Source organism: Callithrix jacchus, chromosome 9, assembly GCF_049354715.1.
Source record: "Callithrix jacchus isolate 240 chromosome 9, calJac240_pri, whole genome shotgun sequence".
NCBI lineage: Eukaryota > Metazoa > Chordata > Mammalia > Primates > Cebidae > Callithrix > Callithrix jacchus.
In genome coordinates, this window is record NC_133510.1 from 114497238 (window position 1) to 114619133 (window position 121896).

At 44.6% G+C, this 121896-nt stretch overlaps 3 protein-coding genes, 1 long non-coding RNA gene and 1 pseudogene across 24 annotated transcripts; 1 reads left to right on the forward strand and 4 right to left on the reverse strand.

The window, feature by feature from the left end:
• Nucleotides 1-765: 765 nt before the first annotated feature.
• BRAP (BRCA1 associated protein) lies at nt 766-51618 on the reverse strand. Of its 7 annotated transcripts, none has more exons than XM_009004656.5 (12): nt 51392-51618; nt 48825-48983; nt 47679-47877; nt 46132-46321; nt 36540-36653; nt 31115-31263; nt 25462-25537; nt 24110-24248; nt 23630-23739; nt 19518-19607; nt 13196-13299; nt 766-4001 (listed from the first exon to the last, which is right to left on the reverse strand). In XM_009004656.5, the coding sequence occupies exons 1-12, from the start codon at nt 51471-51473 to the stop codon at nt 3638-3640; spliced, it is 1776 nt and encodes a 591-aa protein (XP_009002904.1). In that variant the 5' UTR covers nt 51474-51618; the 3' UTR covers nt 766-3637. The 7 variants fall into 7 exon arrangements, with proteins under 7 accessions (XP_009002904.1, XP_009002903.1, XP_078193458.1 ...); XM_009004655.5 differs by having other exon boundaries at nt 48825-48986; XM_078337332.1 differs by having other exon boundaries at nt 48825-48986; nt 51120-51618.
• LOC100411672 (ubiquitin-ribosomal protein eS31 fusion protein) lies at nt 17714-18216 on the reverse strand. The gene has a single exon (XM_002753019.7). The coding sequence runs from the start codon at nt 18196-18198 to the stop codon at nt 17728-17730; it is 471 nt and encodes a 156-aa protein (XP_002753065.1). The 5' UTR covers nt 18199-18216; the 3' UTR covers nt 17714-17727.
• LOC144577676 (PEST proteolytic signal-containing nuclear protein pseudogene) lies at nt 33217-34034 on the reverse strand (annotated as a pseudogene).
• Nucleotides 51619-51715: 97 nt separating the features above from the next.
• On the forward strand, nt 51716-121635 carry ACAD10 (acyl-CoA dehydrogenase family member 10). 15 transcript variants are annotated; one of them, XM_002753033.6, is made up of 21 exons: nt 51716-51977; nt 58755-58954; nt 69171-69319; nt 75415-75606; nt 79009-79167; nt 81032-81191; nt 84149-84290; nt 87730-87798; nt 90686-90867; nt 92516-92666; nt 96830-96975; nt 99851-100024; nt 109229-109629; nt 110481-110621; nt 111607-111744; nt 111854-111944; nt 113173-113331; nt 114018-114190; nt 118051-118194; nt 120213-120290; nt 120877-121635. In XM_002753033.6, exons 2-21 carry the CDS (start codon nt 58768-58770, stop codon nt 121015-121017), a joined length of 3177 nt encoding a protein of 1058 aa, XP_002753079.1. In that variant the 5' UTR covers nt 51716-51977; nt 58755-58767; the 3' UTR covers nt 121018-121635. The 15 variants fall into 15 exon arrangements, 13 of the variants coding, with proteins under 13 accessions (XP_002753079.1, XP_009002909.1, XP_009002910.1 ...); XM_009004661.5 differs by having other exon boundaries at nt 51716-51900; XR_013522112.1 differs by lacking the exon at nt 114018-114190.
• Nucleotides 80057-83769, reverse strand: LOC118144339 (uncharacterized). The gene is made up of 3 exons (XR_004729080.3): nt 83600-83769; nt 80616-80696; nt 80057-80191 (listed from the first exon to the last, which is right to left on the reverse strand). It is a non-coding gene; the product is annotated as an uncharacterized LOC118144339 (long non-coding RNA).
• Nucleotides 121636-121896: the final 261 nt, after the last annotated feature.

The following is a 121896-nucleotide window of genomic DNA, read 5'->3' on the forward strand; positions in this document are numbered from 1 at the left end:
GGGAACCTGAAAGAAGGGAGCAGAAAGATGAATAATCCAGATGTTCACTATATTGTTAAGGTTTTAAGAGACAGGATCTCACAGGCGCCCAGGCTGAAGTGAAGTGATACAATCACAGCTCACTGCAGTCTCGAACTCCTGGCTCAAGCAATCCTCCCACCTCAGCCTCCCAAGTAGCTGGGACTGCAGGTGTGCACCACCACACCCGGCAAAATAAATTTTTTTTTGGTAGAGATTTGGTCTTGCCATGTTGCCCAGGCTGGTCTTGAACTCCTGGCCTCAAGTGTTCCTCTCACCTCAGCCTCCCAAAGTGCTGGAATTACAGATGTGAGCCACCGTACCCAACCAAGGGGTTGATTTTTATGTTGCTTTCTAAATCAAGGCCATTGACACTTATTTTTTCTTTTTTGAGATGGAGGCTTGCTCTGTCACCCAGGCTGGAAGGCAATGGCATAATCTCAGCTCACTGCAACCTCCACCTCCTGGGTTCAAGTGATTCTCTAGTCTCAGCCTCCCCAGTAGCTGGGATTATAGGCATCCACCATCATGCCTGGCTAATTTTTGTATTTTTGTAGAGACAGGGTTTCACCATGTTGGCCAGGCTGGTCGTGAACCCCTGACCTCAAGTCATCCGCCCACCATGACCTCCCAAAGTGCTGGGATTATGGGTGTGAGCTACTGTGCCTGGCTGACACTTTCTTAGATTAGATACATGCTCCCAAGCAAATGTCAATCAGAGACACAAATTTCACACAGGGCAGAATAATTTCAAAGTCTGGCTATTTTAATTCAATTTCATTGTTCAAGGTAGTATGGGTATATTAAGTGGTTCATTGCCATCCTGAAGAAAACACAGCTTCTGTCTGATGTGATTTTGTCAAATTCAAACATGACTCTGACTTAAAAAAAAAAACAAAAAACTAGGCCGGGCGCAGTGGCTCAAGCCTGTAATCCCAGCACTTTGGGAGGCCGAGGTGGGTGGATCACGAGGTCAAGAGATCGAGACCATCCTGGTCAACATGGTGAAACCCCGTCTCTACTAAAAATACAAAAAATTAGCTGGGCATGGTGGTGCGTGCCTGTAATCCCAGCTACTAAGGAGGGCGAGGCCGGAGAATTGCCTGAACCCAGGAGGCAGGGGTTGTGGTGAGCCGAGATCGCGCCATTGCTTTCCAGCCTGGGTAACAAGAGTAAAACTCCGTCTCAAAAAAAAAAAAAAAACAAAAAAAACCCCTCACATTTTCTTTACATATCTTGGTAAGATTTTTTTTTTCCTGGAAAGCGCACACACACACACACACACACACACACACACACACACATATATGTATGTTTTTTTTTTTTCCAGTGTCCACCTGCAAAGGAACATTTTTTTTTTTTCAAATCTTCAAGCAGTTTGGAAACATTTGCCTATTTGCCCATTCCTCTGGGCACAGCCTTTCAGAGCATTTATCCCACCTATGCTGAAAAATCTGTTTTCCCAGGTGGTGGTGGGGCCACTGGATAAAGGGAATCACAGAGAAATGAGGAGTGAGCGAGCTTTGTAAACCACTTCTAATTCTCTTCATTAGTATGCTGTGATCCACCCCAGCTTCTACAAGGTCAGACATGCAAGACAAGTACTTGGCCAAAACAGCAGGATTCTAACTAGTGTAAAAATAGATTTTAAATAAAATAGAATCTCTATAGGAAAGAGAATTAGGTTATGCTTTACATTCCCACTCTAGCTTTAAGGTATCGGTACATATAAGTCCAAGAGAGACTCAAAGAGTTGGTCTGCCTTAAGTAAAAATTAAGAATGTCAGCCGGGTGTGGTGTCTCACGCCTATAATCCAAGCACTTTGGAGGCCAAGGCAGGCAGATCACCTGAGGTCGGGAGTTCAAGACCAGCCTGACCAACATGGTGAAACCCGGTTTAAAAAAAAAAGTCTGAGTACATTCATTTTGCAACATTACAGGAAAAGTTTTTTGGGAAATGCTGCAGCACATCCCACAAACATAGATGGTGATTATTGATACAGTTGATGTGCTAACAAGTAACATGTGAGACATTTAGGGGCTGGGAGCAGTGGCTCATGCCTGTAATCCCAGCACTCTGGGAGCCCAAGGTGGGTGGATCACCTGAGGTCCGGAGTTTGAGACCAGCCTGGCCAACATGGTGAAACCCTATCTCTACTAAAAATATAAAAAAATAGCCAGAAATGGTGGTGCATGCCTGTAATCCCAGCTACTCGGGAGGCTGAGGCAGGAGAATCGCTTGAACCTGGGAGGCAGAGGTTGCAGTGAGCTGATATCATGCCACTGCACTCCAGCCTACAGCATGGGCAACAAGAGCAAAACTCTACCTCAAAAAAAGAAAAGAAAAAAAGATTTACGTCAGAGGGGATGAGGGTTAAAACCTATTCTGAAATGTGATCATTTGAAAACCTTTGGCTAATTACAAAGCAAAAACCAAATCCCATCATTTAACAATACATCTTACTAATTATCCTTCTACCTCTTCAAGAAACTAAATTCCAACACAGGTCTCATTTTAAGTTTGCTCAGTTACTACAGGTTATGAATTATTTGACATTTATGGTTCCAGAGAGAGTACAAAGCCCCTCTGTTGGCCCACACAAGCGTTACATGACTCTTTAAAGGGGGCTCTGTTGAAATTCTAATTTTGGGATTTAGAAACAGCCTTTGGTTATATCTTGAAAGTGTAATTGAAAATGTGCCCAAACTCCCTCTAGCTGCAACCTGAACATGCAGCCCAATCTTTTGTAAACATTTAGAAAATACTGCACCCAGCAAAATACACAATTAGCTAGTCAGAGGCCTCACTCTACATTTTCACACAGATGAGAAATCTCCCCCACTTATTCTTGCTAGATGCTAGGATATCCACTTTGAGATTTGAGTTTGGGAACAGCCATTAAGCCTCCTCTTTAATTGAGGTTGATAATGACGTATGAAGTCACCAAAAATAAACAGTGGAGCTGCCACCATTTTTCCTACACTTAGTCTACCCAATGTGCCCCAGGCTGTTTGTTTTTCCTGGCTAGCCCCAGAGCAAGAAGAGATGACTGCTGGTAAAGAGCCAGGGCCTGGTTTACTACCAGGCCTCTTTTCAGATAACATTCAAGCAATTCTTCCACTCCCCAGAGGAAGGGAGAGATGATAATGATATGACACTATTGCTAGGGAATTTTCATAACTTCTCAGCAGCCAATGGAAACCTCTCTTTAAAGCAGCTGCTATGACCTCAGAGAGGTCTGGTGCTTTAGTGCTAGATAACCTTACCTTTGAGGTTATAAGAAATAACAACTTAAACCTACCCCAGAACTGAATGTCAAATGCACCAACTCCATAAATACAATGGAAAAATGCACAACAGAGCTGGGGCTTCTACCAAGCAAGAAGGCAAAATGGTCATTAGAATGTCTGAGGTTAATGAACTCTTAAGACCTTTTCAAACACAGCCTCTTTCCATCAGCTCTCCCGGTCAGTATCCTCTACATTCACTACATCACACACTAGCAAATCAAAGAGCCAAACAAGCCTGTGGCTTGATCCTCATTTGTACTTATTAGAGCCCAGCACGCCCTCATGGTGCCAGGGAGAACAGTCTCGGGGATGTTTGTTGCTTTGAAGGTCACTTGCCCCTCTTGCTGCGGCCCTTCCTGGAGGGCAATTTCCCACTGCCCCCAGAAGAGGCGGGACTTGAGGCTGAGGCCATGGGGATGTTGATCTGTCCCTCCTGGATTTCCTGCCGGGCCTCAGCAGGCAGATGGTTGATCTTCTGCTGTGTCTCCAGGTAGAACATGACATCACGAAGCTGCTCCTGGATCTCGGTGATCTGCAGATCTTTTTGGTCGCAGGTCTCCTTCAACAACTTCTCCTCCTCCTTTAGCTTGTTCTGCAGGAGGACTTGGTTGGCTCGCAAACACTTGTTCATTTCCTGCTCCTCTCTGAGCTCACTGGTGAGTTTGGCCACTTTCGTGTTTAGCTGAGTGCACCTTTTGAAAAACAAAGGAAGACAAAAGCACATTTTTCATTTGCTGACACAGTCCCCTTTCTGATCTGGGGTTGACCAGAGAAACCACGACCTCAGAATGCCTTTAGGACAGGCCCCTTTCTCCCATAGTGAGGAAGACTAGTTTGCTGCCATTGCAATCAGCTATGCAAAGCAAGAATTTTGCTCTACTTAACACAAGTGTATTTTATGCTTTTTCTTTTTTTTTTCCTTTTTGTGGAGAATGGGGTCTCGCTATATTGCCCCGGGAGGTCTCGAACTCCTGGGCTCAACCTATCCTCCCGCCTCTGCCTCCCTAAGAGCTGGGATTACAGGCATGAGCCACAGCACCTGGCAACAGAAGTGTATTTTTTTTTTTGAGATGGAGTTTCGATCTTGTTGCCCAGGTGGGAGTACACGATCTCCGCTCACTGCAACCTCTGCTTCTGGTTCAAGTGATTCTTCTGCCTCAGCCTCCCAAGTAGCTGGGATTACAGGCACCCACCACCATGCCTGGCTAATTTTTGCATTTTTAGTAGACACCAGGTTTCTACATGTTGGCCAGGCTGGTCTCGAATTCCTGATATCAGGTGATCAGTCTGCCTCAGTCTCCCAAAGTGCTGGGATTACAGTCATGAGGCAGTGTGCCAGCCCACAAGGGTACTTTTTTTTTTTTTTTTTTAGACAGAGTCTCACTCTGTTGCCAGGCTGGAGTGCAGTGATCTCGGCTCACTGCAACCTCTGCGGCCTGAGTTCAAGTGATTCTCCTGCCTCATCCTCCCGAGTACCTGGGATTATAGGCACCCGCCACCACACCTGGCTAATTTTTGTATTTTTAGTAGAGATGGGGTTTCACCATCTTGGCTAGGCTGATCTTGAACTCCTGACTTCATGATCCACCCACCTTGGCCTCCCAAAGTGCTGGGATTATAGGTGTGAGCCACCGCACCCGGCCCATAAGTGTACTTTTAAGACTTTTTTTTTTTTTTTTTTTAAGGATCAGAAATTTTTCAGTAGCAGAAACTATTCTGTGACTGATGTAAAAATTCTACTTCTTTGTTTTGCAGTCAGTGATTACATAGGTGCCTACGAGATGATAGCTGTGATGATGATAGCTGTGATAATGATGTTATGAGGAAAAATGACATTCTTGGAGAGTCAAGTGCTCTGACTTCATTGCATTTGCTGGAGGGAAAAAAAAGGGCACTTATTCTAACCAAAGGGTTTTAGACTTGCGAGTGCCCTATTCTTGATGTCCAGTCTTACTCATAAGAATTGCAAATGAAACTACCATTTGAGGCTGGGTGCATTGGCTCATGCTTGGAATCCCAATGCTCTGAGAGGCTGAGGCCAGAGGATCACTTCAGCAAATGAAAGAGGAAATCAGTTTGAGTCCAGTCTGGGCAACAAAGTAAGACCCTGTCTCTATAAAGAATCAAAAAAAAAAAATTAGCCAGGCGAGGTGGCGTGCACCTGTCGTCCCAGATACAAAGGAGGCTGAAGTGGGAGAATTGCTTGATCCCAGCAGGTCAAGGCTGCAGTGCGCTGTGTTCATGCCATTGCACTCCAGCCTGGGTGACAGAGCGAGACCTTGTCTCAATCAAACAACCAAACAACCCACACCATTAGAAACCTAGTAGAGTGGCTCTGCCTGTAATCCCAGCACTCTGGGAGGTCAAAGTGGGAGGGTCACTTGAGGCCAGGAGTACGAAACCAGCCTGGTCAACATAGTGAGACACCATCTCTACAAAAAAAAATTTTTTTTTAACTAGCTGGGTGTGGTGGTGTGCACTTCTTGTAGCCCCAGCTACTTGGAAGGCTGAGGCAGAGGATTGCTTCAGCCAAGGAATTTGAGACTGCAGTGGGCTGTGAATCCATCCCTGCACTCTAGCCTGGGTGACAGAGTAAGACTCTGTCTAAAACAAAAACAAAAACAAAACAAAAAAAACCAATCCACATTTGCAATATTTTTATGTATTAGAACACCCAAGAGCTGAGACATGAGAAAAGAGGCACTCTTACACACTGGTACTGGAGCATAAACTGGTATAAACTCTTTTGAAAACAACTTGGCAATATCTAAAAAAATTAAAAATTTGCCTGTAATCCCAGCACTCTGGAAGGCCGAGGGCAGATCACAAGGTCAAGAGTTCAAGACCAGCCTGGTCAACATGGTGAAACACTGTCTGGTTGTGGTGGCATGGGCCTGTAATCCCAGTTACTCTGGAGGCTGAGGCAGAAGAACTGCTTGAACCCAGGAGGCAGAGGTTGCAGTGAGCTGAGACTGCACCACTGCACTCCAGCCTGTGTGACAGAGCAAGATTCTGCCTCAAAATAAATGAATAAATAAAAATTTGCATTCCCTTTGACACAGCTGTTTTACTTCTAGGAATTTATCCCATAGAATAGATACACTCAGGATTGGGCAAAAAGAAACGTGGAGAAAGATGCTCATTACAGTTTTGCTTATAGTAGTGTGAAATTTGACACAATCAATAGGGACCTGGTCAAAATTATTATGGAAGGCCAGGTGCAGTGGCTCATGCCTATAATCCCAGCATTTTCAGAGGCCAAGACAAGAGGATCACCTGAGGCTCAGAATTCAAGACCAGTCTGAGCAATATGGCAAAATCCTGTCTCTACAAAAAAATTTAAAATTGGGCAGGCATGGTGGTGCACACCTGTAGTCATAGCTACTCAAGAAGCTCAGACTAGGAGGAACACTTGAGCCCAGGAGCTGGAGGCTGCAGTGAGCTATGATCACACCACTGTACTTGGGCCTAGGCAACATAGCAAGACCTTATCTCAACAGTGACAAAAAAAAAATCATTATGGTACATCCATACAGTGAAATAGCATGCAGCTATTACAAAGATCAGGATAGATCTAGATGTGCCAGTATACAAAAAAATCTCCAAAAACATATTTTATCAAAGAGAATACCTACTATTCCATTTTTGTAGAGAAAAGATTATGCATGTGCGATATTTACGTGGGCCAAGCTAAACATCTAGAAGAATAAATATTCACCAGTACTGGTTAATAATGTATACCGGTCAGGCGTGGTGGCTTACGCCTGTAATCCCAGCACTTTGGGAGACCGAGGCGGGCAGATGACAAGGTCAGGAGTTTGAGACCAGCCTCGTCAACATGGCAAAATCCCATCTCTACTAAAAATATAAAAATTAGGCCGGGCATGGTGGCTCACACCTATAATCCCAGCACTTTGGGAGGCTGAGGCGGGTGGATCACGAGGTCAAGAGATCGAGACCATCCTGGTCAACGAGGTGAAACCCCGTCTCTACTAAAAATACAAAAATTAGCTGGGCATGGTGGTGCATGCCTGTAGTCCCAGCTACTCGGGAGGCTGAGGCAGGAGAATTGCTTGAACCCAGAAGGCGGAGGTTGCGGTGAGCTGAGATTGTGCCATTGCACTCCAGTCTGGGTAGCAACAGCAAAACTCCGTCTCAAAAAAGAAAAAAAATTAGCCAGGTGTAGTGGAGGGTGCTTATAATCCCAGCTACTTGGGAGGGTAAGGCAGGAGAATGCTTGAACCTGGGAGGTGGAGGTGAGATTGCCTCCAGCCTGGTTGACAGGGCAAGACTCCATCTCAGAAACAAAAATAATAATAATGGTTACCACTAGATAGCAGGATCTAGGAGGTGAAGAAGAACTTCCAGTTTTACAGGGTGGAGTGGCCCACATCTATAATGGTAAAACAGTCTCTACAAAATGTTAGCCAGAGGCTGGACGTGGTGGCTCACGCCTGTAATCCCAACACTTTGGGGGCTTGAGGCAGGAGGTCAAGAGATCAAGACCATCCTGGTCAACAAGGTAAAACTCCATCTCCAGCTAAAAATACAAAAATTAGCTGGGCGTGGTGGTGCATGCTTGTAGTCCCAGCTCTTCAGGAGGCTGAGGCAGGAGAATTACTTGAACCCTTGAAGCAGAGGCTGCAGTGAGCCAAGATCACACCACTGCATTCTAGCCTGGCAACAGAGTAAGACTCTGTCTCAAAAAAGAAAAAAAAGAAAGAAAAAAGATGTAGTGAGCCAAGATTGCGCCACTGTACTCCAGCCTGGGTGACAGGGAAAGACCCTGTCTCAAAAAAAAACCTTCCAGTTTTAACTTTGTATTCTTTAGCAGTTGTTCAATTTGTTAGGGTGCTAAAAGCATAGGATAATTTTTAATTTTTACTTCTATTAATTTTGTAGTGTTGATTTTACAATAGCTTTAAAAAAATTATTTATTTTTGTTGAGACAGGGTCTTGCTGTTGCCAAGGCTGGAGTGCAGTGGTGTGATGTTGACTCACTGCAGCCTTTGGCTCCCAAGCTCATGTCCTCCTACCTCAGCCTTCTAGGTAGATGGCAATACAGGTGTGCACCACCATGCCCAGCTAATTTTTGTATTTTTAGTGGAGATGGGGTTTTACCATGAGGCTGGTCTTGAATTCCTGGGCTCAAGCAATCTGTCTGCCTCAGGCTCCCAAAAGTGTTGGGATTACAGGCGTGAGCCACTACATTTGGCTAGTAATTTCAATCAGTAGCAACTATCTTCCCAAATAACAGTAAATAAAGAATGTTCTTGCCATGCTGTCCATCAGTTTTTTGCTCCATATTCAACATCTTTTGCCTTTAATTCCTGCCCAAGGCCAGAGCATAGAACATTTCCAGCTTAGATACAGTTTCCTTCCTAACTGCCAGCTCTCAGCCACAATGGTTCAAAAAGAAGCTGAAGGCTTTGGATGGTAGAAAATTGCTTTAAACAGGCAAAAATGGAAGATATCTGCACATACTGCAAGTCCACAGACATCAGAAGAGAGCACTGCATTCCACATGGCATCCATCTGGTATGAAACCCCACACATGTATTTATTTTTTTGAAAGAAAGGAAGAAAAAGAGAAAGAGGGAGAGAGAACAGGAGTCTTGCTCTATTGCCCAGGCTGGAATGCAATCTAAAAATCGGTATTAAAAACCTCTTTTATGCTGATAATTGTGCTTAGCAGTGGAGACAGGAAGGAATAAAGGAAGAAAATAACAAACAGCCAACCAATATTTCATTTAAGTCTGTGAAATGCTATGCAAATGCTGATGAGTGATTTATTTCCAATTATGTGGTCACTTTCAAAATAGGTGTAATGTGATACTGAGAAAAATGTATGTTCTGTGGACCTGGAGTGAAGAATTCTATAAATATTCACTGAGTTTACTTGTTCCAGGTCTGAGTTCAAATCATAGATGTCCCTGTTAATTTTCTATCTCGTTGATCCATCGAATATTAACAATGTGGTGTCAAAGTCTCCCACTATTATTGTGCGGGAGTCCAAGCCTCTTTACAAGTCATTAAGAACTTGTCTTATGTATCTGGGTGCTCCTATATGGGGTGCATATATATTTATGATCATTGACTCCTGTTGTTGCATTGCTCCTTTTACCATTATGTAATGTCCTACTTTGTTTCTTTTAGTCTTTGTTACTATTAAAGTCTATTTTGTCAGAGACGAAAGTTACAACTCCTGTTTTTTTTTTTTTTTTGCTCTCCATTTGATTGGCAAGTCTTCCACCAACCCTTTGTTTAGAGTCTTTGTCCTTACTTATGAGATGGATCTGGATACAGTGTACCGATGGGTTTTGACTTTTTATTCAATTTGCCTGTCTGTGTCTTTGATGGGGACATTTAATCCATTTAAATTTAGGATTAATATTGATATTTGTGAGTTTAATATTGTCATTTAATGCTAGCTGGCTATTTTGCCCATTAGTAGATATAGATTCTTCATTATGGAGATACTCTTTAACTTTTGTTAAGTTTTTGGGATGACTGATACTGGTTGTTCCTTTCTGCGTATAGTGTTTCTTTCAGAAGCTCTTGTAAAACAGGCCTGGTGGTGATGAAATCTCTGAGTGCTTGTTTGTTCGCAAAAAGTTTTATTTTTCCTTCATTATGAAGCTTGGCTGGATATGAGATTCTGGGTTGAAAATTCTTTTCTTTGAGAATATTGAATATTGACCCCCCACTCTCTTCTAGTTTGTAGGGTTTCTGCTGAGAGATCCGCTGTGAGTCTGATAGGCTTCCCCTTGTGGGTGATCTAACCTTTCTCTCTAGCTGCCCTTAGAACTTTCTCCTTTATTTCAACCCTGGTGAATCTAACGATTATGTGTCTTGGGGTTGCTCTACTTGAGGAGTATCTTTGTGGTGTTCTCTGTATTACCTGGGGTTGAGTATTGTCCTGCCTTACTAGGTTAGGAAAGTTTTCCTGAATAATATCCTGAAGAATATTTTCCAACTTGGATTCATTCTCTTCATGGCATTCAGGTACACCTATCAAATGTAGATTAGGTCTTTTCACATAGTCCCATATTTCTTGGAGACTTTGCTCATTCCTTTTTACTCTTTATTCTCTGGTCTTGTCTTCTCGTCTCATTTCATTAAGTTGGTTTTTGACCTCTGATATCCTTTCTGCTTGATCCATTCAACTGTTAAAACCTGTGCATACTTCACGGAGTTCTTGTATGCTTCAGTTCAATTAAATCACTTATATTCCTCTCTAAATTGTCTATTCTCGTTAGGATTTCCTCAAACATTTTTTCAAAGTTCTTAGTTTCTTTACATTAGGCTAGAACATGTTCTTTTAACTCACAGAAGTTTCTTATTATCCACATTCTGAAGCCTAATTCTGTTAATGGAACACACTTGTTCTCCATCAGGCCTTGTTCCCTTGTTGATGAGGAACTGTGATCCCCTGTAGAGGGAGAGGCATTCTGATTTTGGGTATTCTCAGCCTTTCACGCTGGTTTCTTCCCAGCATTGTAAATTTATACACCTGTCATCTTTGTAATTACCGACTTTCAAATTAAGTCTCTGAGTGGACGTCCAACTTGTTAATTCCCCGCACCCAAATCTGAGCAACCCACCGTGCCGGCAAAAACAGCGGCATTAAGATTCATGGTACTTTTCTGCCCAGGAATCTCTGGTCTGGCTTCCTTCTTGAGTCCCTTTTTCAATCAGCTGAATAGGTGACTCTGCCTTCCGGAGCTCCAAACGTCAACCAAAAGGGGACCCAGTCCCGTTTACTCTGCACCAAGAACTGCCGTGCCGAGGCACCGGCAAAACCGCTGTGCTGGCCACAAGAGTCGTGCTGGCGACCCTCAGGGTTCCTTCCGCTGGGAATCTTCTGGTCTGTGAGCAACAAAAATTCGTCTGAAAGTGTCTTCTCGTTCTCTGCACTTTCACCGGGAACTACAATCCTGAGCTGCTAGATACCGGCCATCTTGGATCTCTCTCCGAAACCCCGCATTTTTTAATAAATGAGAAGCTGGTCCGGCTCTGTGGCTCATGCTTGTAATCCCAGCACTCTGGGAGGCCAAGGTGGGTAGATCAGGAGGTTAAGTGATCAAGACCATCTTTGGCCAACATGGTGAAACCCCGTCTCTACTAAAAATATAAAAAATTAGCCAGGTGTGGTGGCATGTGCCTGTAATCCCAGCTACTCGGGAGGCTGAGGTAGGAGATTCTCTTGAACCCAGGATGCAGAGGTTGCAGAAAGCCATCGTGCTATTGCACTCCAGCCTGGGCAATAGAGCAAGACTCTATCTCAAGAACAAAAAACAGGAGTTGCAATTCTCATCTCTGATAAAATAGATTTTAAAGCAACAAAGATCGAAAGAGACAAAGAAGGACATTACATAATGGTAAAAGGATCGATGCAACAAGAAGAGCTAATGATCCTAAATATATACACACCTAATACAGGAGGACCCGGATACATAAGGCAAGTTCTTAATGACTTACAAAGAGACTTAGACTCCCACACGATAACAGTGGGAGACTTTAACACCCCATTGTCAATATTAGACAGATCAACCAGACAGAAAATTAACAAAGATATCCAGGACTTGAACTCAGACCTGGAACAAGCAAACTATACATTCTTCTCAGCACCACATCACACCTACTCTAAAATTGACCACATAATTGGAAGTAAATCACTCCTCAGCAAATGACCATCTCACACCAGTTAGAATGGCGATCATGAAAAAATCTGGAGTCAACAGATGCTGGAGGGAATGTGGAGAAATAGGAACACTTTTACACTGCTGGTGGGAGTGTAAATACGTTCAACCATTGTGGAAGACAGTGTGGCGATTCCTCAAGGACCTAGAAATAGAAATTCCATTAGACCCAGCAATCCCGTTACTGGGTATATATATATCCAGAGGATTATAAATCATTATAAGGACACATGCACACAAATGTTCATTGCAGCAGTTTACAATAGCAAAGACCTGGAACCAACCCAAATGCCCATCGATGATAGACTGGACAGGGAAAATGTAGCACATACACACCATGGAATATTATGCAGCCATCAAAAACGATGAGTTCATGTCCTTTGTAGGGACATGGATGAACCTGGAGACCATCATTCTCAGCAAACTGACACAAAAACAGAAAACGAAATACCACATGTTCTCATTCATAGGTGGGTGTTGAACAATAAGAACACATGGACACAGGGAGGGGAGCACTACACACTGGGGTCTGTTGGAGGGAATAGGGGAGGGACAGCGGGGGGTGGGGAGCTGGGGAGAGATAGCATGGGGAGAAATGATAGATATAGGTGAAGGGGAGGAAGGCAGCAAATCACACTGCCACGTGTGTACCTATGCAACTATCTTGCATATTCTTCACATGTACCCCAAAACCTAAAATGCAGTTTAAAAAAAAAAAACAAAAAAACAGAAAGCCAAAAAATACGTGGGCACGGTGGCTCATAACTGTAATCCCAGCACTTTGGGAGGCCAAGGCTGGTGGATTACCTGAGGTTGAGAGTTTGAGATCAGCGATCAACATGGAGAAACCCCATCTCTACTAAAAATACAAAATTAGCTGGGTATGGTGGTATATGCCTGTAATCCCAGCTACTCAGGAGGCTGAGGCAGGAGAATCGCTTGAACACAGGAGGCAGAGGTTGCAGAGAGCTGAGATTTGTGCCATTGCACTCCAGCCTGGGCAACAAGAGCAAAACTCTGTCTCCTAAATAAATAAAATAATAAACGAATGAGAAGCTTGTTCCATACACAGGGAGACTCCTGAAAACTGGTGATATATAGATTTGAAAATGAGGGTGTTTCCATAGGAATGAAAGAAACTGTTTATAGAGCCAGTTACAACAGAATAGACCGATTATACTTACTTTCTTTCCACAGACTGCTTTTCTTTTAAGAGATCATTTAGTTTATGCTCCAGATTATCACATTTCTCAATTGTTTCTTTAAACTTGGTCTTCATGTTGTTAATCTGAAAGAGCAAACAGAAATCAGACTCATTTCACAAAGGCAATGTAGTGTGTGGTCTTTGGGGCTAACATCATACTTTCCTAACTTTGACAAACCAAAAATTAGAAAAGGTGAGATATGGCACTTTCTAGGCAGGGAAAAAAATAAAAGAAAGAAAAAGGTGAGATAATCATTTGAAAGAATTTCTGTAATAGGAATAAAAATGCCAGGAAATCTTTTTTTCTTTTTTTGAGATGGAGTCTTGCCTGTTGCCCAGGCTGGAGTTCAGTGGCATGATCTTGGCTCGCTGCAACCTCCCGGGTTCAAGCAATTCTCCTGCCTCGGCCTCCCGAGTAGCTGGGATTACAGGCATGCGCCACCATGCCTAGCTAATTTTTGTATTTTTAGTAGAGATGGGGTTTCACCATGTTGACCAGGCTGGCCTCAAACTCCTGACCTCAGGTGATCCACTTGCCTTGGCCTCCCAAAGTGCTGGGATTACAGGCATGAGCCACTGGCCCAACCAGGAAATCCTTTTTTTCCTTACTATTTCTCTGTATCAGGATGAGTAAGGGATCAGGAACCTCTGAATGTCCAGTGAAACCACTGGAAGGTAAAGAGTGAGCATCAGGTACTACATCAGGGGCTTCCCATTATTATTATTTTTTTAAGAAATGATGAGGTCTTGTCATGCTGCCCAAGCTAGAGTGCAGTAGCTTATTCACAGATGCAGTCACAGCTCACTACAGCCTGAACTCCTGGGCTCAAGTGATCCTCCTGCCTCAGCCTCCAGAATAGACTACTGCAGGCATGTGCTACCTACCACACCCAGCAGAGCTTAGTCACCACTGTGTTTCTTATATTTATTTATAGACAGGGTCTTGCTCTGTCCACCCAGGCTGCAGTACAGTGGCATGATCTCAGCTCACTGCAACCTATGCCTCCTAGGCTCAAGTGATCTTTCCACCTCAGCTTCCCTAGTAGCTGGGACTACAGGTGCAAGCCACCACATCTGGCTTATTTATTTTTTTTAGACATTGTCTTGTTCTGTCATCCAGGCACCTGCAGCAGCACGATCTTGGCTCACTGCAACCTCTGCCTCTCAGGTTCAAGTGATTCTCCTGCCTCAGCCTCCCAAGCAGCTGGGATTACAGGCATGCACCTCCACATGTGGCTGATTTTTGTATTTTTGTTTTTTTGTTTTTTTTTTTGAGCCAAAGCCTCACTCTGTCATCCAGGCTGGAGTACAGTCGTGTGATCTCAGCTCACTGCAACCTCTGCCTCCCAAGTTCAAGCGATTCTCTTGCCTCAGCCTCCTGGGTAGCTGAGATTACAGGCACCTGCCACCACGCCTGGCTAATTTTTGTATTTTTTAGTACAGATGGGGTTTTGCCATGTTGGCCAGGCTGGTCTTGAACTCCTGACCTCAAGTGATCCGTCCTTAGCCTCCCAAAGTGCTGGGATTCAGGCATGAATCACCACGCCTGACCTAAGTTTTATATTTTTTGTAGAGACAAAGATTGGTAATCTACAAAACTTGTGACAGTTGACTCCAGTCATTTGTTTTTTCAAATTCACAATTTTTTCATGTATCATGAAGCCAAATGGAACATAAGCAGTCCATTTTTTTTGTCTATTTATCAAAACAATATCCATAGACTAATTCAAATTACACAGCCTTAAAAACAAGAGAATTTAAAAATTCTGATATATAACATGTCAGATGGCAGCAATTCTAGCCCAGAGTATGTTGGAATCTGGCTAGGTAGATACTGGATCCACTCCTGTGCCAAGATCTGCAAACTTGGGAATTTCCTCAACTCCTCTGGTCTAGGACACTGGCAAAAGATAGTTGGGAAGGCAAAGTGGGGAGGCTGGGTGGACCACAAGGCAGTAATAACAGGAACTGAAAGTGGCTGAGAATTTAAATCCTATGGCCCAGGCATCAGCTGGGTGTTTCACAGGCAGTATCTCGTTTATTCCTTATAGCAAGCATATGCCTTGTAAGTCAACTTCTGATAGAAACTGAGGCTTGAGAAAGGTGAGGCATTATGCCCAAGGTCACCCCACTGGCGTGTGGCAGATACAGAACTATATCTCAGGTTTGGGTCCAAAGCCAAGTTCTAAACATCTGTCTGTATTACAAAGAAGGCCAAAACTCTATAGTGAAGAAAAAGTGACTTCTGGACTAGATCTGAACTTAGCAGAGGTCCTTGTCAGGCAGATGGAGGGTCACTTCTAACCTTTCTTTTTAATCATTTTCCATACAGCCTGTCTAGCAAGTCTCTAATAGCACTAGCTTTAATAATAATAATAACTAGCAAGTCTCTAACAGCACTAACTTTAGTAATAATTATAAATGTTTTATACAAATTCACTTTACAGCCAACCTCCATTGGAAGAACATGGAAGAGAGATTCCTAAACGTTTTTCTATGTCATAAAAATCAAAACGGCTTTAAAATTGCTCGAATTTTAATTTGGTATTATCTTCAATATTTTAAAATAACAGAGCACTAGATCTTTTGATATTTTCTTCTAAACTGACTCCTGTCAGTTCAAGGAAGTTGAAAAGGACAAAAGTTACTATCATAAGGAACCAAACTGTACATGTCTTAATAAAGATACTTAAGCCAAATACATTTATATCAACATGAAAATATAAAGGTTCAATCAAGACAGTTGCAGGAAAAAAAGAAGAAAATATAAAGGTAACCCTAAAAAGGTTTTTAATATTGCTACAGACAAATGTTAACAACTATCTAAATTAGTGCTTTTTAAAACATTTCTGGGCCAGTGCCATGGCTCATGCCTGTAATCCCAACACTTTCAGAGGGCCGTGGCAGAAGGTTTGTTTAAGCTCAGAAATTGGAGATCAGCCTAGGCAACATAAGACAACTCCCATCTCAACAAAAATTTTAAAAAATCAGCCAGGCACGGTGGCACCCTCCTGTGGTCCCAGCTACTAGGGAGACTGGGGTGGGAGGATCACTTGAGCCTCAGAGGCTGATCCTGAAGCTGCAGTGAGCTGTGACGGTGCCAATGCATTCCAGCCTGGGCAACAGAGTGAGATCTTATTTCAAAAAACAAACAAAAATTTCTGACCATTAGCCCATAGTAAGAAACACCCATGACACAAACAAAAGTGAAACAAGTTTCACAAAACAATATTAATTGTGATACACCCTAATATTTACATCTATCCTATCTATGTAATAAAAATACTAGTTGTGGACCACCAAACTCATTTTACAATCCACAGCTGGAAAAATACTGGTTGAAATGGAGCTAGATATCCACAAGGAAAGATGTATTTTTAGGGGAGTTCACCTTACGACTGCCTCTGCCTACCATGTGTTCATCACACATGATCCCATGAAAACTAAGAACCTTCAAGTGTCTGTGAGCTTCACTGTCTAGAATAGGCTCTGCTCACATGCTATAGTAACAGCACTACCTAAGGCACTGGGGGAAAGAAGCAGTGTTTATAACTGAAGCCCACAGTGAATTTCAACCTTGATCCTCCTCCACATCCACAGGAGGCCCAAGAACAAAAATCTCTGTCAGTGAGACTCAGGGTCCGGGTTACTGTTTCTCCCTGAACATGTTCTACTGCTGGGGGTGCTAACAGACAAGGAACTACCCAAAAGGAGGACGGTGGCAGGACAAACGGCTTGCATCATCCATTAACTTATGGATAAGTGACATTTGTTACCAGAAAACAAAAGCATCCTTTCAAGCACCCCCAAGCTTTTTATTTAGAGCTGCTCTGGCTTCCATTTTATCCTGACCCAAAAGCAAACATAAGTTTTAGTGTTTCGCTTCCCTGCCCTTTGACTTGCTTTTCATTGGCATATTTTAGGGAATGCAGTTAATCCTAAAGAATCTGAAAGGGCAGACAGAATCCAAAGCTTAGCTCTCAAGGGTCTGCATGAAGCACTTGAGATAGTCATGCTGGTATATCCCAAGGAAAAACCCATTAGTGCAGCTGCAGCAGAGTTGTCAATGCACTTTTCTGTGAGCCATGACTTTACGCCATGAGGCAGTGACCTGTGCTCTGCCTCCAAGAGCATTGGGTGGTGGTCCTCCCCGCACATACTCTAATCAAGCCCTATTCAAGAACTAGTAGTCAAGTGACCTCGAGTGCCTCTGGAAGGGCACTTGCATTGATTAGAAGGCTCTTCTAAGAATTTCATCAATAACTTTTAACTGAAGATCATTTTAAAGCTGATTTTTTTTTTTTTTTTTTTGAGATGGAGTCTTTATCTGTTGCCTAGGCTGGAGTGCAGTGGTGTAATCTCGGCTCACTGCAACCTCTGTCTTCTGGGTTCAAGCAACTCTCCTCCTCAGTCTCCTGAGTAGCTGGGATTACAGGTGACTGCCACCACACACGATCAATTTTTTTTTTTTTTTTTTTTTTTTTTTTTAGTTCATGTCTTTTATTAACTCGGTTATTTGTCTTCTGGTTTGTTAAAGCAGTAAGTCAGACAACATTTGCCACAATAATGTCTGTCAAAGTGGCTTGCCATAAACACTCCAGCACCACATTCATCAGAAGGGCATTCTCGACGAAGGCGACTAATTTTGCCATTCTCATCCACCTTGTAATATTTCAGGACAGCCAGCTTAACCTTCTTTCTCTTGTGCTTATTCTTCTTGGGAGTGGTGTAAGACTTCTTCTTCCTTTTCTTAGCACCACCACGAAGTCTCAACACAAGATGAAGAGTAGACTCCTTCTGAATGTTGTAGTCAGACAAAGTACGTCCATCTTCCAGTTGCTTGCCAGCAAAGATCAGTCTTTGCTGATCAGGAGGAATTCCTTCCTTATCCTGGATCTTGGCCTTTACATTTTCTATCGTATCAGAGGGTTCAACCTCGAGGGTGATGGTTTTTCCCGTAAGGGTTTTCACGAAAATCTGCATTTTGGTGGCGGCCCCACGTGAGGCACAGATGGCGGATCGAAAAGCACAATCAATTTTTTTATTTTTATTAGAGACTGGGTTTCGCCATGTTGACCAGGCTGGTCTCAAACTCCTGACCTCAAGTGATCTACCTGCCTCAGCCTACCAAAGTGCTAGGATTATAGGCATGAGCCACTATGTCTGGCCTAAAGCTGATGTTAAGCATTAATTTTAAGAAACCTTGATTTCGCCCATTTGTGGCATACCCAGAAACTTGGGCCCTTGGTTCTGCCTGCTAAGCTCCAGGATAATCCTATCCAGCTCAGAGGTGGGCTCTGTACTGCTTATCTGAAGGCCCAAGGATAGGTGGGGGACTCACAAAGCTACTAAAGCAATCGTTGAAAACTTTTTTTCTTTTTTGATTTTTTTTTTTAGAGACGGGGTTTCACCATGTTGGTCAGGCTGGTCTTGAACTCCTGACCTCAGGTGATCTACCCGTTTTGGCCTCTCAAAAGTGCTGGGAGTACAGGTATGAGCCACCACGCCCAGCCATTGTTGAGAAATTTTACAAGATTTTATTTCATACTAAGGGAATCATTGAATCACAGATACTGTCCCTAAGTCCAGAGAAAGGTTCCTAGAGCCCTAATTATACACAGGTGCTTACTAGTTTTCAGACTACCTTCTTTAGAACACTCAGGGTTCCTTGCGCATAGTGGAGACAAGGGGAAAGCCAAGCAGGCAGACCTCTGGGCCTTCCATCTGAGTTTCCACCAAAATCAAACCACTTTTTAATTTTGCTAAAATAGTGAATGGCATCCTTTTTAAAGGACTATTTTGTTAGAATTTGAAAACTGCTGCCCTAGTCCTTCAGGGTGAATAATGAAGCGCCAATATCTCTGCCCAATTTTATTTCCTTCCATTTAGAAGGGCTCTGTACCATTTCATTGCCTTAGAAGTCCATTTTCAGCTCCCAAAGGCAGCTGTTCCCAAGTTGACAAACCAACTGCCTGAGTCAAATAACAAACCGTCATGTACATATTTGTACTTTTTTATAATATATACTTGTATTTTTTAATGGAACTGTACAAGGCACTAGAAAACCAGATTGAGGTTAAAAAAAAAAGCAAACAAAGTCCCCTAAGACCCCAAAATATCAAAACAGTCAAGCCTTTAAATCCAAAGTTTCTTTTTAGTGGCAAAACAATTCCAACTGTTATCCAACCGAGAAGGGAAGATGTTAAGATTCCTTTTTCCTGTACTCTGCCTTCCACAATCCCCATCAGAGTACCCTGCCATGTGGCATTTCAGTAGTCGCCAAACCAAACAGACTTACTTACTTCCTCTGCTGTGTCCTTCTCTATCCGAACTATCTTGTTTTCCCAGTAGATTCGCTGAGATTCCAGCTGGCTTGTTAGTAAATATGAATACTAAAAGCATAGAAAATAAACACCAAAATGTAAGTCACTACTGTCAGTCTCCGAAATCCAGTTTAAAAATCTGCTCTTTAATGATCCACAAAAAACTAAAACTAACCAACAGAATGTATATTTACACCCTGGTTCCACTGTACTCAATATATCCTGGCTCAGGGGACAGAAATTACAATTACGCTTCTGTCCTCCTGGGGCTTACAATCTAGTCAGAATAAATGTACTTATTAAAAAATTTACTCTGGCCCTATCTTTATTTCCTTCACAACTGGCTGTCATTCCAGGAGCTGAGGAAGCCTAGAGCTCTCAGGAGCAGTCTTTTGAGCTGGTATATGGGCACTCAAAATGGCCCAGCATTTGGCATACGAACATAAGCTTTCCTATAATACAGCCTCTAACAAAACTAGGCTATCCTGAACCCCTCATAATAAATTGTTTACCTTTATACCAAGAACGTTGGGAAAGCACCAAAATCTGCATGTTGCATGCGCCCAGGCAGACTTAGAGGAGTCTGTGCTGTAAGGCCTAAAGTTCTTATGAGTTTGTCCAAAACAATGAAACATGTCAGTAGGGCCTATGGTAGTTCCACGTGTGCTAAATGTGTTCATGACTCGATCAAGTGTGCTTTCCTTATTGAGCAGAAAATCATTGTGATTGTTGAAGGCGCAAGCACAGAGTCAGAAAGCTAAATAAAACATGAAACTTTTTTGAGTAATAAAAATGAATAGACTTGCTGTAAAAAAAAAAAAACTTATTCTGGTCAAGCTGACTTTAAGAAGAACCACAGTGGTTTTCAATTTATGTATAACTCAAACCAACTTATCTGTCTCCCTGCCCCCAGGAAGCAATCCTGTCCCATCCCGTCCCACCCAGCACTTGGGTCAGGTACCCACTCTCAGCTCCCTTAGCACTGTGCCTATCAGTAACAGCACTCAGGACAGCTTCATCACCAGTTTACCTGCCTGTCTCCCTGACTGGACTGTGAACTCTATGAAAGTAAGGATAATATCTCTACTTTGGTATCTCTAGTGCTGGCACATGGTGGATGTCAAGAAATGTTTGCTGCATGACTGCATGAATGAACAGTCCTGTGTAACCACATGGAAGGGACAGATGGCGTCTGACAGTAAGATCTGAGAGAAGGCAAGATTTGAGAGGGCGCTGACAGACAGGAGGAGAACAGATAAAGATAGAGATCCGGCTGGGTGCAATGGCTCATGCCTGAAATTCTAGTACTTTGGGAGGCTGAGGCAGGCGGACTGCCTCAGCTCAGAAGTTTGACACCAGCCTGGGCAACATGGTGAAACTCCGTCTCTATTAAAAATAAGAAAATTAGCCGGGCATGGTTGCATGCACCTGTAGTCCCAGCTACTCAGGAGGCTGAGGCAGGAGAATTGCTAGAACCTGGGAGGTGGAAGTTGCAGTGAACCAAGATCATGCCACTGCACTCCAGCCTGGGTGGCAGAGCAAGATTCCCTCTCCAAAAAAAAAAAAAAAACCCCAGAAATCCAAGTCTAGAATCCAATTCTAGAATGTCTTCAGAAATGAACGAGTAACACTAATGAGGCTGGCATGTCGGGTTAGGAGAGATGGGACCAGCGGAAGGCTTTGGGGTATTATATTGACAAATATGGGCAACAGAGAACCCAAGGCCAAGGAGTGGCAAGGATGCAGCTCCATTTTGGAAGAAACATTCTAGAAGACTAGAAGGGATCTAAACATGTCTGTAGGTTACAAGAGAGGGCAAGGAGAAGAATGTCTATGCTACTGAACCATAAGTTCCATGAGAGCAGGGAGTTTAATGCTGCATTTGCAGCACTAGCACAGAACCAGTGGCTGACAGTAGCCTTCAGCAAATATTTCTCTGTTCTGTTATTATTATTTTTGAACTGAGTCTCACTCTGTTGCCCAGGTTGGAATGCAGTGGTGCAATCATGGCTCACTGCAGCCTCAACCTCTTAGGCTCAGATCCTTCTGCCTCAGCTTCCTGAATAGCTGGGACTATAGGCACATGCCACCACACCTGGCTAATTTTTTTTCTAAACTTTTAGTAGTGACAAAGTCCTCTTATGTTGCCCAGGCTGGTTTCGAACTCCTGAACTCAACTGATCAAGCCTTGGCCTCCTGAAATGCTGGGATTACTAAGGCACCAGGCCTGGCCAATAAATAGTTCTTTTTTTTAGAGATGGAGCTTCACTTTTGTTGCCTAGGGTAGAATGCAATGGCGCCATCTAGGCTAACTGCAACCCCTGCCTCCCGGGTTCAATTTGTTCTCCTTCCTTAGCCTCCTGAGTAGCTAGAATTATAGGAACCCACCACCACACCAACTAAGTTTGTATTTTTTTTTTTTTTTTTTTGAGATGGAGCTCTGTCACCAGGCTGGAGTGCAGTGGTGAGATCTCAGCTCACTGAAACTTCCAACTCCCTGGTTCAAGTGATTCTCCTGCCTCAGCCTCCAGAGCAGCTGGTATTACAGGCACGAGTCACCATGCCCAGCTAATTTTTGTATTTTTAGTATAGACGAGGTTTCACCATGTTGGCCAGGATGATTTCGATATCCTGACCTCGTGATCCACCTACCTTGGCCTCCCAAAGTGCTGGGATTATAGGAGTCAGCCACTGTACCCAGCCCTAAGTGTGTGTGTGTGTGTGTGTGTGTGTGTGTGTGTGTGTGTGTGTATGTTTGAGATGGAGTCTTGCTCTGTCACCAGGCTGGTGTGCAGTGGCGCAATCTTGGCTCACTGCAACCTCCGCCTCCTGGGTTCAAGTGATTCTTCTGCTCAGTCTCCCGAGTAGCTGGGACCACAGGTGCGTGCCACCACGCCTGGCTAATTTTTTTTTTATTTTTAGTAGAAACGGGGTTTCACCATGTTGGCCAGGATGGTCTCGAACTCCTGACCTCAGGTGATCCACCCACCTTGGCCTCCCAAAGTGCTGGGATTACAGGCGTAAGCCACCGTGCCTGGCCAGTATCTCTTGTATGAACAGAATGCATGTACATACTTAATGTGGAGAATTTACTTATTCTAAACACTTAAAGTGTTTGATTTTTTAAATTAATATAATAATTTATTAATGATAAAAATATAAACCTCATTTTAGGCCATTTTACTATCAGACTTTTAAGAGTCTGGAAATGAGCAAGTTTTCAAATGTCCATTTCCTCCCAAGGTTAAGGTATGTTTCTAAAACAACCTTTTTTGACATTTATATAAAACATGACTCATGGCTAGGCACAGTAGCTCATGCCTGTAATCCCAGCACTTTGGGAGGCGGAGGCGGAGGCATATGGACCATGAGGTCAGGAGATCACGACCATCCTGGCTAACAAGATGAAATTCTTTCTCTACTAAAAATACAAAAAATTATCCAGGCGTGGTGGCATGCCTCTACTCCTAGCTACTCAGGAGGCTGAGGCAGGAAAATCACTTGAACCCAGAAGGCGGAGGTTGCAGTTAACTGAGATCGCACCACTGCCCTCCAGCCTGGGTGACAGAGAAAGACTCTGCATCAAAAAAACAAAACAAAATCATGGCTTGTAAATTTCATTAACATAAAACTTATACTACAGGTTGAGTCTCTTATCCAAAATGCTTGGGACTAGAAGTGTGTCAGATTTCAGGTTTTTTAAAATCTTGGAATATTTGCATTATATATTTACCAGTTGAGCATCCCTAATCCAAATATCCAAAATTTGATATGCTCCAATGAGCTTGTCCTTTGAGCTCAAAAAGTTTCAGATTCTGGAGCGTTTTAGATTTCAGATTTTTAGAGTAGGGCTCAACCTATAAATTAATTTTACAGTATACAGGATTTACAGTTAGGGTCTTAAACTCCTGACCTTGTGATCCACCCACCTTGGACTCCCAAAGTACTCGGATTACAGGCATGAGCCACCGTGTCAGGCCATTACCGAAGTTTAAAAAAAAATTTACATGCAGGTAAATGACAAATGTTTCAAATTAGAATAGTGAACAGCAGTAGAAACATACTGAGTAACAACTCATTAAGTCTCTTACCTCTAACTGTAAGGCATCTATTTTCTCTTCCTGGCAAGTATCCCCCTCACATTCATATTGTACTATTTTCCCATCTGTTTTACTTGCAACGAGTCGATGAACATAGTTATCTAAAGAAAGAGTCAATGAAAGCGTGTTTCTTTAGAATGAAAAGGGTCTCTCTCTGTACACTTTTAACTCTGATAAAATTTTTGTTTTTTCAGATCTAAATTAAATGCCTTACAACATTTCTTTGAAACTGTCAAATCATTTGAATTTTAGAGTGGAGGGAGAGAGCAAGAGTGGAAGTATTAACTCCCTTTATAATGTGTGATTCAAGCCATTCCTAGGAAAATAGTGCCCTCAGGGAAACTGAGAATTTGGGTTTGCAACAGCTGTCAGCAAGATGACATTTCAAGCTGGGAGGAAAAGTGAAGAGATTTCGAAGGCAAAGTTTCCACGGAGAATGAGTCCAAATTAGAAAATGAGAGTGGTGTTCACCTCCAGCATAGTCCCAGACTCGATGGTTGGTAAGCTGCATGGCATATGTGTGCTGCGTTTCCTCAAAGTGCTTATAAGCATGTCGACTTACATACCGTCCACATCCTATGTGGCCACATATTAAACAAATCCAAAGGTTCTGTCGGAAGAGGTAAGATCTTAATTAGTTAAATAAAAATACATGATCCAGCTCAGAGTGGGAAGGGGCTTAACACAGAAGACAGACTTATCGGTCAGGCACAGTGACTCACACCTATAATCTCAGCATTTTGAAAGGCCAAGGCAGGAGGATCGTCTGAGCCTAGGAGTTTAAGACCAGCTTAGGCAATATAGCAAGACCCTAACTCTACCAAAAACAAACAAACAAACAAACAAACAAAACTAGGGCGTGGTGGCATGCATCTGTGGTCCCAGCTGCTTGGGAGGCAGAGACGGGAGGAAGGCTTGAGCCCCTTTTGAGGTTACAGTGAACTATGACCATGCCACTGCACTTCAGCCTGGGTAACAGAATGACACCCTGTCTCAAAAAAACAAAAACAAAAACAACAACAAAAGCAAAAACCAAACAAAAACAAAACAAAAAAACAGAATTGTTTCTACAGGAGTCTGATTAAATGTATGCTTTGTTTTGAGATGGAGTCTTGCTCTGTTGCCCAGGCTGGAGTGTAGTAGTGTGATCTGCCTCCTGGGTTCAAGCAATTATCCTGACTCAGCCTCCTGAGTAGGAGGGATTACAGGTGCACACCACCATGCCTGACTAATTTTTGTATTTTTTAGTAGAGACGGCATTTCACGATGTTGGCCAGACTGGTAACGAACTCCTGACCTCATCATTTACATGCCTCGGCCTCCCAAAGTGCTGGGATTATAAGAGTGAGCCACCATGCCCAACCTAAATGTATGTTTAAAATCCAACAATCAAGGATTCTTTTATGGGTCATTTTCTTGCTGATTTCTAAAGAGCACTATATGAATAGCAAGAAAAAAATTCAAAAATTTTCAGTAAAAGTCTAAACCTTTCAAAAGTGCAAAGGAAAAAGGAATAAATTAAGCTCAGGAGTAACGTAATTTGTGTATTCATATGGCTTGCCTGACCCTAGACAAAAAGAAAAATCAGTCTCGAAAAGAATTTAGGCTGGGCACAGTGTCTCATACCTGCAATCCCAGCACTGTGGGTGGCTGAGGTGGGAGGACTGCTTAAGGCCAGGAGTTTGGGACCAGCCCGGGCAACAGAGTAAGCCCTGTTTCTTAAACAAACAAAAACTAAAAAGAACTTAAGTCATACCAGGTAGAAGAAAACGCACAACAATTAAAGCTGCATTCTTTGTTCTTTTCCATCACCCATTACTTACTTCCTGAACACCACACTCAAAACACTTATTTTCTTCTACTGGCTCGGGCGTTTGACAGTACCGGCAAACAGGACACCTATCCAGGACACCAAAAGATAATGGTGCAGGTTAAATATAAAAGACAGCTGTTACAGAACCCAAAAGTCAAACACTGGACTTTATATCCTCCTCCTCTTATATGCTATTTTTAAGTTTATTGTAACTAAGGACATCACTTAAATGACTAACATTTTTGTACTATTCTCAAACAAAATAAAAATATTCAAAATCTAGATAAAACAGAGAAGAATGGAGAAATTGGGATCTGCCTCATGTCCTTTTCTGCTTTACTGTCTAAAGCTTGGATGATCAAAGGCTAAGTATTTACAGGTGACTAACAGGACTTCATTTCATGTCTGACCATAATGTCTTTTTTTTCTTTTTTATGAGACAGAGTTTTGCTCTTGTTGCCCAGGTGGTACGATCTCAGCAAACCATGATCTCCACCTCCCAGGTTCAAGTGATTCTCCTGCCTCAGCCTCCAAAGTAGCTGGGATTACAGGCATGCGACACCACGCCTGGTTAATTTTGTAGTTTTAGTAGAGACAGAGTTTCTCCATGTTGGTCAGACTGGTCTCGAATTCCCAACCTCTCAGGTGATCCACCTGCTCAGCCTTCCAAAGTACTGGGATCACAGGCGTAAACCACCACGCCCAACCTATAACCCATTTCTACTCCAAACAATCTACCTTATCCCCATTTCCCAAAGATTTCAATCATACAAAAAGTAACCTGTCTTCTCCAGGTTGCTTCCAAGTGTTGGATTTAAAATCTGTAGGAAATTTTACCAAATTAAAAGCAAAGGGTTTCTTGTTTTTTGAGATAGAGTTTTGCTCTGTTGCTCAGGCTAGAGTGCAGTGCTTACTACAGCCTCTGCCAACCAGGTTCAAACAATTCTCCTGCTCAATCTCCCAAATAGCGGACTAAAGGCATGCACCACAATCCCCACCTAATTTTTGTACTTTTAGTGGGCACAAGGTTTCACCATATTGGTCATGCTGGTCTTGAACTCCTGACTTCAAGTGAACTGTCCGCCTCGGCCTCCCAAAATGCTGGGATTACAGGCATGAGCCACTGTGCCTGGCTAAACGCAAAGGTGTTAATGTCCTTATTGAAATGCACATGACATCTCACTGTACCATGAACATGATGTAGAAGATACCAGTGCTCTATTGAGCATTCATGTCTCAATTTACAAAAAGACAATAAAAACAATGTCAAAAAAGTCCATTACTGCTTTCTGTTATACTCCACACAAAATAATGCTAAATACTAATCATGAGTATTTCTGTTATATGGGCAAGTAGGCAGAAAGGGGGTTATAGCTGAGGCTGACTGAACTGGCACCAGGAAGAAACAATTTTCAAGATATAACTAGTAACAGTTTGTTACCCAACTGAGTAAATAAACCAATAAAAGGGAATAAGCAGGAAGAACACTAAGTGTGTGTCACAGATGACCCAGCTCTATCTGTGTAAGGGAAAGTGAAAGGATCCAGTCTGCTTCTTCCTGTAGCATCAAAAGAGAAGAGAGAAGACAAACTTGAACAAAGAACAGAAATGATAGCCAGAAAGCAGCATGCAGTCTTGCTAGAGGTAGAAATTAGCTTTGTCTCATCCCTTTGGTCTGTGTGGTGGCTGTGAAAGTAGCTGAATAAGAAAATAGGCCAAGCGCAGTGGCTCACATCTGTAATCCCGGCACTTTGGGAGGCCGAGGCGGGAGGACAGCTTGAGGCCAAGTCTACCCTGGCCAATGTAGCAGAAGCCCTTCTCAAAAACAAAACAAAACAAACAACAACAACAATCTCTTTCTGAAATGTAAATCTGATCTTGAGAAGAAAAAAATACTACAAAAATAAACTTATAAAAACAACTAGCAATCTATGATATACCACCTTATCTGTCTACTAAAAAACAACAGTTTGCCGGGCGCGGTGGCTTACGCCTATAATCCCAGCACTTTGGGAGGCCGAGGCGGGTGGATCACGAGGTCAAGAGATCAAGACCATCCTGGTCAACAAGGTGAAACCCCGCCTCTACTAAAAATACAAAAATTAGCTGGGTATGGTGGTGCGCGCCAGTAGTCCCAGCTACTCGGGAAGCTGAGGCAGGAGAATTGCTTGAACCCAGGAGGCGGAGGTTGCAGTGAGCCCAGATCGTGCCATTGCACTCTAGTCTGGGTGACAACAGCGAAACTCCGTCTCAAAAAAAAACCAGTTTATCAGCCAGGCACTGAGGCTGTTGCCTGTAATCCCAGCCCTTCAGGAGGCTGAGATGAGTGGACACCTGAGGTCAGCAGTTTGAGACCAGCCTGGACAACACAGTGAAACCCCATCTCTACTAAAAATAGAAAATTAGCCAGGTGTAGTGGTGTGCACCTGTAGACCCAGATATTTGGGAGGCTAAGCACAAAGACCGCTTGAACCCGGGAGGTGGAGGTTGCAGTGAGTCAAGATCATGCACTGCCTTCCAGCCTGGGTGACAGAGTGAGACTCTGTCTCAAAAATAATATTATTATTGACAGCTTATTAAATTCTTCCTGTCATTCTCTGCAAAAATAATTTTATCTTATTTTCCTGATGAGATCTTTCCAAAATGGCCTTCTCTGACATCTCTGTGTGTCAAAAAGACCAACACTGCCTCCTACTGCAGCCCTTCCTGAGCACCCCTGGATGGGGATGCTATTGCTCTTTCTTCCAATCTCCACCCTGAACCACATGCATTTATATAGAAGTGTAAACTCTCTTAGACCAAACCATGCCAAGGAGGAGCTGAGTTTGCTTCCTCTGTCTCACCATCTCTCACGGTTCTACGCATACACCAAGGCTCAAAACCCATTCACTAAATGAACTGCATAATTTTGAGGGCAAATGCCATGACTTACACCCCCCCATATGATGGGCTGAATTCTACTCCCAGTTCTGGCATTCTCTGGCCATGACCCTTTGAGCTTGCAGATTCTCATCTCTGGGCCTCAGTATCTTCCTACTCTACAAAATGAGGTGGTGGGACAAGATGGTTCTGGAGGAAACTTCCAACTTTAAAATGCTATGGTTCTATAACAGTTAATTTATATCAAAAGGAATACTTGGGATGGGTATCATGGCTCATGCCTATAATCCCAGCACTTTGCAAGACCAAGGCAGGAATACTGCTTGAGTTTAGGAGTTTGAGCCCAGAGACAACATAGTGAGACCCCCATCTCTACAAAAAAAATAAATAAAGTAGCTGGGTGTGATGGTGCACACCAGTAGTCCCAGCTGAGGTGGGAGGATCACTTGAACCCAGGAGTTTGAGGGAGCAGTGAGCTGTGATCCTATCACTGCACTCCAGCCTGGGCAACAGAGTGAGACCCTGTCTCAAAAGAAAAAGTACAACTGGAGTGGCGGGGAACAAAGAAGTGCCTAGAATTTAACTGGTAAAGCAGATAGACCCAAGATACAGATAAAGACTTTTTTTTTTGAGATGGAGTTTCGCTCTTGTTACCCAGCCTGGAGTGCAATGGCACGATCTCGGCTCACTGCAACTTCCACCTCCTGGGTTCAGGCAATTCTCCTGCCTCAGCCTCCTGAGTAGCTGGGATTACAGGCATGCACCACCGTGCCCAGCTAATTTTTTGTATTTTTAGTAGAGACGGGGTTTCACCTTGTTGACCAGGATGGTCTCGATCTCTAGACCTCGTGATCCACCCACCTTGGCTTCCCAAAGTGCTGGGATTACAGGTGTGAGCCACTGCGCCCGGCCCACTTTTTTTTTTTTTTAAAGACAGAGTTTCACTCTGTTGCCCAGGCTGGAGTGCAATGGTGCAGTCTTGGCTCATTACAACCTCCACCTCCCAGGTTGAAAGCGATTCTCCTGTCTCAGCCTCCCGAGTAGCTGGGATTATAGGAGTGAGCCACCATGCCCAGCTAATTTTTTGTAATTTTAGTAGACATGGGGTTTCACCACGTCTGCCAGGCTGGTCTTGACCTCCTGACCTCAGGTGATCTGCCCGTCTTGGCCTCCTAAAGTGCTGGGATTATAGGCGAGAAACACTGCGCTGGCCACAGATAAACACTTTAAGGAATGCATATATCTCAGTGTGGCTTTGTTCAAGGCAGTGGGGCAACTACTTGAAAAACTCCCAAATGATATCTGAGAATTGACTGAGGACTCCAGGAAACTGGGGCAAGACTCTCATCCAGCTAAATAAGCAGGGCAGAGATAATCTGCAGAGACCCAGTTTATTTATGTCTTCCCCAGAATCTACTGACTTCTTCCTGTGCCACATCCCCCACAAGGTGTGAGAGGTATAGCAGACAGCAAGCCAGGCACAGCCCCTGCTCTGTGAAGCTGACATTCTTCTTACAGCCACCAGGCCACTTGTGGGTGGACAGAGATTCCTGCAGACTTTACCCCTCCTCACTTCTGTGCTTGGGAACATGATCTTCCTCGTTCCCCACTGCCTTCTCTTGGTTATGCTCTTTACCCAGCTTAACTCTTAATTATCCTCCTGGAAATGCCACTTCTCAGGCGGTCCTGGCTTCACTAGGGCCCCAGTTCTCAGTCCCAATGCAGAACACTGCTCTTCTGTAACACTGGTTATGGCTGTGACTTATTTACTTGTGTGGTTTCATTCTGAGTTCCCCTCTGTACTGGGAAATCCAGGAGGCCAGGGTCTGATAATACCTTTGTGGTTAAGTCCCACAGTGCAGTTTGCAAAGGGAGAAACCATTCTTGATTTAGGGGATAAAAAATAGGTACAGGCCCCACCTCTTCTTTGTCTGTAGCAACATCACCTATGACTAAGACCTGGTATGTTGGGAATCAGGAGACCATAGAGTAGGCCTCATACTTAGTAACTGCTATTTCTGCTGGCCACCAAGCCATCAACAGCCCAGCAAAGCTAAAACATTAGGCTGCTGTAGCCTAGTTGATAAGAAAGCCAGAGTGAATGGCAGACACCAAGTGTAACTGATACATGAGATTTCAGACCTAGTTTTTTTTTTTTTTGAGACGGAGTTTCACTCTTGTTACCCAGGCTGGAGTGCAATGGCGCGATCTCGGCTCACCACAACCTCCGCCTTCTGGGTTCAGGCAATTCTCCTGCCTCAGCCTCCTGAGCAGCTAGGATTACAGGCACGCACCACCATGCCCAGCTAATTTTTTGTATTTTTAATAGAGACGGGGTTTCACCATGTTGACCAGGATGGTCTCTATCTCTTGACCTCGTGATTCACCCAACTCGGCCTCCCAAAGTGCTGGGATTACAGGCGTGAGCCACCGCGCCCGGCCTCAGACCTAGATTTCATTGCTGCATGAGAGCCTCAAACTAAGCTTTATTCTTTTTCTTTTTTCTTTTTTCCCACTCTGGCTCTTGGAAGGAAAGAACAGCTCACGCTGCTTTGGGGAATTCCACAGGGGTTCTGAATCAGCATACTAAAAAGGACTTGGTCTAAGAATGCCGATTCCATAAACTTAGGAAACAGGAGGAGAAAAAGGACCTCTTGACCATAATGATGTCAGGTTTATAAAGTCAAATACTCGGAATGGTTCATTTCTGCTGGTGGCTCTCTTTAATTCTGGAAAGGGTCACAATGGGCTCGTACACAGTGGGGTTTGGCCCCTGCACTCACGTTGTGTCGTCCCAGCGCTGTAGACACTGGCTGTGGAAGCTGTGGTTACACAATGTTGTGAGGATGCCATTCACAGACTCATCCATGCGCTCCAGACACACCGTGCACTTGGGGAGCTCAGTCAAGTCCATCACCGGGAGGCTGGCGCCCTACAGGAAACACTTCACATAAGCCTCACTCTTCATCTACCAGCAATACTTCATTTTTCCTTCCTTTTTTTTTTTTTTTTTTGATACAGGGTCTTGCTTGTCACCCAGGCTGGAGCGCAGTGGTGCAATCACGGCTCATTACAGCCTTGACCTTCTAGGCTCAAGCAATCTGCCTACCTCAGGCTCCCCAGTAGCTGGAAACTACAGGCATGAGCCACCAGGCCAGGCTTTTCTTCTTTTAATAAGTTTTCTAGCTGCTTTTTTTGACTCTTAGCAGAATATTCTCAGTATCATTACTCTCAGCAAGTCATTTAAATTGGTAATATTTTCATTTATGTATTCATTCATTCAAGAAACATAGGATGGAGTACCTCCTATATTCCGGCACTGTGCCAGGTACTGGGAACACAGTGGTGAACAAAACAAAGATCTCTGCTCTCACAGAACTGACATTCCAGTAAGAAAGACTGCTGTCAAAACTTTAACATATAAATTTCAAATGTGACCAGACTTTTAGCTCAAGCTCTGTCTATGACTATAATGGACTACAAAGGAATTAATGGAAATTACATTTAAAAAATTATTTTTCTTTTTATGTAAACTGTTCAATTTTTTTTTTTTTTTTTTTTGTGACGGAGTCTCGCTCTGCTTCCAGGCTGGAGTGCAATGGCCTGATCTCGGCTACTGCAACCTCCACCTTCTGAGTTCAAGCAATTCTCCTGCCTCAGCCTCCTGGATAGCTGGGATTACAGGTGTGTACTATCATGCCGGCTAATTTTTTTTGTATTTTTAGTAGAGACAGGGTTTCACTATATTGGCCAGGCTGGTCTTAAACTCCTGACCTTGTGATCCACCCGCCTCAGCCTCTCAAAGTGTTTGGGATTACAGGTGTAAGCCACTGCGCCTGATCGGAAAAAAAAGAAATTATTTTAAGAGCTGAGCATCTGTATCCACTGAGTAATGTAATACCTAGTTTATGATGACTTGAAACAACACAAATGCCCATAAGGAAAAAAGCTGTATTTTAATTTTGTCTAAAATTATTGTCAGTTAATATTTCAGTAACATTTTCCTCCCAATACAATACTCCCTCTTGTATAAGGCTGTTCCTGGAAGCTAGACAAGTTTAGGTAAATAAGGGAGTTAAGAGAGTAACTGCTTGTAGTTTTAAATAGACAATAACTTTTTGCTTCCGTCTTTTTTTGAGGAGTGTTGCTCTGTTGCCTAGGCTGAAGTGCACTGGCACAATCTTGGCTTGCTGTACTATCTGCCTCCTAGGTTCAAGCAATCTTGGCTTGCTGCACTATCTGCCTCCTAGGTTCAAGCAATCTTGGCTTGCTGCACTATCTGCCTCCTAGGTTCAAGTCCTGCCTCAGCCTCCGGAGAAGCTGGGACTATAATAAGCATGCACCACTACGCCTGGCTAATTTTCATATTTTTAGTAGAGACGGGGTTTCACTATATTGGCAAGGCTGGTCTCGAACTCCTGTCCTCATGATCTGTTCACCTCGGCCTCCCAAAGTGCTGAGATTACAGGCATGAACACCATGCCTGACCTTTTTTTCTTCTTTTTTTTTTTGAGACATTCTCCTGCCTCAGCCTCTGGGGTAGCTGGGATTATAGGCATGTGCCACCACACCCAGATTATTTTTTGTATTTTTAGTAGAGATGGGGTTTCTCCATGTTGGTCAGACTGGTCTCAAACTCCTGAACTCAGGTGATCTGCTGGCCTCAGCCTTCCAAAGTGCTGGGATTACAGGCATAAGCCATGGCATCCAGCTTTGCTTCCCTCTTAATGTGCTAATAGTTGTGTCTAAAAAAAACACACAATTCTTAAAAAGGTACCATTTCTGATTTCTTTAGTATTATCTGTAACCTTTGGAAACTAATCACATGAAACTACAAAATTAGCAAATGTCTTGAAATCTGTATATAAAACATAAATTACCTCTAATTTCAAAGTCTCATTTATTAGTGTACCACTCAATCTTCTAAAAAAAAAAGCGGCACCAAAGATGGTCTTATAGCATTCTTTAAAAAAGGAAACTGTTCCTTTTAACCTTACACCTACCCTACACCCCAGTTTCAAAACGTCGTTTAACTGTCTCAGTCATGGACATTTCCAAGATGAGATTTTATATTTCGCTCCATTGTTTCCGGTTATCAGAAAACCCATGCTTTCCTTTATTGAAGGAGTTTAGTTCAGCTGATGTTGGTGTATCCTTCCAATATCCTTCATCCTTATCTTTGCTTCTGAAGGCATTTCCTCTGGTTCACAATCTTCATATCTTCAGTAAAAGCTGCTGCTACTGAAAGGTTTTAGAGCAGGAGATGGAACAGTTTCTTTAGGCTCACTTGATTCAAGTTTGATGGATATGGCTGATGCTTTCTTTGTCATCTGACTACCTATGGCAAATCCAAACTTGGAGATCTTTGTAGGCTTTGTTGGGAGGTCTGCAGCTTTTTCTTCAGCTGATGGCTTCTCAGCACTGCGACTGGAACCTTCCCCCCCATTACTGGAAGAAACACCCTTAGTTTTCACAGGTTTTTCTGCTTCTTCTTCAGGTCCTCTGGCGGCTCCAGCTCAATGCAACTTTTTAGGCTTCTCCTCTCCTGTCTTTCCGTCCGCCATTTTCCCCTGCCGCCCACGTATCGAATTTTGATTTCACCTAATCGAATGCTAAAATAATCTACTCAGAACTCAAGGTAAAAAGATCGTCATGGCTACTTAATTTTTTTATTTTAGTTTTTTTAGATGGAGTCTTGCTCTGTCGCCCAGGCTTGAGTGCAGTGGTGTGATCTCGGCTCACTGCAACCTCTGTCTCTCAGGTTTAAGCACTTCTCCTGCCTCAGCCTTCCAAGTAGCTGGGACCACAGGCATGTGCCACCACACCTGGTTAATTTTTGCATATTTAGTAGAGATGAGTTTCTTCATGTTAGCCAGGCTGGTCTCAAACTCCTGATCTCAGGTTATCCGCCCACCTCAGCCTCCCAAAATGCTGGGATTACAAGCATGAGACATTGCGTCTGGCCCAGGTCTACTTTAAAAGAAAGAAAATCTGGCTGGAAGCAATGGGTCATGCCTGTAATCCTAACACTTTGGGAGGCCAAAGTGAGCAGATCACCTGAGGTCAGAAGTTTGAGACCAACCGGGTCAACATGGCGAAACCTTGTTTAGACTCTACTAAAAATACAAAAGCGAAACCCTGTTTAGACTCTACTAAAAATACAAAAATTAGCTGGGTGTTGTGGCGCATTCCTGTAGTCCCAGCCACTTGGGATTCTGAGGCACAACTATGTCCTGAACCCAGGAGGTAGAGGTTACAGAAAGCTGGAAACACGCCACTGCACTGCAGCCTGGGTAACAGAGTAGGACTCATGTCTCAAAAAAAAAAAAAAAAAAAAAGAAAGAAAAGAAAAAGAAAATCTTGATCTTAAAAATATCACATAGCCATATCTGCTACTTGATAAAATGATTCAAGTGAGCCCATAATGTAGGAAAGGTTCCCAAGGGAGTGGAAGATAAGAACCATTACAAATTGCTATCAAAACAGAATCAAGGCTGAGCACTGTGGCTCTTGCCTGTAATCCCAGCACTATGGGAGGTCAAGGTGGGTGGATCACTTGAGGCAGGGAGTTGGAGAGCAGCCTGGCCAATGTGGTGAAACCCAGTCTCCAATAAAATTACAAAATTAGCCCGACATGGTGGCATATGCCTGTAATTCCAGCTACTAGGGAGGCTGAGGTATGAGAATCGCTTGAACCCAGGGAGTGGAGGTTGCAGTAAGCAACGACTGCACCACTGCCCTTCAGCCTGGGTGACAGGGCGACTCTCTGTCTCCAAAACAAACTAACAAAAAAATAGAATCAAGAGGCCAAGCATGGTGGCCCACGCCTATAATCCCAGTATTTTGGAAGGACAAGGTAGGAGGACTACTTGAGCTCAAGAGTTCAAGAACAGTCTGGGTAACATAGGGAGACTGACTTTTTTTTTTGAGATAGGGTCACACTGTTGCCCAGGCTAGGGTGCAATGGCGTATTCACGGCTCACTACAGCCTGGACCTCCCCTGACTCATGTCATCTTCCTACTTCAGCCTCCCAAGTAGCTGGGACAAAAGGTGCTGAGCACCACACCTGGCTAATTTTTGTATTTCTTGCAGAGATAGGGTTTCGTCATGTTGCCCAGCCTGGGTCTTGAACTCCTGTGTTCAGGCAATCTGTCACCTCAGCCTCCCAAAGTGCTGGGATTATAGGCAGGAACCACTGCACGTGGCCAGGGTAATCTTGTCTCTACAAAAAAATTAGCCAGGCCTGGTGGTACAAGCTTGTAGTCCCAGTTACTCAGGAGGCTGAGGCTGAAAGATGCTTGAACCGGAGAGATCAAGGCTGCAGTGAGCCAAGATCACACCACTATACTCCAGCCTAGGTGACAAAGTGAGACCCTATCTCAAAAATAAAGGCTAAAACAAGAATTAGGAAGACAATTAAGGGTTAATATTAAAAACTAAAACATTTATTTTCAGTTCCAGGCAATCAATGCTTCATTGATCTAGAATTGATGAACACTCAATTTCAACAACAATGCAGTATCTTTTTTTTTTTTGAGACTGAGTTTTCCTCTTGTTGCCCAGGCTGGAATGCAATGGCGTGATCTGAACTCACTGCAACCTCCACCTCCCGGGTTCGAGCAATTCTCCTGCCTCAGCCTTCCAAGCAGCTGGGATTACAGGCATGCGCTACCATGCCTGGCTAATTTTTTGTGTTCTTAGTAGAACAAAAATGTGTTCTACTAAGAACACCTTTTTTACATTTTTGTGTTCTTAGTAGAGACGGTGTTTCGCCATGTTGGCCAGGCTGGTCTTGAACTCCTGACCTCAGGTGATCTGCCCACTTTTAGCCTCCCAAAGTGTTGGGATTATGGGCGTGAGCCACTGCGTCCAGCCGGTATCTTTTTTCTTTTTACATTTTTGCAACTTTAGAAAATGAGATAACATTTTATAAAATTCTCTTAAGTGTTCATTGGCTTGTAGTATAGCCACAAGGTTGTGCAACTGTCCCCGCTATCTAATGCTAGAACATTTCCATCATATCCAAAAGGAAGCCTGTGCTGTTAGCAGGCACTCCCCATTTGTCTCTTCCAACAGCTCTGACAACCACTAATCTGCTTTCTGTGTCTATGGACTGGTCTATTCTGGGTACTTCACAGATACCTTGGCATTCAATTTTATACCAATCTAATATATTTTAATCAAATATAGGAATAATTCACACTTACATCTTCAGATTTCAGCACTTCAGCTCTTTCCACATACACTAACTGGCAAACATCATCTTCTATTGAGTTGAACTGGCGGCCATTGCATGCCATATAAAAACTATCCGCATCAGCCTATGTACACCAATGAGGAAAAGAAAAAATTTAAGACAGGTACCCTGAAAATCTGCTCTATATTCAATATGTATGGCTTTATCCATTCTCATCAGCTTTAAAATTTATACTTAGCAGACAAAGCAACTACCAAGTCACATCTACTGAAGTTGATTGCTAGGGTAATCACACTCTGTAGGTCAATATCCTATGTCTACAATGTTTTCTGGGCTACGACAAAGTTTTTTCCCGAACTGGCAAAAGGTATTTAAGTGCAGTAAGCTGAAAGCTGGTACAATTTCCATATTCAACCAGCAACAGTCAACATTTCCCTGTACAGCAGTTTTTTTCCCCTCTAGTCATCACTTGTGCAGCTGAAAGTACACAATCATTTCTGCAAAGCCTGGAACCAAATCATAACTGATACTTGTTATAAAATTACTCTTCCATCAGCACTGGGCTGGGCGAGGTGGCTCATGCCTATAATCCCAGTACTTTGGGAGGCCAAGGTGGGTGGATCACCTGAGGTTGGGAGTTCAAGACTAGCCTGCCCAACATGGAGAAACCCTGTCTCTACTAAAAATAAAAAATTAGCTCAGTATGGTGGCCCATGCCTGTAATCCAAGCTACTTAGGAGGCTGAGGCAGGAGAATCGCTTGAACCCAGGAGGTGAAGGTTGTGGGAGCCCAAGATCGTGCCATTGCACTCAAGATCGCCCAGCCTGGGCAACAAGAACGAAACGCTGTCTCAAAAAAAAAAAAAAAGAAAAAGAAAAAGAAAAAGAAAAATGTATTTATGATTTACGTTAGAAAAAAATAAAAGACCAGGGGAACTGGTATGAGATGAAAAACCAACTACTCTTTAATAAACCAAATAACAACAATACATGATAGATCCAATGTAATGGATCCCATCAGGAGGTCTTAAACTGCTACCTAGTGTCCAATATCAAAAGCAAAGCTCTTGGTCAGTTTCAAGGTCAAGAGGCCCAAGAACCAGCCTTTAAATCCCAGCACTTTGGGAGGTCCAGGCGGGTGAATCACCTGAGGTCAACCTGGTCTCTACTTAAAATACAAAAATTAGCTGGGCATGGTGGCAGGCGCCTGTAATCCCAGCTACTCGGTCGGGGGGGGGGAAAAAAACTAACAGTCTCATTCCTTTGCAGTAGAAAAATGGGTGAAATGTAGAGAGCTGTTTCTCTCAAGGCAAAGCTGCAAAGGCACATGTGTCTCTATGAAATGGTTGCAGGTAAATGGAACCTTCTTGTCTAGTCTCAGCAGAAAGCAACAACAGAGATGATTAAAGACTTTCTTTGTCTGTTTGTTTGTTTATTTAGACGGGGTCTCACACTGTTGCCTGGGCTGGAGTGCAATGCACTTGGCTCACTGTAACCTCCCCCTCCTGGGTTCAAGCTATTCTCCTGCCTCAGCCTCCTGAGTAACTGAAATGACAGGCTCTCGCCACCATGCCTGGCTAATTTTTTGTATTTTTAGTAGAGATGGGGTTTCACTATGTTGGCCAGGCTGGTCTCGAACTTCTGACCTTGTGATTCACCTGCCTCAACCTCCCAAAGTTCTGGGATTACAGGTGTGAGCCACTGTGTCTGATGATTCCAGTTTTTAAACTCAGCCAATTTTTTGAGGCAAGCAGGAAAGCCAAGGCTTCTCTGGATTTAATTCCCACACAGGCATTAGCTCAAAAAAATGAAGCTGTGTGCTTTGGCCCTACCAGCACTGAGAGGCTGCTTCTGGGAATTCTGCAAAAGGAAATGCGGCATCATCAACCTTAAGGAAGCTTCAGATTCAAGGCTGTGACAGGTAAATATAGTCCTGCCTGTCCACCCTCACAGGGTTCTGAATCTCACAGATACTGTAAGCTACTCAGTAGCTTTTAATTACCCTCCAATGAAATAATTGTGGATTCTTGATTACTTATGCTTTCCTCCTTTTTTGAGACAGAGTCTTGCTCTATTGCCCAGGCTGGAGTACAATGGCACAATCTCGGCTCACTGAAACCTACATCTCCCGGGTTCAAGAGATTCTCCTGTCTCAGCCTCCCGAGTAACTGGGATTACATGCCACCACACTCTGCTAATTTTCTGTATTTTAGTAGAGACAGAGTTTCACCGAGTTGCCCAGGCTGGTCTCAAAACTCCTGAGCTGAGGCAATCCACCAGCATCGGTCTCCCAAAGTGCTAGGATTATAGGGGTGAGCCTGGCTACTTTTGCTTTTTTTTTGAGATGGAACTTCACTCTTGTTGCCCAGATTGGAGTACAATGACATGATCATGGCTGACTGCAACCTCTGCCTCCTAGGTACAAGTGATTCTCCTGCCTCAGCATCTTGAGTAGCTGGGATTACAGGCATATACCACCATACCCGGCCACATTTTTTTATTTTTTTAGAGACGAGGTTTCTCCATGTTGGTCAGGCTGGTCTCGAACTCCCAACCTCAGGTGACTCACCCACCTTGACCTCCCAAAGTCCTGGGATTATAGGCATGAGCCACCATGCCCAGTCCTTACTTATGCTTTCCTTTTTTTTTTTTGAGACAAGAGTCTTGCTGTCACCAGGCTGGAGTACAATGGCACAATCTTGGTTCACTGCAATCTTCACCTCCTGGGTTCAAGCAATTCTCCTGCCTCAGCCTCCCTGGTAGCTGGGACTACAGGTGCACGCCACCACGCCCAGATAATTTTTGTATTTTTTAGTAGAGACGGGGTTTCACCATGTTGGCCAGGATGGTCTTGATCTGCCCGCCTCGGCCTCCCAAAGTGCTAGGATTACAGGTGTGAGCCACTGCGCCCGGCCTCCTTATGCTTTCTTAATATGACCAAGTGAGCTAAGCAGCAGAGGAAGGATGATCAATTATGAATGTACTTTTATTTTGGAGGGGCAGAGTGGTGGGAGGTTGGGGTTGGGAAGCTTTACTTAAGGAAGTAATCCATGTAGGTAATCCGTGTATTGAACACAGCATATTCTAACTTCAAAATGTTAAAGTCAGCTGTTGAACAAGAAGTCTCTTTAATACTAAGAAGTTACAACCTAAGATCGCTTCCCCCATTCGTCAGAACAACGGTTTCTTCTTAAAATGGTTTTGGTTGAGTAAGCAGCAAAGTCAACACATGGATTCGCCAGGAGAAAACCCACTGCCTCAAAGTCAGGGCCTCCACTCATTTCCTCAGAGCCTCAGGCACCACCAGGGGCTGGCAAAGACCTCCTGGGGTCTAGAGCTCTACAAATGCTCACTAAAGGACCAGGCCCCTCAGAGGAAAGGACAAAGCATGTGACCTAATCCATTCAATGAATTATTCCTTTCTATTACATGAGCCCAGAAGTTTGAGACCAGCCTGGGCAATGTGGTAGAATCTTGTCTCTACAAAAAATTAGCTGGGCAGGGGGGCGGAAGTCTGTAGTTCCAGCTATTTGGGAGGCTAAGGTAGGATTGCTTGAGCCCAGGAGGTGAAGGTTGCAGTGAACTGAGACCGTGAACTGCACTCCAGCCTGTACCACAGAGCCAGATCTTGTCTCCAAAAATAAAAATAAAAAATAAAATAAAATAAAAAAGAAGAGGCATGCAAGTGAGACATTGTGGTGGCCTAAACTAGGATGATTGCAACAGAAATAAAAAAACATTTTTAAATGTAATTTTTTGAAATGACCATATCACTAAACAGTTGATGTTTCACAGTTAACATATTGTTCTTTTCTTTAGGTATTAAAAATGCACCTTTACCAGTTCACATATTTTCTAAGCATCTAGTATGTGCCAGGCACTGTGCTATGTACTAGGAAAAGAGTAGGGAACAAAATTCACATGGTTCCTACTTCAACTCACCATCTAATGCGCTAAATAAAAGCCTGAAGCTAACCTCAAAGAACATAAAAGAAACAGGTTTTATTGAAAATGTTTGCATTGTATGGAGCCAAAACTTTAAAGAAACCTGACCTTTGTTTCCTTCCAGTTCTTTGTTTTTATTTTTCTCTTCTGAGGATGAACTTAGAAAAAGATAATTCATTATGATCAAGGTCCTTCAGTGTCACAGGGATCAACTACAGTGTTGAGAACATACCCCTACTTCTCCAAGGAGGCGTCTGCTAAGGCTGTGGTAACTAAGCATGCAAATGAAAAGGAGCCAATATACTCATTAAGTGGTCATCTGTCTTTTTCTGCCCCAAAGAACAACAAAATTGAACCTCCTTCTGCTTTTCATATGTCCTGAAGAACTGTAAATTGTCTACCCAAAGACCAAGATTCCTATGAGTCACACTACAAGTTTATAAGCACAATCCTTTTTTTTTTTTTTTTGATCTTTAAAAAAAATTTTTTAAGAGACAGGGTCTTGCCATATTGCCCAAGCTGGTCTTGAACCCCTGGCCTTAAATGATCCTCCTGCCTTGGCCTCCCAAAGTGTGGGGATTACAGGCATGAGCCACCGCACCTGGTCTCACAATTCTTGCAGCTAAAGCTAAGGCCAACAGACATTCGAAAACTTATCAAATATACAGAGAAGGCTTATGAGTCCTTATTTAAAAATCTGTGGTGAGGAAAAGAATAAAGATGGAGTTAGCTGACCAGGCTATGGAGTTAGGCTGCCTAGGTTTGAACCCTAACTCTGACACCTACTAGCTCTCTAGCTGCGGGCAAGTGACATATCTGTGCCTGTTTCCTCGACTATAAAATATATGGCTTTTTTCTTTTTTTTTTTTGAGACAGTCTTGCTCTGCTGCCTAGGCTGGAATGCAGTGGTATGATCTTGACTCACTGCAACCTCTGACTGGGATTATAGGCACGCACCACCATATCCTGCTAGTTTTGGTAATTTTTAGTAGACATGGGCTTTTGCCACTTTGCCAGGCTGGTCTCGAACTCCTGCCATCAAGTGTTCCGCCCACCTCAGTCTCCCAAAGTGCTGGGATTAAAGGCATGAGCCACCACACCCAGCCAACATGGCACTGTTGGGAGGATTCAAGGAGACAATGCATGAAAAGTGGTTGGCACAGGGTCCAGGCTTTTAGGTGCTTAATAGTTGGTAGCCACTGAGCCTATTATTCTCATTATAGCCAATATTAATTTACTTCAAGTCTTATACCAAGAGGGTATTAGGTCTTAGAAAATCCTTGATAGGATAAGATCAGCCCCTAAGATCCAGAGTTAGCAATAAATAATACAACTCACGATACCAAGATAAAGGGTTCCAGCCCCATGGGGAAGAACATGCAGCAACCTGTTTTACAGTCACAGAAAACATCTGTCAACTTGAGCAACCTTCACTTGGTCAAAAGACAGAAGGGGAGACAACAGTGCAGATGTACAAGGAAAATCCATTCACAGTGAATAGCCACAATATTACCTGTATATTATGAAGGGCAGTACTCATTATGCAGAACTGTGTGAGTTTATTAAACAGGTGAGTGTGGTGCATTTATAACACTTCAGACTATTTTAAAAGCCTAAATGGTCTTAAACATTTTTTCCTAATCTATTTCTGGGTCTTTTCCCTTGTTACTTGCTTATTACCCTTAGTTAAGTAGAAACTATAACAATACTGCTGTTATAGAATGTCTCACAAACAACCATCTCCCTTCCCCACACCTTCATCCCACTCCTACTAGAAGAGGAGTGTGCCCTTGGAATTAAAAGTGAGGGTGGGCCAAAATGGTAGTTCATGCCTATAATCCCAGCACTTTGGGAAGCCGAGGTGGGTGGATCACCTGAGGTCAGGGTTTTGAGACCAGCCTGGCCAACATGGTGAAACCCCGTCTCTATTAAAAACACAAAATTAGCTGCGTGTGGTGGTGGGCACCTTTAATCCCAGCAACTCGGGAGGCTGAGGCAGGAGAATCTCTTGAACCCAGGAGGCAGAGACTGCAGTGAGCTGAGAATGCACCATTGCATTCCAGCCTGGATGATGAGCGAAACTCTGTCTCCAAAAAAAAAAAAAAAAAAAAAAAAAAAAATGCGAGGGTGACACTCTTGCTTGTCATTTATGTCTAGCTGTGTAACCCTGGGCAAACCACTACTCTCCCTCTGAAGTCACTCTCCTCATCTGTAAAACAAGGACAACGACACTATCTGTCTCCTCAAAGGGTTGTAATGAAGATTAAAATGAGATAAAGCATGTTGAACACCTAGCACAGTGAGTGATATAGAAGCCCTAAATTTACATATTATCATCATTATCCTTATTATCACATGTGCTACCAGACCGAAATGGATTAAGGCACGATTTTCCCATGGTTTAAAAAGCTCCTTGGCAACCTCGGAAGGCTTTCTGATGGTCAGTGAAAGGGGCTATTCAAGAGCTTTTCTGTTCTTAATGTCAGCTTGTAAACTCTAAATCCACAAGATAATTGAAACATGTTTTCAATGTCTCCCTAAATGATGGGGTACTTTGTAAAGATTAAAGATAATAACTGTGTACTCTCTTGTAGACAGAACTCTACACTAAAGCTTTTCTCTGGGGCTCACCGAACAGGTACACTCTTCCACATGGCCACTGAATGGCTGCCAGTCCTGTCAATCTAGATTTCCATAACAAAGGACATGTCAAGTGGGCCTTGTGTCATGGCCTCCCTTTCACCCACAAACCTGTCAGACTCCAATGGCAAGTGATCTTACAGGTACACTCATTTTTTTGTCAAACGGCAAGGTAAAACTTATCTGGGGCAAATTCAAGAAGGCTGCCTACTGTTGACATGAGAGAGAAGCAAACTTTTGACAAAGCTGCATTTCAAAATCTAATGCAATTTCAATGGATAAATACAATAGGCTATTAAAAAAAATTTAGGCCAGGCAAGCGGTGACTCATGCCTGTAATCCCAGCACTTTCGGAGGCCAAGACAGGTGGATCGCGAGGTCAGGAGATCCAGACCATCCCGGGTAACAGCAAAACTCTGTCTCTACTAAAAATACAAAAATTAGCTGGTATGGTGGTGTGCGCCTATAGTCCTAGCTACTTGGGAGGCTGAGGCAGGAGAATCACTTGAATCCGGGAGGTGGAGGTTGCAATGAGCTGAGATCGAGCCACTGCATTCCGGCCTAGCAACAGAGTGAGACTCCATCTCAAAACAAAACAAAATTAAGCTGGGCATGATGGAATGAGCCTGCAGTCCTAGCTACTCAGAAGGCTAAGGCGGGAGGATTGCTAGAGCCTGGGAGTTTGAGGCTGCAATGAGCTATTATCATGCCACTGTACCCCAGCCCGAGCAACAGAGCAAGACCTCATCTCTTAAAACAAAACAAGGCCGAGCGCAGTGGCTCATGTCTATAATCCCAGCACTTTGGGAGGCCGAGGCAGGTGGATCACGAGGTCAAGAGATCGAGACCATCGTGGTCAACAAGGTGAAACCCCGCCTTTACTAAAAATACAAAAATTAGCTGGGCATGCTGGTACGCGCCTGTAGTCCCAGCTACTTGGGAGGCTGAGGCAGGAGAATTGCTTGAACCCAGGAGGTGGAGGTTGCGGTGAGCCAAGATCGTGCCATTGCATTCCAGTCTGGGTAACAACAGCGAAACTCTGTCTCAAACAAAACAAAACAAAACAAAACTTGTTCTCTATTTAAAAAAAAAAAAGAAAAAACAAACAAACAAAACGGCTGGTTGTGGTGGCTCACGCTTGTAATCCCAGCACTTTGGGAGACCAAGGTAGGCAGATCATCTGAGGTCAGGAGTTCGAGACCAGCCTGACTAACATGGAGAAACTCCATCTTTACTAAAAATACAAAATTAGCAGGCCCATGGCTATAATCCCAGCTACTCGGGAGGCTGAGGCAAGAGAATTGCTTAAACCCGGGAGTTGGAGGTTGCAGTGAGCCAAGATCCACTCCAGCCTAGGGTGACAGCAAAATTTCATCTCAAAAAAAAAAAAAAAAAAAAAAAAAAGAAAAGAAAAATCCAAATTGAATGAGATCTACAGATAGGGCAACACTTTTTTTTTTTTTTTGAGACAGACTCTTGTTCTGTCACCCTGGCTGGAGTATAGTGGCACGATCTCAGCTCACTACAATCTCCACCTCCTGGGTTCAAACAATTCTCCTGTCTTAGCCTCCCGCATAGCCGGGATTATAGGTGTACACCACCATGCCTGCCTAATTTTTGCATTTTTCAGTTGAGACGGGGTTTCACCATATTGGTCAGGCTGGCTTCGAACTCCTGACCATGTGATGAGCCCACCTCGGCCTCCCAAAGTGCTGGGATAACAGGTGTGAGCCACCACGCCCAGCAGGGCAACACTTTAATAACCTGTATAACACCTGAAGTTTATGTCATTTTTATATTAGCATAGAAACATGCATACTCCTAAGAATGAGTATGCAAATACAAGAGAATACCTTTCTAACATCTTTAGGACTGAGGCATGTGGAAAGTGCTGCTTAATAAGTGAGATAAAGTGGATGGCAAAACCTCCCCATGTGAAAAAATATCTTTTATATTGCACAAGCACTTTCATAAACTGAAAATACCATTCTTTCAGTGTTTCTATTACAATGATTTTTCCATCAGGAACTGTAAAGCATCTTTACGGAATGTCACAAAAATTCCTTGTCAGCCAAATTTTAGAAAAATAAAATAGATTTTATTTTCTAAGATGTGTCAAAGAGCACCTTTTAAAAAGAGAATGAAAGAAGTAGAAGCAATGGAAAATAATAAGCTGGTGTTAACTTCAAAAAATTTGGGAACTACTGCTTTTCTGGAATAGTTACCACTTGATTCAAACAAACAAAAACACAAAACAAAACCCTAGATTTCCTTTTTTTTTTGAAATGGAGTTTTGCTCTTGTTACCCACGCTGGAGTGCAATGGAACGATCTCAGCTCACCGCAATGTCCGCCTCCTGGGTTCAAGCAATTCTCCTGCCTCAGCCTCCTGAGTAGCTGGGACTACATGCGCCACCATGCCCAGCTAATTTTTGTATTTTTAGTAGAGATGGGGTTTCACCATGTTGACCAGGATGGTCTCCATCTCTTGACCTCGTGATCCACCTGCCTCGGCCTCCCAAAGTGCTGGGATTATAGGCATGAGCCACTGTGCAGCGTCATCCTTTTTTTGAGGAGGAGGGTCCTCTGTCACCCAGGCTGGAGTGCCGTGGTGCAATGTCAGTTTACCATAATGTCTGCCTCCTGTCAAAACCCTAGATTTCATACCCAATCTGATCCGTAAAAAATCATGGGCATATAGCCAGGTACAGTAGCTCACATCTGTAATCCCAAAACTTTGGGAGGCCAAGACAGGAGAATTGCTTGAGGCCAGGAGTTCGATACCAGCCTGGACAACACAACAAGATCTCATCTCTACTGATGGGGAAAAAAAAAAAGATGGGCATATGTTATAATTGTATTTCTACTAATGAGTTTAAAAATACATCTAGAATTACAATTCTACTTTAGAAGACATATCAACAATCTTACGTGAAAATGTTGTAAATCAAACACAGCTAGTATCATACAGTTTCAATAACACAGTTTCTGTGGCAAAGAGATTTTTAATAACCTTTACCTGTGCACTAAACTTTATCAGCACCATATATTGGTTGGGAGTAGAGTCTCTGATGATTTTCATTTGTTCAATTACTTCGTTAAATGGGGCGACAAACTTCATAAGGTCATGACTAGTCATTGCAGCAGGGACTGTGAGAATACACAGCATGGCACTGCGCCTCACGTCTTCTTTTAAGGAGGTCATCTTACTAATAAAACAATAGAATGTCTTGAATAGATGAGGTATGGTTAGTTCAAACAACACTAATCAGACAACTTTTACGTCCAAGAAAATAGGAAAAAATAAAAATTGTAATACATCACAAATGAACTGTTCTACATTATACCCATTGAAATTTTTCATCTTCAGTTCAAGGTTTGTTATTGTTATAAATCTGCATTAGGCAAATTTGCAGTGTTTTACTCTCATCAATGTTTGAATAATAATGTGTCACTGAGTAAGTTAAAAGCACAACTCTGGCTATGGATCTCTCAAAGGGCCTAGAAAAGGAGCTGTAAATATAAGAGAGAATGTTAAACCATGAGGATGTAACTGAAAATTTCAGGAAGTGTTCCTAGGTTGGGGTGGCTGGAATAGTAGAATAGAGAGAGGAAAGAAAAACCTCCCACAGTGTAATTTGTGTTTTGAAATGCTGTAAACTCACTTGACAGTTGTGATCCAAAATGGCTAACTGGGCTGGGTGCAGTGGCTCACAACTGTAATCCCAGCACTTTGGGAGGCTGAGGTGGGCTGATCACCTGAAGTCAGAAGTTCGAGACCAGCCTGGCCAACATGGTGAAATCCCATCTCTATTCCCTCCAACCAAAAAAAATTAGCTGCGTGTGGTGGCATGCACAGGTGGTCCCAGCTACTCCAAGGAGAGAGAATTGCTTGAACCTGGGAGGGGAGGTTGCAGTGAGTCAGGATCACACCACTGCACTCCAGTCTGAATGATGGAGTGAGACACTGTCTCAAACAAAACAAAACACAAAATGGCTACCTGAATAGTCACCACTTTCCCGATAGGGATATGGCAAACAAGTTAGCACAAGAAAAGCCTTAAGGTATCACCTACCAATTATCCAAGGAGGTAATGGCCAGGCTTGTGGATTATCTAACCAAATGCTTCCTTTCCTTGGGGCTCCAGCAAGACTTTTGACTGAACCACAGAAGATGGTTAAAAAGAGGTGATAAAATTGAAATGAGTTAACCGACTTCAGCAGCCTCTTCAGTAAAGATTTGGTGGGGACATGAGACTACAATGACTCTGTCAATCATTTTCTTTGTCCTTTCAATTCCCCAATCACTTTCCATGCCTATCAGCTAAGAATACATTTTCCAACATATTTTCTGGCATTTCTCTTATAAGGAAAAGCTTTGACTCAATCCACAAGATTAATCAAATGTAAAACATCTGAGAATTTTCTAACACACAATACACAAAAGTATTATTATTTTAAAGCTTACAATAATACCCACTTCCCTTCAGGGCAAGAGACTACCCTATAGCAAAAAACAAAAAACAAGAAATTAGACAAACCCAAAAGAAAAAAGGGTTTTCTTACTTTGTCTTATATAGGTGCATAATACCATGAACTATTTCAACTGATGGATTTCCACTGAAGAATGAAATCTGGTCTGGAAGCTGTTTGGATGGAGAATCGGGGGCAGCATTTATGCATTCCTTACTGTGATCTTTACTTCTTTGGGCTGTGGGGGATGCTTCTGAGGACTTTCTTTCTTCCACTGTAGTTTTTAGTTCATCTTTCACCAATTAAAAAATAGCAGATTATAAATGGATAGGACATATGCTCAAAGTCTCGAACTAGATTAAAATTTCAAGTCAGAGGAATAAACTTTGATAGAGTAATTATATTGTGTTGGGACTGGGAGGAGGAGGGGAAAAAAAGAGTAATTACAACGTAATGCATTAAGAATTATATTTGTAGAACAGCTGAGTTTATGAGAGGATCATACTTTAAAGCTCCCTTTGCCCCATAAAAATCTCATTAACACCCTGAGAAACTCAAGGATGGCTATTACATTTGGCAAGCAGGTGCTTCCATTATGAAATCCTAACTGGGAAAAACATTCAAGGCTACTAAGTTTGAAATCCAAACCTACCAATTCTGACCACTTCCGTGTTGGAGATGTAGTACTATCTACACATCCACTTCCCCAGATGAAATGAGCTAGCAGAGCAGGGGAAGGCACAACATGTTTATCTGGACACATTCATAATCTGCCACTGAACTAGGTGGTAAGAAGTTCTCCCTGGTGGCTGGGTGTGGTGGCTCACACCTATAATTCCAGCACTTTGGGAGAACAAGGAGGGTGGATCACTTGAGGCCAGGAGTTTGAGACCAGACTGGCCAACATGGAGAAACCCTGTCTCCTCTAAAAATACAAAAATTAGCCAGGTGTGGTAGAGGGCGACTGTAATCCCAGCTACTTGGGAGGCTGAGGCGGGAAGACTGCTTGAGTCCAGGAGGCGGAGGATGCAGGGAAACAACATTGCACCACTGCACTCTAGCCTGGGCAACAGAGACCCAGTCTCCACTAAAATGTGGCTTAACGATGTCATATAAAGCAAACAGGCAGTGAAAAAGTTATGCTAGATGTTAAAATCGTAGGCTTATCAAACACCATGTATAAAATAGGCAACCAGGGTTCATGTTACAAAAGACAGTCCAGGGTTTTAGAAAGCATACCTGGGATGGACTTCATTGTCTCAATGATCACATCTGTCATTTCTCGACGGCCGAGATGCTGATGGATAATTGCTGCTTTCTCACCTGGTGACTTCCCTTCTAAACAGGCTACAGCTGAAGCTAGTGTTGTCTTTTTGATCTCCTCATCAGACATTTCCCCTGCTAAAGAACACATAAATGATTAATACTAAGTAATAAAACAAGCTCCTCTTTATTCTCTATTCATCCATTATTAGGTTTCCCTTTTCTTTCTACTGCCTTCCACCAAGATGATAAGAAGCCTTTGTAGTATCCATCTCACTCACCTCTGGGACCACTGTGGAAACAGTCAATAAGTAGCCAGGAAAATATACTCAGAAATGCAGGCTGTTCTACTGAAATCATGCACTTTAATTTTTTGAGACAGTCTCACTCTGTCATCCAGGGGTGTGATCTTGGCTCACTGCAACCTCCTCCTCCTGGGTTCAAGCGATTTTCCTGCCTCAGCCTCCCGAGTAGCTGGGACTACAGGCATGCACCACCACGCCTGGCTAATTTTTGTATTTTTAGTAGCGATGGGGCTTCACCATGTTGGCCAGGATGGTCTGGAACTCCTGGCCTCAAGTAATCCGACCTCCTCAGCCTCCCATAGTGCTGGGATTAAAGATGTGAGCCACTGTGCCAGGCCCAAAATCATGGACTTTAAAGCAAATTGACTCTAAAAGAGAGTCCCTAATATATGCTCTGTCAGGGAAGGGACTATGTCTGTTTTGCCTATCACTGTATTCCCAGCACTTACACCACAATGCCCAGCACATAGAGGAAGCTCTCTTAAATATCTGATGAATAAATGGCTATATGACTGACCCATGCAGATGTCTGTATGTGGCTAATATCAATTTAGCTGACTTTCAGAACTCAGAAACCACTTAAGCCTTTGGAAAGATGCTCATAAGCTGTTAAATCATATTCAATTTTCATTTGCAGCTCCAAAGGTCACATACCCAGGAAGTTTCCAATGACATCATACCTACCTGCCCCCGTCCCTCTCTCCAAACCAAACACATCTTCTTGTAATAGCTTTCCAAACTGTTCCTTCTTTCCTTCATAGCACTTACCACAGTTGTAATTCTACACTTACTCTGCACTTAATTCATGTTTCCTTCAAGAAACTGTTGGTGCCATTAAAGCAGAGACCCTGTCTGATTCAGCATATCAGGAAAGCTCCAGCAGATGTGAGCATGAAATAAGTTATTTTATTTTTATTTTTTTGGAGATGGAGTTTCACTCTTGTCGCCCAAGCTGGAGTGCAATGGCACAAACTCAGCTCACCGCAACCTCTGCCTCCCAGGTTCAAGCAATCTTCCTGCCTCAGCACCTGGAATAGCTGGGATTACAGATATGCACCACCATGTCCAGCTAATTCTGTATTTTTAGTAGAGGCGGGGTTTCTCCATCCGGCTAATTCTGTATTTTTAGTAGAGGCGGGGTTTCTCCGTGTTCGTCAGGCTGGTCTTGAACTCCTGACCTCAAGTGATCCGCCTGCCTTGGCCTCCCAAAGTGCTGGGATTACAGGTGTGAGCCACCTCACCCGGCCCTTTTTTTTTTTTTTTTAAAAGAGTTTCTCTCTTGTCTCCCAGGTTAGAGTGCAGCGGCACTATCTCGGCTCTTTGCAACCTCCGCCTCCTGGGTTCAAGCAATTCTCCTACCTCAGCCTCCCTGGTAGCTGGGATTACAGGCATCTGCCACCATGTCCAGCTAATTTTTGTATTTTTAATATACTCAGGGTTTCACCATGTGTTGGCCAGGCTGGTCTCGAACTCCCGACCTCAGGTGATCCACCGCGCCTGGCCAAGAATTTCTTGAATGAATGTTATTATTAGGTAATTATCTGAGGACCAAGGAAAAGAGCCAAAGCTGCATTCCCCACTAAGGAGCTATGCTACTGGTGTGAAAACCTCAGACTCAAGTCCAGCTCACTGAGTTAGAATCCCAGTTTCACTCACTACAGATAACCTTGGGCAAATCATTTAATCACTAAGCTTCAGTTTCCCAATGTGTAAGAGACACACGCCACACCCATTTACCTCATAGGGCTGTTGCAAAGATAATTAAATAAAATGCACAAAAGGTGCTTAGCACAGTGCTGGGATATACGAAGTGTCCAAATTTAGTTATTACTGTGGTTAGGGGGCACCTCAATGGATATACTTCCAAAAGGGAACAATTTAATTAAACCAAGGACCTCCCAGAGTTGCTGGGGACCCAGTCGCTGCCTCTACGAAGCCTAGAGGGAAGCAAGTGAAATAAACATACCACTCGACTCTCTCGAGAGGGAGACGCGCCAGGTATAGACAGAACGCCCGCAGAAGGCACTGGGAGGGTGGTTCGGGGCAGCGCTTCCCTGAGATGACACACGGGAAGGCCTCTCAAGGGCAGATGGAAAAAGAGGAATCCCGACCACCTCTCCGCTTCTTCCGGAGGCAAGAGCCCTCGCCACGGGCTTTTTCCGGGACAGTGCTTTGCGAGGGAAAGCCCCCTGGGCCCAGACCCGATTACAGGGAAGGCCGCGAGGCCACGGGACTCACCCGCGGCGCTGAAGCCGAAGCCGGCAGGGACGGGCGAGTGTTCCGCGAGCTCCAATCGGATGACAACAAGTGACACACTCATAGGGCAGGCGCTGGCCGGCGCGGGTCCCCGGCTGGCTCAGGAAAGGCTGGGAGGCGAGACGAGGGGCGGAACACCCAGGAGCCGGCAGCGCCGCCGCCGCCTCAGCAGCAGCAGCTCCTCGCAGAGCTCACAGAGCCACAACAACTTCCACTTCCGCCTCCCGGCCGCCGTCGCTGACCGTGGGTTACGCATGCGCGCATCACCGCGCACAACGATTGGGCCGCGCGGCAGGGGGTCAGCCTGGTGTCCTTCCGGACGGGATCTCGAGGAGGTTGGAGCAGGAAGTCTTGGCGATTGCTGTGGCTGGGGTCTCGCGCTTAGGCTGAGCGGCAAGTTTTCGCCCAGCCCCGAGTTAACCTCTGCCTGCCCGAGAGGCCTCGTCCTCAACCCACCTCGTCTGACGGCGCGGGATCCCCGGCTCCGCGAGGTCTCCGAATTGTCCACGCTGTCTGCTATGCAGAACTTTGCCCCTTTTGTTGTGTTTGACTCCTCCCTCTAACACTAGTAAGGGTGGTTTTGTTTCTGTCCCACTTTACAGATAAGTACAGTGAGGTTCAAAGAGGTGAAGTGGCTTCTAAGGAGCCATAGGGAGTGGAGACTCGGTCGCCATTTAGACAGCGATCTGGTCGGGCGCGGTGGCTCGCGCGTGTAATCTCAGCACTTTGGCAGGCTTAGCTGGGCGAATCACTTCAGGTCAGCAGTTGGAGACCAGCCTGGCCAACGTGGTAAAACCCAGTCTCTACTAAAAATACAAAAAATTTAGCCAGGCTTGGTGGTGGGCGTCTGTAATCCCAGCTACTGGGGAGACTGAGACAGGAGATCGCTTGAACCTGGGAGGCGGAGGTTGCAGTGAGCCGAGATAGTGCACTCCGGCTTGGGCAACAAGAGCAAAACTCCATCTCGAAAAAGAAAAAAAGAGAAAAGATAGCGATTTGCTGGTTACGAGCACAGTGCTGGAGTTCTGGGTCCTCCTCCCCACCCTGTCACTTCACAAATGTTTACTGAGAGTTTGGACACCCTTGGGATGCGTTGGCGTATAAGATAAACGTAGTTCCTTTCCATATTGTGAAGTCGACCTACATCAGCATTTGTGCAGTCTTCAACTAGTCATTGCATAAAGTTGGCATGATATCATAACTTCATGCAGTTGTGAGGATGAAACAGAATTATGTATATAGAGATAATACTAACTTTCTGAGACTAAGCATTCTCTGCAGTATGTCAGACTGACTTTTGTATGTAGATATTGACAGACACAATCAATGCATAGATGACAGGATGCTACTCTAGGTACATTCTATAATAATAATACATATGTAAGTACATAGTACATTCTAGATATGTGTATGTGCAGACTGTATGTCTATAACATGACCACAAGATATATGTGTATATAGAGCTTGTGATTACATCCTGTGAAATACGTTTCCACATGCCCTGTTTAGATCAGGGTTTCTCAACCTCTGTACTATTGACATTTTGGGTTCTGATGCTTCTTTTTCTTTTTTTTTAGCCAGGGGTCAGGGTGTCCTGAGCATTGTAGAGTGTTTAGAAACATCCCTGGCCTGACCCACTAGACGTCAGTAGCATCTCTCCCAAGGTGGTGACAACCAATAATGTCTCTGGGCTTTCCCAAATGTCTCTTTGGGGTCAAAAAACATAACCCCAAATGTTGAAGAATCACAGTGTTATGTGAAAGTGCATAAACCATACATACATACTATGTGCATAAAACATATGAGATTCTTGTGAACTTTTTTGGTATATTACCGTAGAAGATAACATTTCAAAGTTTGCCAGGTACTAATTTGAGTGCTTTACATACCTTGTCTCACGCAGTGGTAACAACTTTATGAAATTGGTACTATAATTGTCTTTATTTTACAAAGGAGTAACCTGAGGCTCAAAGAAAGAGTAACTGGCTCAGGATTTCACACATAGTAAATGGCAGAGCTGGAATTTAAGTCCAGGCAATCTAAATTCAGAGCCAGCACTATCTTTTTACCAAACAAACTATCTTCTTAATAATGTATGACAACATACACTGCGTTTGCATATTAATGAAAGCATCATTTAGGTAGCAAATCTGCATTATCATGTTTATCTCATTCTGAGTGTCTGGAAAATGACAAATATTTATGGTAGATGACAGTAACAGAACTAGAACTGTTAGCCAGAGTTGGGCAGGTTGGGAATGTAACAGCTCTTCGTGGCTGCCAAAGACTAAATCTGTCCCCAGCTTTTCTCTATTTTCTGATGTCTTCAGTTTATGTATTCTTTCAATTCATACAGAGTACCCACTATGTGTCTAAAAACTGTACTAAGTCCCAGGGGATATATGTATACCAAGATGAATAAGATTGTCCTTGTCTTAAGGAGCTTAAAAACACATAGACATGAAAACAGGCCAGTCATGGTGGCTCTCGCCGGTATTCCCAGCACTTTGGGAAACAGATGAGAGGATCAGTTGAGGTCAGGAGTTCAAGACCAGCCTGGCCAACATGGTGAAATCCCAACTCTACTAAAAAAATGCAAAACTTAGCCAGTCGTGGTGGTGCGCGCCTGTGGTCCCAGCTACACAGGAGGCTGAGGCAGGAGAATTGCTTGAACCTGGGAGGCAGAGACTTCAGTGAGCCAAGATTGCCCCCCTACGGACTCCAGCCTGGGCAACAGAGCAAGGTTCCATGTCAAGAAAAAAAAAAGTAGTTACTGGCCGGGTGTGGTGGCTATCGCCTGTAATCTCAGCCTTTGGGAGGCTGAGGCGGGTGGATCATGAGGTCAAGAGATCGACACCATCCTGGCCAACATGATGAAACCCCATCTCTACTAAAAATACAAAAATTAGCTGGGCATGGTAGCACACGCTTGTAGTCCTGGCTTCTTGGGAGGCTGAGGCAAAAGAATCGCTTGAACCTGGGAGGCAGAGGTTGCAGTGAGCCAAGATTGCGCCACTGCACTCCAGCCTGGGCAACAGAGCAAGACTCTGTCTGAAAAAAACAAAAAGTTACTGTGTAATTGGGTAAGTACTCTGCTGAAGATATGGAGAAGAGGCAATGGGAGTGAAAAAAAAAATCTCACACTCTGCAAGGAAAAAGAAAAGAAAAGCCTCCACAGAGGAGCTTAAATAGGCTGTGATGTCAAAGTGAATGGAAATTCACCTACCAAATAAAGCAGGGAAAGGTTCCAGTCAGTGAGCACAGCAGGTACCAAGGCCTAGAGGTATGAGAAATGACAGCATTTCCTGCCTTGGGAAGTGGCTAGAGCAGAACAGTCTTTTTTTTGTTTTGTTTTTTTGAGACAGTCTTGCTCTGTCACCCAGGCTGGAGTCCAGTGGTGCAATCTTGGCTCACTGCAGCCTCCGCCCCCCCAGGGGCGGAGCTCGCTGTCAGCACAGTATTTTCAGGGAAAAAAGGGTATGAGACCGAGTCTTGCTCTGTTGCCCAGGCTGGAGTGCAGTGGCGCGATCTTGGCTAACTGCAACCTCCGCCTCCCAGATTCAAGCCATTCTCCTGCCTCAGCCTTCTGAGTAGCTGGGACAGGCATCCACCATGCGCGACTAATTTTTGTCTTTTTTTTTTAAATAAAGACAGGGTTTTGCCGTGTTGGCCAGGTTGGTCTTGAACTCCTGACCTCAGGTGATCTGCCCACTTCAGCCTCCCAGAGTGCTGGCCACCTTGCCCAGCCGAGAGTCCTTTCTTTAGGTGTTTGTAGAGGTTAGGTATCCCTTATCCCAAATGTTTGGAACCAAAAGTAGTTCAGATTTCAGATTTTGGTATATCTGCATACACATAATGAGATATCTTGGGGTGACCCAAATCTAAACAAGAAAGTCACTTGTGTTTCATATCATCTTATACATATAGCCTGAGGATAATTTTACAGACTATTTAAAATAATTTTGTTCATGAAACAAAGTTTGTGTTAAGTACTTACATGTGGAATTTTTCACTATGGCTTTGTGTGAGAGCTAAAAAAATTTTGGATTTTAGGTCATTTCGGATTTTGGATATTTGGATTAGGGATGCTCAGCCTGTATAGTTTGAGCCCTGGCTGGGTGTGGTGGCTCACACCTGTAATTCCAGCACTTTGGGAGGCTGAAGTAGGTGGATCACCTGAGGTTGGGAGTTTGATACCAACTGACCAATATCGTGAAACCCCATGTCTACTAAAAATACAAAAATTAGCCAGTGTTAGTTGAGGTGGTCATTGCTTTTATTCTGGCTTTGCATCTTGAGTGAGCTAGGGATGGCCATCAGCTGCTCTCTGAGGGTGATTGCAGCTAACTGATTACTACCCTTGTTCTTTTTCACATTTATTCAGTATAAATTTAATAACAGGTTTATGTCAACATGCTTATGGATAATTAATGTGGTTAAAAGAGTAGTTTTACGAATGATAAAAAAGTTTTGGTTTGGGGTCTTAGAGTAAACACCATTAACGGGTAATTCTTTTTGGACCTCCCTCTGAAAGGGCTATCTAACACAAAGTTTACATGAGTAAACAGAGTAGAGACAAAGGAATGTGGGGTAAACAGATTTAACTAGGGAAGTTTTTTTTACCTTTAATTTTCACTTTATGACTTAATCCTCTAAGATAAGAATTGGCTGCTTTCAGCCAGTCTTATTAAAACTTTTCCGCTGGCCAGGCCTGGTTGCTCACGCCTCTAATCCCAGCACTTTGGGAGGCCAAGGCAGGTAGATCAGGAGGTCAGTAGATCGAGACCATCCTGGCTAACATGGTGAAACCCTGTCTCTACTAAAAATACAAAAAAATTTGCTGAGTGTGGTCGTGCGCACCTGTAGTCCCAGCTAATTGGGAGTCTGAGGCAGGAAAATTGCTTGAAACCAGGAGGCAGAGATTGCAGTGAGCTGAGATAACGCCAGTGCACTTCAGCCTGGGTGACAGAGTGAGACTCCTTTCAAAAAAAAAAAATTTTTTTTTCGGGGTTTTAGAAAGTTTGAGAGTATAATTTTATAACTTCTCTAATACTTCTTTTAATATTTTGCCAGCCACCCCAAGTGAATCTCAACAGGCCAGGTATGGTGGTGTGTACCTATAGTCCCAGTTTCCGATTTTGGAGCATTTCAGATTTCAGATATTTGGGTTGGGGATGCTCAAACAATATAGTTTTTAGAATTCTTTTGGCCCCATCGAAGTGACTCCCATAAACTCAGAGGCTGTTTTGCTCTCTCCTGATTTTTAGTAAGCTTTTTATTTTTTATTTTTTTTTATTTTACCTATTATCTTCTTTTTTTTTTTTTTTTAATTTTTTATTGGATTTTAGGTTTTGGGGTACATGAGCAGAGCATGGAAGACAGTTGCGTAGGTATAGTAAGCTTTTAAGTGTAGAAATCACATAAAAAGCTTAAAGATTTTAATGAAGAAAATCGAATTTGCCTTCATTATTTTGTTTTTTCCCCATCTTTTTTTTTTTTTTTTTTTAAAGACAGGGTTTCACCATCTTGGTCAGGTTGGTCTTGAACTCCTGACCTTAGGTGATCCGCCCACCTTGGCCTCCAAAGTGCTTGGATTACAGGCGTGAGTCACCACGCCCGGCCTTTTTCCCCATCTTTTTATTTCAACCAATAGAAAAGTTGAAAGATCTGATCTCCTGTTATCTCTTTGATCTAGACTCACTATTAACATCTGGCCATGTTTGGTTTATCTCTATACATGAGTGTGTATAGGTATACATTTGTATACATGTACATGTATGTGTGTTGTGTGTGCTTTTTTTTCTGACCCTTTTGAAATTAAGTTTGGGAAACAGTTACGAGGCTGCTGCAGTGATCTGTAAGTGGAAATGATGGTGTTCTGTGGTGTGAGGGTGTCATAGTAAGTGCTAGAAGGAGGTGAGTACAGGATATCTTAGGAGCACACTGGAGAGACTCGTAATGAGTATTTTCTGGTAGCCAGAAGAGGGTTCATGGAAACAGTGAACTACTGGTGAACTACAACCCAAAAGACTGTTTGGAATTAGCCAGGCAGTGGGTAGAATAGAGCATTCCAGAGAAGAGAACAGTGTATTATTCAAAGATCTGGAGCTGGAGGAGAACATGTGTTTGAGGAAACTGCATGTAGATGTGCATGTCCAGATCATCCCCCAGGTTGAGGTGAAAAAATGGGGAGTTGCTGCAGAAAGGAATGACATCTTTTCTTCTTTTTTCTTTCTTTTTTTTAAGATAAAGTCTCACTTTGTCACCCAGGCTGGATTGTGCAGTGGCACAATCTCGGCTCACTGCAATCTCTACCTCCCAGGTTTAAGCGATTCTTTCAGCTCAGCCTCTCGAGTAGCAGGGATTACAGGTACCCACCACTGTGCCCAGCTAATTTTTAAATTTTTAGTAGAGATGGGGTTTCACCATGTTAGCCAGTCGGGTCTCAAACTCCTGACCTCAAGTGATCCGCCTGCCTCTCAGCCTCCCAAAGTGCTGGGATTACAGGCATGAGCCACCACGCCTGATGGGAGTAGATCTTAGAGGGCCTTTTAGGCTAGGCTTAGGAACTGAGAGTTTATTTTGAGGGCAGTGGGGAGCCACTGAAGGTTTTTTTTTTGAGATGGACTCTTGCTCTGTCACCCAGGCTGGAGTGCAGTGGCATGATCTCAGCTCACTGCAACCCCCACCTCCCAAGTTCAAGTGATTCTTCTGCCTCAGCCTCCCGAGTAGCTGGGATTACAGGAGGGTGCCACCATGCCCAGCTAATTTTTATATTTTGAGTAGAGACGGGGTTTCACCGTGTTGGCCAGGCGGGTCTTGAACTCATGACCTCGTGATCCACCTGCCTTGGCCTCCCAAAGTGCTGAGATTACAGGCAGGAGCCACTGCACTTGGCCACTGAAGGTTTTAAATGGAGTTAGGGTGTGATGAGATTTGCATTTGTGAAAGAATATTCTGACCAAAGGGTGAAGAAGAGTTGGAAAGAAGTCTGAGAAGAGGCAAGGGAGCCAGTTAGGATCCATGGACAAGATGGTGGCAGTGAGAGTGCAAAGAGGGAGATGAGATTTTCAGAAGGAAGAATTGACAGCACAGAACTACATGGGGCATGGTGAGGTTGAGATTGCAGAAAGTCAGGGGCGAGTCCCAGTTTTCTACCTTGGGCAGCCGAGTGGGCGATGGAACCCTTGACTGAGTAGCTGGGAGGGATGAGACACTGAGGTCAGTTGTGGATGTGGTTTGTAGTGCCTGTTGGAGATGGGTTAGAGCCCTCTGAGCTCCAGGATGGAGGCCTGGGTGTGAGGCAGTGCAGGCAAGTCACGCCCTGTGCCTTCTTCCCACACAGCCTTGGCCTCACCATGTACATAAGGAGCTGTTTCCAGTCCTCCTGTCTCCAGTGGGTGTGGAGGACAGCCTTCCTGAAACACACCCAGCGCAGGCACCAGGTGGCCCACCGATGGACGCACCTTGGAGGCAGCACCTACAGAGCGGTGATTTTTGACATGGGCGGAGTTCTCATTCCTTCTCTGGGGAGAGTTGCTGCAGGTGAACTATTCATTCTGTTTCACTTTGGGGGGCCTAGGGTGGCGGTGGGAAAATGGAGGATGATCAGGGAGGCAGAGGAGAACACTCAGGCAGCAGTGTGTCCCAGCTGGCCGTGCTCTGGCTCTTGAGTCAAATTTTAAGAACCACTAGGTGGCTGAGTGTGTTGGGTGCATGGTTCAGCTTCTCCAAATCTTACTTTCCTCATCATTAAATGAGAGCTACTGGTAGTGCCTTCCTCCTTGGGATTTGGTGGAGAGTTATCCATGGGAAGCACTTGCTTAGCACAGTGATTGCTCAGTGCATCCTAAATTCTCAATCAATGATGAACTGCTATGAGTACTGTGATTAGAATTTAACCACCGAGACAGGGCACAGTGGCTGAGGCCTGTAATCCCAAAACTTTCAGAGGCCAAGGTGGAAGGGTCATTTGAGTCCAGCAGTTCAAGACCAGCCTCAGCAACATAATGAGACCCCGTATCTGCCGAAATTTAAAAATTATCTGGGCACGATGACACGTACCTGTAGTTCTAGCTACTTGGGAGGCTGAGGTAGGAGGATTGCTTGACTCCAGGTGGTTGAGGCTGCAGTCAGCTGTGATCACACCACTGCACTCCAGCCTAGGCAACAGAGCAAGACCCTGACTCAAAAATAAAAAAAAAAACAAAACAGAATTTAATCACTTTTCCTTGGGAACTGTGCTACTTCTGAAATCTAGATGCTGAAATTCCCCCTTTGATCACAGTCCTCCTCTCTTCTCCCCCACTCCCTCCAAACCTGCTTCTGGACCGACAGGGTCAGGGTCAGCTCTCTGGTCTCTGGTCTTCTCTTTGCCAGCTCCTCCCTGGTTTAACTTCTTTTCTACTCAGTTCAGCTTTTATTAGTTAGAGTTGTTTTGGCTTCAAGCAGTACAAAACCTAACAAAACTGACTGAAACAAGCTAAAGTTTCTTTCTCTTGCACACAAAAGCCCAGGTATGTGGTCTGGGGCACTGTGTGATGTGCTCTGTGGGATCAGGGACTCTGGCTCTTTCTATCATGTTACTCTGCTGTGACTTTTCATTTCCACTGTTACCTTGTGGTCTGTCTTGGCCGTCTGACCTCCTGCTATCACATTCTCATGCCAGCCAGCAGGAAGAGCAAAGGGTCCGACAGCTAACCCTCTCCTTTTGACCTTCCGTGGTGGCTGGTTGGCTAGTTCTCCATCCTAAATCAACCCAGGCACAGGTTTTCTATGCCAGCTTGTCTAGGCTCTCCAGCATTGCTGACGAAGTTACTCAGCCGTGCGAACTGGCTGCACAAGCTAGTTTCTGAGCTCCAGCCTCAACTAGGCCCTTGATGCTGCGCCTCAGCTTCTCTTTTCCTTCACTCACATCTCTCTCATGTTAACCTCAGGGCTGCTCCAGACTGTTTGCTCCCCCTGCTCCTTACCGCCCCCAAATATTCCCACTCTGCAGACAGCTGAATCTATTCTTTTACAGAAAACATACAGACTAAGCCTAAATAACACAGCGAGATCCCATCTCTACAGAAAAATTTTTTTCTAATCAGTGGTGGTACAGCTATAGTCCTAGCTACTCAGGAGGTTGAGGTGGGGAGATCCCATGAGCCCAGGATTTTGAGGCTGCATGAACTAGGATTGCACCACTGCACCCCAGACTGGGAAACAGGCTTTTTTAGAGAACCTGTCTCTAAAAAAAAAAGACGGGTGAAGAACATAAAGATCACTGTACAGAGGGACGGGTGCAGTGGCTCACGCCTATAATCCCAGCACTTTGGGAGGCCGAGGCGAGTGGATCACGAGGTCAAGAGATCGAGACCATCCTGGTCAACATGGTGAAACCTTGTCTCTACTAAAAATACAAAATAAAATTAGCTGGGCATGGTGGCGCATGCCGGTAGTCCCAGCTACTTGGGAGGCTGAGGCAGGAGAACTGCTTGAACCCAGGAGGCGGAGGTTGTGGTGAGCCGAGATCGCGCCATTGCACTCCAGCCTGGGTAACGAGTGAAACTCCGTCTCAAAAAAAAAAAAAAAAGATCACCATATAGAAAGTTTCTTGAATTTCTCTAGAATATCTAAAGAAGCAATTCACTTCACTCCATTCCCACTGCCTCCATCCTTCCCTTCTCTCACCTGAATGATGTCATTGCCTCCTAACTCTTCTCCTGCCTCTGGCTCTCAAGATTTTTACAAAATCTCCTCCCAGCTCCAGAATTACCATTCTAAAACATAGATCTTGCGTCTGGGCTTAGTGGCTCACACCTGTAATCTCAGCACTTTGGGAGCCCAAGGTGGGCAAATTGCTTGAACATAGGAGTCCAACATGGTGAAAACTTATCTCTATGAAAAATACAAAAAACTTACCTCGCATGGTGGTTTTTTGCATGCAGGTAGTCCCAGCTACTTGAGGGGCTGAGGTGGGAGGATCACTTGAGCCCAGGAGGCTGAGGCTGCAGTGAGCCAAGATTGCACCACTGTACTCCAGCCTGGGTGACAAAGTGAGACCCTGTTTCAAAAAATTAAATAAATAGGGCTGGGAACGGTGGCTCATGCCTATAATCCCAGTACTTTGGGAGGCCGAGGTGGGCAGATCACAAGGTCAAGAGATCAAGACTATCTTAGCCAACACGGTGAAAATACTCCACTAAAAAATACAAAAATTAGCTGGGTATGGTGGCACACACCTGTAGTCCTAGCTGCTTGGGAAGCTGAGGCAGGAGAATTGCTTGAACCTGGGAGGTGGAGGTTGCAGTGAGCAGAGATCACGCCACTGCACTCCAGACTGGTGACAGAGCAAGAGTCTGTCATAAATAAATAAATAAAATGAAATAAAAATAAAACTTAGATCTTTCTCCTTTCCTCTGTGGCTTGAAAACCTTGAATGCCTGTATGTGGTTTCCTAGATTAAGTGTAGAAGCTTTTGCCTGGGATTCAGGGCCCCTCCCAGTTCTAGCTTTCCTGCCATGGACTACCTGGTGCTCTCCAGTCATGCCAGGTACATTCACATGCTTATACCTTTGCAAGCTCTGTTTCCTTCCTGCCTCCTCTGCCTGTTCAAATCCTACTCATGCTTTTAATGGCAAGTTTAGGGCGTGTTATGACTGGAATCTTTTGAACACTCAGTGAATCTCATGGTTGTTTGGTTGTTACTAACTTCAAGAGTCCTCTTCTGTCAAGACTTCTTCAACCTCATCTGCAACCTGGGCAGAATGTTCCTGGATACCCAGTTCCCATGGGAGTTTCACCTTTGCGTTGGATGTGTTCATGTCTCCTCTATGGGGCTCTTTGATTCCAAGACCCCAGGTCTGGGATTTCTTCACTTCATTGTTGCAGTGTCAGCTCTGCAGGCTGGCTCAGTCATTCAGGAAATGTTTGATGGATAGGTGTGTGAACAAAATAATGATGCCTTATACTTAGTATTTTGCTTGACTAGACCTTCTAATGTTATTTATTTCAAATGAACCGTGTCAAGCATTATTTGATAAGAATATACTAGAATTGGCCAGGTGCAATATTCTAGAATTGCCTGGGCGAGGTGGCTCGTGCCTGTAATCTCAGCACTTTGGGAGAACGAGGTGGGCAGATCACCTGACGTCAGGAGTTCAAGACCAGCCTGGCCAACCCCATCTCTACTAAAAATACAAAAATAAACTGGGCAGTGGTGGGCACCTATAATCGCAGCTACTCTGGAGGCTGGGGAGAATCGCTTGAACCCGAGAGGTGGAGGTTGTAGTTAGCTGAGATCACACCATTGTACTCTAGCCTGGGCAGTAAAGCAAGTCTCTGTCTCAAAAAAAAAAAAAGAATATAAAGAATGTACTAGAGTTATTGTACTTTTTTTTCCCCCTTGAGATGGGATCTCACTGTTTTTCCCAGGCTAGAATGCAGTGGTGCAGTCATAGCTCACTGTAGCCTAAAACTCCAGGGTTCAAGCAATCCTGCATCAGGCTCTCGAGTAGTTGGGACTACAGGCTATAGGTGTTTACCACTATGCCTGGCTAATTTTTGTTTTTTGTAGGTATGGGGTCTCGCTATGTTGCTCAAGCAGGTCTCAAACTCCTAGGCTCAAGTGATTCTCCCACCTTGGCCTCTTGAATCATTGGAATTACAGGCGTGAGCTATCATGCCTGGCCTTCTGTCTGTTTTTATATGGCCTGTCAGCTAAGAATGACTTTTAATGTTTTGAAATAAGTAATTGAAATATATCAAAACAAGAATAATATTTTGTGATGTGAAAATTATGTGAAATTCACATTTCAATGTCCATAAAAATAAAGTTTTTTTGGAAAACAGTCTTGCCCATTTGTTTACATATTGTCTGTGGCTGCTTTTGCCCTGTACTGGCAGAGTTGAGTAATATCAACAGGGTCCCTAAATTAGCTTTCAGAGCCTGGAATATTTACCATCTTTCCCTTTTCAGAAAAGCTTGATTTAAGCTGTTAGTTTACTATACAATTAGTACACACAACAAAGAATTTAAAGTAAAGCCCAAACATTTTAGTTTTTAATTTTTATTTTACTTTATATTTCTCCAAAAATGCATTTTCAGACCAAATTCCAAATATTTAACACTGAATTTAGGTGGGGCACAGTGGCTCACAACTCTGATCCCAGCACTTTGAGAGGCCAAGGTGGGTGGATCATGAGATTAGGAGCTCAAGACCAGCCTGGCCAATATGGTGAAACCCCGTCTCTAATAAAAATACAAAAATTAACTGGGTGTGGTAGTGTGTTCCTGTAATCCCAGCTACCCAGGAAGCTGAGATAGGAGAATCGCTTGAACCCGGGAGGTGGAGGTTACAGTGAGCTAAGATCGTGCCACTGCACTCCAGCCTGGGTGACAGAATAAGACTCTGTCTTGGGAAAAGAAATGAATTCAGAGAGTATAATTATTTCAAAATGTTTGACTGAAATTTTTGTTAGTGTGATAGATGAAAATTCCATCTTTGTGGTTTCTTTTCTTTTCCTTTTTTTTTTTTTTTTGAGACAGAGTCTTACTCTGTAGCCCAGGCTGAAGTGCGGTGGTGTGATCTTGGCTCACTGCAACCTCCATCTCCAGGGTTCAAGCAATTTTCAGCCTCCTGAGTAGCTGGGATTACAGGTGTGTGCCACCACGCGTGGCTAATTTTTGTATTTTTAGTAGAGACAGAGTTTCGCCATGTTGGCCAGGCTGGTCTCTAACTTCTAACCTCAGGTGATTTACGCCCCCCCAAGGCCTTCCAAAGTGCTGAGATTACAGGTGTAAGCCACCGAGCCAGGCCACTGAGGTTGAGCCTTTTTTTTTTTTTTTTTTTTGAGATGGAATCTTACTCTGTCACCCAGGCTGGAGTGCAATGGTGAAATCTTGGCTCACTGTAATCTCTGCCTCCCTGATTCAAGCAATTCTCCTGGCTCAGCCTTCTGAGTATCTGGAATGCACCACCATGCCTGGCTAAATTTTTGTGTGTTTTTAATAGAGACACGGTTTCACCATGTTGGCCAGGCTGGTCTCAAACTCCTGACCTCAAGTGACCTACCTGCCTCAGCCTTCAAAAGTATCGGGATTACAGGTGTGAACCACCGCATCTGGCTTTTTTTTTTTTTTTTCTGATGCCTTCTTGCTGTATTGCCCAGACTACCAGGCTGCTCTCAAACTCCTGGTCTCAAGTGATCCTCCTGCCTTACCCTCCTGAGTAGTGAGCCTTTTTTTTTGTATATTATTGGTCATTCAGTTTTTCTGTGAATCACTTTTCTTGTTGATTTTCAGTAATAACCTTTTTTTTTTTTTGAGATGGAATTTCCTCTTGTTGCCCAGGCTGAAGTGCAATGGCGTGATCTCAGCTCACTGCAAACCTCTGCCTCTGAGGTTCAAGCGATTCTCCTGCTTCAGCCTGCTGAGTAGCTGGGATTACAGGCATTTGCCACCATGCCTGGCTAATTTTGTATATTTAGTAGAGACAGAGTTTTTCCATGTTGGTCAGGCTGGTCTTGAACTTTCAACCTCAGGTGATCTGCCTGCCTCGACCTCCCAAAGTGCTGGGATTACAGGTGTGAGCCACCATACCTGGCCAGTAATAACCTTTTATCTGTTACCTCACTTGCAAATGTTTTCTCCCTTTTATGGCTTGTCTTTTGATTTTATTGTTAGTATTTTTAGCTGTACTAAAGTTTTCTTTTTCTTTTCCTTTTTTTTTTTTTTTTTTGTTTTTCAGACAGAATTTCACTCTGCTGTTCAGGCTGGAGTGCAGTGGAGTGATCTTGGCTCACTGCAACCTCCGCCTTCCAGGCTCAAGTTATCCTCCCACCTCAGCCTTGCAGGTAGCTGGGACTACAGGCTCACACCACCACACCTGGCTAATTTTTGTATTTTTTTATAGAGATGGGGTTTTGCCATGTTGCCCAGGCTGGCCTCAAACTTGGGAGCTTAAGCAGTCTGCCTACTTCTGCCTCTGTCTCCCAATGTGCTGGGATTATAGGCATGAGCCATTACGCCCAGCCTTCTGTGTTGTTTTTAAGTTTTAGAATTTTGTATTTCTGACTTGGATATTTACTGTATTGGGAATTTGTTTTGTGGTAGCCTGAAAGAGGATTTAACTTAATTTTTTTCCATATTGAAACCTAGTTATGCCAACCTCATTTATTGAATAGTCACTGCTAAAAAAGTATAAAGCATAAAGGAAATTTCCTGCTGCCACCTTCACCCTTTCCTGTATGGTTCCAGACTCATCATTGTGAAAAGTTTCTTGCTTATTTTTTGAAAAATTGCCCGTGTGTATGTGTATACAAATTGGATCATATGCTATAGACTGTTTCATGCTTTTGTTTTTACTCAATATGATATCCTTTTCATATCTGTTGGCATAGGTCTAGGATCTAGTTTGGGGTTAGTAAACTTTTTCTATAAAAGGCTAGGCAGGCTGGATGTGATGGCTCATGCTTACAGTCCCAGCAGTTTGGGAGGCCAAGCTGGGAGAATGTTTGAGGACAGGAGTTTGAGACCAGCCTGGGCAACATAGTGAGATTCTCATTTCTACAAAAAAATTTAAAAAATGAGTTGGGCATGGTAGTACACACCTGTAATCCCAGCTACTCAGGAGGCTGAGGCAGAAGGATTGCTTGGTCCTGAGAGGTTGAGGCTGCAGTGGTCAATGATTGTGCCACAGCAATCCATCCTGGGCAACAGTAAGACTCAAAAAAAAAAGTATTACAAAACAGTATTACAAAAAAAAAGGTGGCTCACACCTATAATCCCAGCACTTTGGGAGGCTGAGGTAGGTGGATCACAAGGTCAAGAAAATGAAACCATCCTGGCCTCAATTTAGCTGGGCATTGTGGCACGTGCCTGTAGTCTCAGCTACTCGGGAGGCTGAGACAGGACAATATGGTGAAACCTGTCTCTACTAAAAATACAAAAATTAGCTGGGCATGGTGGCATGTGCTGGTAGTTCCTGCTACTCGGGAGCCTGAGACAGGAGAATCACTTAAACCTGGGAAGTGGAGGTTGCAGTAAGCCAAGATGGCACCACTGCACTCCAGCCTGGCAACAGAGTGAGAGATCATCTCAAAAAAAAAAAAAAAAAAAAGAAGGGCTACATAGGCTCTGTGAGCCATACTCTCTGTCACAACTGTTAACTTCTTCTTTTTTTTTTTTTTAAGGACGGGGTTTCACCATGTTGGTCAGGCTGGTCTTGAACTCCCGACCTCAGGTGATCTGCCCCCCTTGGCCTCCAAAGTGCTTGGATTACAGGCGTGAGCCACCATGCCTGGCCTAACTGCTAACTTCTACTGTTGCAGCAAGAAAGCCGTAATAGACAGTAGTAAACAAGTAAGTGTGGTTGTGTTCCAGTATCACTTTATTTACAAAAATAGGTAGAACCAGGCATGCTGGTGTGTGCCTGTAGTTCCAGCTACTAGGAAGGCTGAGGTGGAAGGCTCATTTGAACCCAGGAGTTCAAGGCCAGCCTGGGCAACACAGTAAGACCCCATCTTTTAGAAAAACAGATAGGATGGCCAGGTGTGGTGGCTCATTCCTGTAATTCCAGCACTTCAGGAGGCCAAGGTGGGAGGATCACCTGAGGTCAGGAGTTCAAGACCAGTCTGGCCAACATAGTGAAACCCCATCTGTACCAAAAATACAAAAATTAGGTGGTGATGGCAGCGCATGCCTGTTATCCCAGCTACTCAGGAGGTTGAGACAGGAGAATTGCTTGAAACCAGGAGGCAAAGGTTGCAGTGAGCCAAGATCACGCCACTGCACTCCAGCCTGGATGACAGAGTGAGACTTCATCTCAAAAAAAAAAAAAAAAATAGACAGGAGACAGATTTGGCCCCAAGCCAAGTTTTAACATCTGTTTGGTTTTATGGTATGTGAATATATCATAATTGATGTAATAAGCACCTTATTAATATATGCTTAACTATATTAAACTTTTCTAGTTGTTTTTATTATGAGGAATTCTGCACAGACAGCCTTGTACATAACCTTTGCTTACTTTCATAAATATATATGGAAGAAATTCCTGGAAGTAGAATTACTACATCAAATGTATGTGCATTTCAGATTTTGACAGAAATTATCAAATTGCTGTCTGCAGAGGTTGTGCTTGTTGATGCTACCATCAACAGCATATGATGGTGCCTGTTTTCTACATGCTTGCTAACTCTGGGACTGTGAAAAATGCTATATGCTTTAGCTCTAAAATTAAAGAAGTATTTTTTGGATTGAGTCTTAAAAGTCATGTTATTTTCAAAGGACATATGCCAGATTGTTAACATTGGTTATTTCTAAAATATAGGATTGCCTGATTGCTTGTCCTTCACTTTCTTGTCCTTTTCCTTTCTCTTCTTCTTCTTTTTTTTTTTTTTTTTTTAAGAGATGGGGTCTTGCTCTGTGTCCCCAGGCTGCCAGGCTGCAGTGCAGCAGTGCCATCATAGTTCACTGCAGCTTCAAACTCTGGGGCTTACGTGATCCTCCCACCTCAGCTTCCTGAGTTGCTAGAATTACAGGAGCATGCCACTGTGCCCAGCTAGTTTTTTAATTTTTTGTAGCAACGGGGTTTCATCATGTGGCCCAGGCTGGTATCAGACTCTTGACCTCAAGGGATCCTTTCACTTTGGCCTCCCAAAATGCTGGGATTATAGGTATGAGCTACTGTATCTGGCCTACTTTCTTTTGTCTAGCTTTTTATGAAATATATTGTCTGAGAATGTTTCAATGTACAGGCACTGCTTTATTAGAAAAAAAACAACAAAGGTGTTTTCATTCCAAAACAAAAGCTATATGTAAAGTATGTTTTGTCTTAGATTGATAATTATGAATGTTGGTATATATTTGCCCCCAGCATCTGTGTTATAGACAGGAAAAGCAACTGTGGATGAGGAGAAACAACCCTGGCCCAAATGTTCCCAGTATTCCACAGATGCTGATCCATCACTGCCTTAGCTCTTTGTGGATAGAAATTTCCTTCTTGGCTAGGTGCAGTGGCTTGCACCTGTAATCCCAGCACTTTGGAAGGCCGAGGCAGGTGGACCACATTAGGTCAGGAGTTTTGTATCTGCCTGGCTAGCATGGTGAAACCATGTTTCTACTGAAAATATGGAAATTAGCCAGGCTTGGTGGCATGCACCTGTAATCCCAACTACTTGGGAGGCTAAGGCACGAGAGTCACTTGAACCTGGACAGCAGAGGTTGCAATGAGCTGAGATCGCACCGCCACACTCCAGCCTGGGTAACTGAGCGAGGCTGTCTCAAAAAAAGAAGAAATTTCCTTTCTTATCCACAAAGACAGCATTTCAGGTGAACATTTCAGTGTACCTACCCATGCTGTAAAGAATTACTACAGCTTGCATGTTATGTTTTGGGGGCTACCAGGATCTAGCTTATTCCTTCATGTGCTTCCATATTCTCTACCAGGTCCAGGTAAGTGACCTAACATATATGGTCCAGTAAATATGAAACCAAGGAAGAAAATTCATCATGCAGTGCCCAGAGTCCTCTCAAGCAAGTGATAAGGACCTGATGCTTCACAGCAATATGCTCTCTGTTGTACAAATGAATATTTCTCTTCCTCTGGGCATCTAAGGTTGAGATTTAAAATTTTGTGAATATCTGGAAATTCCCAACGGCATCCACCCTGGCAGTATAGTGAGGCTGTAGGAACTGGTATGGTAATTTCCCTGAGTTCCCTAAACCCCAGCAGGTATCAATGTATTCCACTTTTGTATATTTTACTTTCTATAGAGTGGGAGGTACAGAATCATATCCCTTCTGGAACTGTATTAAAGGCCTTGATGGAAGGTGGTGAAAATGGGCCCTGGATGAGATTTATGAGAGCAGAGGTAACAGCAGAGAACTTTTTACGGGAATTTGAGAGACTTTGCTCTGAAATGGTAAGTGATAAACATACCTACATTTCCATATTTTTTCTTTTTGCCTTAAGTAGTGGTTGCAACAGTCATCTGTAAGTTAGTTAAACTGAAAATAGAGTGAAACCTAGTAACCCATTACATGTTTTTATTTATTTATTATTATTATTTTTTGAAGACGTGGTTTCACCATGTTGGTCAGGCTGGTCTTGAACTCCTGACCTCAGGTGATCTGCCTGCCTTGGCCTCCAAAGTGCTTGGATTTACAGGTGTAAGCCACCATGCCCGGCCGTTTCCCTTACATGTTTTACAGTTATTTCCTTCACCCCTAGGTGTTCAATGTTCAATTCATATATGAATAAGTAAAAATATTATTGGCCCGGCATGGTGACTCACACCTGTAATCCCAGCACTTTGGGTGACCAAGGCAGGTGGATCACAAGGTCAAGAGATCGAGACCATCCTGGCCAACATGGTGAAACCCCATCTCTACTAAAAAATACAAAAATTAGCTTGATGTGGTGGCTCGTGCCTTTAGTCCCAGCTACTCAGGAGGCTGTGGCAGGAGAATTGCTTGAACCCAGGAGGCGGAGATTGCAGTGAGCCAAGATTGTGCCACTGCACTCCAGCCTGGCACCTGACGACAGAGCAAGACTCTCTCAAAAAAAAAAAAAAAAAAATTCTTAGCCAGGCGTGGTGGCTCATGTCTGTAACTTCAACATTTTGGAGGCTGAGGCAGGAGACCAGCTTAGGCAATATAGCGAGACCTTTAAAAATAAAAAAAATTAGCTAGGCATAGTGGTACACACCTGTAGTCCCAGCTATTCAGGAGGCTGAGGTTTGAGCCCTAGAGATTGAGGCTGCAGTGGGCCATGACAGTGCCACTGCACTACAGCCTGGACGACATAACAAGACAGTCTCAAGAAAAAAAATTCTTTACTAAATGAACATATTTTTTAAATGTTTTCTGGTTTATTATAAAGGATATTATAAAGGATACAAATGAACAGACATTATGACAAGATGCCTGGGAGCAGGGGTTGTAGAGCCACTGTGCCCTTTCTGGGCCTGCCACCCTCCTCCCAGCACCTCAATGCATTCAGCAACCCGAAAACTTCCCTCCAACAGATACTAAAACAGGAGCTGTCTACATAATGGCTTTGATATAAAAGCTTATTTAAAGCAATAATAACATTGAGCATTTTCTCTGTACTTTGCACTGTTCTAAGCTCTTTGTATTTTATTTATTTTTTGGGGGGGGTAGGGGGAGGAAGGGAGGAAGGCAGGAAGGCAGGGAAGGAGGAAGGGAGGAAGGAAGGGATGAAGGAAGAAAGGAAGGGAGGAAGGGGGGAGGGGGAGAGGGAGAGAGGGAGGGAGGGAGGGAGGGAAGGGAAGGAAGGAAATCAAGCACTGAGAGAGACATTGCCGACCTGGATCTAGAGGTTTACAAGTTGATTTCTTTTTTTTTTTTTTTCTTTTTTTTGAGAGAAGGAAAGAAAAAAAGATGAGTAAAGGAGAGGAAGAAAGAGGAAGAGAAAGTGGGAGGGTGAATGGAAATATTGCTTTATTCTGAAAAAAAAATGGGTATTAATAATGGCCACTCAATGTTTCATTTAAACCTATGAGTAGGTGTGATGTGGTATTGACAAGAATGTATATTTTGTGTATTTGAAATGGAGAGCTTTATAAATTTTTATTAAGTTTACTTGTTCCGGATCTGAGTTTGAGTCCTTGATATCCTTATTAATTTTCTGTCTCATCGAATCTAAGTCTCTATGTATCTGGGTGTTAGGATTGTTAGCTCTTGTTGTTGCATTGATCCTTTTACCACTATATCTTTGTTGCTTTAAAATCTGTTTTATCCGATACAAGAATTGCAACTCCTGCTTTTTATTTATTTATTTTTGCTCTCCATTTGGTTGGTAAATCTTTCTCCATCCCTTTGTTTTGAGTCTTTGTGTATCCTTGCATGTGAAACAGGTCTGGATGTAACATGCCGTTGGGTTTTGGCTGTGTCTTTTGATTGGGGGATTTAGTCAATTTAAATTTAGGGTTACTGCCATTTGATGTTAACTGGGTGTTTTATCCTTTCGTTGATGTAAATTCTTCTTTATGTTGGTGCTCTTTACTTTTTGGTATATTTTTAGAAAGGCTAATACTGGTTGTTTCTTTCTGTGTGTAATGCTTCTTTCAGAAGCTCTTGTAAAGCAGGCCTGGTGGTAATAAAATCTCTGAGTACTTGCTTGTTCATAAAAGATTTTATTTTTCCTTCAGTTGTGAAGCTTAGTTTGGCTGGATATGAAATTCTGGGCTGAAGGTTCTGTTCTTTGAGGATGTTGAATATTGGCCCCCACTCTCTTCTGGCTTGTAGAGTTTCTGCTGAGAGATATGCGGTAAGTCTGATAGGCTTGCCTTTGTGGGTAACCTGACCTTTCTCTCTGGCTGCCCTTAGTATTTTCTCCTTCGTTTCAACCCTGGTGAATCTAACGATTATGTGCCTTGGGGTTGCTCTTCTTGAGGAATATCTTTGTGGTGTTCTCTGTATTTCCTGGGGTTGAATTTTGACCTGCTTTGCTAGTTTAGGAAAATTTTCCTGAATAATATCCTGAAGGGTGTTTTCTAGCTTGGATTTATTCTCTCCGTCGCATTCAGGTACACCTATCAAACGTAAATTTGGTCTTTTCACATAGTCCCACATTTCTTGGAGACTTTTCTCATTCCTTTTTATCCTTTTTTCTCTAATCTTGTCTTCTTGTTTTATTTCATTAAGTTGGACTTTGACCTCTGATATCCTTTCTTCTGCTTGAGCAATTAGAGTGTTTAAACCTGTGCATACTTCTCGGAGTTCCTGTATTGTATTCTTCAGTTCCATTAATTCACTTATACTCATCTCTAAGTTGTCTATTCTCAATAGGATTTCATCAAACCTTTTTTCAAAGTTCTTAGTTTCTTTACGTTGGGCTACAACATGTTCTTTTAACTCACAGAAGTTTCTTATTATCCATTCCTTGAAGAGTGATTCTGTCATTGGGATGCGCTCGTTCTCCATCAAGCCTTGTTCCATTGTTGATGTGGAACTGTGATCATCTTTAGAGGGAGAGGCGTTCTGATTTTGCATATTCTCAGCCTTTTTATGCTGGTTTCTTCCCATCATTATAAATTTATCCTCCTGTTGTCTTTGAAATTACCAACTTTCAGATTAGGCCTCTTGAGTGGACGTCCAAGTTGTTAGTTCCCAGGGCCAGAACGGCGACGTTAAGACTGATGGTGCTTTTCTGCCCAGGATTCTCCTGTCTGGCTTCCTTCTTGTGTCCGAAATAGGCCTTCCCTGGGCTCCAAACCTCGGTCAGAAGGGGAGCCAGCCCTGTTTACTCTGCTCCGAGAGCTGCCGCGCCGAGGTGCTGGTGAAACCGCTGCGCCGGCCACAAGAGTCGTGCTGGCGACCTGTGTGACTCCTCCACTGGGGTTCTTCTGCTCCATGAGCGACCAGAATTTGTCTGAAAGTGTGGCGTCCTCTAGTTCTCTGCGCTTCCACTGAGAGCTGCAATCCCGAGATGTTAGCGATTGGCCATCTTGGATTGTTCTCCCGCTCTTTGTATTTTACTAACTCATGTAACCACAATAGCTTTACTGAAATATAATTTAAAATATAGTAAGAAAAGTTCTGTAGGTAGATGGTGGTGATGATGATGGCTGCATGACAACATGGCTGGACTTAATGCCACTGCACTGTGTACTTAAAAACAGTTGAGTGTAGTGGCTCATGCCTCTAATCCCAGCCTTTGGGAGGCCAAGGTGGGCCGATCACCTGAGGTCAGGAGTTCAAGACTAGCCTGACCAAAATGGTGAAACCCCGTCTGTACTAAAAATATAAAAATTAGCCAGGTGTGGTGGCAGACACCTGTAATTTCAGCTACTTCGGAGACTGAGGCAGGAGTATTGCTTGAACCCAGGAGGCAGAGTTTGCAGTGAGCCAAGATCGAGATCACATCACTGCACTCCAGCCTGGGTGACAGAGACTCTGTCTCAAAAATTAAAAAAGGTTAAAATGGTAAATTTTGTGTTGCATATATTTTCTACAATTTATATATATATATACATGTATATATTTATAAACATAATATGGGTATATAATAGTAAACCTTAAAAATATTATGTAAAGTGAAAGAAGCCAGTCAAAAAAGACCACATGATGTATAATTCCATCTGCGTGAACTGTCCAGAACAGGCAAATCCATAGAGATGGAAAGTAGATTGGTGGTTTCCTAGTACAGGGGACTTTGGGAGAAATGAGGAGTTACTGCTAATGGGTACGGTTTGCCTTTTTTTTTTTTGAGATGGAATGTCACTCTGTTGCTAGGCTGGAGTGCAGTGGTACGAACTTGGCTCACTGTAACCTTCACCTCCCAGGTTCAAGCAATTATCCTGCCCCAGCCTCCCAAGTAGCTGGGACTATTGGTGAGCACCACCACGCCCAGCTGATGATTTTTTTTCTTTTTTCAGACACAGCCTCTCTCTGTTACCCATGCTAGAGTGCAATGGTGCAGTCTCGGCTCACTGCAACCTCCGTCTCCCGGGTTCACGTGATTCGCCTCCTCAGCCTCCTGAGTAGCTGGGATTACAGGCACCTGCCACCATGCCCAGCTAATTTTTAGTAGAGATGGGGTTTCACTGTGTTGGCCAGGCTGGTCTCAAATTCCTGACCTCAGGTGACCCACCCGCCTCAGCCTCCCAAAGTGCTGAGATGACAAGCGTGAGCCACTGCACCCGGCCGATTATTATGTTTTTAATAGAGATGGGATTTTACCATGCTGACCAGGATGGTCTCGATCTCTTGACCTCGTGATTCACCCACCTTGGCCTCCCAAAGTGCTGGGATTATAGGCATGAGCCACCGCGCCATGCCGATTTGCTCTTTAGAGTAATGAAAATGTCCTAAAATTGATGGCAGTGATGGTTGCACAACTTTGTAAATATATTGAAAACCATCAAATTGCACTCCTTAAGTAGGTGAATTTCATGGCATGTGAATTATATTTCAATAAAACTGTTACCAAATGTGTGTGTGTATAAACAGTAGATTTGCCTTTGCAGATTTTGAAATGTGATAATAGAAGAGTTTTCAAAACCCACACGGATTGAATTTCAAAACAAGAAAAAAATTTGATTATATACTAAAGTTCATAATAGTGATGCTGAGGCAATACAAAAAGCATTAAATGACTTCTCAGTCATTAAAAATTAAATTATATAAAGAGTTTACTGTATCTTCTTATGATATGCTGGGTTTTTTTTTTCAGCTGGCACTCCATGAGCAGAATAAAGAACTCATTTAATTGTAACACTGATATAAATAGCTCCATTCCCTACTCTGTTGCTCAGGCTGGAGCACAGTGGCTTGATCATAGCTCACTGCAGTCTCAACCTCCCAGCCTCCTGAGTAGCTGGAACCACAGTTTTGTGCCACTAAGCCTGGCTAAGTTTTTTTTTTTTTGAGACAGAGTCTCGCTCTGTTGCCAGGCTGGAGTGCAGTGGCACAGTCTCGGCTCACTGCAACCTCTGCCTCCGGGGTTCAAGCAGTTCTCCTGCCTTAGCCTTCCAAGTAGCTGAGACTGTAGGCTCACGCCACCAAGCCCAGCTAATTTTTGTGTTTTTAGTAGAGATGGGATTTCACCATGTTGGCCAGGATGGTCTCGATCTCTTGACCTTGTGATCTGCCCACCTTGGCATCCCAAAGTGCTGGGATTACAGGCATGAGCTACCGTGCCTGGCAGCTAAGTTTAAAAAAAAAATTTTTTTGAATCTCACTTTGTTGCCCAGGCTGGTGTGAAACTCCTGGGCTCAAGTAGTCCTCCAACCTCGGCCTCCAAAAGTGCCGGGATTGCAGGTGTGAGCCACTGTGTCCAACCTATAACTAATCCTAAGTAACTTTTGAAAACCTTCTATCAGGGCACAGGGGCTGAGAAACACAGTTCCTGAAGGCAGCAAGCTATGAGCCTGGGCTTTTGTAGTCAGAGAGTAGAAGGACACCAGGAATAAGCATTTTTTTTTTTCTGTTGGCCATGAGTGGTTTTCACTCTTAAAGATTGCTGTTTTCCTCTGCCCTCTCCTATACTTAGTCGAAGACCTCTGTGCCTGTGGAGTCATTTTTCTCTCTTCTGACAAGTGAGCGAGTGAAGCAGTTCCCAGTGATGACTGAGGCCATATCTCAAATTCGGGCAGAAGGTCTTCAGACTGCAGTCTTGAGCAATAATTTTTATCTTCCCAACCAGAAAAGCTTTCTGCCTCTGGACCGGAAACAGTTTGATGTGGTAAGCTTGAGCTGATTGAAAACCATTGAAACAGAATCTGTGCCCTTGGTTCAGGGTGCAACGTTAAATGCTGCCTTCAGCAGGTCTTGAGTGAGGGAGTTTTTCCTTCAGACGCTTGACTAAGTTAGGTTTAAATGTGGTAGGTTGAAAACAGGCCCTTTAAAATATCACTGCGCTCTTAGCAAGGCATTAATGGCATTAATAACTGGTACACTCCAGCTTTATATTCTAAATTCAAACCTTAGTCTTCATATAACATAAGCATTTCTATCACCCCTCACATCTTAATGGATCCTTTGACCTCTTCTAAGACCAGTTATGTTGCCCTCTATTTCTGTGACATTAATGCCTAGACCAGTGCTGTCCAGTAAAACTTGACTGCCTTCCTCAGCCTGATTTACTTCCCTACTAAATCCATCTGCTCCATGTGTATATCCCAACCTGTCATGCAATAAACCTGTAGTTTTGACATGCTTGGCTATATTTGGGTACTGTACTTATTTATTTATATTTTTTTTGAGATGGAGTCTTGCTCTGTTGCCCAGGCTGGAGTACAGTGGCATGATCTCAGCTCACTGCAACCTCCACCTCCCAGGTTCAAGCAATTCTCATGCCTTAGCCTCCTGAGTAGCTGGAATTACAGATGTGTGCCACCACACCTATTTTTTGTGTTTTTAGCAGAGACAGGGTTTCACGATGTGGGCCAGGCTGGTCTCAAACTCCCAACCTCAAGAGATCTGCCCACCTTGGCCTCCCAAAGTGCTGGGATTACACACATGAGCCATATTTATTTATTTCTATTTTTAATTTTTTTTGACACTGAGTCCTGATCTGTTGCCCAGGCTCAAGTGCAGTGGTGCCATCTCGGCTCACAGCAACCTTTGCCTTCCAGGCTCAAGCAATTCTCCTACCTCAGCCTCCTGAGTAGCTGTGATTACAGGCATGCACCACCACTCTGGGTTAATTTTTTTCTGTTGTTTGTTTGTTTGTTTTTGAGATGGAGTCTTGCTCTGTCACCAGGCTGGAGTGCAGTGGTGCCATCTCGGCTCACCGCATCCTCCAGCACCTGGGTTCAAGCAATTCTCGTGCCTCAGCCTCCTGAGTAGCTGGGACTACAGGTACATGCCACCACACCTGGCTAGTTTTTGTGCTTTTTATTATTATTAGAGATGGGATTTTGCTGCGTTGGCTTGGCCGTCTCTAACTCCTGACCTCAAGTGTTCAACCCACCTTGGCCTCTCAAAGTGCTGGGATTACAGGCATGAGCCACCATGCCTGGTGTATTTGGATACTTTAAAGTATTTGGGTACTTTAAAATGTTTGTTTTTCTCTTATAGTCAACAGCAGTGATAATTCTCTTTAAAGACTCCAAAGCCCAGATTGGCAGTTGGTCTTCCAGTACCTTTTAGAGTTGTGATGGATCAGAAGGACCCTTCCCCTGGCCCATTCCTTCATAGATATTCGAAGTCAGTACAAAAGGGAACAGCAGCTCCCCAAATATACTGAGAGTACTTGGTAGCCTTTGGAACACATTGGGTGAAATTTCTCTGATAACTCGAGTATTGGACATTTTGTTAACAGAGCCCCTTTCTGATTCTTTCCATCTTTGGAAGAGCTAGTTTGGCTAGACTCCAGGAAGTAGCGTGTTTCCTTAGCCCCACATCTGCCTATGCCTGGGTGTATTTGTATCATTTGTTGGGCCAGTGAGATTAAGGATTTTAAACTCTGCTTACAGATCGCATGACCTGGGAGTTTGTAAAGATGCCAGGTCTGTTTCCCTGGAGGCTTTCATTGAGTATGTCTAGTTGGGATCCAGGCATGTGTATTTTGAAAAAGCTGCACAGGTGATTCTGCCATGCAGCTGGGGTGAGATATCTCAAGATGCAGTAAGGGACTTCGGATTCTGTCCGTGCTTTTCTCTTATCACACAGCCTCCATCATGCTTACCTTGAGAAGGAGGCTTCCCCTCCATCTTCCTGGGATAGATCCTTGGTAACTAAAATCATTTTTATCTGATCTACATTTGGACAAACACTGGCCTTGTTCTCACAGTTCCTGGTTTGCCAAGAAAGTAATAGAAGCCCTGAATAAGTTCATGTCATCATGTGCAAAATAGGACAGAAAGAGAAAGCTAGAGATCTTGTCAAACAAATCTTAAGAATTTATTTTACTTCCCCTAAATTTAATTCACCTGGTGAGAGGAGCCGTCTGCTTCCTGGACCTTTGCCGCATCCCCCCCAGTTTCCTCCATACTCTTATCTCTTGTCTCAGCCAGTACAGCTCTGCCACTTCCATCTGATATGTTACATCAATTGGTGTCTGAGACACCCTGCTTCTGTGCTTCTCACTATTCATGTGTTCTTTAGGGTAGCTTCTTAGACTTCTTTTAGGTCCTTAGAAGACAAGAGTAAGTAGAACAGTCCAATTTATTCCAGACATTTATTTACCTGAAAGGGCAGTTCTCACCCAACCCAGAATGCAAGTGTGGGATAGAGGCAGAGGCCATTGGGTTTGTCCTTGACTTTGGAGAATTTGGGTCATTCCAAATGGTGAGTCAGAGATTTAGTTCTGTTCTTAGGGCAGATCAGAGGGTATTGGTTATAGGCTATGTGGCTGTCTTGGGCCCACTCTATAGGAGATTAAGCCCTGGGGACACTGTAAAAGGACTTTAGGGGAATCAGTGGATCAGAGATAGCCTGACACTGAGATAGCTTTCCCAGTTCTCCTGAACCCTTACCAGCGCCCTCCCCCTATTCCGAATCAGGTACACAGCTGCAGCAAGGTTGTCAGAGTACAGGAGCCTCTCAGCATGACAGGAACAGTGTCAGCCCACTCATGGGATTTTTGTCTACATGGAGTATGGATGGGTTTTTAACCTCTGAAATAAACTCTAAGTTCATATTTATTTTACACTGTAACAGTGTCTTCTTTCTGAAAAAAAAAAAAAAAATGGTGAAATACTTTCCATAAAGCTGACATGTACAGCTTTTCTTCTGCTCTGTTTAGCCCCAAGATGTGATATTAGCAAAATACTTTGTCATTTTGGAACCCACTCAAGTTTCATAACTTACTGAGCTAAGATAGGTAAGATGACTACTAATATTATTCCCATTTTATTGATGATGGCACCGAGGCCCATCATGGCTTTGCTTGTTTGCACAGGGTCACAGTGTCTGCAACAGACACTTCGGTTTCTCAAGTTTGCCTCCACGTTGTAACCCAGTATTGTCAAACTATTCAATGTAAGAAGGCAACATCATTTTATATCGTAATACTCAAGTTCCTTGTTATAATAAATCTCAACTTTCCTCCTTATGCTTTTCCTTTCAAAACGTTTACCAGTGTGCATGTGTGAGCTCCTCCTTTAGGGGCATTCATCTCTCATTCCTGTCCCTCCATCAGATCGTGGAGTCCTGTGTGGAAGGGATCTGTAAGCCAGACCCTAGGATCTATAAACTGTGCTTGGAGCGGCTCGGTCTGCAGCCCTCCGAGTCCATCTTTCTTGATGATCTTGGACCAAATCTAAAAGCAGCTGCCAGCCTTGGTATTCACACCATTAAGGTAATAATCCCTATTTTTTGAACCCATCCTATGCACTAGTGCAACGTTTCTCTGTAATCTTTTTACATTTGTAGCTCTAGCTTTCCTTTGGGTTTCCCTTGTATTTCCATAGTCATCATATTTTGTATTAATTATGGGATCTATGTGACTAGCTATTTTTTGTCTTTTTTTTTTTTTGAGACGGAGTCTTGCTCTCTTGCCTAGGCTGGAGCTCAGTGCTGCAGTCTTGGCTCACTGCAACCTCCGCCTCCTGGGTTCAAGCGATTCTTCTACCTCAGCCTCTCGAGTAGCTGGGATCACAGTCATATGCCACCATGACCGGCTAATTTTGTGTTTTTAGTAGACGGGGTTTCTCCATGTTGATCAGGCTGGTCTCGAACTCCTCTCAGGTTGTCTGTCCACCTTGGCCTCCCAAAGTGCCGGGATTGCAGGCGTGAGCCACCGAGCCTAGGCTTTATTTGTATTTTCAATGGGAAGCAAGACAAACAGGTACTGAGAAGGCAGCTTGAGAAAAAAGATACTGAAGGAGATGAATGGCAGGCTTAAGACCTTTGTGGGGCATTCACACTGTCCTCCTGATCTAGTGATGCTGCCCTAGGTGGAAGCCAGCAGCCACAAGCCATGCGGGCCACACAGTTCACTGCTGTGAAGCACGGGAAGCCATGTGAAGGGGGTCTCAGGCCATCTTTTTTCTGTTCTTTTTTTTTGATACAGGATCTCACTGTATCACCCAGGCTAGAGTGCAGTTGCACAGTCACCTCACTGTGGCCTCAACATCCCAGGCTTAAGTGATCCTCCTACCTCAGTTTCCTGAGCAGCTGGGACCACAGACGTATGTCACTACACCCGACTAACTTTTGTATTTTTTATAGAGACAAGATTTTGCCGTGTTGCCCAAGCTGGTCTTGAACTCCTCAAGCAATCCACATGCCTTGGCCTCTCAAAGTGCTGAGATTACAGGCATGAGCCATGGCACCTGGCTTCTATTATTCTGTGTTTAGTTTTCACCATTGAGCTGAAGGGCCTGTAGGAAAAGAGCAAATATTGCAGCATTATCTTCTTCCTTCTTGGCACAAGAGGGTATTGTGAATTTTTTTTTTTTTTTTTTTGAGACAGAGTTTCATTTTGTCACCCAGGCTGGAACACAGTGGCATGATCTTGGCTCACTGCAACCTCTGCCTCCTGGGTTCAAGCAATTCTCATGCCTCAGCCTCCTGAGTAGCTGGGACTACAGGCACATACCACCACACCCGGCCAATTTTTTGTATTTTAATAGAGACGGGGTTTCACCATGTTGCCGAGGCTGGTCTTAAACACCTAAGCCCAGGCAGTCTGCCCACTTTGGCCTCCCAAAGTGTAAGGATTACAGGTGTGAGCCACCACGCCCCACTGTGAAATCTTTTTTGAGTTGAAGTCTTGCTGGGTTGCCCAGAGCTTTGAACTCCCACCTCAGCTTCCCAAGTGGCTGGAACTCTGGGTGCACACCATTGTGCCTAGCTATTTTGTGAACTCTTGACCAGTGCTTCTCTCTGTAAATAGAAAGTTCAATGTGGTTAGGCATTAAATGGGAATAGGAAACTCATTCTACTGCTTCCTCATTGGCTAAATATCCTGGGTCCAAAAGGTCTTCCTCAGAGAACTGACTTCCTCAGTAATTTTCCTCTAAAGCACTACCCTCCTAGAAAACAGGAGCTCCTGAGGCTAGGGTTGACTGCTGCCACCTCTTCAATATATATTCTCTACACCTGTACTACCATGAATTGTAAAATTAAAAATATATATGTATATATATTCTCAACACCTGTGAAAAGAAGGGGAAAATGTCAACAGAAAATTTGCATATATATATTCTCTCTGAAACCAGGTTAATGACCCAGAGACTGCAGTGAAGGAATTAGAAGCTCTCTTGGGTTTTACGTTGAGCATAGGTGTTCCAAACACTCGGCCTGTGAGAAAGACAATGGAAATTCCGAAAGATTCCTTGGAGAAGTACCTCAAAAACTTACTGGGTATCCAGACCACAGGTATGTAGGCTTCTTTTGTGTTTTGGTAACTCTCTCTAAGGTGAAGCTTTCAGTCTGTTTCTCACTTTTCAACCCTAATGGAATGTACTGGAGACAAAGAAGCTATACAGTGAGGAAAATAGCCATTGGGCCTGGTGCAGCTGAGCACTGCTTTCAGTTTTGCTTGAGAAAAAGCATTAATTTCCCTTTTTATGGATCTCCAGAAGTGTACTTATCCCTCTCTTCCACCTGAGAGTGTGGTATGGCAGTGGTTACCTGCTTTCAACAAGGAGAGGAACTTGGGGACTGCAGTATGTGCTCAGAGGATTTTATTGTTTCTAATGCTTTGAGAGGACAGCCCGCGCAGTGGTTCACGCCTGTAATCCCCGCACTTTGGGAGGCCAAGGCAGTTGGATCACGAGGTCAGGAGTTTGGACCAGCCTAGTCAACATGGTGAAACCCTGTCTCTACTAAAAATACAAAAATTAGCCGGGTGTGGTGGTGGGCACCTGTAATCCCAGCTACTCGGGAGGCTGAGGCAGGAGAATCGCTTGAACCCGAGAGGCAGAGGCTACAGTGAGCTGAGGTCATGCCACTGCATTCTAGCCTGGGCAACAGAGCAACCCTCCATCTTGGGGAAAAAAAAAAAAAAAAAAGAAATTGCATTGGTGGCCAGGGTGTGGTGGCTCACTCCTGTAATTCCAGCATTTGGGGAGGCCAAGGCAGGGAGATCGCTTAAGGCCAAGAGTTCAAAACCATTCTGACCAACATGGTGAAACCTTGTCACGACTAAAAATACAAAAATTAGCTGGTTGTGGTGGTGCACAACTATAGTCCCAGCTGCTCTGGAGACTGAGGCACAAGAATCACTTGAACCCAGGAGGTGGACATTGCAGTGAGCCATGATCATGCCACTGCACTCCAGCCTGGGCAACAGAGAGAGACTCTGTCTCAAAAAAAAAAAGGTTGCATTGGCCAGGTACAGTGGCTCATGTCCATAATCCCAGTGCTTTGGGAGGCTAAGGCAGAAGGATCACTTGAGCCCACGAGTTCAAGACCAGCCTGGGCAACATAGCAAGACCCTATCTCTACAAAAATAAAAATAAAATTAGCTGGGCATAGTGGCATATGCCTGTAATCCCAGCTACTTTAGAGGCCAAGGCAGGAAGATCACTTGACTCCAGGAATTTGGGGCTGCATGAACTCTGATTCTGCTGCTGCACTGCAGCCTGGGTGACAGAACAAGACTGTCCTTAAAAAAAAAAAAGAGCTGGGTGCAGTGGCTTATGCCTGTAATTGTAGCACTTTGGGAGGCTGAGGAGGGCAGATCACCTGAGGTCAGGGGTTCAAGATCAGCCTGGTCAACATGGTGAAACCCCATTTCTACTAAAAATACAAAAAAATGAGCCAGGCATGGTGGTGCATGCCTGTAGTCCCAGCTACTCAGGAGGCTGAGGCAGGAGAATTCCTTGGGCACCGAGGTGGAGGTTGCAGTGAGCCAAGATCAAGCCACTGCACTCCAGCTGAATGACAGAGCAAGATTCCATCTCAAAAACAAAACAAAAAAGGAGACTTAAAAAAATTGTTTAATTTTTTTTTTTTTTTAATGAAGTCTCGTTCTTTTCCCCCAGGCGGTAGTGCAGTGGCACAGTCTCAGCTAACTGCAACCTCTGCCTCCCGGGTTCAAGTGATTCTCCTGCTTCAGCCTCCTGAATAGCTGGGATTACAGGTACCTGCTACCACACCTGACTAATTTTTGTATTTTAAGTACAGATGAGGTTTTGCCTTGTTGGCCCGGCTGGTCTCAAACTCCTGACCTCAGGTGATCCTCCTGCTTTAGCCTCCCAAAGTGCTGGGGTTACTGGCATGAGCCACTGCACCCCACCTTAATTTAATTTTTTTGAGACGGAGTTTCGCTCTTGTTGCCCAGGCTGGAGTACAATGTCGCTATCTCAGCTCACCGAATCCTCCACCTCCTGCGTTCTAGTGATTCTCCTGCCTCAGCCTCCCATGTAACTGGGATTTCAGGCACCTTCTACCACGCCCAGCTAATTTTTGTGTTTTTAGTATAGACAGGGTTTCGCCTTATTGGTCAGGCTGGTCTCAAACTGCTGACCTCAGGTGATCCACTTGTCTTGGCCTCCCGAAGTGCTGGGATTACAGGCATGAGCCACCATGCCTGGACAAAGAAGACATTTTTCTCAGGTGATAAAGGCTTCACCCACTTGCTCCTTGATGGAGTTTCACATTAGGATGTTTTCCAGCAGTTGGATTATTGGTAGTGGCCTCTGCACAGATGAGGCATCCACTCTGGCCAGGGGGAAGAACTCAGGCAGACTTCCCTTGCTTGCCTGCTCTTCTAACCAAGTGAAATCAATCTACACCCAGGGTTCAGTCTTCTTATGGAGCTGAGAATGAATTAGTTTTACCTCAGCCAGGATCCTGCAAGGGAACTACAGAATTCAGCCTAGTGCGGTAGGAAATTGCATCTCATGAAAGCAGCTTTGGGTCAGGCTGAAGGCCTCTGCATCATTCCTTTCAGCTTTCCTGGCAGTGTCAGGCAGAGGGACATGCAAAGGCACCTTTCATCCTTAGGCTTAAAGCATTCCATTTGGCAAGATGGGTTGCCATGGCTGCGTTTGTGCTTGATAAACAGAATGAACATGTTTTTATTCATGGAGCAGGAGTTGCCAGGAAGGACAAAATTTGACACTCACACAAAGTGGGAAAATTACTGTGGAATAAAATGAGTGGCCTTTGCCAAACTGTAGTGGCATGTGATCCTGGACTTGAGTTGGCAGGGTATGCCCCTGGGACTTAGTCACTCCAGGCAGGCAGGGAAGACGTACTTTCCTTGCACTGCATGGCAGACGAAGATATTTTGCAGCCCAAATGCAGAACTCATTAGAAAGAAAGAATGTCTGCTCAGATCTGTCCTCCAGGGCCGGTTTGAGTTTTGTTTGTTTTCAAACTTGCAGGCCCATTGGAACTCCTTCAGTTTGGTCATGGGCAGTCAAATCCAACTTACTATATCAGGCTGGCTAATCGTGATCTGGTTCTGAGGAAGAAGCCCCCAGGGACACTCCTTCCATCTGCTCATGCCATAGAGAGAGAGTTCAGGTAAGTTGGCCAGGATGGTCTCAAACTCTTGACCTCAGGTGATTCACCTGCCTCAGCCTTCCAAGGTGCTGGGATTATAGGCATAAGCCATTGCACCTGCCCTATTGTTTGTTTATTTCTTTTCTTTTCTTTTTTTTTTTTTAAAGAAAAAAAGCATGGTTTCACCATGTTGGTCAGGCTGGTCTTGAACTCCCGACCTCAGGTGATCCGCCCGCCTTGGCCTCCAAAGTGCTTGGATTACAGACATGAGCCACCACGCCCGGACTATTGTTCGTTTTTTATTTTATTTCTGCTATTTTTATTCCCTTTCATCTAATTACTCTGGGTTTATTTTTACTTTAGTAAGATGTAATCTTAAGTCAGTAACTTAAATTCTTTCTTCCTTTCTTTTTTTTTTAATCTTCTATTCTAGGGAGCAAAATTGTTTTTCTTTTCTTTCTTTCTTTTTTTTTTTGAGACAGAGTCTCGCTTCATTCCCAGGCTCCAGGCTGGAGTACAGTGGCGTAATTTTGGCTCACTGCAACCTCCACCTCCCTGGTTCAAGCAGTTCTCCTGCCTCAGCCCCCTGAGTAACGGGGCTACAGGTGCGCACCACCACGCCAAGCTAATTTTTGTATTTTTAGTAGAGACAGGGTTTCACCATGTTGGCCAGGATGGTCTCCATATCTTGGCCTCATGATCTGCCTGCCTAGGCCTCCCAAAGTGCTGGAATTACAGGCTTGAGCCACCGCACCTGGCTGTTTTTCTTTTCTAATACAGGCATTTAAAGGTATAACTTTTCAGGCTGGGCATGGTGACTCCTGCTTATAATCCTGGCACTTTGGAAGACCGAGGCAGGTGGATCATCTGAGGTCAGGAGTTCAAGACCAGTCTTGGCAACATGGTAAAACCCTGTCTTTACTAAAGATACAAAATAAGCTGGGTGTGGTGGTGAATGCCTGTAGTTCCAGCCAGTCAGGAGGCTGAGGTAGGATAATTGCTTGAACCCAGGAGGCAGAGATTGCAGTGAGCTGAGATCACGCCACAGCACTCCAACCTGGGCAACATAGCAAGATTGTCTTAAAAAAAAAAAAAAAGAAGAAAAAAAAGAAAAAAAGTACATTGTTTAATTTTCAAAGATTTGGGATTTTTTTCTAGATATTAATTCCATTGAAGTCTGATAAATACTCTGCAAGATATCAATTTTGTGTTTGTTATTTTTTGAGATGAAGTTTTGCTCTTTTCGCCCAGGCTGGATTGCAGTCGCATGAGCTCGGCTCACTGTAACTTCTGCTTCCTGGGTTCAAGCGTTTCTCCTGCCTCAGCCTCCCAAGTAGGTGGAATTGCAGGTGTGAGCCACCATGCCTGGCTAAGTTTTGTATTTTTAGTAGAGATGGGGTTTTGCTGTGTTGGCCACATTGGTATCGAACTCCTGACCTCAGATGATCTGCCTGCCTCAGCCTCCCAAAATGTTGGGATTACAGGTGTGAGCCACCGTGCTAGGTTGGATTTCAATATTTATTGAGATTTATTTTATAGACCAGCACATGACTTACGTTGGTGAACATATTGTGTTTACTTTAAAATAATGTATATTTTGCAATTGCTGAGTGAATGATATATAAATGTCTATCAGGTCAAGTTGGTTGGCAGTGGGTTCAGATATATGTCTTTAGATAATCTATTTTTATCTAATTCTGTCACTATTGAGAAAGGAGTGTTAGAATCTCAACTAAGACTTGTGGATTTCTCTATTTTTTTCTCTTTAATTCTAATCATTTTTACTCAATATATTTCGAAGCTCTGTTGTTTAGTACGTGTGTTTTTATGATTGTAATATCTTTCTAATGAACTTGCAGTTGTATCATTTTCAGATATCCCTCTTTGTCTCTGGTAGTACTCTGTCATTAAGCCTGCTTTATCTGATATTAAAGTAGCCAACCAGCTTTCTTATGCTGAGTGATTGCATAATGCTTCCATTTCCATCCTTTTTTGTTTTTTTTTTTTGCAACCTGTCTGTAAGGGTTATTCTTGTGAAGTTTATTGCCAAGTTTAAAATGAGGAAACTGAGGCCAGCACAAGAAAAGTAAATGCCAATTTATTTAACTCCCGGACGAGGTTCTGTGGTCCCAGGGAAAGGGGCCAGAGAAGTCACACCTGACTCCTCTAGGGCGTGGGGTTTTATAGGGAGTGAAAGCGTTTTGATTGGCTGAGGAGAAACAGGATGTGGATGGAGCAAGCTGCTATTGATAGGTAGGTGGGATTTCCAGTGAGCGGGCTGAACAGGGCAAAATGCTATTGGGCAGGTTTTGGCGGGTTTTCCAACGGCTGGCCGAGTGCAGAGTTTAGTGTTGAGTGCAGATTTTGGTGTGGAGTGCAGAGGTGGGCGTTGGTGCCGAATGCAGAGTTTAGTGTTGAGTACAGATTCTGGTGTGGAGTGCAGAGGTGGGCCTTGGTGCCGAGTGCAGAGTTTAGTGTTGAGTACAGATTCTGGTGTGGAGTGCAGAAGTGGGCGTTGGTGCCGAGTGCAGAGTTTATGAGTGCAGATTCTGGTGACGTAATTTTCAGGCATGGAGAAAGATGGGCGTGTCCGAGCTCCCGGCGAGGCAACCGGCCTTACACTATCTATGTTTATATATTTTGGCATATCTCTTGTAGACATCAGATAATTAGGTCACCCTTTTCTGCCCAGGCTGAAAACTTCTGTCTTTTATTTTAATTTAATTTCATTTATTTATTTATTTATTGAGATGGAGTCTTGCTCTGTCACCCAGGCCAGGGTACAGTGGCGCAGTCTTGGCTCACTATAATCTCCACCTCCTGGGTTCAGGCAATTCTTATGCCTCAGCTTCCCAAGTAGCTGGGATTACAGGTGCGCATCACCATGCATGACTACTTTTTGTAATTTTAGTTGAGACGGTTTCACCATGTTGGCCAGCCTTGTCTTGAACTCCTGAGCTCAAGCAGTCCTCCCTATCAGGCTCCCAAAGTGCTGAGATTACTTGCATGAGCCATCATGTCAGCCAACTTCTGTCTTTTAATTAGAATCTATCAATCTATTGAATTTAATGGAATTATTGATATGTTTGATTTAGGTCTACAGTTTCACCATTGGTTTTTTGTTGGTCCCATTTGTTTTTTTGTTCTTTCTTTGTTCTTTCAGTTGAATATTTTTTAGAATTTCATTTTAATTTATGTACCATTTCTAATTCAGAAAAGTAATTTCAGGCCAGACGTGGTGGTGTACACCTGTAATCCCAGCTACTGAGGAGGCTGAGGCATGAGAATGGCTTGAACCCAGGCAGTGGGGGTTGCAGTGAACCGAGATTGTGCCACTGCAATCCTGCTTGGGCGACAGAGCGAGACTATGTCTCAAAAACAAACAAACAAAGGAAAGTAATTTCAAGAAAATCTCATCAATTCAGCCAGCAGTTTTGTTTATTTTTATTTGTCCCGGCAGGATTATGAAAGCCCTTGCAAATGCTGGAGTACCTGTCCCTAACGTTCTTGACCTCTGTGAAGATTCAAGGTAAAGTTCAGATGTTTTTGCTATTGTACATTCAAGCTACCAGAGAGAAAAGCCCATATGCTGACACAAATTCCAGTTTGTTAAAGACAAATAAAATTTGGGTAGGAGGGAAAAGAAACTTTATAGCAACCTCTCCCAGAAGTTCTCAGATATTTAAGTTATCCTGCAAGATAAGTATATGCCTGCTTTGGGGAAAATTGGTAGAAAACATCTTTTTTAATATTCAAAAATACATAATTTATCTAGTTTCCAGGGTTTTTCTAAACTGTTTTTTTGTTTTGTTTTGATTTATTTTTTGAGATGGAGTCTCATTCTGTCACTTAGGCTGGGGTACAGTGGCCCGATCTTGGCTCATTGCAACCTCTGCCTCCTGGGTTCAAGTGATTTTCCTGCCTCAGCCTCCCAAATAGTTGGGATTACAGGCGCCAGCCACTCTGCCTGGCTAACTTTTGTATGTTTTTAGTAGAGATGGGGTTTCACCATGTTGGCCAGGCTGGTCTTAAACTCCGGACCTCAGGTGATCCACCCACTTCGGCCTTCCAAAGTGCTGGAATTACAGGCATGAGCCACCTTGCCCAGTCCTAAACTGTTTTAAACAGCTTTGTAACATGCTTTTTGAGTATGTATTCTTTCCTAACATTTTAATTATTAAACATTTGAAACCTTCAGAAAAGGTGAAAGAAGAAAAAATAAGATAATGAATACCTGTTTACACTTCATCTAGGTGAAAAATGAAAACATTGTTAACATTTTGCGACATTTACTTTCTATATATGTTTGTGTATCCATGTATGGTTTTAACATATTTATAATGTTTTTTTTGCTGAACCTTTTGAAATAAGTTTCAGACAGCATGTATCTCTCAAGAATAAAGACATTAGCTAGGCATAGTGGCTCATGCCTGTAATCCCAGCACTTAGGGAGGCCAAGGCAGGCAGATCACTTGAGCCCAGGAGTTTGAGACCAGCCAGGGCAACATGGCAAAACCCCATCTCTAAAAAACAAACAAAAAATTAGCCAGGTGTGGAGGCACACACCTGTAGTCCCACCTCCTCACCTGGAAGGTTGAGGTGGGAGGATCACCTGAGCCTGGGAGGTGGAGGCTGCAGTGATCTGTGATCACATCATTGCACTCCAGCCTGTGTGACAGAGTGAGACCCCGTCTCAAAAAAAAAGGGGTCTCGCTCTGTCGCCCAGGCTGGAGTGTAATGGTGCAGTCTGGGCTCACTGCAACCTCTGCCTCCCTGGTTCAAGCAATTCTCCTGTCTTAGCCTCCCGAGTAGCTGGTATTACAGGCATGTGCCACTATGTCCAGCTAATTTTGTATTTTCAGTAGAGATGGGGTTTCTCTGTGATGGTCATGCTGGTCTTGAACTCTCAACCTCGGGTGATCTGCCCACCTTGGCCTCCCAAAGTGCTGGGATTACAGGCATGAACCACTGCAGTGGGCAAAGAACATACCACTGCATTCCAGTCTGGGTGACAGAGTGAGACTCCATCTCAAATAGATAAATAAATAGGTAAACTGATTGCTATTAATGACCAAAAGATGGATTGATGAAATGTCACTGGGTCACTTTAGTACTGCTAGGTGGTATATGCACCATTCATACCACCAAAACATGATAAAAATAACCTCAATAACAAGAGGGGATGCTTATTGAACCCTCATTGGAACCAGACACTATGCGAAGCACTCTGTATATTTGTTCCCTTAATTCTTTTTTTTTGAAGTGACAAGTACTCTAGAAGCTCCCTTAGTTCTTAGAATTACCCTTTGAAGTTGTTATGTTTTACAGATTAAAAAAAACAACATGGACAGGTGTGGTGGCTCACGCCTGTAATCCCAGCATTTTGGGAGGCTGAGGCAGGCAGATCACAAGGTCAGGAGATTGAGACCATCCTGGCTTACACGGTGAAACACCATCTTTACTAAAAATACAAAAAATTATCTGGGGTTGCTGGCACACGCCTGTAGTCTCTGTTACTTGGGAGGCTGAGGCAGGAGAATCACTTGAACCCAGGAGGTAGAGGCTGCAGTGAGCTGAGATTACACCACTGCACTCCAGCCTGGGTCACAGAGTGAGACTTCATCTCAACAACAAAGCTTGGAGAGATTTAATAAGTCCCTCAGGATCACTCTTCAAGTAAGGGTAGAGTTGGGATTTAAATCTGGTTCCAGCCGGGTACAGTGGCTCATGCCCATAATCCCAGCACTTTGGGAGGCTGAGGCAGGCAGATCACCTGAGGTCAGGAGTTTGAGACCAGCCTGGCCAACATGGTGAAACCCTGTCTCTACCAAAAATACAAAAATTAGTTATGGTGCTATGTGCTTGGAGTCCCAGCTACTCAGGAGGCTGAGGCAGGAGAATCACTTGAACCCAGGAGGTGGAGGTTGCAGTGAGCCTAGATCACACCATTGCACTCCAGCCTGGGTGACAGAGCAAGACTCCATCTCAAAAAAATAAATAAATAACAAATAAAAACCTGGTTCCATGTGACTCCAGAGACGCCTCTCTGAGCCTTGCTTTTCACACTACCTGAATCCATTCCAGTGGCTTACACAAATGAACCAGGGAGAAGAGAGAAGCATGCTGTCCAGGAGGCATAGACAGGTGTGCATGTGTGTGCGTGCACATGTGTATGTGCATGTATGTGGGTGTGTGTGCATGTATGTTTGTGTATATCAATCAGGTGCAAGAGAGGGTACTGCTAATGCACTGTGCTTATATGAAAGGAAAAAGGAAGTGTCCAGTGCTCTGGGTCTGAACTCTTCACTACCTCTCAACCCATACACCCAGGGACAGTGATGAAGAATAGGGTCATGACCAGCAGCCTGCCACATTATGAATCTGACCCCTGAAACCCCATTTTGTGTTCCTCCCAGTGTCGTTGGCACCCCCTTCTATGTGATGGAGTACTGCCCAGGCCTCATCTACAAAGACCCCTCCCTGCCAGGCTTGGAGCCCAGCCAGAGGCGAGCCATTTACACTGCCATGAACACAGTCCTGTGCAAAATTCACAGTGTGGATCCCTGGGCTGTGGGGCTTGAAGACTACGGGAAGCAAGGTGAGCAGGAGGCTGCGTCTCATGCTGGTTGTTTCATCACTAGTGCTTCTGCTTTGGGGATCTGAATTGTTTTGGGTATTAACAAATCAAGAGTAAGGCAGACTTAGCTTCTTCCTTGGAAATCCAGTTAAGTTTTAATGGAGGTGTTGCTTACTTAGGCATTTGGGCCTTCGATAAATCCCTTTATGACCCACACAATCTCTCTTCCCTGCAACTTTTTTTTTCATTTTTTTCTTTTTTTTCCCTTAAATACTATCCTATTCAATTCCCTGCAACTTTTATCTCATTAGACCATTTGTATATTTTTTTTCTGATACTGACCAAAGGTACTTAAGGCATATTTTTCTTTGTTTTTTACTCTTTCCCCTAAATATTCTTTTTAACAGGAGTATATATATATATTTTGAGAGGGGGTCTCACTATGTTGCCAGGCTGGTCTCAAACTTCTGGGCTCAAGCCATCCTCCTGTCTCAGCCTCCCAAGTAGTTGGGACTCTGGGCATGTCCCACCATGTCCAGCTTCAAGAGGGATAGTTTTTTTGTTTCTTTTTTGAGAGAGGGTCTCTCTCTGTCACCCACACTGGAGTGTAGTGGTGTGATCTTGGCTCACTGCAGCCTCTACCTCTTGGGCTCATGTGATCCTCCCACCTCTGCCTTTCGAGTAGCTGGGACTCCAGGTACGCACCACCATGCCCAGCTAATTTCTGTATTTTTAGTAGAGACAAGGTTTCGCCATGTTGCCTAGGCTCTCCCTGAACTCCTGGGCTCAAGTGATTTGGCCTTTCAAAGTGTTGGGATTACAGGCGTGAGCCACTGCAGCAAGCCCTCCTGTAGTTCTTACCACATGCCAAAAACAGTTCCAAGAGCTTTACATATTTTATTCTCCCAAAAGCTCTGTGAAGACCATCTCGAGATGAGGAAACTAAAGCACAGAAATGTTAAGTAACCTGCCTGAGATCACACAGCTAGAGAACAGTAGAGCTGGGTTTCAAAGCCTGGCAGTCTGGCTCCAGAGTTTATGTGCTCAGTTAACCACTGTTGTTTAGCTAACAAGTGATTTATGAAGGCTATTACGGAGCTCACAAGATCTTTTTTTTTTTTTTTTTTTTTTGAGATGGAGTTTTGCTCTTATTGCCCATGCTGGAGTGCAGTGGTGCAATCTTGGCTCACTTCAACCTCCACCTCCTGGGTTCAAGCCGTTCTCCTACGTCAGCCTCCCAAGTAGCTGGGATCACAGGTGCCCACCACCACGCCCAGCTAATTTTTGTACTTTTTAGTAGAGACAGGTTTTTACCATGTTGGACAGGCTGACCTCATGATCTGCTCACCTCAGCCTCCCAAAGTGCTAGGATTACAGGCATGAGCCACCATGCCCAGCCACAAGATCTTTAAGAGGACCAGAGATCATGCTTGGAGACCATGCAGCTAGGAACAGCGCCAAGTCACACTAGTCCAGCCAAGTAGCCAGTGAGTTCCACCTGGAGGCGGCAGGAACATCATGTGGGAAATTTTCTAGGCAAAGGAACATGTTCAAAGACATGACACCACCTGCTGCAGAGCATGACAAAGGATTTTACTGCATTTTTTTTTTCTGCTATTTTCAGAGGCTGCTGAAATCACACACTATGTTCTAATCCTCTTTCCCCTAGGGGACTATATTCCACGCCAGGTGCAAACCTGGGTTAAGCAGTATCGAGCTTCCGAAACCAGCACCATCTCAGCTATGGAGAGGCTGATCGAATGGCTTCCCCTCCATTTTCCTCGTCAGCAGAGGACCACGGTGGTGCACGGGGATTTCAGGTAGATGTCGTGGCAGGGAGAGCTGAAAAATGACAGCAGGGGTGCTCCAAGGAGGAGTTGAGCAATTGGTCTTAGTCCAATTTACAGTTGGGAATTATTCCCATTACAAAGCACCTCTCTGTGCGTGGTTTTTTCAGGCAGGGTTACTCAGCCCTGGCACTTGGACATGTTGAATTGGGTAAGTTTTTATGATGGGAGCTACTTGTACATTTTAGGACGTCAGGCATCATCCCTGGCCTCCACCCACTAGATGCCAATAGCGCCCCTCCCCACAGAATGTGACAACCAAAAATCTCTGCAGACCTGGTTCAGTGTTCCCCGGGAGGGCAGCATTCTCCTGTTGAGAACCATTGTTTGAAAGTAAGGCAGAATCTACAGCCATACCACCCTGAACATGCCTGATCTCGTCTGAAAGTAAGGCAGAGCGAGGGTGCTACTCACCTCCCAAGAGGCCTGGGGATGGACATTCTCATTGGGTATAGTGAAAGGAGTGAAAGAGAGTGACAGCGTCTCTGGGGATATGTGATGAGTCTGTAGTGCCGTTAAAATGGGAACTTCAGTGTGCCTGGCATCTGGTGGCAGGGTCTAGCTTTATCTAATCATCTCTTGCTATGAAAACTGCCGATTAGGTACTTTTATAGGGTAGTGTTTTCTGCTTCGCAGCACCTGTAGGCCTGCTTTTCCTGCAAGCATGCCTTCTTTGGCTCCCTGACCTATTAAGTTGTCTTCTTGCACCTCTAGGGACTCAGGCCTTTTATTAAACAAGGCTAGAGAGTGAAGGCTAATTATGAAGATATTCCTTTTCTTTTTGAGACAGAATCTCACTCAGTCACCCAGGTGGAGTGCAGTGGCACGATCTCAGCTCACTGCCTCCTGGGTTCAAGCGATTCTCCTGCCTTAGCCTCCCAAACATCTGGGATTACTGGTGTGCGCCACCATACATGGCTAATTTTTGTATTTTTAGTAGAGACGGGGTTTCACCATGTTGATCAGGCTGATCCTTCCCTCAAGTGACCTGTCTGCCTCAGCCTCCCAAAGTGCTGGGATTACAGGCATGAGCTACTGTGCCCAGCCTTAAAGACATTGCTTTCCTTTCCAAATTTGACTGGCCTCTCTTCACTGGCTTGACCAGTGTCACTCGTTCCCGGCTTCTTCTGTTAGCTGCCTTTGGGGATCCCCCTGGGTCTGAGAGTGGACTGCTAGTCTTTCTCTCTCATGTGGTCATCACAGGAGCTTGCATCAGTCTCTGACTGACTGGGCCAAGTGCTTCCCCCATACTGCATGGAACTCGGCATGCAGCTAGGCTGCATTTGACTCCCTCCTCCATCTTCTTTCTCCACTTGGGACTCCAGAGTACTTGCCTGACAACACTTTCCTTGCCAGCTGTTACCATACATTCTCTTTGGTGGGGAAGACCTCAGATGGTCTTTGTGTCACCAGCCCACAACAGCTGCTCCATGGACCTTGTCTTTGCTTCTCTTGGCACCTCAATGATCCATGAATGTGATCATGGATATAGCAGGCAGGAGACGTCCAGTGTGGTCTGAGCACCCCCTCCCCTAGCTATAGTGAAGTATGACGATCATTTAGGATATTGCCTCCAAGAAAAGGATCCTCTGATTTTAGAGAGTGTGCTGCTGCTTATTGATCAACACAGTCGAGATAATTCTGTCTTTTGATGGACGGAAGAACATTTCTTGCTAATGGAGTAAATCTGTAGTGGTGGGATTGTAAAGTGCTGCAACTTTCAAAAGTAATAGGCAGTGGCCAGACATGGTGACTCATGCCTGTAATCCCAGCACTTTGGGAGGCTGAAGCAGGTGGATCACTTGAGGTCAATAATTTGAGACCGGCCTGGCCAACATGGCAACCCCCCCCCGACCCATATCTACTAAAAATATAAAAAATTAGCTGAGCGTGGTGGCACACCTGTAATCCCTGCTACTTGGAAGGCTGAGGCAGGAGACTCACTTGAACCTGGGAGGTGGAGGTTGCAGTGAGCCAAGACCGGGCCACTCCAGCCTAGGTGACAGAGCGAGACTCTGTCTCAAAAAATAAAAAGAAAAAAAAAGTAATGGGCAGTAACATGGAAGATGGGAATATGGTACAACCCGTCATTTCTTGCAAAGAAGCATCTGCTGGCCAGACACTGTGGCTCATGCCTGTAATCCCAGCACTTTGGGAGGCCAAGGCAGGTGGATCACAAGGAGTTCGAGACCAGCCTGGCCAACATGGTGCAACCCCGTCTCTACTAAAAATACAAAAATTAGCTGGGCATGGTGGCAGGCGCCTGTAATCCCAGGTACTTGGGAGGCTAAAGCTGATAATTGCTTGAACCTGGGAGGCAAAGGTTGCAGTGAACCGAGATTGCACCACTGCACTCCAGCAGCCTGGGCAACAAGAGCAAAACTCCGTCTCAAAAAAAAAAAAAAAAAGAAGCATCTGCTACAGCTGTGCACCAAGAGACTCAGGCAAAGAAGTGTGGTTTGGTCATACATTGGAATTCTATTTAGTGGGAAAAATAAACCAATTTGCTATACATAACTAATAAATCTCAAAAAGATAATGCTAAGTAGAAAAAAGTAAGTTTCTAAAGGGTAATATATCATTTATGAAAATTTAAAAATAATTGAAAGAACCCTATATGTGCTATATAGGTTCAGGTATTGATAAGAGAAATATAGAAATGTCTGAGACTGATATATATACCAACTTCAGGAAAGCAGTAAATCTGTTATTTTTTAAAAAAAATCTGAAGCAAATATAACAAAAAAGCAGATATAACATCTGTTAAATCTGAAAAGTGGACACGTGAGTTCTGTCATTATATCATTCTCTGTATTTTTCTGCATGCTTGAATACTTACTTTTTCTTTTAAATACAGCATGCTTTGCAGACAGCCCTGGTAGGAAACAGAAGGCATGAAGGAGGCTCTTTGGGGAGATTTCAGTATAAGGTTGTAGTGTGGTTTAGAGGAACTGCTGAAGGACAGCGTGGAGTCCCAGGACCAGTAACAGTGAGGAGTCAGCCCCAGCACTGGGTCTGATGGGATGAGCATGTGCTGTGGTTATTGCTACTCTACAACAAACTCTGTCAGAACTGAGTGGCTATCAACAATGAGAGCAGTCATTTTGCAGTCTGGGGACAGGACAGCTTATTTCAAAGTGGGACAGCTGTTGGGCTGGGGCTGAATCATCTGAAGACTTGCTGGCATGCTGGCCCTGAGCAGAGAAGACATGAACAGCTGGCCTCCTTGGGCCTTTCTTTCTGTCTCTTTTTGGTGCCCACATGGTCTCTCCAGCATGGCAGCTTCTGGGTAACTGGACTTTTTTTTGAGACAGGATCTCTCACTGTCTCCCAGGCTGGAGTGCAGTGGCTTTTCATAGGCTGGAACATAGCTGACTGCAGCCTCCAACTCGTGGGCTCAGTGATACTCCCACCTTAGCCTCCCAAGTAGCTGGAACTACAAGCATGCATTACTGTGCTCAGCTAATTAAAAATTTTTTTTTCGTAGAGATAGGATCTTGCTGTGTTGCCCAGGGTGGTCTTGAACTCCTGAGTTTAAGCAGTTCTCCCACCTTGTCCTCCCAAAATGTGGGGATTATAGGCATGAGCCACTGCACTCAGCCCTGCGCTTCTTTCCTGGGGGCTTAGGGCTCCAGAATAGTTTGTTTCAAGAGACAGTGGACTGGACAGAAACTATCATGTTTTCTGACCTAGTCTAGTCTCAGAAGTCCCTCAGCATCACTTCCACCTGCGTTGTATCTGTTAGAAGCGAGATGCTTCACTGGGCCAAGCATTAGACTCTACCTTTTGTGGAAGGAATGTCCAAGGGTTACAGATCTGTTTTAAACCATCACAGGGAGGGAGTAATTCCCTGAACCCAGAGAGGGTAGCTCTGTGGAGAGGGCTGCAGAGAAGGACCTGGGGAAATATCCAGGCTCCTTCCCATCTCCTGCTTCTGATTGGCTGAGTCCAACTGGAAGCCAGAGAGCAAGGGAGCCCTTAGGGGACACAGCCCCTGGAGCTCAGGCCACCCCCCTTCCCTGGGCACAGAGGAGATGGGAGGGTGGGGAGCGAGCTTAAACGGACAAAGCACACGGAATCCATCCTACCCCCTCAGTTTTCTTAGTGCTGTCTCCATTCCTCCTGGGGCTTTTCAGGCTCGACAACCTGCTGTTTCATTCAGAAAAGCCGGAGGTGCTTGCTGTCCTTGACTGGGAACTTTCTACCTTGGGCGACCCCCTTGCGGATGTGGCCTACAGCTGCCTGGCTCACTACCTCCCATCCAGTTTTCCCGTGCTGAGAGGTAGGAACTGCTGCTGGACGATAGTGGGGGAGCAAGCCAGTTCTGAAAGCATTTGAGAGCAAACTTGGCTGAAGTGGTCTGTGATTGGGCCAGGGAGTGAAAGTGAGGTCCTGGTGGTTCTGGTGGGAAACATAATTGGAATGCGCTCCTATCACATATTCAGGGAAGTGGATATAGGATGTGTATTAAGTGAAAAGGATGCCTGTATAGGCACCTCTTATGCTTTTACATAACTAACTTCTATTTAGGGTTTTAAATAAATTAAAAACACATTTATTATAAAAAATACTAGAGCCAACAGATAGCAACAACAACAAAACAGTTAAAATCATTAGTAGTCCCAGAGATAACCGTTTTCTGACATTTCAGTATTCGTACCCATCATCTTTTGTGTGTATATGTACATTTCCTAATACAAAAATGGGACATGATCTAATGACACACTTTTTTTCACTTCATTGTATACTGTGGACATGTTCTCATGACATTAAGTATTTCTTCTACAGCATAATTTTTTTTTTTTTTTTTTGAGACAGAGTCTCACTCTTGCCAGGCACTGGGCTGGAGTATAGTGGCATAATCTCGGCTCACTGTAATCTCTGCCTCCTGGGTTCAGCCAGTTCTCCTGCCTCAGCCTCCTGAGTAGTTGGGACTATAGGCGTATGCCGCCACGCCCAGCTAATTTTTGTATTTTTTAGTAGAGACGAGGTTTCACCATGTTGGTCAGGATGGTCTCGATCTCTTGACCTTGTGATCTGCCCACCTCGGCCTCCCAAAGTGCTGGGATTACAGGCGTGAGCCACCACGCCCGGCTACAGCATAATTTTTAATGAGAGCATAGAATTGTATAGAATGAAGGGAAGACATTTGGTTTAATTCCTATTTAGATATTTAATTTGTGTCCAATTTTTTAATATTACCTCCCCCACACCCATGAAAAAAGGCAGTGAACATCTTGGTAGTAGTATCTTTGCCTGTATATAAGGTATAATCCTAAGATTAATTTCTAGGAATGGAATATATTACATGCTTCTAAATCATGAAAATGTCACAAATGGAGCAAATAAGTGAAATTGTTTGATTTGGTATAATTATTTTCATAACTTGGTGAGATCTTTTTTAAAAATTTTTATATTTATTTGTTGATTTGTTCATTTATTTTTGAGATGGAGCCTCGCTCCATCACCCAGGCTGAAGTGCAGTGGTGTGGTCTCAGCTTACTGCAGCCTCTGCCTTCTGGGTTCAAGCGATCCTTCCACCTCAGCCTCCTGAGTAGCTGGGATTACAGGCATATACCATCGTGCTCAGCTAATTCTTTTTGTATTTTACATAGAGATGGTGTTACACCATGTTGGCAAGGCTGGTCTTGAACTCCGACCTCAAATAATCCACTTGACCCAGCCTGCCAAAGTGCTGAGATTACAGGCATGAGCCATCACACCCGGCCAAAATTTTTTTTTATACTTTAAATATATTTTAAGTCTGGGCGTGGTGGCTCATACTTGTAATCCCCACACTTTGGGAGGTCAGGAAGGGCAGATCATGAGGTCAGGAGTTTGAGACCAGTCTGGCTAAAATAGTGAAATGCCAAATCTACTAAAAATACAAAAATTAGCCAGGTATGGTGGCATGCGCCTGTAATCCCAGCTGTTTGGAAGGCTGAGGCAGGAGAATCGCTTGAACCCGAGAGGTGGAGGTTGCAGTGAGCCAAGACCTCACCACTGCACTCTAGCCTGGGTGACAGAGTGAAACTCCATCTCAAAAAAAAACTAAACAACCACAAAAAAATAGAGGTTAAAAAGAATAGTCACTGTGTTGCCCAAGCTAGTCTTGAACTCCTGGGCTTAAATGGTCATCCTGCCTCGGCCTTCCAAAGTCCTGAGATTACAGGCATGAGCAACTGCACCTAGCCGAGATGGCTTTCTTTCGTTCTTTTTTAAATGACATCTTGTCATACCAGCAAGCAAGGAAGTTGTTTTTGAGATGAAGTCTCTCGTTCTGTCACCCAGGCTGGAGTGCAGTGGCGTAATCTCAGATCACTGCAACCTTTGCCTCCCAGGTTCATGCGATTCTCCTGTCTCAGCCTCCCAAGTAGCTGGGATTACAGGTGCATGCCACCAGGCCTGGCTAATTTTTTTTTTTTGTTTTTTGAGATGGAGTCTCACTCTGTCGCCCAGGCTGGAATGCAGTGGCGTGATCTTGGCTTCAGCCTCTTGAGTAGCTGGGATTACAGGCATGTGCCATTACACCTGGCTAATTTTTGTTTGTTTGTTTGTATTTTTGATAGAGACGGGGTTTCACTATGTTGGTCAGGCTGGTTTTGAACTCCTAACCTCGTGATCCACCCACCTCAGCCTTTCACAGTGCTGAGATTACAGGTGTGAGCCACCACACCCAGCCAATTTTTGTATTTTTAGTAGAGAGGGTTTCATCATATTGGTCAGGTTGGTCTTAAACTCCTGACCTCAGGTCATCCTTCTACCTCGGCTTCCCAAAGTGCTGGTATTACAAGCCGTGAGCCACTGCGTCCAGCCTGAGATTGCTCTTTCAGCGTCATTTTTGATCAAATGACTGGTTGAAGATAACATGCATCCACCCTTAACTGTGGTCCAGATAAAACTGGAAGTTCCCCCATTCCTTCTTTTACTGCCAATTGAGTCTGAAACCTGTAAGAGCCACTTTGTGAATAAGGGCTTCATGCCTGGATCCCCAGCCATCTAAGGGAGGAAGAGCCAATGCAGGAATAACCTAACCCGTGGAACTAGTCGTGAAACTAATTTCCAACGGGCATAGCAATTTTCAGAATTTAAATACTTGCCAGCCTCGGGAGTGTCGTATCACTGACTACCCATGAATGGCTCTGTCTTTCTCCCAGGTTTTAATGACTGTGACTTGACACAGCTGGGAATCCCTACTGCAGAGGAGTATTTCAGAATGTACTGCCTCCAAATGGGACTCCCTTTCACCGAGAACTGGAACTTCTATATGGCTTTCTCCTTTTTCCGCGTGGCTGCAATTTTACAGGGAGTCTACAAGCGGTCACTCACAGGTAATGGGATAGCCACCCTAAAGAACCGCTGGGAGGGCGAGTCACAGCGAGGACCGTGCGTCCACGTGGAAGCCCTCTCGGCCACAGAGGCTTTGGAGAGACTTGGCCAGGATTCTCTGAGATTCAGTTAATTCAACCATTTGTCACATATTTTCTTTACAATATTTAGTTATTTATTATTTGTTTTTGAGACAGGGTCATGCTGTGTCACTCAGGCTGGAGTGCAGTAGTGCAATCTTGGCTCACTGCAATCTCTACCTCCTAGGTTCAAGCAATTCTCCTGCCTCAGCCTCCCAAGTAGCTGGGAGTACAGGCCTACACCATTACACCTGGCTAGTTTTATTTTGTATTTTTAGTGGAGATTAGGTTTCATCATGTTGGCCAAGCTGGTCTTGAACTCCGGGCCTCAAGTGATCCATCCTCCTTGGCCTCCCAAAGCACTGGGATTACAGGTGTGAGCCACCATGCCCAGTCTCTTTACAATATTTAAACTTGCTTTTTTTTTTTTTTGAGACGAAATCTCACTCTGTCACCACATTGGAGTGCAGTTGCAACCTTGGCTCCCTGCAATCTCCAACTCCTGGGTTCAAGCCATTCTCCTGCCTCAGCCTCCCAAGTAGCTGAGACTACAGGCTTGCGCCACCATGCCCAGCTAATTTTTATATTTTTAGTAGAGACAGGGTTTCACCATGTTGGCCAGGATGGTCTTGATCTCTTGACCTTGTGATCCACCCGCCTTGGCCTCCCAAAGTGCTGGGATTATGGGCGTGAGCCACTGCACCTGGCCCAAACTTGTTTTTTTTTTTTTTAATTATTAAAGTAATGCACAAAGAATTTTTTCAAGTTAAAGCATACATGCATATGATCAAAATTCGGTCATACAGAATTATATAAAATTTTGTTTCATCCTTTTCAACACCATTCCTCAAAGATAAATGCTACTTGTTAAGAGTTTCCTGGGCCCTCCAATTTTTCTGTTTATATATCTTCTCTCTCTCCTCCTACTTTTACACAAATGTGATCATCCTACGTGTTTTTCAGAACTTTGATTTTTAATTTTGTATGCTTAAGAATTTCTATGAAATATGTATGTGCCCATTTGCATATTTGACAACTGTATCAGGCAAATTTCTTATTTTGTGTTTTCTTTTTTTTTTTTGAGACAGAGTCTCACTTTGTTGCCTAGGCCTGAGTGCACTGGTGCAATCTCAGCTCACTGCAGCCTCTACCTCACAGGCTCAAGCAATTCTCGTGCATCAGCCTCCCAAGAAGCTGGGATTGCAGGCCCAGGCCACCATGCCCAGCTAATTTTTTTTGTTTTTAGTAGACATGGGTTTTGCCATGTTGGTCACAACATGAACTTGAACTCCTGGCCTCAAGTGATCCACCCCCCTCGGCCTCCCAAAGTGCAAGGATTACAGGCATGAGCCACCATGCCTGACCTTGCTTTTTCAGTTAACAGTATTTCACAGAGATCTTTCTGTGTGAGTCTGTACAGATCTACATCATTCTTTTTGATTTATTTTTTTAAATTATTTTTTCATTTTTCACCAGTGTTACTTGCATTTTTATTTCTGTAGTACATTCCGTTATATGCATATACTATAATTTATTTAATCAGTTTCCCTATTGATGTATATTTAGATAGTTTGCAGATTTTTTTGCAGTCGCAAACAGTGATTGCAAAACAGTGATTGTCCATAAACAGTGGTTAGTTGGTGAACATCCTTTCTCTTGTATGTATGAATATATCTGAAAGACACATTTCCAGAATTAGAATTGCTGGGTTAAAAGTATGTGCATTTAAAATTTTTGTAGAAGTTGCCAAATTGCCCTGTAATAGGATTGCTGAAGGAGAAAAAAAGATTATTGTGTTTCCTTTGATGCTACTGTGATATACATGGGGAAATGTTTTATTAAACTAGCTGAAAATTCTAGACAGTTCCTTGTAAGCTGGATATTTTGAGAAGAAAGCTTAAGTACTGTTACTCAGAACTGATGGTTGGTTGAGCATATGTACACATGTACTGCATATGTGTGTGTGGATGAACCACTGTCATTAGTTCTAATTCTAAATTTTATAGGGTAGAAAATGAAATAATCTATATCCTAAATTAAGAACATAAAAAGGCAGGTTAAAGTTTGCTTTCTATGTAGAAAGGAAGACAAGTAGAAAGAAAACAGAATCTATTATACCAAAAAGATCTAGACACAGTGACTAACCGAGTAGCATTAAGCACTCCCAGTGCCCACATTATGTTCTCTAAATTCCATGCCCATTAAGAGGAACCAGGATTTTTTGGAGAAGTGCCTGATTTCAAGCATGGTTGGCACGATATCTACAAGATGAACATGGAACATCTTGTCATACCAGTAAGCAAGGAAGTTGTCAAAGACCACAAGGGTTTTACCTAAAGACTTGGGAGCTGGCCGGGCTCTATGGTTCATACCTGTAATCCCAGTACTTTGGGAGGCCAAGGCAGACAGATCACCTGAGGTCAGGATTTCGAGACCAGCTTGTCTAACATGGTGAAACTGCATCTCTACTAAAAATATAAAAATTAGCCAGCCATGGTGGCAGGTGCTTGTAATCTCAGCTACTTGGGAGACTGAGGCAGGAGAATCGCTTGAACTTGGGAGGTGGAGGTTGCAGTGAGCTGAGATTGTACCACTGCACTCCAGCCTGGGTGACAAGAATAAGACTGTCTCAAAAATAAAAAAGACTTGGGAGCCAACTTGAACAGGCTCCCACTTGCTAACAATAGGAAACTTTGGGCATCACCAAGGATGATAGCTGAAATGGATGAAACTCATCAGTTATGTTTAAATCCATGAGTAGTAGCAGGGCACAGTGGCTCACCCCTGTAATCCCAGCACTTTGGGAGGCCAAGATGAGCAGATCATTTGGGGTCGGGGTTCAAGACCAGCCTGGCCAATATGGTGAAACCCCATCCTACTAAAAATACAAAAAATAGCCAGGTATGGTGGCAGGCGCCTGTAATCCCAGCTACTCAGGAGGCTGAGGCAGGAGACTCACTTGAATTTAGGAGGCAGAGGTTTCAGTGAGCCGGGATCATGCCAGTGCACTGCAGCCTGGGTGACTGAGCAAGATACCGTCCCCCGAAAAATAAAAAATAAATAAATAAATAAATAAGTCCATGAGTAGCGATACAAAAACAAAGAGACAAAGTCTCGTTGATGACCTCAGAGGATGCCAGGGAAGCAACTTATTATTCTGAAAATTGGTAAATAGGGTTGCAGGGGGAATCAGGAATTGTCCTGTCTTTCCTGTACAGATCATATCTCAGGCTATCCAAATAATCGATGTGGGAACATTTCTCTCTAGAGAAGTATCCTGGACAGAGTAATACAGAATTCGTATATCACCAATTTGCAACTCCTAATGTATTAATGGATATGGGCAATAAGCTTCAATGATAGCCAACACCGCTAAGAGAGACAGAGACAGCCAGACATTCCATACCTCCCGATGTTTTCCTCAAAAGTCACGACAACTCTGCCCAGGCCTCTAGTGCTAGCTGTCAGCTCATAGGAAACACAGGTTTCAGATGGGCATGTTCAGCAGCACCCTGGGCACAGCCACTCACAAAATCCAGATTCTGGAAAACATCACAGGGCAAACAACTGAGTTCCTTCAAATACGTACATTTCAAGGGGAGGAAAGGATGAAAAAGGAACCTGTAAATTGAGAGAGACTTAAAAGATACATCAGGCTCGATGCATTGGCTCACACCTGTAATCCCGGCACTGTGGGAGGCTGAGGCAGGCAAATCATCTGAGGTCAGGAGTTCAAGACCAGCCTGGTCAATATGGGGAAACCCCATCCCTACTAAAAATATAAAAATTAGCTGAGGTCTTGTGGCAGGCACCTATAATCCCAGCTACTCGAGAGGCTGAGGTAGGAGAATTGCTTGAATTTGGGAGGCAGAGGTTGCGGCAAGCCATGATTGTGCCTGCACTCCAGCCTGAGCAACAAAGTGAGACTCCGTCTCAAAAAAGGGACAGAGAGAGACTTAAAAGATACACCAGCCAGTTACAGTGTTGGGACCTTATTTGGATCCTTGCTTGAACAAATTATTTTGAAAAAATTTTGATGATTGTCAGTAAAACATGAATTCTGAGTGGATAATCAATGATATGAAGTAACAGTTAACCATTTTTTAAGGGTCATAATAGTATTGTGGGTTTTTTAAAAAGTGCTTGTCTTTAGAGTTCTGAAAGAATCCTAGATGAGATATTTAGGATTTACTCCAAAAATTCCAGGACAGTGAGAGTGGGGATGGAAAGGAATGAAACCAGACTGGGCTGGTATCAATCATTGTGGAAGGCGAGCAGTAGAACCCGCAGGCTCATTATTCTCTCCTCTCTACTCCTGTGTGTCTTTGAAATTTTCCAAAAGGAGGCTAGGTGCAGTGGCTCACACCTGTAATCCCAGCACTTTGGGAGGCCAAGGCTGGTGGATCACCTGAGGTCAGGAGTTTGAGACCAGCCTGGCCAACATGTTGAAATCCCTTCTCTACTAAAAACGCAAATAAGCCAGGCGTGGTAGCAGGTGCCTGTAATCCCAGCTACTCTGGAGGCTGAGGCAGGAGAATTGTTTGAACCTGGGAGGTGGAGGTTGCAGTGAGCAGAGATTGTGCCACTTTACTGCAGTCTGGGCAACACAGCGAGACTCCGTTTCAAAAAAGAAAAGAAAAGAAAAATTTTCCCAAAGGAAACCTTAAAAACAAAAGGCAAGGAGAAAGGAACTCATCATGGGGTTTGTTAGTGCTGAGGAAGTGTTTAGCTTTGCAGTCAGCGACACCCCCAAGCTCACTGGCAGCCTCTGCTCTCAGTCAGGTTGCCAGATTCTTCTGAGTCAGGCAGTTGCAGTAGGGGAATTGATCATTCATTCCCAAGCATCTGAGCCTCTACTAACAGCGAGCACTGTACCAGGTGGTCCTGGAGATAAAAAGTCATAAGGAAAACTGTCTGGAGAAAAAACAGTGCCTGGAGAATTTCTAGTTTAACTGTACCTGGTCTGATAAGCAGGAGTTGCAGGAGGCAGGAATTTCTGGAAACTACATGTTCCTCTTTTGGGAAAATATTCAGCTGTGAGCCACCATTTCCCATTTTTGGTACAGTTTTGCAATAAACACTAACCAGAAATATTTACTTAAGCAGAATGGCTGCTAAGTCTTTATGGTGATGAATAGGCCTGGTCGCCTCTAACATTTCCTAGTGAGTTGCTGAGTTCTCTCCCTGCTCTGCTCCAGTGCCCTGGGAAGATCTTAATGGACTTTGCCTACTGTAGAATCTCCACACTGAGTGTCCTCAGCCTACCTCTCAGGAAGCCCTCTGACGTGTTTCTAAGATCCTGCGAGCCATCATCGTGGGTTCCAGCTTCTCGGCTCAGAGCTAAGACATCCCACCTGTTTGCCACCAGACAGAAAAAGGTCTTATTTGTTCAGGCCTTTATTCCTTTGATCTTACTGTGCACTCTTTTTCCCTCCCTCTGGGAAGCCAGCCAGATACACTGACGAAATCACTTAGTTTTCTCACATGAAGACAACAAAATCCATTTTTTGAAAGAATAATATAAAAACATACAATGAAGGGGAAAAGCCCAACTGTATGAACATAAATATTACTTCTGTACATTTGTCTTCTACAGTTAGCTTTAAAATCTTTTTTATTTGAACAGTTGAGATATTTGGTACTGCCCTGGAAAAGTGGAACTTAGAATGGGTATCTTTTTCCATGGCATTCTCTCTATGGTGTCATTTACAGGAGACCTCAGATCAGCATTAGATTGGGAGGAAGATGAGAAAGACCAGAGCCCAATGAGCAGAAGATTTTAGTCTGTACCTGCCCAGCCCATGTGTCCTTCTCCTTCCTTAATGGGTGCAGGAATGAGATTTCTGGTAGATGGCCACTGAAATTCTATAAAGTGCTTATAACTGCAACTTAGGTAGATGCCAGTGATGTGGTCTCTTCTGCTGGAACTACATTTGGAAAACAAGCCAGAAGCAATAGCCTTAAATCAACCCAAGCTCATATAAGTGACTTTTTCATAGACAAGGCAGCAGTCTCAGAGTGTGAACCAACTGAATAGAAGAAAATTAAGAATACATACCTCCTAACTATGTTAGAAGAAGAAAATCCTTATGAATAATAAGGAATATAAGGGGAGTATCTTTCCTTTCATTGTGCCTTGTGCAGTCTGAGGAATAAGGGGAAAATGCAGCCCCTTGTACTCCTCAGCCCCTACTGTGTGTCTGCAGGGAAGGGGCTATTTGGTTCCCAACTGACTTCCCTGGGTTAGGTTTATACTTAATACCTAGAAGGTGCTCAGCAGAGACCCGTTGAGGTCCAGTGAGCTAACTCTGCTGGGTAGCAAAGAATTTGGTTTCTAACTCTGTAAGGAATAGTTTAAACCATCTTTAACACCAAAGCTGCATGAAAATGGCTGTCTCAGCTGGACATGGTGGCTCTTGCCTGTAATCCCAGCAGTTTGGTAGACTGAGACAGGAGGATTGTTTGAGGCCAGGAGTTCCAGACCAGTCTGGGCAACATAGTAAGGCCCCATCTCTATTTAAAAATAAATAAAATAAGGCCGGGCGCGGTGGCTCACGCCTATAATCCCAGCACTTTGGGAGGCCGAGGTGGGTGGATCACGAGGTCAAGAGATCGAGACCATCCTGGTCAATAAGGTGAAACCCCGTCTCTACTAAAAATAAAAAAATTAGCTGGGCATGGTGGTACACGCCTGTAGTTCCAGCTACTCGGGAGGCTGAGGCAGGAGAATTGCTTGAACCCAGGAGGCGGAGGTTATGGTGAGCCGAGATCGTGCCATTGCACTCCAGTCTGGGTAACAACAGTGAAACTCCATCTCAAAAAATAAAATAAAATAAAGTAAATAAAATAATTTATTTTCTTGAGACAGAGTTTTGCTTTTGTCACCCAGGCTGGAGTGCAATGGCATGATTTGAGCTCACTGTAGCCTCCACCCCTCGGGATCAAGTGATTCTCCTGCCTCAGCCTCCCCAGTAGCTAGGATTACAGGCATGCATCACCACACCTGGCTAATTTTTGTATTTTTAGTAGAGAAGGGGTTTTACCATATTGGTCAGGCTGGTCTTGAACTGCTAACCTCCAGCGATCCACCTGCCTCAGCTTTCTGAAGTGCTGGGGTTACAGGTGTGAGCCAACACACCCAGCCTAAAATAAATCTTTAAAGAAAGAAAATGGTGACTGTACTCTGTGGCTCATGTCTGAATCCTAGCACTTTGGGAGGCTGAGGCAGGTAGATCACAAGGTCAGGAGTTGAAGACCAGCCTGGCCAAGATGGTGGAAGCCCATCTCTACTAAAAATACAAAAATTAGCTGGGCATAGTGGCAGGTGCCTGAATCCCAGCTACTTGGGAGGCTTGGCAGAGAATTGCTTGAGCCGAGGAGGTGGAGGTTGTAGCGAGCCAGGATTGAGCCTGGGTGACAGAGTGAGACTCTGTCTCAAAATAAATAAATTAATAAATAAATTAATTAATTAAATAAAATGGCTGTCTCTTGAGAACTATCAATTGACTATGGCAGGAGCCAGAAGAAAACTAGGCCTGAATAAGATCCATTTATTGGGCATTAGTCTTTTGGGGCCATGGAAGTGCTAGAAGTAATCCAGGAGAGCTGGCTATGAAAAAGTCCACTGTGAAGAGACATTGTAGACATGGATGTGTGCAACCTGGATGTGTCTCAGATACAGAGCTCTGAGTGATGGAGGCCATATTGAAAAGGCCACATGCTGAGTCATGTATGTATTTATGGGACATCTTGGATGAGACAGACTACAGGAACAGAGATGAGTGGGTGCTGGGGATCAGGGGGCAGGGGTTAAGTGCAAAAGAACCCTGTGGAAATTTGCAGGTGATGGAAATATTCTGTATCTTCTTTTTTTTTTGAGATGGAGTCTTGCTCTGTTGCTTAGGCAACCTTCGCCTCTCCAGTTCAAGTGATTCTCCTGCCTTGGGCTCCCAAGTAGCTAGCTTGGGCTACAGACATGTACCATGCCTAGCTAATTTTTGTGTTTTTAGTAGAGACAGGTTTTCACCATGTTGGCCAGGCTGTCCTTGAACTCCTGACCTCAGGTGATCCACCTGCCATAGCCTCCAAAATTCTGGGATTACAGGCATAAGCCATTGTACCTGGCCACAATATTCTGTATCTTGATGACAGTGGTGGTTACCCAACTATAGGTTTGTTAAAACTTTCATCAGAGTTCTACATTAAGGAGTTGTATATACACTACACCTTTTTTTTTTTTTTGAGATGGGAGCCTCACTTTGTCACCCAGGCTGGAGTGCAGTGGCACAATCTTGGCTCACTGCAACCTCCGCCTCCCAGGTTCAAGTGATTCTCCTGCTTTAGCCTCCTGAGTAGCTGAGATTTCAGGCACATGTCACCACATCCGGCTAATTTTTATATTTTTAGTGGAGATGGAGTTTTGCCATGTTGGCCAGGCTGGTCATAAACTCCTGACCTCAAGTGATCCGCCCACCTTGGCTTCCTGAAGTGCTGGGATTACAGGTGTGAGCCACTGCACCTGACCACCTTATTATTTTTTTTAATGGGGAGAAATATTTTTGTTAAAAAAAAAGTCTTCATGCACATTTTGAAAGAAGAAAGAGACACTGTGAAAACCAAATAGTGAGTTGAGTGATGTTGGCGTCGATTTGATCCAGACAAAGTAGTGTCTAGAAATTGGCTCTTCCTCTAGTCAGTTGTGACATGGCTGTCATCAGTTTTGTAGAAAGGGTTGTCTAGGATGGAGGACTTCTTACAGCCCACTGGCGATAGCAGAGGTTATTTGAGGTGTTACTGATTAAATGTAGTCTTTCAGGAAAGCAGAGATCAAGAGCAGGGAGCAGGCTGACCTGAGTTGGATTCTGGCCCCCACTCCCCTAACTTCCAGCTGGCCCAAGTCACCTCCTTCTCTAGGACTCGGTTTTCTTGCCTGCAAAGTGCAGGTGAAAGCAGTTTTGTATTGCTTTGGGAATTCAGTGAGCTGCAGTGGCTCTTAGCACAGTGTTCAGTGCTTAGCAAGTGCTCAGCAAATGACAGTAGCTGCTGAGGTGACAATGTCATCACATACTAACATCCCTATGATGCGTTGTGTGGGAGTATTTACTGTTTTTTTTAAATTGTGCTTAGGGCAAGCAAGCTCTGCAAATGCAGAACAAACTGGAAAGCTGACCGAATTTGTGTCTAACCTGGCGTGGGATTTCGCAGTCAAAGAAGGGTTCCGGGTTTTCAAAGAGATGCCCATCAAAAATCCGTTAACAAGGTCCTTCCACACGTGGGCCGGGACCCAGTCCCAGTGGATTCCCACAGGCACCAGAAGTTACAGCTCCATTCCAGAAGCTTCCCCAGTTCATACCTCAAAGGGAGGTTTGGTTATCTCTCCAGAGGGTCTCTCCTCACCGGTCAGGGAGCTGTATCACCGGCTGAAGCACTTCATGGAGCAGCATGTGTACCCTGCAGAGACAGAGTTACAGAGTCACCAGGCCTCAGCAGCCAGGTGGACCCCCTCCCCACTGATTGAAGACCTCAAGGTAAAGCAGCCATGATGAGGTGGTAAGACCCTGATACCATGGAAAGCCCTTCCCTACCCCACCAGGCTCACCTGGCTATCCCAGGCAGTGAAGATACAGGAGCACTGAGTTGAACTGTCTTTGCTTCCATCATTTCAGAAAGAGCCAGCTCTTCATGACTTAGTTTCCATCTCTTGTTCTTGCTGTGTGCCTGTGTCACAGGCAGATGGCTTAGGCATGACTGCACAGCCCAGGCAGCAGAATGCTGGGCCTTAGAAAGCTGGGCAGGTTGGGGCTATCTCATGCATATTTGAATGATGTAAATTTATAACAGTGATGTATCAGCTAATAAAGTCTTTCTTTAGAGAACCTGTAATGTCACAGCTAGAGAGCCAAATCCACAGTGAGCTGAGTTTCCATGTTGTCTCCAGTGCTATCACTTCAGCTGATAAACAGAAACACCCACTGTTCTTTATCACATGAACCTTGGATTATGTTAGTTTTGAAGTTATTTGGAATCTTAAGGAGCACAATCAATCATCATCTACTTTCCTTTTCTCTCTCTCTCTCTTTTTTTTTTTTTTTTTTTTGAGACAGTCTCGTTTTGTCACCCAGGCTGGAGTGCAGTGGTATGATCATAGCTCACCACAGCCTGAAACTCCTGGGCTCAAGTGATCCTCCCGCCTCAGCCTCCTGTGTAGCTGGGACCATACACACGGCCTACCACGCCCAGCTCCTCATGTCACTTTTTTGGGCATACATGCATGTTTGGTTGTCTGCCTTGTTTCCTCCAGTCCCTTTCATTGTTTTTCATGGTCAAAATAAAATGAAATCTTCCACTTTGGTTTCCTGACTTATTTTTTCCATGATAGGAGAAGGCCAAGGCTGAAGGACTTTGGAACCTTTTCCTACCCTTGGAGGCTGATCCTGAGAAAAAATACGGAGCAGGACTGACCAACATGGAATATGCACATCTGTGTGAACTCATGGGCACGTCCCTGTATGCCCCCGAGGTACCTTCTTTAAAGTTTTCCTCAGCATGGGGGACATCCTGATCTTCATAAGAACTCACTCCTAAATAGACCAGATTCAGGAGCACTGGCATGAATAAATGAATAATCTTCTGCTATTTTCTTTTCTTTTCTTTTTTTTTTTTTTTGCCAATCAGTTTGAGCTTATGAGGTTGCTCAGGTTAGCCTTGAACTGATGACCTCGCCTTCGCGAGCGCCATGACCTCCGGCGGGAGCCACTTTGGACCCCGATCTTCTATTTTCTATGCATATTCTTTTTTTTTGAGATGGAGTTTTGCTCTGTCACCCAGGCTGGAGTGCAGTGGTGCAGTATTGCCTCACTGCAACCCCTGCCTCAGGGGTTCAAGCAGTTCTCCTGCCTCAGCCTCCCAAGTAGCTGGAAATACCAGCACATGCCACCATATCTGGCTAATTTTTGTATTTTTAGTAGAGACTGGGTTTCACCACATCTGCCAGGCTGGTCACGAATTCCTGACCTCAAGCGATCCACCTGCCTCAGCCTCCCAAATTGCTAGGATTACAGGCATGAGCTGCTGCGCCCATCCAATTTGAAGTTTGAAATATTGATGTGAGAAGTCCAGGCTTAGTGGTTCACACCTGAAATCCCAGTACTTTGGGAGGCTGAAGTTGGGGGATCACTTGAGGCCAGGAGTTCAGCACCAACTTGTGCAACATAGTGAGACCCAGTATGTACAAAAAATAAAAAGTAGTTGGGTATGGTGGCCTACACCTGTGGTCCCAGCTGCTCGGGAAGCTGAAGTGAGGGAGGATGGCTTGAGCTGAGGAGGTCAAGGCTTCAATGAACCATGATCGTGCCATGACACTCCAGCCTGGGGACTGAAGTTGACTCTGTTTTTTTGGAAAAGGACATGAAATCAGTATTAATGATTAATTAAAAAGAAAAGAAAAAACGAGAGAAAAAAGAAAAGGACATGAAACTGACGGTCATGCTTCTTTTCCTTCTCAGATATGTAACTGCTCTGCGCCTGACACGGGCAACATGGAGCTGCTGGTGCGGTACGGCACCGAAGCACAGAAGGCTCGCTGGCTCATTCCTCTGCTGGAGGGCAAAGCCCGCTCCTGTTTTGCTATGACCGAGCCCCAGGTACCTTGTGTGGGCTGCCACCAACTTGCCTGGTCCTGTTGGGTGTCGACCCCACAGGGAACACAAACTGTCTGCCAGCAGCTCTGACTGGAATGTGCTCCCCATTCAGGTTGCCTCTTCAGATGCCACCAACATTGAGGCTTCCATCAGAGAGGAGGACAGCTTCTATGTGATAAACGGTCACAAATGGTGGATCACAGGTATTTGGCCTAAAATGCACTTTTCAAATGCACATCAGGGAGTCTGTACTGATAGGCGCATCTCTCAATGCCTGGGTGAGGCCACCGCTTTTTCAAGTTGATACCAAGGAGATTCTTCTGTCACTTAGCACCCCCTGGGAGAACAGGAGGGTACCACGTGGAGCATGCTGTTCTCAGAGGCACCACTTCACATGGCAGGGACGTCCCCTGGTGCCCACACCTGGACGGATGCCTCCCTGCACGTGTGACCCCAGGAATCTCTCTACTCCCTGCTCTTCATTTTGCCTTGGGAAGCTCCCCTTCCTCAGTGGCTTCCTGGCTGCTCCATCAGGTGTATTACATCCTAAGGGCTAATGTGATCCTGATGTTTAGGGAGTATCCAGTGTCACTTCTGTAGGGCCCCCACAAGTAGCCGTGGAGCTTACCTCCTAGAGCCCACACCTCCCTGGACATGAACAATGAGCATCCCAGCTGGGTGTGGTGGCTCACACCTATAATCCCAGTACTTTGGGAGGCCATGGTGGGCGAATCACGAGGTCAGGAGTTTGAGAGCAGCCTGGCCAACATGGTGTGAAACCCCGTCTCTACTAAAAATAAAAGAAATTAGCCGGGCATAGTGGTGGACGCCTGTAGTCCTAGCTACTCAGGAGGCCGAAGCAGGAGAGTCGCTTGACCTTGGGAGGTGGAGGTGGCAGTGAGCCAGAATCATGCCACTGCACTCCTACCTGGGTGACAGTGAGACTCTGTCTCAAAAAAAAAAAAAAGAAGGAGCATCCCCATTTTGCAGAGGAGGAAACCGCACTCAGACTTAGGTCCCTTGCCTGGAGCATGAACCCCCAGGAGCAAGTAGAGAACCCAGAGTCAAAGGTTTTCCTGATTCCAAGGCTTGAGCCCAGAGCCATTATGTGTGTACCACCTGTGGGAGCCAAGCCAGCTGGCAGGGATCAAGTAGCAGTTTTCATCCTCTTGTCTCTAAATTGTATTTTCTACTCTACGTGATTCTTTTAAAAACTTGCTCTTATGATGTTGAATTCTTTCCTCACTGGGACAAAACCCAATTTGCTCTTCTTTCTGGTCAGCAGTCTGCAGATGCTCATCTGATTACATGGAGCCTTAAAGATCTCTGTCTGCTTGTTCGCTTTGCCTTTTTTGAGCCAGGACCATGTGTGTAGAGATTTGATGGCCCTGGTGTCAGATGATGGGGTCTGTCTCTCTCCTTTCCTGGCAGGCATCCTGGATCCTCGCTGCCAACTCTGCGTGTTTATGGGAAAAACAGACCCACATGCACCAAGACACCAGCAGCAGTCTGTGCTCTTGGTTCCCATGGATACCCCAGGGATAAAAATCATCCGACCTCTGACGGTATATGGATTGGAGGATGCACCAGGTGAGACCTCCAGGGCGGGTCATCCCTGGATGTGGATCTTTTCCCCAGGAAATGGCATTGGGGAACCCCTGCTCTTGTTCAGGACTTGCCACATCCCACGTCTGAGGGTACGATGACATTTGGAGAGCCACATGCTCCTACATTTAATTTCCATGTATGAATCTCAGCCACGCAGGCAGATTTCAGACAGGCATTTATATATTTTTCCCTCTTCTAAACTTAGAAGGTAAACAGGAGTCTGTGACACAGGAAGCCATGCAGGGCAGATGCAGGAAGTAGACCCCAGACCTGCTCTTTCAGGCCCCAGTGTGGACAGCTGACCTCTAGGCCACAGCCCTGGTTTGGTCTGCTCCCAGTTTGGTTCTCTGCTAACAGTGTTCACATTTTTATATTCGGTGTTTTCATAGGATCACTGCATTGTCACAAACCACTAGGAGCTTCAGCTTAAAGTGGCATCATCATGGGAATCACAGAATATTCATTTGCCATTATAAATCAGTGATAGATTTTCTGTCTTTAATAGGCTCCTTTCTGCCATCCTTTTCCCTTTAACCATGTCCCAGTTAGAAGGCTAAATAAAGGTCAGGGAGATTGGCAGCAGATAACCCGGACTGAGGTGAGGAATAAACACATCTAAGGGAAATGGCTATGGCGGATTGCTCACAGTGGTCATTTGGGTCTTTCAGGTGGCCATGGTGAAGTCCAATTTGAGCATGTGCGTGTGCCCAAGGAGAACATGGTCCTGGGCCCTGGCCAAGGCTTTGTGATCGCCCAGGGCAGACTGGGCCCCGGCAGGATCCATCACTGCATGAGGCTGATTGGGTTCTCAGAGAGGGCCCTGGCGCTCATGAAGGCCCGCGTGAGTGCTTCCCCCAGCTCCTCGCACTGACTCAGAACCACCACCATCTGCTTTGGTGTTGGACTTCAAATCCTACCTGTTTTCTGAGTGCAGACCTAGCAGGTGAAGCAAGGTGATATCCTTGCCGAGAAGTTGCGTTCCTGTCTGCTTTGCATCTGCTACTTTGCTGCCGTTTGGATTCAGAGCAGAATGGACCCCACTCTGTCGAGGTGACCAGAAGGAAAAGGCCAGGCTTTATAGCAGCAGAAAGCAAGGTTCCAAGGTGTAAAAGGGTCATGCTACTAGCACATTATTAAAAATAATTCTGGGTGCCGTGGCTCACAGATGTAATCCCAGCACTTTGGGAGATCCAGATAGGAGGGTTGCTTGAAGCCAAGCATTTGAGACCAGCCTAGGCAACAAAGAGTCTCTACAAAAACAATTTTTAAAAGATGGGGTTTCACCATGTTGTTCAGGCTGGTCTTGAACTCCTGACCTCAGGTGATCTGCCCACCTTGGCCTCCAAAGTGCTTGGATTACAGGTGTGAGCCACCGCACCTGGCCTACAAAAAAAATTTTTAAGGGCTGGGCATGGTGGCATGCACTAGTAGTTCCAGTTACTCAGGAGGCTGAGGCAGAAGGATCACTTGAGCCCAGGAGTTTAGGGCTGCAGTGAGCAGTGATCGCACCACTGCATTCCAGCCTGGGTGACGTGAAACCCTGTCTCTTTAAAAAAAAAAAATCAGACACCAGCGACACCCCATGTTGCTAGTTTTTGTCCCTGGGGTTCCAGCATCTGGCCTGTATCACCCTCCTCCACAGCAAATCCACAAAACTTTATTCTGCCATAACCCTACCCCTGCCAAAGTTTGGAAGCGTAGGTTAAAAGACAGCTGCTGCCAGGACAGGCATTCAAATCGGTGATTATCAATTTCAGAAGGGTGAAGCAAATCCTGAGACCAAAACCAGTGTCTCACAAGAACTGCTGTTCAAAGAACAGAGGCAGTCTGCAGTTTTGATTACTGAGCAAACCTGTAATTTATACCCTTTTGAGTTAGACTGACCAGTTCTTTCTTCTTTCAAAGTAAAACGCTCCTGTCTGTGGACTCAGGTATGGTGGGTGCTTCAGACCCAGGTGGCATTAAATTCAACCTACTGGCAGAACAGTTAGACTAAATGAGTCAGACAGACATCTCCAGAAAGTACATAGCATGAACATGGCACCTCCATTCAGGACTTGGTTGGAGTAATTAGGAATCTACAAAAGATTTGCTGCTAGGAGGTTCACCACAGTGCTCATTCTAATAGCAAAATTCTGGAACAACCTATAAGACTAACAATGGGTGTTGGCCAAATAAACCACAAGATGGCATACAGTGAGATTTTAAATGATGCTGTGGAAATGTATTCCTTAACATGGAGAAATTGTTCACTATATACACTTACATTTAAAAAAATAGACTGTGGCCAGGTGTGGTGGCTCATTCCCAGTACTTTGAGGGGCCATGGTAAGCATATTGCTTGAGCCTAGGAATTTGAGACTAGCTTGGGCAATATGGCAAAACCTCGTCTCTGTAAAAAATAAAAAATAAGGCCAGGTACAGTGACTTACACCTGTAATCCCAGCACTTTGGGAGGCTGAGGCAGGTGGATCACGACAGGTGAGGAGATCAAGACCAGCCTGACTGACATGGTAATATCCCCATCTCTACTAAAATACAAAAATTAGCTAGGTGTGATGGTATGAACCTGTAATCCTAGCTACTTGGGAGGCTGAGGCAGGAGTATCACTTGAATCCAGGAGGCGGAGGTTGAAGTGAGCTGAGATCATGCCATTGTACTCCAGCTGGGGAGACAAAGCGAGACTCCGACCAAAAAGAAAAAAATTAGCCAGATGTGGCAGTGTACAGCTATAGCCCTAGCTACTCAGGAGGCTGAGGTGGGAGGATCTCCTGAGCCTGGGAGGTCGAGGTTGCAGTGACCTATGACTGTGCCACTGTATGCCAGCCTGGGTAACAGAGCAAGACCCTGTCTGCAACAACAACAACAAAAACCCAGGCTGTTAGCTTCAATGCAAAATAATGGCTTTTTTTTTTCTTTTTGAGATGGAGTTTTGCTTTTGTTGCTCAGGCCATAGTGCAGTGGCATGATGGCATGATCTTGGCTCACCATAACCTCCACCTCCCGAATTCAAGCGATTCTGCTGCCTCAGCCTCCCGAGTAGCTGGTATTACAGGCATGCACTACCATGCTCAGCTAATTTTATATTTTTAGTAGAGACAGGGTTTCTCCTTGCTGGTCAGGGTGGCCTTGAACTCCCAAGCTCAGGTGATGCACCTGCCTTGGCCTCCCAAAGTGCTGGGATTACAGGTGTGAGCCACTGCACGTGGCCTAATTTTTTTTAAAGTAGGCTGGCTGCGTGCAGTAGCTCACGCCCGTAATCCCAACACTTTGGAAGGCCAAGGTGGGCGGATCACCTAAAGTTGGGAGTTCAAGACTATCCTGGCCAACATAGTGAAACCCCGTCTCTATTTAAAAAATACAAAAATTAGCTGGGCATGGTGGCAAGCACCCATAATCCCAGCTACTTGAGAGGCTGAGGCAGGAGAATCACTTGAACCTGGGAGGCAGAGGTTGCAATGAACCGAGATGGCGCCGCTGTACTCCAGCCTGGGCAACAGGAGTGAAACCCCATCTCAAACTAACAAACAAAAGCAGGCTATAAAACAATATATAAAGTATGGCTCCCATTTCTGGAAAAAAATAAGTATACATACAAAGAGTCAAGAAGGATAGAGGAGGATATCCACCAAATACTAACTAGAGGTGACTAGATGGTAGGATTCTAGGTGTTCTTACTGTCTTCTCTTTTTTTGTTTTGGAAACAGGTAGTTTTTCTGCCATGAGATAAATTATTTGTGTAGATTGTTTTTACTAAAAAAATAATAATAACTAGGCTGGGTGTGGTGATTTATGCTTATAATCCTAACGCTTTGAGAGACCGAGGCAGGAGGATTGCTTGAGTCCAGGAGTTTGAGACCAGTTTGGGCAATATAGTGAGACCCTGTCTCTACAAAAAATGGAAAAGTTAGCTGAGTGTAGTGGTTCATGCCTGTGGTCCCAGCTACTCAGGAGGCTGAGGTAGGAGGATTGCTTGAGCCCAGGAGTTGGAGGTTGCAGTAAGCCAAGATCACAACATCACTGTACTCCAGCCTGGGCAACAGAGTGACCCTGTCTCAAAAAAAAAAAAGAGAGAGAGAAAATAAATAAAACAAGAAAAAGAAAAGGAATATTTAGAACCTTTTCTGATGCCTTGTGACTTTCAGAATTTAAATCCCCATTACAGATCATCCACGGAAGCAGGGAGTGGGGGTAACAATGGGGGAAGCTGGGCGATGGGGTTCAGCAGGGACCTTGGTCCCACTGGAACTGCAGGGCAGGAAGCAGTGCCTCGGTCAGCAGAGGGCACTCTCCACCCGTGCCATGTGCTGTGCCCACAGTCACTCCCTCATTCCCAGGAGTAGCCCTGGGCCAGATGCTAGCTCAGATCTGTGAAAACTGCTCCTGCCTGGCAGCCAGGCCTTCCCAGAGGTGCAATTGCTGTAATAAAGGGTTCTTGGAAGCAATTTGTTAACAGGCATCCTGTGGACCGTGGCTGGCTATGGTGCATGTGATGTTTGTGTGTCACACCTGCTCCCTGGAAATGGCTCGTGGCTACATGTGGGCACCTTGCTGGAAAAGCTGCATGGTCCTGCTCTCACTCTCCTCCCCTGCCCTGTTCTGTCTGTACTTCCACCCAGCTCTACAGGCCACCAGCCCTATCCTCTCCTAGCCACCCCCAAACCAGTGTGTCCTTAGCCCCATGTCTCCTGTGTCAACAGGTGAAGTCCCGCGTGGCCTTCGGGAAGCCCCTGGTGGAGCAGGGCACCATGCTGGCAGACATCGCGCAGTCGCGGGTAGAGATTGAGCAGGCACGGCTGCTGGTGCTGAGAGCTGCCCACCTCATGGACCTGGCAGGAAACAAGGTGGGGGGGGGCAGCAGCAGGCCTCCTGGAGGCTGAGATTCTTCCTCCTCATTCAGCAAAGCATGAGAGCATGGCTTCTTGACATAATACATTTTATTTCACCTCTACTTGGAGCTGTTTGGCAGCTTTTCAAAAAGTGAAAAGGCACGAAAGAAAGGACTGGCCTTTGTGTTTTACTGACCTGGTGAGCTTCTTAGTCCAAGGCAGTGGGTCTGATGGGGCCATGGGGCCCCTGGGCGACCCTGAGGCCTGTTGGTAGAGGTATTGGGCAACCTAAGAGTAAGACAGGGGGAAGGGATCCTCTACTGGCCTTCATCTGAATATTGAATTAGCAAAAATAGAAGCTTATTTTCAAGTGTGACATTAGTCATTAACTAAGGCCCTTTTTTACTTTTTATTTATTTTTTGAGACAGGGCCTTGCTATGTAGCCCATTAGCACATCATGGCTCACTGAAGCCTGAGCTTCCCAAGTAGCTGGGACCCCAGGCACATGCCTCCACGCCCAGATAATTCTTTTATTTTTTGTAGAGACAGGGTCTCACTATGTTGTCCAGGCTAACTAAGGTTCTTTTTTTTTTTTTTTTTGAGTCTTGTTTTGTCACCAGGCTGGAGTGCATGGAGTGCAGTGGCACAATCTTGGCTCACTGCAACCTCTGCCTCCTGGGTTCTGCCTCCGGGTTCTCCTGCCTCAGCCTCCCGAATAGCTGGGACTACAGGTGTGTACCACCATGCCCAGCTAATTTTTGTATTTTTAGTAGAGACAGGGTTTCTCCATGTAGGTCAGGCTGGTCTCGAACTCCCGACTTCAGGTGATCCACCTGCCTGGGCCTCCCAAAATGCTGGGATGAGTCACCGTGCCTGGCCACTAAGGCTCTAAGTGCCTGTGATGACCAGGTACCATGCCATGTTGACCTTGCTTTGTCCATCTTTCTGTGGGGCAGCTTTCACCCCCACCCATGATCCTCAGCTGTCAGGGGCCAACCCAGGCTCACGGTTGCTGGTTCTTTGATGCTGGTGTGCTGGATATGGTGGAGGCTTCTGGGTGTCTCCCTTGAACACCTTCCCCCAGGGCAGATCACTGTAGCTCCGTTTCCCAGAGCCCTGACTGGCTTTGGTCCACAACTGCTTGGAGGCTGAGCTGGCCATGACCCTGAGCAAAGCACAGCCCTTCCCCTTGTCCCTTCAGGGTGTGCTGGCCACGTTCTTGTCATCTGGGAAGATGGCCACATTCTCCCAGCACTCGCTTCACATCTTGTGACATAAGATGGTAGTTGCCAACATGGTGCCCTTCATCCCTGGGTGCTGTGTAGCCTTACACCAGGTGGGGCAGCCTCACCCAGTTCACATTAGGAGACCTTGGGTCCTCTGTTGTAGACCCTGGTGTTTGACTTCCTCCCAGGAATCTGATCATTCTTCCAAGCTTTCTGCCCCTGAGTCTTTTTTTGTTGTTTGTTTTTGTTGTGTTTTGTTTTTGGGAGATGGAGTCTCGTTGTGTCACTCATATTGGAGTAGAGTGGTACGATCTCAGCAACCTCCACCTTCCGGGTTCAAGCAACTCTCCTGCCTCAGTTTCCCAGGTAGCTAGGACTATAGGCGTGCACCACCACACCCAGCTAATTTTTGTATTTTTTAGTAGAGATGGGATTTCACTATATGTTGGCCAGGCTGGTCTTGGACTCCCAACCTCAGGTGATCTGCCTGCCTTGGCCTCCCAAAGTATTGGGATTACAGGCCTGAGCCCCTGTGCCTGGCCTGTTGTTTGTTTTTAAGATGGGGGTCTTGCTATGTTGTCCAGGCTTGAGTGCAGGGGTGCAATCTCAGCTCACTGCAGCCTCGACTTCCCAGGCTCAAGCAGTTATCACACCTCAGCCTCCTGAGTAGCTGGGACTACAAGTGCATGGCACCAGGCCCAGCTAGTTTTTATATTTTTAGTAGAGATGGGGGTTGGGGAGGGGTCTCACTCTGCCACTCAGGCTGCCCTCGGGTCTTTTATAATCCCATCTCCTCCTCCTTGCAGGCTGCAGCCTTGGATATAGCTATGATTAAAATGGTCGCCCCGTCCATGGCCTCCCGAGTGATTGATCGTGCGATTCAGGTGAGCACAAACCAGGCAGCTGGCTTATTTGAACCATCAATACCAGATGCCAAACTCCCCTGTCTTCAGCCGCCCAGCCTGTCATAGACCCTGGCAGATGCCCTGTCACCCACTCACCATGCATGCAACTTTCCTTTTCCTCTTCAAAATGATGCAGCAAGGTGGGGGGTGCCATCCTACCCCCATTTTGAATATGAGGAAACAGGAACAGAAAAGTAAAGTGACTTGTCCAGGTCACTGAGCTTGTAAGTAGCTGACCTGACATTCACGTGAACTTGGGTTTTCATAAGCCCAGAGCCCAGGCTCTTCCCAATGCAGTGAGGCTGCCTCCTCAGAGCCTAACCCCTAGCCCCAACATAGGGCAAAAGCTGCCTGTAGAGTGGGCCTGGGAAGTCTGGAGGCTGTGGGATGGTGGATGTGGCCCCACAGAAGTCTTCTAGAATATTAGTGATCATATCACAAAGGTGCCACAGGGGAAGTCCAGGAAGAGGGCTGTTACAGGCCATCAAGAGTAGGCTGTCATTCCTGGGGCTCTCAGAGACGAGGACTGAACCACGGCTACCTCCCTTCACCTTGTGTCTGCCAGGCCTTCGGAGCGGCGGGCCTGAGCAGTGACTACCCCCTGGCTCAGTTCTTCACCTGGGCCCGAGCTCTCCGCTTTGCCGACGGTCCTGACGAGGTGCACCGGGCCACGGTGGCCAAGCTAGAGCTGAAGCACAGCGCTTAGAGCCTTGGGGCTGCAGGGGCCTGATGTCCTGGCTGGGCCAGCCATGCCCAGATCTGTCACGGATGTGCCTTGAAAGATCCAGTGAATATGGCTCCTGCACCCTGCTCAGCAGCTCTGTCCCAGGACAGTCACCATGGACTCAAGCTTTCTGGGTCCACAGATGACATCTCTGCAAGAAGCCTGGAGTCTGTTTCAGGCCAGGAGGAAGGGATTTGTTGAGGGCGGAGGGGATTCTGGGACAGAGTCTGGAAAGCTGGTCTTAAGGCTCTCAGTCCCAGGCTGGGAGGCACAGTCACTTCACTTCAGCCTCTCAGTCGCTCTCTCTCTGCCTGTGGGAATCTGGACACATTTTCGGAGGCCTCCCAAGGCTGTGGGCCCTGCTTGCTCTGGCAGCTGCAGGGTTCCTGTCTGACCTCCCTGGTAAGCAGAGGGGCGGCCACAATGGACGGCGGCCTAGAGACCCAGGGCCAGGGCACCCGGGAAAATGGAATGCAACCCATATTGTGAAGCCACTGGCATCTGATTGTCTCCATTTGTATGCACAGTGCAGAACATTCATTTAAATGTTATTTTGAAAAGAGGTTTTGGGGACATGAAAGAATAAGAAAACACATCTCAGAGGCTTTGTGGACTTTCTGTGTCATACAAAAGGAACCAAATCGAGAGGATCCCTTCAGCGCCTCTGTGCCTCCTCCTGCCTGTGTTTCCTTGGGGTTCAAGCCACCAGTCAGCCCCATACATGCTGGGAACGCAGAGGCCATGGGTGCTGTAGGTCTGAGTCGGCTGCCTTCCCTCACTGCGTAGCCCGGGGCTCTGTGCTCATACACACTTCACCCCAGGAGCTGGTGTGTGAGGCCCCTGCAGCCTCCACCTCCTCCA

What these genes read in the sequence shown, in the direction of transcription:
- LOC100411672 (XM_002753019.7), bottom strand. Translation starts at nt 18,198, where the DNA reads ATGCAGATTTTCGTGAAAACCCTTACGGGAAAAACCATCACCCTCGAG.
- BRAP (XM_009004655.5), bottom strand. Translation starts at nt 51,473, where the DNA reads ATGAGTGTGTCACTTGTTGTCATCCGATTGGAGCTCGCGGAACACTCG. An exon ending in AGTCTGGGACTATGCTGGAG is followed by an intron (nt 23,740 to 24,109) that starts GTGAACACCACT and finishes CTCTTTCTTTAG; the next exon opens with ATAACTATGTTCATCGACTC. An exon ending in AAGCAGTCTGTGGAAAGAAA is followed by an intron (nt 4,002 to 13,195) that starts GTAAGTATAATC and finishes GTTTTTCAAAAG; the next exon opens with GTGCACTCAGCTAAACACGA.
- ACAD10 (XM_002753033.6), top strand. Translation starts at nt 58,768, where the DNA reads ATGTACATAAGGAGCTGTTTCCAGTCCTCCTGTCTCCAGTGGGTGTGG. An exon ending in CAGTTTTCCCGTGCTGAGAG is followed by an intron (nt 96,976 to 99,850) that starts GTAGGAACTGCT and finishes TCTTTCTCCCAG; the next exon opens with GTTTTAATGACTGTGACTTG. An exon ending in TTGCTATGACCGAGCCCCAG is followed by an intron (nt 111,745 to 111,853) that starts GTACCTTGTGTG and finishes CTCCCCATTCAG; the next exon opens with GTTGCCTCTTCAGATGCCAC.